The following is a 144,179-nucleotide window of genomic DNA, read 5'->3' on the forward strand; positions in this document are numbered from 1 at the left end:
TGGAACATCTTTGCTTGCTGGATCTATGTCATCTGCTGAACTCTCATCCTGAAACCATTTCTATGGTATAACATCTCTGCTTGCTGGATATATGTCATCTGCTGACCTCTCATCTTGAAACCATTTCTATGGTATAATGTGTCTGCTTGCTGTATCTGTGCTCTGTTATTTGATGCATTGTATTCAATAGTCACTGTCTGTTCTTCCATCATTGTAGACTTTATCTGATGGTGAAAGGTGTTATACAGTGTCAGGCATAGGGTGTTAGTTCTGTGTCTTTGATCAGCTATCCACTCCCTGGTGAGCTGAGCAGCTGCCAATTTAGTCACAAGCAGCTCCCATGCAGGGCATGCAGAATAATGTACACCCTGTCCTAGGAGCTTACAATCTAATATACAATATAAAGACTGCTCCTGAGGGCATGCAGAATAATGCACACCCTGTCCTAGGAGCTTACACTCTAATATACAATATATAGGCTGCTCCTGAGGGCATGCAGAATAATGTACACCCTGTCCTAGGAGTTTACACTCTAATATACAATATACAGACTGCTCCTGAGGGCATGCAGAATAATGCACCCCCTGTCCTAGGAGCTTACACTCTAATATACAATATACAGACTGCTCCTGAGGGCATGCAGTATAATGCACACCCTGTACTAGGAGCTTACAATCTAATATACAATATACAGACTGCTCCTGAGGGCATGCAGAATAATGTACACCCTGTCCTAGGAGCTTACAATCTAATATACAATATACAGACTGCTCCTGAGGGAATGCAGAATAATGCACACCCTGTCCTAGGAGCTTACAATCTAATATACAATATACAGACTGCTCCTGAGGGCATGCAGAATAATGCACACCCTGTCCTAGGAGCTTACAATCTAATATACAATATACAGACTGCTCCTGAGGGCATGCAGAATAATGCACACCCTATCCTAGGAGCTTACAATCTAATATACAGTATACAGACTGCTCCTGAGGGCATGCAGAATAATGCACACCCTGTCCTAGGAGCTTACAATCTAATATACAAAATACAGACTGCGCCTGAGGGCATGCAGAATAATGCACACCCTGTCCTAGGAGCTTACAATCTAATATACAATATACAGACTGCTCATGTGGGCATGCAGAATAATGCACACCCTGTCCTAGGAGCTTACAATCTAATATACAATATACAGACTGCTCCTGAGGGCATGCAGAATAATGCACACCCTATCCTAGGAGCTTACAATCTAATATACAGTATACAGACTGCTCCTGAGGGCATGCAGAATAATGCACACCCTGTCCTAGGAGCTTACAATCTAATATACAAAATACAGACTGCTCCTGAGGGCATGCAGAATAATGCACACCCTGTACTAGGAGCTTACAATCTAATATACAGTATACAGACTGCTCCTGAGGGCATGCAGAATAATACACACCCTGTCCTAGGAGCTTACAATCTAATATACAATATACAGACTGCGCCTGAGGGCATGCAGAATAATACACACCCTGTCCTAGGAGCTTACAATCTAATATACAATATATAGGCTGCTCCTGAGGGCATGCAGAATAATGCACACCCTGTCCTAGGAGCTTACAATCTAATATACAATATACAGACTGCTCCTGAGGGCATGCAGAATAATGTACACCCTGTCCTAGGAGCTTACAATCTAATATACAATATACAGACTGCTCATGAGGGCATGGAGAATAATGTACACCCTGTCCTAGGAGCTTACAATCTAATATACAATATACAGACTGCTCCTGAGGGCATGCAGAATAATGTACACCCTGTACTAGGAGCTTACAATCTAATATACAGTATACAGGCTGCTTCTGGGGGCATGCAGAATAATGCACACCCTGTCCTAGGAGCTTACAATCTAACATACAGTATACAGACTGCTCCTGAGGGCATGCAGAATAATGCACACCCTGTCCTAGGAGCTTACAATCTAATATACAGTATACAGACTGCTCCTGAGGGCATGCAGAATAATGCACACCCTCTCCTAGGAGCTTACAATCTAATATACAATATACAGACTGCTCCTGAGGGCATGCAGAATAATGCACACCCTGTCCTAGGAGCTTACAATCTAATATACAATATAAAGGCTGCTCCTGAGGGCATGCAGAATAATGCACACCCTGTACTAGGAGCTTACAATCTAATATACAATATAAAGACTGCTCCTGAGGGCATGCAGAATAATGCACACCCTGTCCTAGGAGCTTACACTCTAATATACAATATATAGGCTGCTCCTGAGGGCATGCAGAATAATGTACACCTTGTCCTAGGAGTTTACACTCTAATATACAATATACAGACTGCTCCTGAGGGCATGCAGAATAATGCACCCCCTGTCCTAGGAGCTTACACTCTAATATACAATATACAGACTGCTCCTGAGGGCATGCAGTATAATGCACACCCTGTCCTAGGAGCTTACAATCTAATATACAGTATACAGACTGCTCCTGAGGGCATGCAGAATAAAGCACACCCTGTCCTAGGAGCTTACAATCTAATATACAATATACAGGCTGCTCCTGAGGGCATGCAGAATAATGCACCCCCTGTCCTAGGAGCTTACACTCTAATATACAATATACAGACTGCTCCTGAGGGCATGCAGTATAATGCACACCCTGTCCTAGGAGCTTACAATCTAATATACAGTATACAGACTGCTCCTGAGGGCATGCAGAATAAAGCACACCCTGTCCTAGGAGCTTACAATCTAATATACAATATACAGGCTGCTCCTGAGGGCATGCAGAATAATGCACCCCCTGTCCTAGGAGTTTACACTCTAATATACAATATACAGACTGCTCCTGAGGGCATGCAGAATAATGCACCCCCTGTCCTAGGAGCTTACACTCTAATATACAATATATAGACTGCTCCTGAGGGCATGCAGTATAATGCACACCCTGTACTAGGAGCTTACAATCTAATATACAATATACAGACTGCTCCTGAGGGCATGCAGAATAATGTACACCCTGTCCTAGGAGCTTACAATCTAATATACAATATACAGACTGCTCCTGAGGGAATGCAGAATAATGCACACCCTGTCCTAGGAGCTTACAATCTAATATACAATATACAGACTGCTCCTGAGGGCATGCAGAATAATGCACACCCTGTCCTAGGAGCTTACAATCTAATATACAATATACAGACTGCTCCTGAGGGCATGCAGAATAATGCACACCCTGTCCTAGGAGCTTACAATCTAATATACAATATACAGACTGCTCCTGAGGGCATGCAGAATAATGCACACCCTATCCTAGGAGCTTACAATCTAATATACAGTATACAGACTGCTCCTGAGGGCATGCAGAATAATGCACACCCTGTCCTAGGAGCTTACAATCTAATATACAATATAAAGACTGCTCCTGAGGGCATGCAGAATAATGCACACCCTGTCCTAGGAGCTTACACTCTAATATACAATATATAGGCTGCTCCTGAGGGCATGCAGAATAATGTACACCCTGTCCTAGGAGTTTACACTCTAATATACAATATACAGACTGTTCCTGAGGGCATGCAGAATAATGCACCCCCTGTCCTAGGAGCTTACACTCTAATATACAATATACAGACTGCTCCTGAGGGCATGCAGAATAATGCACACCCTGTCCTAGGAGCTTACACTCTAATATACAATATACAGACTGCTCCTGAGGGCATGCAGTATAATGCACACCCTGTACTAGGAGCTTACAATCTAATATACAATATACAGACTGCTCCTGAGGGCATGCAGAATAATGTACACCCTGTCCTAGGAGCTTACACTCTAATATACAATATACAGGCTGCTTCTGGGGGCATGCAGAATAATGTACACCCTGTACTAGGAGCTTACAATCTAATATACAATATACAGACTGCTCCTGAGGGCATGCAGAATAATGCACACCCTGTCCTAGGAGCTTACACTCTAATATACAATATACAGGCTGCTTCTGGGGGCATGCAGAATAATGTACACCCTGTACTAGGAGCTTACAATCTAATATACAATATAAAGACTGCTCCTGAGGGCATGCAGAATAAAGCACACCCTGTCCTAGGAGCTTACACTCTAATATACAATATATAGGCTGCTCCTGAGGGCATGCAGAATAATGTACACCCTGTCCTAGGAGTTTACACTCTAATATACAATATACAGACTGCTCCTGAGGGCATGCAGAATAATGTATACCCTGTCCTAGGAGCTTACACTCTAATATACAATATACAGACTGCTCCTGAGGGCATGCAGTATAATGCACACCCTGTACTAGGAGCTTACAATCTAATATACAATATACAGACTGCTCCTGAGGGCATGCAGAATAATGCACACCCTGTCCTAGGAGCTTACACTCTAATATACAATATACAGACTGCTCCTGAGGGCATGCAGTATAATGCACACCCTGTACTAGGAGCTTACAATCTAATATACAATATACAGACTGCTCCTGAGGGCATGCAGAATAATGTACACCCTGTCCTAGGAGCTTACAATCTAATATACAATATACAGACTGCTCCTGAGGGAATGCAGAATAATGCACACCCTGTCCTAGGAGCTTACAATCTAATATACAATATACAGACTGCTCCTGAGGGCATGCAGAATAATGCACACACTGTCCTAGGAGCTTACAATCTAATATACAATATACAGACTGCTCCTGAGGGCATGCAGAATAATGCACACCCTATCCTAGGAGCTTACAATCTAATATACAGTATACAGACTGCTCCTGAGGGCATGCAGAATAATGCACACCCTGTCCTAGGAGCTTACAATCTAATATACAATATAAAGACTGCTCCTGAGGGCATGCAGAATAATGCACACCCTGTCCTAGGAGCTTACACTCTAATATACAATATACAGACTGCTCCTGAGGGCATGAAGTATAATGCACACCCTGTACTAGAAGCTTACAATCTAATATACAATATACAGGCTGCTCCTGAGGGCATGCAGAATAATGTACACCCTGTCCTAGGAGTTTACACTCTAATATACAATATACAGACTGCTCCTGAGGGCATGCAGAATAATGCACCCCCTGTCCTAGGAGCTTACACTCTAATATACAATATACAGACTGCTCCTGAGGGCATGAAGTATAATGCACACCCTGTACTAGAAGCTTACAATCTAATATACAATATACAGACTGCTCCTGAGGACATGCAGAATAATGTACACCCTGTCCTAGGAGCTTACAATCTAATATACAATATACAGACTGCTCCTGAGGGAATGCAGAATAATGCACACCCTGTCCTAGGAGCTTACAATCTAATATACAATATACAGACTGCTCCTGAGGGCATGCAAAATAATGCACAACCTATCCTAGGAGCTTACAATCTAATATACAGTATACAGACTGCTCCTGAGGGCATGCAGAATAATGCACACCCTGTCCTAGCAGCTTACAATCTAATATACAATATACAGACTGCTCCTGAGGGCATGCAGAATAATGCACACCCTGTCCTAGGAGCTTACAATCTAATATACAGTATACAGACTGCTCCTGAGGGCATGCAGAATAATGCAGACCCTGTACTAGGAGCTTACAATCTAATATACAGTATACAGACTGCTCCTGAGGGCATGCAGAATAATACACACCCTGTCCTAGGAGCTTACAATCTAATATACAATATACACACTGCGCCTGAAGGCATGCAGAATAATACACACCCTGTCCTAGGAGCTTACAATCTAATATACAGTATACAGACTGCTCCTGAGGGCATGCAGAATAATGCACACCCTGTCCTAGGAGCTTACAATCTAATATACAATATACAGACTGCTCCTGAGGGCATGCAGAATAATGTAAACCCTGTCCTAGGAGCTTACAATCTAATATACAATATACAGACTGCTCCTGAGGGCATGCTGAATAATGTACACCCTATCCTAGGAGCTTACAATCTAATATACAATATACAGACTGTTTCTGGGGGCATGCAGAATAATGTACACCCTGTACTAGGAGCTTACAATCTAATATACAGTATACAGGCTGCTTCTGGGGGCATGCAGAATAATGCACACCCTGTCCTAGGAGCTTACAATCTAACATACAGTATACAGACTGCTCCTGAGGGCATGCAGAATAATGCACACCCTGTCCTAGGAGCTTACAATCTAATATACAGTATACAGACTGCTCCTGAGGGCATGCAGAATAATGCACACCCTGTCCTAGGAGCTTACAATCTAATATACAGTATACAGACTGCTCCTGAGGGCATGCAGAATAATGCACACGCTGTCCTAGGAGCTTACAATCTAATATACAGTATACAGACTGCTCCTGAGGGCATGCAGAATAATGCACACCCTGTCCTAGGAGCTTACAATCTAATATACAGTATACAGACTGCTCCTGAGGGCATGCAAAATAATGCACACCCTGTCCTAGGAGCTTACAATCTAATATACAGTATACAGACTGCTCCTGAGGGCATGCAGAATAAAGCACACCCTGTCCTAGGAGCTTACAATCTAATATACAATATACAGGCTGCTCCTGAGGGCATGCAGAATAATGCACACCCTGTACTAGGAGCTTACACTCTAATATACAATATACAGGCTGCTTCTGGGGGCATGCAGAATAATGTACACCCTGTACTAGGAGCTTACAATCTAATATACAATATAAAGACTGCTCCTGAGGGCATGCAGAATAATGCACACCCTGTCCTAGGAGCTTACACTCTAATATACAATATATAGGCTGCTCCTGAGGGCATGCAGAATAATGTACACCCTGTCCTAGGAGTTTACACTCTAATATACAATATACAGACTGCTCCTGAGGGCATGCAGAATAATGCACACCCTGTCCTAGGAGCTTACACTCTAATATACAATATACAGACTGCTCCTGAGGGCATGCAGTATAATGCACACCCTGTACTAGGAGCTTACAATCTAATATACAATATACAGACTGCTCCTGAGGGCATGCAGAATAATGTACACCCTGTCCTAGGAGCTTACAATCTAATATACAATATACAGACTGCTCCTGAGGGAATGCAGAATAATGCACACCCTGTCCTAGGAGCTTACAATCTAATATACAATATACAGACTGCTCCTGAGGGCATGCAGAATAATGCACACCCTGTCCTAGGAGCTTACAATCTAATATACAATATACAGACTGCTCCTGAGGGCATGCAGAATAATGCACACCCTATCCTAGGAGCTTACAATCTAATATACAGTATACAGACTGCTCCTGAGGGCATGCAGAATAATGCACACCCTGTCCTAGGAGCTTACAATCTAATATACAATATAAAGACTGCTCCTGAGGGCATGCAGAATAATGCACACCCTGTCCTAGGAGCTTACACTCTAATATACAATATACAGACTGCTCCTGAGGGCATGAAGTATAATGCACACCCTGTACTAGAAGCTTACAATCTAATATACAATATACACGCTGCTCCTGAGGGCATGCAGAATAATGTACACCCTGTCCTAGGAGTTTACACTCTAATATACAATATACAGACTGCTCCTGAGGGCATGCAGAATAATGCACCCCCTGTCCTAGGAGCTTACACTCTAATATACAATATACAGACTGCTCCTGAGGGCATGAAGTATAATGCACACCCTGTACTAGAAGCTTACAATCTAATATACAATATACAGACTGCTCCTGAGGGCATGCAGAATAATGTACACCCTGTCCTAGGAGCTTACAATCTAATATACAATATACAGACTGCTCCTGAGGGAATGCAGAATAATGCACACCCTGTCCTAGGAGCTTACAATCTAATATACAATATACAGACTGCTCCTGAGGGCATGCAAAATAATGCACAACCTATCCTAGGAGCTTACAATCTAATATACAGTATACAGACTGCTCCTGAGGGCATGCAGAATAATGCACACCCTGTCCTAGCAGCTTACAATCTAATATACAATATACAGACTGCTCCTGAGGGCATGCAGAATAATGCACACCCTGTCCTAGGAGCTTACAATCTAATATACAGTATACAGACTGCTCCTGAGGGCATGCAGAATAATGCACACCCTGTACTAGGAGCTTACAATCTAATATACAGTATACAGACTGCTCCTGAGGGCATGCAGAATAATACACACCCTGTCCTAGGAGCTTACAATCTAATATACAATATACACACTGCGCCTGAAGGCATGCAGAATAATACACACCCTGTCCTAGGAGCTTACAATCTAATATACAGTATACAGACTGCTCCTGAGGGCATGCAGAATAATGCACACCCTGTCCTAGGAGCTTACAATCTAATATACAATATACAGACTGCTCCTGAGGGCATGCAGAATAATGTACACCCTGTCCTAGGAGCTTACAATCTAATATACAATATACAGACTGCTCCTGAGGGCATGCTGAATAATGTACACCCTATCCTAGGAGCTTACAATCTAATATACAATATACAGACTGTTTCTGGGGGCATGCAGAATAATGTACACCCTGTACTAGGAGCTTACAATCTAATATACAGTATACAGGCTGCTTCTGGGGGCATGCAGAATAATGCACACCCTGTCCTAGGAGCTTACAATCTAACATACAGTATACAGACTGCTCCTGAGGGCATGCAGAATAATGCACACCCTGTCCTAGGAGCTTACAATCTAATATACAGTATACAGACTGCTCCTGAGGGCATGCAGAATAATGCACACCCTGTCCTAGGAGCTTACAATCTAATATACAGTATACAGACTGCTCCTGAGGGCATGCAGAATAATGCACACGCTGTCCTAGGAGCTTACAATCTAATATACAGTATACAGACTGCTCCTGAGGGCATGCAGAATAATGCACACCCTGTCCTAGGAGCTTACAATCTAATATACAGTATACAGACTGCTCCTGAGGGCATGCAAAATAATGCACACCCTGTCCTAGGAGCTTACAATCTAATATACAGTATACAGACTGCTCCTGAGGGCATGCAGAATAAAGCACACCCTGTCCTAGGAGCTTACAATCTAATATACAATATACAGGCTGCTCCTGAGGGCATGCAGAATAATGCACACCCTGTACTAGGAGCTTACACTCTAATATACAATATACAGGCTGCTTCTGGGGGCATGCAGAATAATGTACACCCTGTACTAGGAGCTTACAATCTAATATACAATATAAAGACTGCTCCTGAGGGCATGCAGAATAATGCACACCCTGTCCTAGGAGCTTACACTCTAATATACAATATATAGGCTGCTCCTGAGGGCATGCAGAATAATGTACACCCTGTCCTAGGAGTTTACACTCTAATATACAATATACAGACTGCTCCTGAGGGCATGCAGAATAATGCACACCCTGTCCTAGGAGCTTACACTCTAATATACAATATACAGACTGCTCCTGAGGGCATGCAGTATAATGCACACCCTGTACTAGGAGCTTACAATCTAATATACAATATACAGACTGCTCCTGAGGGCATGCAGAATAATGTACACCCTGTCCTAGGAGCTTACAATCTAATATACAATATACAGACTGCTCCTGAGGGAATGCAGAATAATGCACACCCTGTCCTAGGAGCTTACAATCTAATATACAATATACAGACTGCTCCTGAGGGCATGCAGAATAATGCACACCCTGTCCTAGGAGCTTACAATCTAATATACAATATACAGACTGCTCCTGAGGGCATGCAGAATAATGCACACCCTATCCTAGGAGCTTACAATCTAATATACAGTATACAGACTGCTCCTGAGGGCATGCAGAATAATGCACACCCTGTTCTAGGAGCTTACAATCTAATATACAATATAAAGACTGCTCCTGAGGGCATGCAGAATAATGCACACCCTGTCCTAGGAGCTTACACTCTAATATACAATATATAGGCTGCTCCTGAGGGCATGCAGAATAATGTACACCCTGTCCTAGGAGTTTACACTCTAATATACAATATACAGACTGCTCCTGAGGGCATGCAGAATAATGCACACCCTGTCCTAGGAGCTTACTGTCTAATATACAATATACAGACTGCTCCTGAGGGCATGCAGAATAATGTACACCCTGTCCTAGGAGCTTACAATCTAATATACAATATACAGACTGCTCCTGAGGGCATGCAGAATAATGCACACCCTGTCCTAGGAGCTTACAATCTAATATACAATATACAGACTGCTCCTGAGGGAATGCAGAATAATGCACACCCTGTCCTAGGAGCTTACAATCTAATATACAATATACAGACTGCTCCTGAGGGAATGCAGAATAATGCACACCCTGTCCTAGGAGCTTACAATCTAATATACAATATACAGACTGCTCCTGAGGGCATGCAGAATAATGCACACCCTGTCCTAGGAGCTTACAATCTAATATACAATATACAGACTGCTCCTGAGGGCATGCAGAATAATGCACACCCTGTCCTAGGAGCTTACAATCTAATATACAATATACAGACTGCGCCTGAGGGCATGCAGAATAATGCACACCCTGTCCTAGGAGCTTACAATCTAATATACAGTATACAGACTGCTCCTGAGGGCATGCAGAATAATGCACACCCTGTACTAGGAGCTTACAATCTAATATACAGTATACAGACTGCTCCTGAGGGCATGCAGAATAATACACACCCTGTCCTAGGAGTTTACACTCTAATATACAATATACAGACTGCTCCTGAGGGCATGCAGAATAATGCACCCCCTGTCCTAGGAGCTTACACTCTAATATACAATATACAGACTGCTCCTGAGGGCATGCAGAATAATGTACACCCTGTCCTAGGAGCTTACAATCTAATATACAATATACAGACTGCTCCTGAGGGCATGCAGAATAATGCACACCCTGTCCTAGGAGCTTACAATCTAATATACAATATACAGACTGCTCCTGAGGGCATGCAGAATAATGTACACCCTGTCCTAGGAGCTTACATTCTAATATACAATATACAGACTGCTCCTGAGGGAATGCAGAATAATGCACACCCTGTCCTAGGAGCTTACAATCTAATATACAATATACAGACTGCTCCTGAGGGCATGCAGAATAATGCACACCCTGTCCTAGGAGCTTACAATCTAATATACAATATACAGACTGCTCCTGAGGGCATGCAGAATAATGCACAACCTATCCTAGGAGCTTACAATCTAATATACAGTATACAGACTGCTCCTGAGGGCATGCAGAATAATGCACACCCTGTCCTAGGAGCTTACAATCTAATATACAATATACAGACTGCGCCTGAGGGCATGCAGAATAATGCACACCCTGTCCTAGGAGCTTACAATCTAATATACAATATACAGACTGCTCCTGAGGGCATGCAGAATAATGCACACCCTGTCCTAGGAGCTTACGATCTAATATACAGTATACAGACTGCTCCTGAGGGCATGCAGAATAATGCACACCCTGTACTAGGAGCTTACAATCTAATATACAGTATACAGACTGCTCCTGAGGGCATGCAGAATAATACACACCCTGTCCTAGGAGCTTACAATCTAATATACAATATACAGACTGCTCCTGAGGGCATGCAGAATAATGCACACCCTGTCCTAGGAGCTTACAATCTAATATACAATATACAGACTGCTCCTGAGGGCATGCAGAATAATGTACACCCTGTCCTAGGAGCTTACAATCTAATATACAATATACAGACTGCTCCTGAGGGCATGCTGAATAATGTACACCCTATCCTAGGAGCTTACAATCTAATATACAATATACAGACTGTTTCTGGGGGCATGCAGAATAATGTACACCCTGTACTAGGAGCTTACAATCTAATATACAGTATACAGGCTGCTTCTGGGGGCATGCAGAATAATGCACACCCTGTCCTAGGAGCTTACAATCTAACATACAGTATACAGACTGCTCCTGAGGGCATGCAGAATAATGCACACCCTGTCCTAGGAGCTTACAATCTAATATACAGTATACAGACTGCTCCTGAGGGCATGCAGAATAATGCACACCCTGTCCTAGGAGCTTACAATCTAATATACAGTATACAGACTGCTCCTGAGGGCATGCAGAATAATGCACACGCTGTCCTAGGAGCTTACAATCTAATATACAGTATACAGACTGCTTCTGAGGGCATGCAGAATAATGCACACCCTGTCCTAGGAGCTTACAATCTAATATACAGTATACAGACTGCTCCTGAGGGCATGCAAAATAATGCACACCCTGTCCTAGGAGTTTACAATCTAATATACAGTATACAGACTGCTCCTGAGGGCATGCAGAATAAAGCACACCCTGTCCTAGGAGCTTACAATCTAATATACAATATACAGGCTGCTCCTGAGGGCATGCAGAATAATGCACACCCTGTACTAGGAGCTTACACTCTAATATACAATATACAGGCTGCTTCTGGGGGCATGCAGAATAATGTACACCCTGTACTAGGAGCTTACAATCTAATATACAGTATACAGACTGCTCCTGAGGGCATGCAGAATAATGCACACCCTGTCCTAGGAGCTTACACTCTAATATACAATATACAGACTGCTCCTGAGGGCATGCAGAATAATGCACCCCCTGTCCTAGGAGCTTACACTCTAATATACAATATACAGGCTGCTTCTGGAGGCATGCAGAATAATGTACACCCTGTACTAGGAGCTTACAATCTAATATACATTATACAGACTGCTCCTGAGGGCATGCAGAATAATGCACACCCTGTCCTAGGAGCTTACAATCTAATATACAGTATACAGGCTGCTCCTGAGGGCATGCAGAAAAATGTACACCCTGTCCTAGGAGCTTACAATGTAATATACAGTATACAGACTGCTCCTGAGGGCATGCAGAATAATGCACACCCTGTCCTAGGAGCTTACAATCTAATATACAGTATACAGACTGCTCCTGAGGGCATGCAGAATAATGCACACCCTGTCCTAGGAGCTTACAATCTAATATACAGTATACAGACTGCTCCTGAGGGCATGCAGAATAATGCACACCCTGTCCTAGGAGCTTACAATGTAATATACAGTATACAGACTGCTCCTGAGGGCATGCAGAATAATGTACACCCTGTCCTAGGAGCTTACAATCTAATATACAATATAAAGACTGCTCCTGAGGGCATGCAGAATAATGCACACCCTGTCCTAGGAGCTTACACTCTAATATACAATATACAGGCTGCTCCTGAGGGCGTGCAGAATAATGCACACCCTGTCCTAGGAGCTTACACTCTAATATACAATATACAGACTGCTCCTGAGGGCATGCAGTATAATGCACACCCTGTACTAGGAGCTTACAATCTAATATACAGTATACTGTCTGCTCCTGAGGGCATGCAGAATAATGTACACCCTGTCCTAGGAGCTTACAATCTAATAAACAATATACAGACTGCTCCTGAGGGCATGCAGAAAAATGCACACCCTGTCCTAGGAGCTTACAATCTAATATACAGTATACAGACTGCTCCTGAGGGCATGCAGAATAATGCACACCCTGTCCTAGGAGCTTACAATCTAATATACAATATACAGACTGCTCCTGAGGGCATGCAGAATAATGTACACCCTGTCCTAGGAGCTTACAATCTAATATACAGTATACAGACTGCTCCTGAGGGCATGCAGAATAATGCACACCCTGTCCTAGGAGCTTACAATCTAATATACAATATACAGACTGCTGCTGAGGGCATGCAGAATAATGCACACCCTGTCCTAGGAGCTTACAATCTAATATACAGTATACAGGCTGCTCCTGAGGGCATGCAGAATAATGTACACCCTGTCCTAGGGGCTTACAATCTAATATACAGTATACAGACTGCTCCTGAGGGCATGCAGAATAATGTACACCCTGTCCTAGGAGCTTACAATCTAATAGACAATATACGGACTGCTCCTGAGGGCATGCAGAATAATGTACACCCTGTCCTAGGAGCTTACAATCTAATATACAATATACAGACTGCTCCTGAGGGCATGCAGAATAATGTACACCCTGTCCTAGGAGCTTACAATCTCATATACAATATACAGACTGCTCCTGAGGGCATGCAGAATAATGCACACCCTGTCCTAGGAGCTTACAATCTAATATACAATATACAGACTGCTCCTGAGGGCATGCAGAATAATGTACACCCTGTCCTAGAAGCTTACAATCTAATATACAATATACAGGCTGCTCCTGATCGCATGCAGAATAATGCACACCCTGTCCTAGGAGCTTACAATCTAATATACAGTATACAGACTGCTCCTGAGGGCATGCAGAATAATGTACACCCTGTCCTAGGAGCTTACAATCTAATATACAATATACAGACTGCTCCTGAGGGCATGCAGAATAATGTACACCCTGTCCTAGGAGCTTACAATCTAATATACAATATACAGGCTGCTCCTGAGGGCATGCAGAATAATGCACACCCTGTCCTAGGAGCTTACAATCTAATATACAATATACAGACTGCTCCTGAGGGCATGCAGAATAATGCACTCCCTGTCCCAGGAGCTTACAATCTAATATACAGTATACAGACTGCTCCTGAGGGCATGCAGAATAATGCACACCCTGTCCTAGGAGCTTACTATCTAATATACAATACACAGACTGCTGCTGAGGGCATGCAGAATAATGCACACCCTGTCCTAGGAGCTTACAATCTAATATACAGTATACAGACTGTTCCTGAGGGCATGCAGAATAATGTACACCCTGTCTTAGGAGCTTACAATCTAATATACAGTATACAGACTGTTCCTGAGGGCATGCAGAATAATGCACACCCTGTCCTAGGAGCTTACAATCTAATATACAATATACAGACTGTTCCTGAGGGCATGCAGAATAATGTATACCCTGTCCTAGGAGCTTACAATCTAATATACAATATACAGACTGTTCCTGAGGGCATGCAGAATAATGTACAACCTGTCCTAGGAGCTTACAATCTAATATACAATATACAGTCTGCTCCTGAGGGCTTGCAGAATAATGCACACCCTGTCCTAGGAGCTTACAATCTAGTATACAGTATACAGGCTGTTCCTGAGGGCATGCAGAATAATGCACACCCTGTCCTAGGAGCTTACACTCTAATATACAATATACAGACTGATCCTGAGGGCATGCAGTATAATGTACACCCTGTCCTAGGAGCTTACAATCTAATATACAATATACAGACTGCTCCTGAGGGCATGCAGAATAATACACACCCTGTCCTAGGAGCTTACAATCTAATATACAGTATACAGACTGCTCCTGAGGGCATGCAGAATAATGTACACCCTGTCCTAGGAGCTTACAATCTAATATACAATATACAGGCTGCTCCTGAGGGCATGCAGAATAATACACACCCTGTCCTAGGAGCTTACACTCTAATATACAATATACAGACTGCTCCTGAGGGCATGCAGAATAATGCACACCCTGTCCTAGGAGCTTACAATCTAATATACAGTATACAGTCTGCTCCTGAGGGCATGCAGAATAATGCACACCCTGTCCTAGGAGCTTACAATCTAATATACAATATACAGACTGCTCCTGAGGGCATGCAGAATAATGCACACCCTGTCCTAGGAGCTTACAATCTAATATACAACATACAGTCTGCTCCTGAGGGCATGCAGAATAATGCACACCCTGTCCTAGGAGCTTACAATCTAATATACAGTATACAGACTGCTCCTGAGGGCATGCAGAATAATGCACACCCTGTCCTAGGAGCTTACACTCTAATATACAGTATACAGGCTGCTCCTGAGGGCATGCAGAATAATGTACACCCTGTCCTAGGAGCTTACAATCTAATATACAATATACAGACTGCTCCTGAGGGCATGCAGAATAATGTACACCCTGTCCTGGGAGCTTACAATCTAATATACAGTATACAGACTGCTCCTGAGGGCATGCAGAATAATGTACACCCTGTCCTAGGAGTTACAATCTAATATACAATATACAGACTGCTCCTGAGGGCATGCAGAATAATGTACACCCTGTCCTAGGAGCTTACAGTCTAATATACAGTATACAGTCTGCTCCTGAGGGCATGCAGAATAATGCACACCCTGTCCTAGGAGCTTACAATCTAATATACAGTATACAGACTGCTCCTGAGGGCATGCAGAATAATGTACACACTGTCCTAGGAGCTTACAATCTAATATACAATATACAGGCTGCTCCTGAGGGCATGCAGAATAATGTACACCCTGTCCTAGGAGCTTACAGTCTAATATACAGTATACAGGCTGCTTCTGGGGGCATGCAGAATAATGCACACCCTGTCCTAGTAGCTTACAATCTAATATACAATATACAGACTGCTCCTGAGGGCATGCAGTATAATGTACACCCTGTCCTTGGAGCTTACAATCTAATATACAATATACAGACTGCTCCTGAGGGCATGCAGAATAATGTACACCCTGTCTTAGGAGCTTACAATCTAATATACAGTATACAGACTGTTCCTGAGGGCATGCAGAATAATGCACACCCTGTCCTAGGAGCTTACAATCTAATATACAATATACAGACTGTTCCTGAGGGCATGCAGAATAATGTATACCCTGTCCTAGGAGCTTACAATCTAATATACAATATACAGACTGTTCCTGAGGGCATGCAGAATAATGTACAACCTGTCCTAGGAGCTTACAATCTAATATACAATATACAGTCTGCTCCTGAGGGCTTGCAGAATAATGCACACCCTGTCCTAGGAGCTTACAATCTAGTATACAGTATACAGGCTGTTCCTGAGGGCATGCAGAATAATGCACACCCTGTCCTAGGAGCTTACACTCTAATATACAATATACAGACTGATCCTGAGGGCATGCAGTATAATGTACACCCTGTCCTAGGAGCTTACAATCTAATATACAATATACAGACTGCTCCTGAGGGCATGCAGAATAATACACACCCTGTCCTAGGAGCTTACAATCTAATATACAGTATACAGACTGCTCCTGAGGGCATGCAGAATAATGTACACCCTGTCCTAGGAGCTTACAATCTAATATACAATATACAGGCTGCTCCTGAGGGCATGCAGAATAATACACACCCTGTCCTAGGAGCTTACACTCTAATATACAATATACAGACTGCTCCTGAGGGCATGCAGAATAATGCACACCCTGTCCTAGGAGCTTACAATCTAATATACAGTATACAGTCTGCTCCTGAGGGCATGCAGAATAATGCACACCCTGTCCTAGGAGCTTACAATCTAATATACAATATACAGACTGCTCCTGAGGGCATGCAGAATAATGCACACCCTGTCCTAGGAGCTTACAATCTAATATACAACATACAGTCTGCTCCTGAGGGCATGCAGAATAATGCACACCCTGTCCTAGGAGCTTACAATCTAATATACAGTATACAGACTGCTCCTGAGGGCATGCAGAATAATGCACACCCTGTCCTAGGAGCTTACACTCTAATATACAGTATACAGGCTGCTCCTGAGGGCATGCAGAATAATGTACACCCTGTCCTAGGAGCTTACAATCTAATATACAATATACAGACTGCTCCTGAGGGCATGCAGAATAATGTACACCCTGTCCTGGGAGCTTACAATCTAATATACAGTATACAGACTGCTCCTGAGGGCATGCAGAATAATGTACACCCTGTCCTAGGAGTTACAATCTAATATACAATATACAGACTGCTCCTGAGGGCATGCAGAATAATGTACACCCTGTCCTAGGAGCTTACAGTCTAATATACAGTATACAGTCTGCTCCTGAGGGCATGCAGAATAATGCACACCCTGTCCTAGGAGCTTACAATCTAATATACAGTATACAGACTGCTCCTGAGGGCATGCAGAATAATGTACACACTGTCCTAGGAGCTTACAATCTAATATACAATATACAGGCTGCTCCTGAGGGCATGCAGAATAATGTACACCCTGTCCTAGGAGCTTACAGTCTAATATACAGTATACAGGCTGCTTCTGGGGGCATGCAGAATAATGCACACCCTGTCCTAGTAGCTTACAATCTAATATACAATATACAGACTGCTCCTGAGGGCATGCAGTATAATGTACACCCTGTCCTTGGAGCTTACAATCTAATATACAATATACAGACTGCTCCTGAGGGCATGCAGAATAATGTACACCCTGTCCTAGGAGCTTACAATCTAATATACAATATACAGACTGCTCCTGAGGGCATGCAGAATAATGCACACCCTGTCCTAGGAGCTTACAATCTAATATACAATATACAGACTGCTCCTGAGGGCATGCAGAATAATGTACACCCTGTCCTTGGAGCTTACAATCTAATATACAGTATACAGACTGCTCCTGAGGGCATGCAGAATAATGTACACCCTGTCCTTGGAGCTTACAATCTAATATACAATATACAGGCTGCTCCTGAGGGCATGCAGAATAATGTACACCCTGTCCTTGGAGCTTACAATCTAATATACAATATACAGACTGCTCCTGAGGGCATGCAGAATAATGTACACCCTGTCCTAGGAGCTTACAATCTAATATACAATATCTGAATGTAGCTTAGCGAGGGGTGGTTGCGGTGGAGTGCGGTCACAGGAGGCCGGTGTCGGCGGGCTCTGGGATCTCATAAGATGTCGGCGTCGGTGAGCAGAGTAGCTTTTCCCATTTTTTGCCCTGCAGTGGGCTTTGGGAAAATGGACGCTTGAGGCGGCGCATGCATCTCCCGAGATCTCAATCTGCACATGCGTCACCTCCAGCAGCCATTTTCCCAAAGCCTACTGCAGGGCAATCTATAGGAAAGGGGACTCTGCTCACCGGCGCCAACATCTTATGAGAGCCCAGGGCCCGCAGCATCGCCCCACTCCTGTCGCCGCCGACTGCCTAAAGCAGTGGCCCTGCCTCCTGTTACCCCGCTCCACCACCGCCGCCCCCCGGTAACCTACTGTTAAACGGACTATAAGAGGCACCACCATTTTATTTAAAAAAATGATTTTCCACCCCAAAATTTGGGGTGCGTCTTATAGTCTGCAAAATATGGCAATAGCAATGCAAGTCTATGCGCTTGTGGAAAAATTGGACCGCGCTTTGACATCGGAGTGTGGTCCGATTTTCACCGACTTGCAGAAGGGAGAAGGTGAGAAACCTTTTCTTTCTCCTCTCCATGTCTGAGAAAAACTGATACCACTCTGATCAAAGTCTGGTCAGAGTCTGTCCCTCTATTATACCAGGTGCCGCTGCTTCAATTCTGCTCTTGATTTCCTGTGGTTCCAGTTCTGCTCTTCCTGCTGCCATCAAGCCACGGCGTTCTCCGTTGTTTCTGCTCGGCCATCCTGCTGCGCCACCGTCATCTGTCCGTGCTTCATTACTGCTGCTCATCTGAACTAGATGAGACATAACACCTATCAGTACAAAAAAGAGGATTCAATGATAGGTCCTATTTAAGGAATCATCCTGATGCAGATGAGAGAACACGTCGCTCAGAGATGTTTGCTGAGATTTTTTTAGGGGTAAATGATGAAGTTCTAAACTTCACCACAAACTCCCCACAGCTACACAATGTGTGAACAGGGCCTTAGTGTTAAGTGAAGAGCTACCTACATAGACTTGTCTTCCTCAAGATGCCGCCTCTGGGACCCAAGATGGTTCAGGATTAGAACTTTACACATTCTGTACCAACTGTGATGTCATGTGAAATCTATGATGTCATGTGCCCTGTGATGTCATAATAACTGTCACTGCTGTGTTATGTATCGAGTTTCCAACATCAAGGAAGAGTTGAATTAATAAAACGAAATCACCGGCTGCAAATAACCACCAGCCTCATTTATAATGGAGTCATGACGCAGATAATAACCTAAACATTTCCACTCTTTTATTCTAATCCGCATCACCTACTGCTCTATGACCTAAAGGGAAACACCGGCGCCATACTGCAACTCCTGACCACCATAAACCGTCAGCTCCCGGTCACTCCGGATCCAGCAGGACCATGAGAGCGGATAATGGAGAACTGGACCAGTCTGCTATTAAATGGATGTTCTGGAAACGCTATGTTCTGACAACATTAATGGCAAAGCTCCCCAAAAATGGAGCCAAATGGGGTGGTGTCAGCTGGCGCTCCCCTTTCTATATCCTTTTATTAGAGCACATGGGTGTCATAGAGGGCAAAGCCAGCCGATTGCTGAGGGTCTTCCAGACCAGTGACACATGATCAGTTGATCTCCAGCAAGTCCTCATTTAGGGAAGGGTTTGTCCAGATTGGTCGCCCCTGTTAGGCCGGGCTCACACTGCTTTACTAAAGCCCCCAAATGATTTTCCATGGAATCTGCTCAATAACATTTTTTTGTAAATCATAGACTCATTCTAACAATCCCAGCACGGGACACATGATCCAGCGCCATCTGCTGAGATTTTCAGGTTAATGATGCAGTTCTGAATCCCACTACTAGCCCCCCATCTATACAATGTATGAGTGAGGTCATAGGTGAAGAGTTCCCTACCTGGACTTGTCACCTTCCAGCAGTCAGCCTGGAATGACACAAGATGGCTCAGGAGTTACACTCTGTACATTCTATACCAATTGTGATGTCATAGGATGTCTATGTGCTTTGTGATGTCATCAGAACTGCCTGTTTAACCCCTTCCAACCCAATGACATACTTTGGTTTTGTGAACAGGTTATTTGGATGCAACGGCGCAGACAATGAAGGGACAATAGTAATCATCCAAAACTATAACTATAGGGACACATACACACACAGCTGAAACCAGAAGTTTCCATACACTATATAAAAAGACGCAGGTTTTTCTCAATATCTGACATGAAATCAGAATAAACCTTTCCCGTTTTAGGACAATTAGGATTTACCATCATTTTTAATATTTGCCAAATGCCAGAATAATGAGGGAGAGAGAATGTTTTAAGGCATTTTTATTACTTCCTGATTCCAGTGATTCAGTTCCAGGTGCGATATCACAGTGTTCAGGATCCAGCAGGATGGATCAGTGTTCTGGTCAGTATGAGAAGTGATCCGCTGTCTGCAGCTGGAGAGATTCAGTGACCCGTGCACTGCTCTCCCGGGATGTCTAATGCTGGGAGGAGCAGTCAGCAGCACTCAGCGCACTAGCACATGACATGCTGCAAGCACGGCAGCTCACACGTGTCACTGATTACTATTCACCGCTCCTCCCAGCATTAGACATCCCGGCAGAGTACGGGAGTCACTGGATCTGTTCTGCTGCAGTGCAGACAGCAGCTCACTTCAGGGACTGACTGATCGCTGATCAATAATGCTGAATCTTTGCCTCTGCGATACCGCACCTGGAACAACCAGGGAGAGCGGTGCTGCTGTTGGTAAGTCTAATAGTGATTGGCAGCATCGCAGCCAATCAGTGTTAGTTTTGTTTGTGGCCTCTTCCCCGTGCTGACAGCAGAGCTGAGGTAATGAGCCATGATGTGCTGAGTAACAGCGCTCCTCCCTAACTGTGTCACAGGCTGACAGTGAGAAGCACAGGGAGATGGATGGCTGCCTGCTACATCACTCACCAAAGGTCAGATATATGTAGCTGAGCAGGATTATCACATAACTAAGTGACCCCCATCAACACCAACAGTGAGGGGCTTTACTCATTGGTGATAGAGGGTGAGAGGGCTCAGTCACTAAGGGAGGATTTCCCTCAATGTTTTGTTTCACCCCTGACTGACTGAGCCTCCCCTGTATTACCCCTGACTGCCCCTGTATCAACCCTGCCTGATGCCCACCCTGTACCACCCCATCCTGATATAATGTCCGCCATCCTGATATAGTGTCCGCCATCCTGATGAAATGGCCGCCATCCTGGTATAAGGTTCGCCATCCTGATATAATGTCCGCCATCCTGATGAAATGGCCGTCATCCTGGTATAATGTCCGCCATCCTGGTATAAGGTCCGCCATCCTGGTATAAGGTCCGCCATCCTGGTATAATGTTCCCCCAGCCGGTAGCTGACTTCTGCGGGCCGCCAACACCTGCTGCCAGCCTCTGATTGGCTGGCAGCATGTCTTGAAGTGCAGGGATCCGGCGGGTCTCTGCGTCACAATACATTTCAGCAGAATGTGTGTCAGAGAATGCACATCCAGGTGAAATTGGTGTCGTCGGGCCACGCACAAGCATGGGTCTGGTCCCGGTTGTACCCTCTATGACCGCAATCATTACGCCCCTGCTTGTTTTGTATGTTTTAATATAACAGTAACAGTATTGCAGTATATAGTGGAAATAATGATCCCATATAAATCCAGCCTAATGCTATCAAGATGGGTGCGCACAGCTGAATGGTCACCATACAGGCACATGCCCGCTGTATGTTGCGTGTGCACAGCTGAATGGTCACCATACAGGCACATGCCTGCTGTTTGTTGCGTGTGCACAGCTGAATGGTCACCATACAGGCACATGCCCGCTGTATGTTGCGTGTGCACAGCTGAATGGTCACCATACAGGCACATGCCCGCTGTATGTTGCGTGTGCACAGCTGAATGGTCACCATACAGGCACATGCCCGCTGTATGTTGCGTGTGCCCAGCTGAATGGTCACCATACAGGCACATGCCCGCTGTATGTGCACAGCTGAATGGTCACCATACAGGCACATGCCCGCTGTATGTTGTGGGTGCCCAGCTGAATGGTCACCATACAGGCACATGTCCGCTGTATGTTGCGTGTGCACAGCTGAATGATCACCATACAGGCACATGCCCGCTGTATGTTGCGTGTGCACAGCTGAATGGTCACCATACAGGCACATGCCTGCTGTTTGTTGCGTGTGCACAGCTGAATAGTCACCATACAGGCACATGCCCGCTGTATGTTGCGTGTGCACAGCTGAATGGTCACCATACAGGCACATGCCCGCTGTATGTTGTGTGTGCACAGCTGAATGGTCACCATACAGGCACATGCCCGCTGTATGTTGTGTGCGCACAGCTGAATGGTCACCATACAGGCACATGCCCGCTGTATGTTGCGTGTGCACAGCTGAATGGTCACCATACAGGCACATGCCCGCTGTATGTTGCGTGTGCACAGCTGAATGGTCACCATACAGGCACATGCCCGCTGTATGTTGCGTGTGCACAGCTGAATGGTCACCATACAGGCACATGCCCGCTGTATGTTGCGTGTGCACAGCTGAATGGTCACCATACAGGCACATGCCCGCTGTATGTTGCGTGTGCACAGCTGAATGGTCACCATACAGGCACATGCCCGCTGTATGTTGCGTGTGCACAGCTGAATGGTCACCATACAGGCACATGCCCGCTCTATGTTGCGTGTGCACAGCTGAATGGTCACCATACAGGCACATGCCCGCTCTATGTTGTGTGTGCACAGCTGAATGGTTACCATACAGGCACATGCCCGCTGTATGTTGTGTGTGCACAGCTGAATGGTTACCATACAGGCACATGCCCGCTGTATGTTGCGTGTGAAGTGGTCTCCACTCCTGAGCCAACTGCACACACGTGGACCCTGCTGTGGACGTACTGGTACTGTATGTTCATCTGTGCCAAGGGATTAATATATTTCGAATTGATTTGATGTATGTGCCTGGGGACAGGAGCACCCTGGCACTGTCTGTCTTAATAAGGCACGGAACAAATGCATTCATATTAAAACCATTTTTACATGCAGAAAAAGTTGCAATTTGTACAAAATTATATTACTATGCAACATTTGACCCACTGGATGTCAGCTCTTTTTTAACATTGAGAAGTGTGCTACCATGCCTAAAATGTTGTGCTTAAATAATTTGCACCAAATGTATCATTAGTGACGAAATGTGATAAATATGGAATAATGGAGTTGAAGTGAGTACAAAAGATTTTGCTCAAATTCTGCCATTTTTGATAAATGTGAACCATTGTGTTTTTATGTTACACCACAATACTAGCATATTTTATCTCACAATTGGGGGGCTTGTATTATTTCTATGTAGTTACATATTGGGCCCCAGGAATAATTTCCTCTGGTGGGCCCGAGGCTCAGCAGTACGACGCTGCCCCTGAGTATGGAGCCAGCATTGGAGCGCCCCCCTCTGCTCTGCGATCTCGCCCCTCTGTCTGATACACTGTGACTGGCAGCCGCCTACAGGCCTGTGTATAGTGTCTCTGAGGGGGCAGCAGCTGCCTACAGGCCTGTGTCTAGTGTCTCTGAGGGGGCAGCAGCCGCCTACAGGCCTGTGTCTAGTGTCTCTGAGGAGGCAGCAGCCGTCTACAGGCCTGTGTCTAGTGTCTCTGAGGGGGCAGCAGCCGCCTACAGGCCTGTGTCTAGTATCTCTGAGGGGGCAGCAGCCGCCTACAGGCCTGTGTCTAGTGTCTCTGAGGAGGCAGCAGCCGCCTACAGGCCTGTGTCTAGTGTCTCTGAGGGGGCAGCAGCTGCCTACAGGCCTGTGTCTAGTGTCTCTGAGGGGGCAGCAGCAGCCTACAGGCCTGTGTCTAGTGTCTCTGAGGAGGCAGCAGCCGCCTACAGGCCTGTGTCTAGTGTCTCTGAGGGGGCAGCAGCCGCCTACAGGCCTGTGTCTAGTGTCTCTGAGGAGGCAGCAGCAGCCTACAGGCCTGTGTCTAGTGTCTCTGAGGGGGCAGCAGCCGCCTACAGGCCTGTGTCTAGTGTCTCTGAGGGGGCAGCAGCCGCCTACAGGCCTGTGTCTAGTGTCTCTGAGGAGGCAGCAGCCGCCTACAGGCCTGTGTCTAGTGTCTCTGAGGGGGCAGCAGCCGCCTACAGGCCTGTGTCTAGTGTCTCTGAGGGGGCAGCAGCCGCCTACAGGCCTGTGTCTAGTGTCTCTGAGGAGGCAGCAGCAGCCTACAGGCCTGTGTCTAGTGTCTCTGAGGGGGCAGCAGCAGCCTACAGGCCTGTGTCTAGTGTCTCTGAGGGGGCAGCAGCCGCCTACAGGCCTGTGTCTAGTGTCTCTGAGGAGGCAGCAGCCGCCTACAGGCCTGTGTCTAGTGTCTCTGAGGGGGCAGCAGCCGCCTACAGGCCTGTGTCTAGTGTCTCTGAGGGGGCAGCAGCCGCCTACAGGCCTGTGTCTAGTGTCTCTGAGGGGGCAGCAGCCACCTACAGGCCTGTGTCTAGTGTCTCTGAGGAGGCAGCAGCCGTCTACAGGCCTGTGTCTAGTGTCTCTGAAGGGGCAGCAGCCGTCTACAGGCCTGTGTCTAGTGTCTCTGAGGGGGCAGCAGCCGCCTACAGGCCTGTGTCTAGTGTCTCTGAGGGGGCAGCAGCCGTCTACAGGCCTGTGTCTAGTGTCTCTGAGGGGGCAGCAGCCGTCTACAGGCCTGTGTCTAGTGTCTCTGAGGGGGCAGCAGCCGCCTACAGGCCTGTGTCTAGTGTCTCTGAGGGGGCAGCAGCCGCCTACAGGCCTGTGTCTAGTGTCTCTGAGGAGGCAGCAGCCGCCTACAGGCCTGTGTCTAGTGTCTCTGAGGGGGCAGCAGCTGCCTACAGGCCTGTGTCTAGTGTCTCTGAGGGGGCAGCAGCCGTCTACAGGCCTGTGTCTAGTGTCTCTGAGGGGGCAGCAGCAGCCTACAGGCCTGTGTCTAGTGTCTCTGAGGGGGCAGCAGCCGCCTACAGGCCTGTGTCTAGTGTCTCTGAGGGGGCAGCAGCAGCCTACAGGCCTGTGTCTAGTGTCTCTGAGGGGGCAGCAGCAGCCTACAGGCCTGTGTCTAGTGTCTCTGAGGGGGCAGCAGCCGCCTACAGGCCTGTGTCTAGTGTCTCTGAGGGGGCAGCAGCCGCCTACAGGCCTGTGTCTAGTGTCTCTGAGGGGGCAGCAGCCGTCTACAGGCCTGTGTCTAGTGTCTCTGAGGGGGCAGCAGCAGCCTACAGGCCTGTGTCTAGTGTCTCTGAGGGGGCAGCAGCCGCCTACAGGCCTGTGTCTAGTGTCTCTGAGGGGGCAGCAGCAGCCTACAGGCCTGTGTCTAGTGTCTCTGAGGGGGCAGCAGCAGCCTACAGGCCTGTGTCTAGTGTCTCTGAGGGGGCAGCAGCCGCCTACAGGCCTGTGTCTAGTGTCTCTGAGGGGGCAGCAGCCGCCTACAGGCCTGTGTCTAGTGTCTCTGAGGGGGCAGCAGCCGCATTCTGCCACCCCTCTCACACAGCTCCAACCAGCGCCTGGGGCAAGATGCTCATCTCACCTCATGATAGAAGCAGCCCTGGTTGACATATAGAGAATGAGTAGAAGGAATAATGGTGCAGAAAACCAGTACAGTACAGACCAAAAGTTTGGACACACCTTCTCATTTAAAGATTTTTCTATATTTTCATGACTTTGAAAATTGTACATTCACACTGAAGGCATCAAAACTATGAATTAAGGTGTGTCCAAACTTTTGGTCTCTACTGTATATACCGTATTTTTCGGACTATAAGACGCACCGGACCATAAGACGCACCTAGGTTTTAGGCTGCGTGCCCACGTTGCGTATTACAAGCGTATATGCTGCGGAATTTCCGCAGCGTAAACGCTTGTAAAACGCATGTATATCCGCACCCCATGGTCCCCAATGGCATTCCGCAATGTCAATGATTATGCTGCGGATTTTTCCGCAGCGTATATGCTGCGGTCAAAAATCCGCAGCATGTTCATTAATTTTACGGAAGCGCAGCGGAATCAATGTGCGGATGGTACCCAAGTCTGGAGGAGAGGAGACTCTCATCCAGACCTGGGTACCAAAGAACCTGTAAAAAAAAAGAATAAAATAAAGTTTATACTTATCTTCTGATGTTTTCCCTCCGTCGCGCTGTTGTGTGAAGGACCTGCCACGTCATTGAGTCATGTGACCCATCACATGACTCAATGACTTCACCGCAGGTCCTGCACACAACAGCGTGAGCCGCTCAAGACTCCTGACGGGGCAGAGAATGCATCGGAAGGTGAGTATAAACTTTATTTTTTTATTTTTTACCATTCTGATTCTTTTTTTTTAACTATTACTTGGTCACACTATATAAATCCATGCCGGTTGCATGGATTTATATAGTGTGAACAAGTTGTCAAGCACTTTTCCAAGTGATGCTTAAATCACTTGGAGAAGTGCTTGATAACCCGCATGCGGAAATGCAAGCAAAGACGCTGCAAAGACGTCTCACAAACGCTTCTACCTGGCGGGAAAACCGCATGTAAAATCCACATGCGATTTTCCCGCCAGGGAGAAGCGTAAAAAAAATGCTTCAGTTCCGCAACGTGGGCACTTAGCCTTAGAGGAGGAAAATAAAAAAATAAAAATTTAAGCAAAAAATGTGGTCATGATACACTTTTAAGGGGGAGGGGGTCTTCTGCTGACACTGGTATAGGGGTAATGTCACACAATTCTGACAATATCCCCCATCCTGGTATATGTGCCCCCCCCTTCCTTTTATATGTGGTCCCCATCCCCATCCTGGTATGCCTGGCATCCCTCCATCCTGGTATGCATGGCACCCCTCATCCTTATCCTGGTATGCATGGCACCCCTCATCCCTATCCTGGTATGCATGGCACCCCTCATTCCTGTCCTGGTATGCATGGCACCCCTCATCCCTATCCTGGTATGCATGGCACCCCTCATCCCCATCCTGGTATGCATGGCACAGCAATCCCCATCCTAGTATGCATGGCACCCCCTCATCCCCATCCTGGTATGCATGGCACCCCTCATCCCTGTCCTGGTATGCATGGCACCCCTAATCCCTATCCTGGTATGCATGGCACCCCTGATCCCTATCCTGGTATGCATAGCACCCCTCATCCTTATCCTGGTATGTATGGCCCCTCATCCTTTTCCTGGTATGTATGGCCCCCTCATCTTTATCCTGTTATGTATGCCCCCATCAGGGTTATCCTGGTATGCATGGCACCCCTCATCCTTACCCTTGTATGTATGGCCCCCTCATCCTTATCCTAGTATGCATGGTCCCCCTAATCCCCACCAGGCTGCACATAAAAAAATAAACACTCCTACTCACCTTTATTCTCTTCTCCAGCGCTGCATCCTGTCTGCCCGCACTGATCTCTCCATGTGGGCCGCGCATGACGTCACTACCATGCGCGGCTCACATGGAGAGATCAGCTGCCGGAAGTCACTGCTCCCCACGCCAGGACTGTGGGTGCAGGGAGCAGTGACTTCATGCTCCTTAATAGCCGGCACGCAGCGTAGCCGCAGCGCGGCTCCTGCTGCTGCCGGGCTATTGCGTGTATCCGCTTATTAAAGGGCATGAATATTCACCCCTCTCCACTCCCATGGGCGTGGAGAGAGGTTGAATATTCATGCCCTTTAACAGCGGACACAGGTGATTCCGGCAACAGCAGGAGCCGCGCTGCGGCTACACTGTGTTCCGCTATTAAGGAGCATGAATATTCACTGCTCCCCACGCCCCATGGGCGTGGAGAGCAGTGAATATTAATTTTCTTTAGCAGCGGGGACAGTGTAGGCTGCAGCAGGCGGCAGCTGCCTCCTGTGCCCCGCTCCTCCGCCGTTACCGCTCCCCCCACACCCCACACAGTGTATATATATATATATATATATATACCCCCCACAACATTCGGACTATAAGATGCACCCCCCATTTTCCTCCAAAAATACTGATAGTGTGTCCGTGGCTTACCTCATGCTGTCTTCAGATTATATAGCAAAAACTTGCTGACAGATTCCCTTTAATGACCAGGCCAAATTTTTGAACTCTGTCCGGTGTCACTATATGTGGTAATAACTCTCTAACGCTTCAACGTATCCCAGCTGAGGAGGTTTTGTAGTCTATTTTAGTAGTAAATTTAGGTCGATATTTTTTGCATTTATTTGGGAAAATATCGGAATTTTAGAGAAAATTTTGAAAAACTTTCAATTTTCAAACTTTCAATCATTATATCCCTAAACCAGTTAGTCATTAATAGACGACATTTCCCTTATGTCTACTTTACATCAGCATCATTTTTCAAATGTCATTTTATTTTTTTAGTATGTTAGAGTGATTAAAAGTTTAATAGCAATTTCTCATTTTTTTCAAGAAATTTACAAAACCTGTTTCACATTTCAATAGACTTTGAAGGGCTTATATATTGGAAACTCCCCAAAAGTGATACTATTTAAAAAAACGCACCCCTTAAATATTTCAAAACTGCTGTCAGGAATTTTTGTTAACTCTTCTGGACCTATACAGGAATTAATACAAAGTCAAATAGAAAAATTTCATTTTTACTCTAAAATGTTGCTTTAGCCCCATTTTTTTCACTTTTGCAAGGAATAGCACAATAAAATTGACCCCACTTGTTACCAAGTTTCTTCTGAGCGTGCTTATTCCCCATATATGGTCAGATACCTCTGTTTTGACAAACGACAGGGCTCGGAAGGGAAGGAGCATCATTTGAATTTTGAAACACAAATTTGGCTGAAATAATTTGCAGGCACCGTGTCGCATTTGCACGGCCTCTAAGGCACCCAAACAGCAGAAACCCCTCACAGGCGACCCCATTTTGGAAACTGCACCCCTCAAGGTTTTTATCCATGGGTATAGTGAGCATTTTGAACTTACAGGTACTACATATTTGATAACATTATATTGAAAAATTTCAATTTTTGACAAAAATGTTGCCCCAAATTTTTCACTTTTGCAAGAGGTACCATGAAAAAGTGGACCCACAGTTTGTTACCTACTTTCTTCTGATTGCGGTGATACCAAACACAGTCAAAAAAATCTGTTTGGACACACGGCAGGGCTTGGAAGGGAAGAAGCGATATTTGGTATTTGGAATGTAAATTTGACTGGAATAGAATGCAGACACCATGTCACATTTGCAAAGCCCCCGAGGTACCAAACACAGCAGAAACCCTCCAAAAGTGACCCCATTTTGGAAACTAGATTCATTAAGGAATTCATCTAGTGGTGTGTTGAGCTTGTTGACCCCCTAAGTGCTTCACAGAACTTTTTAAAATGTGGATGTGGAAACGAAAATGTTGTTTTAGCCCCATATTTGTAATTTTCACAATGGATAATAGCAAAAATTGGACCCCATAATTTGTTACGCAATTTCTTCCGAACACGAAGACACACCATATGTGGTCAAAAACTTTTGGACACATGGCAGGGCTCAGAAAGGAAAGAGCGCTATTTGATTTTTGGAGCGTAAATTTGTCTGGAATAGATTGTGAATGCCATGTCACATTTGCAGGGGCCCTAACTGTCACGCACAGAGTGGGGAAGACTAAGTACAACAAGAAGGGATGAGCGGAAGGGAGCCCAGACACTAGGGAAAGGGGGAATGGGGACCCCGAGGCTGATCTAATAACACCCTGCTTACCCTACCATCCCTATATTGGTTCCACACCAATCGCCGAGCAAGAAACCTAAGCCCTGTATATCCCTGGATAGGGGGGTAGGTGAGCACTGGTCAGTCCCCAGTATAAACTAAAGACAACAAGGGAGAGAAACAAAGGGGGGATAACTTAGCTTGAGCAGACACCAGAGAGATAACACCAAACGTCCTCCAAGGGCACCACAGAGGAAGCAAGCCGACTGCTATAGCTCCAAGCCTTCACAAGGGAAAATGAGAATATCGCTGGCGACTCCCTGTAGCAGACAGAGTTTATAAACACCCAGACCAGGGTATGTCAATCAGAGCAGGAGGGAGGACCGCTGGGTCCAAAAGTCAGAAAGATTAAGAAGGCATCTGCAATGCCAAACACAGTGACCTTCTGCAGCTAGATGCAGAGCGACTGTCTGTTACATCTGACACACCCGTGACACTAACATGCCAAAACAGTGTAAACCCCCCCCTATAAGTGACTCCATTTTGGAAAGTAGACCCCTGAAAGAATTCATCTAGGGGTGTATTTATTATTTTTAACTTACAGGTAAATAATGAAACTTTATAACATTTAGATGTGGAAAGAGAAAAAAATATTTTTCCCCACTAAAATACTGTTTTGACACCAAATTTATTATTTCCACTAGTGGTAATAGGAGAAAATGGACCCCATAATTTGCTATGCAATTTTTACTGACCGTGGCTGTACCCCATATGTGGTTATACACTACTGTTTGAGCACACAGCAGGGATTGGATGGGAAGGAGCGCTACTCGGCTTTTAGAACGCAGATTCCATTTGAATACAGTGGGTACGTAAAGTATTCAGACTACTTTAAATGTTTCACTCTTTGTTTCATTGCAGCCATTTGGTAAATTCTAAAATGTTCATTTTTTTCCCATTAAAGTCCACTCTGCACCCCATCTTGACTGAAAAAAAACAGAAATGTAGAAATTTTTGCAAATTTATTAAAAAAGAAAAACTGAAATATCACATGGTCATAATTATTCAGACCCTTTGCTCAGACACTCATATTTAAGTCACATGCTGTCCATTTCCTTGTGATCCTCCTTGAGATGGTTCTACTCCTTCATTGGAGTCCAGCTGTGTTTAATTAAACTGATAGGACTTGATTTGGAAAGGCACACACCTGTCTATATAAGACCTCACAGCTCACAGTGCATGTCAGACCAAATGAGAATCATGAGCTCAAAGGAACTGCTCAAGGAGCTCAGAGTCAGAATTGTGGCAAGGCATAGATCTGGCCAAGGTTACAAAAGAATTTCTGCATTACTCAAGGCTCCTAAGAGCACAGTGGCCTCCATAATTCTTAAATGGAAGAAGTTTGGGACCGCCAGAAGTCTTCCTAGACCTGGCCGTCAAGCCAAACTGAGCAATCGTGGGAGAAGAGTCTTGGTGAGAGAGGTAAAGAAGAACCCCAAGATCACTGTAGCTGAGCTCCAGAGATGCAGTAGGGAGATGGGAGAAAGTTCCACAAAGTCAACTATCACTGCAGCGCTCCACCAGTTGGGTTTTTATGGCAGAGTGGCCCGATGGAAGCCTCTCCTCAGTGCAAGACAAATGAAAGCCCGCATAGAGTTTGCTCAAAAACACATGAAGGACTCCCAGACTATGAGAAATAAGATTCTCTGGTCTGGTAAGACAAAGATAGAACTTTTTGGTGACAATTCTAAGCGGTATGTGTGGAGAAAACCAGGCACTGCTCATCACCTGCCCAATACAATCCCAACAGTGAAACATGGTGGTGGCAGCATCTTGCAAATTTGTCACTTAGACAAGGGTTAGTAGGTGAAGCTGGACCCCACAATTTATTGCACAATTTCTTTCGAATGCGGTGATGCCCCATATGACAGAGACTCTGTTTGGCCACATATCAGGGCTGAGAAGGAAGGAGCGCTATTTGGATTTTGGAGCCTTAGAATAGTTTGTGGGCGATGTTTGCAGAGCCCTTAAGGTGCCAGTGTGACACCCCAGGGGTCTGGTTGCCACAGAGATATTACGTCTGAGAGCAGGTGGGAGGTCTCTTGGTCAGGAATCCTATGCATGCCACACCTCCTGCACAGTCCTGGGAGGGGAAGAACTTCCCCTATATAAAACTGGGGCTGAGGCAGGGTTAGCGAGTAGAGAAGAAGTAGAGACAGAGAAAAGAAGCAAATATAGGAACAGAACATCAGGAGCTCTGTGGGAGCAGTGTTACAAGGAGTCAGGGGCTGGCAGCTGCAGAGCTCGCCCTGACTGAGAAGATTTCTTACCGGACCCGGAGTCCGAGGCTGTGGGGACTAACTCCTACCCAGCAGCAGAATCCGTCAGGCAGGGGATTCCAGGTCCTCTGGCCAAGAAACCCGAAGGCACGGTCACACGCATGGGACCAGCACCGCCGTCGTGGAGCGGAAGCTACTAGAAGGCCCCGAGTCACCGGCCATACGGGTGAGCACCACACGGTACACTGAGGGACGTGGGCTACTTATACCCGCCTCTAGCAAGGTAGCCAGAAGAGTACAGTAATTTTGGGAGGCCTACAACTCCGCCTGGCCAGGGGAGAACCCATCTGCTCAAGGACTGACCAGGCCCCAATCGCTAGCCAGTACTCCGGGAGGGTCTATCTTTGTCACCAGTAAAGACCCTGAACTACACCGTACCGTCTCCGAGTGGTTCCTGCTACCCCCATCATCCACGTCGGCTGCCCTGAGGCCATACCCCTCCCGTTGGGGGTTATACTATCACGCTGCACAATCCTACCACCGGCCTCAGCGGTCTGCCCTGCAGCAGCAGCTCCTTAGCTGTACTCAACGGGTGGCGTAGTCGTCCAACATCTACCGCTGATACATCGCCGCTCAGTTTGACTCCCTGGGCACGGACCGGGTCACCGCCACGAGACTACAACCCTCAACAGATCCGGCTCCGGGTAAGCTCCCGCGTGCGCAACGCAGCGCGACACAGGCCCAGGGGCGTGTCAACTTTTGGCGTAGTCGGCAGGATTTCGTGCCCGCAACCACCGGGTACTGCGTGCCTGAAAAAGACTGTTCAAACTTACCTGTGGTGAAGATTCCCGCCATCCGGCGCCATCTTCAGCCTTCTTCCCGCCATCGGTGAAGATTCCCGCCATCCGGCGCCATTTTCAGCCTTCTTCCCGCCTTCCGTGGAGTTTTTCCGCCGTTGGACGCCATCTTGAAGACGTCGCGCAGGAAGAAGAGGGGCGTGGACTCCGAAAGCGCGCGAGAACTGAAGCCCCGCCTCACGTCCGGACGTCGCGTAAGGTCCTGGAAGGAGCCCAGCAGACGCCGACGTCACAGGAGCGCGACGGAAGGTCCTCAACCCTGACGATCTACTGCGGAGCCGCGGCCTACGGAAGAGGATCATCGCAAGGTAGGCCACGGTCCACTAGGGGGGAGGAGGATGTCGGATACGGAGGAGAGCTTCACTGCCTCAACCCCCGCCAGCGCCACCGCTGCTGCAGTCATGCCTTTCACCATGCCCTATATCCCGGGAGCGGCCTGGCTACCCCAGTACTCAGGGGAGTCACATACCCTGCATGACTTTAGAGAAAAGCTGGATAGCCTCTTCCAGGTGTACCCCCTCACAGAAGAGCAAAAAGTGAGCATCCTGGTGGCCCAATTAACTGGGGCAGCCCGAAGGGAGGTAAAGTCCTGGCCACCTGGGGGGAGGACTGTCGCAGGGATACTAACCCGGCTGAGGGACACCTTTGATACCCGCACCTCAGCCGAGATCAAGCTTAGATTCTACGGGTGCAAGCAGCGAGCATACGAGAGTATAAGGGACTATGCCCTGAACCTACAAGAGGCCCTGAGAGCCATTAAGCAGACCGACCCTGACGGCGTGGGAGACGAGGACAGGCTGTTGACTGAACAATTTATAGAGGGTTTATATTCCAATGCCCACCGAACCCAGTTGCGGGCAATGGCCTTACAGGACCCTCATCTGGGATTTGCACAGTTCAAGGACAGAGCCATCCGGGTGCTCCGAGAACCGGCACCAGGTGGCGTTGTGACCCACAGACGCCCCACTACCACTTACCACCAGGAGGCGGCACCCTTGTCGGCAGGGCCTGTGGGAGCTGATGCGCAGGCTTTGAACAATGACCCGGCTCCAGACCTGCACCATCAGGTCCAAGAGCTAGCTAAAAGCGTTGCTGCGCTAACCCGAACTGTGCAGTCTTTACAGGTTTCCACTCCAGGGAAGATCCAGCTGGCATCCGGACCGGAGGACATCCCGTGGCGTCGACCAAGGAGGACCCCACCGGCCAGAGGGAGACCCAGCGACCGATACAACGACCCATCTGCCGCCGCTGCAATCAACCCGGACATATGGCAAGGTACTGTCCTTTAAACTGGCACAACCTGGGGTAGAGGGCCAACCCCCAGGAAAAAGATCACCAGGCCCATCGAACTGGCGCGACAAATATGTGGGAGGACGTCCAGTCTTACCCGTGGTACTGGATGGCATTCCTATGAGTGCCCTACTGGACACCGGGTCACAGGTCACCACCATCCCGTACGTGCTCTTCAAGCAGTACTGGAATGATTCGGATATCACCCGCTACCCTGACGACGACTTGAGTATCATCGCCAGCAATGGTCAGCCCGTGCCACAGATTGGATTTAAAGAGGTGACCATTAAAATCGGTAGAGTCGAACTGGCAGCACAGGGACTGATCATTGTAGACATTGACAAACACGAGAGTCACCCAAAGATAACTCTAGGAACTAATGTAATTGAAAATTGTCTTGCAGAGGTGATTTTCCTTTTACAGCAGGTTGCCAAGAACGCCAGCTCCGGCGAGCAGCGAGTGCTCCAAAAAGAGATCCGGGCACTGATGCGACGGCAACAGGTGGAACTCTCCGGCGGTGAGATTGGTAGCGTGAGAATGTGTGACCCTTTCCCTATTGCCATGCCCCCAAAAAGTGAAATGATGATTTGGTGCCGGGCAGCTATTGGTCTGAGAGGTAGAGATTACCAGGCAATGGTAGAACCAGTTTACTCAGACAGTAGGCCCACCATCTTGACAGCACGGGGGGTGGTTAATGTACGCCATGGGAGGGTGCCCGTTCGCATAATCAATATCGGGAAGAGGGAAGTGTACCTGCCCCGGTATGCCACGCTAGCCAAATTATATACCATTAACCAAAATGCTATACAATCTGTGGAACCCTTGCCTCCATCTCACCCGGAGGAAGGTAACGGCTCTAAGAAAACAATGGAGGACTGGTGTCAGCAACTACATTTGGGTACTGACTCCACTCCCTCACACCAGAAACAGGGAGTCTATCGGGTGGTTCAAGAGTACGAGAGAGTGTTTAGTAAACACCCGTTAGACTTCGGGCGAGTCAAGGGGGTAGAACACCACATCCCCACGGGAGACCATCCTCCCATAAAAGAGAGGTATCGACCCGTACCCCCTGCACACTACCAACACGCCAAGGGGATGCTTAGAGACATGAAGGAGGCTGGGGTGATCAGGGATAGCTGTAGCCCCTGGGCAGCTCCACTAGTCTTAGTCAAAAAGAAAGACAACACCATGAGGATGTGTGTAGATTACCGGAAAATCAACCGTATCACACACAAGGATGCGTACCCCTTACCAAGGATAGAGGAGTCTTTGGCTGCTTTAAGATCTGCTAACTTCTTCTCTACCTTGGATCTCACTAGTGGGTACTGGCAGGTTCCTGTAGCAGAGGCGGACCGGGAGAAGACCGCATTCACCACCCCGATGGGACTTAGCGAGTTTACCTGTATGCCGTTCGGACTCTGCAGCGCACCAGGAACCTTCCAACGATTAATGGAGTGCTGTCTGGGCCACAGAAACTTCGAGACGGTCCTGTTGTACCTGGACGATGTCATCGTATATTCTAAGACTTATGAAGACCACCTGAAACACCTGGCGGAAGTGTTCGAAGCTCTGGCAAGCTACGGCCTAAAGGTGAAACCCTCCAAGTGTCACCTCCTGAAACCAAAGGTGCAGTACCTGGGACACGTGGTGAGCGCTGACGGAGTGGCTCCCGACCCTGATAAGATCACCGCAATTAAGGAATGGCCAAGTCCCTCCAGTGTAAAGGAAGTGCGGCAGTTCCTCGGGTTGGTAGGCTACTACCGCAGGTTCATCCCCGGTTTCACCAAAAAGGCAGCTCCTATGCAGGACCTCCTGATAGGCCAGTCCCGGAAGGCCAAGAACCAGAAGCCGCCCTTCAGATGGGAGAAGTTGGAAGAAGAGTCCTTCCGCCAGCTGAAGATGGCCCTCACGGGGGATGAAATCCTGGCGTACCCGGATTACAGCCAGCCCTTTATCCTCTACACCGACGCAAGTAACATCGGGCTAGGAGCCGTGTTGTCCCAGATCCAGCAGGGGAAGGAGCGAGTAATCGCTTACGCCAGCCGAAAACTGCGACCCACCGAAAGAAACCCTGAGAATTACAGCTCATTTAAGCTAGAGTTCCTGGCAGTGGTGTGGGCAGTCACCGAACGCTTTAAGCACTACCTCGCTTCTTCCCGGTTCGTCGTGTACACGGATAACAACCCGTTGACACACCTGGACACGGCAAGACTCGGTGCCCTAGAGCAGAGATGGATGGCCCGCCTGTCCAACTACGAGTTCACCATCAAATACCGAGCAGGACGCTCCAATACCAACGCGGACGCCCTGTCCAGGATGCCAAACCTACCGGACGTAGGAGAAGATCCAGAGGGACTGGAAGAAGTCGAACTCCCCGCGTTTCACCGTCATGGGACTATCCAGTATTCCCATCGGGTAAGGAGTAAGCAAGGCGCTACGCTTAACCCCTTACCTCACTACAACTGGGCGGAAACGCAAGACAGTGACCCTGCCGTCCGGCTGGTGAAGGAGATGCTGACTCGGCCAGAGGCTCGCCTTGACCCAGACACTCCGGAGGAAGCCAAGCAACTGTGGGCAGAAAAGAGTAGACTGTTCCTTTACAAGGGGAAGTTGTGCCGCAGAATGGTTAACTCCCGGACGCATGAACTAATCTGGCAAGTAGTGGTGCCACGACGAGACGCAGCCATGGTGATGGAGGCATACCACGATGGAGCTGGGCATTTCGGATGGAAGAAGCTGGAGTTCCTGCTGCGCGGGCGGTTCCACTGGGTAGGCATGAGGGGAACCATCGAGAGGTGGTGCAGAGACTGTGGCCCGTGCAACCTGAGGAGGATGGACCGTGCCAGCCAGAAGACTCCCCTGCAGTCCATCGTCACCCGGCAGCCGTTGGAACTGGTAGCCTTGGATCATGTAAAACTGACCCCAAGCAGAAGTGGCTACGTCTACGCGTTAACCATCGTGGATCATTACTCCCGGTTCTTGGTTGTCGTCCCCGTCAAGGACTTAACGGCTCAAACAGCAGCTAGAGCCTTCCAGCAGCACTTCTGCCGTCCACACGGGTACCCGGACCAAGTGCTGATGGACCAGGGACCTGCCTTTGAAGCGGAGGTCTTCAAGGAATTCTGCAATCTGTATGGCTGCCGGAAGATAAGGACGACACCCTATCATCCGCAAACTAATGGACTTTGTGAGAAAATGAACCAGGTGGTAATGGATCTTCTGAAAACGTTGCCCCTGGAAGAACGCAGTCTGTGGCCTGAGAAGCTGCCCGATCTGGTGGACCTATACAACCACATCCCGGTAGGTTCCACCAACTGTACCCCGGCTTACCTAATGAGGGCGAGACCTGGTAAGTTACCTGTTGACCTGGAAATGGGAGTCCTGACACCCGAGGACACTTCACCAGTAGCAGACTGGGACACAGAGAGGCAGCAGCAGTACCGGAAATTACAGGAGAGTGTGGAGCGAAGTCTCTGTCAGGCTAGGGAGAGACAAGAGAAAACTTACAACCAGTATGCTCCCGCTGTTCCCCTGGTGCCCGGAGAGCAGGTCTTGAAGAGGAAAAGACGGCTCCACAAGTTGGACGACCAGTGGGAGAAGGACCTGTACACCGTACTGCCCTCAAGCCACGAGAACCCGAAGGTCTGTACCATCAGTAAAGACGGAGGGGAGACCACAGCCATTGTATCCCGGGATCACCTGAAGAAGTGTCCTGAACAGCTACGGAACCCTGAAGAGGAACAAGAAGACCATCGACCCGTAGAGGAAAGGGGAGATATGGTTAGTACTGTGCTCGGAGACTTCCCTCGGTCTTGGACTCAAGTCAATGGTGCAGTTGTGGTACCCGTACTCACCTTCCTCCAACCAGCATCCCAAGCACCTACGGAGCAACAGGTAGAGCTGGAAGAACAGCCGGTCCAGGAGGCAGAAGACCCCACACCAGCAGATCAGGAGGATCAACCCTCTGCTTGCAGTGAGCCTGCCATATCCCTAGTGAGCCAAAGGGCCCATAGACAGCTGCCCAATTTACCCTTGACAGCTCCTACACCCTGTAGTTCAGGGCCAGACAGTCAGCTCCGTAGGTCCACTAGGGCCACTAGAGGCCAGTTACCCGCACGTTGGAGGATTTGAAGTGTATAAATTGTTTTATTTGTGGTTACCTGTTTTTCTTGTTGCTTGTGTATAATTATGTGTTTCTAGTTGTTTATAGGAGTCTTTGGTGGATTTACCGGGAATCCTGTGTATATAGTTGGAGCGTAACCCAGGACGGACTAAAGACTGTTAAGGACTCGGGGCAGGACAGACCCCTACCTGGTTACGTCTCCCTGTTTTGGTGAAATGGACACCTTGCTTTCTTCAAAGACTGCACCCGGTTACGGACATGCCGTGACCACCTTTATGTGTTTCTTTATTGTATTGTTATTGTTATATCTTGTTATGTTTTTCTAAAATATGTTTAATCCCGGAGTACTAAATTTCACTAGGGGGGAATGTGACACCCCAGGGGTCTGGTTGCCACAGTGATAGAGATATTACGTCTGAGAGCAGGTGGGAGGTCTCTTGGTCAGGAATCCTATGCATGCCACACCTCCTGCACAGTCCTGGGAGGGGAAGAACTTCCCCTATATAAAACTGGGGCTGAGGCAGGGTTAGCGAGTAGAGAAGAAGTAGAGACAGAGAAAAGAAGCAAATATAGGAACAGAACATCAGGAGCTCTGTGGGAGCAGTGTTACAAGGAGTCAGGGGCTGGCAGCTGCAGAGCTCGCCCTGACTGAGAAGATTTCTTACCGGACCCGGAGTCCGAGGCTGTGGGGACTAACTCCTACCCAGCAGCAGAATCCGTCAGGCAGGGGATTCCAGGTCCTCTGGCCAAGAAACCCGAAGGCACGGTCACACGCATGGGACCAGCACCGCCGTCGTGGAGCGGAAGCTACTAGAAGGCCCCGAGTCACCGGCCATACGGGTGAGCACCACACGGTACACTGAGGGACGTGGGCTACTTATACCCGCCTCTAGCAAGGTAGCCAGAAGAGTACAGTTAGTTTGGGAGGCCTACAACTCCGCCTGGCCAGGGGAGATCCCATCTGCTCAAGGACTGACCAGGCCCCAATCGCTAGCCAGTACTCCGGGAGGGTCTATCTTTGTCACCAGTAAAGACCCTGAACTACACCGTACCGTCTCCGAGTGGTTCCTGCTACCCCCATCATCCACGTCGGCTGCCCTGAGGCCATACCCCTCCCGTTGGAGGTTATACTATCACGCTGCACAATCCTACCACCGGCCTCAGCGGTCTGCCCTGCAGCAGCAGCTCCTTAGCTGTACTCAACGGGTGGCGTAGTCGTCCAACATCTACCGCTGATACATCGCCGCTCAGTTTGACTCCCTGGGCACGGACCGGGTCACCGCCACGAGACTACAACCCTCAACAGATCCGGCTCCGGGTAAGCTCCCGCGTGCGCAACGCAGCGCGACACAGGCCCAGGGGTGCGTCACCAGAATAGAAGAAAAACCCCAAAAGTAACCCTATTATAGAAATTGCACCTCTCAATGAAATTTCACCTCTCAATGAATTAATCTATGGCTGCAGCGACTATTTGTAGCATCCACGCTGGGCCTTTTCTCTGGACAATTGCAAATCTGCCAGTTTAGTGCCCATACATTGTGTCCCCTTGCAGTGTAGTGCCCCCATATATTGAAGCGCCTCCATACATTGCGCCCGGTTTGTGTTTCTGGAGTCATGCACCATGTAAATGAAGTGCTCTCTCCACACTACAATAATGCCAACATGTGGCCACTTACTGCGGTTTAGGCACATTGGGGTTCAGAAGGAGGGTGGCATGCGGATTTGGGAGAGCAGACTTCACTGGATTTTATTTGGGGTTGGGAGCTGTGTCGCTTTTCCAGAGTATTCTACCAGTAACATGGGAATCCCCTATATTTCCAATGGCAGATGACGGACCTGAGTGGGGGCTGGTTTTGTGCGGAATAAGTTAGGGATTTTATTGGTAACATTTTGGGGTACTTACCATTTTTTGATCGCTTTCAGTATAAGGCTGTGTTCTACGCTGAACACTTACGTCAGGGTTTCCGTGTAAATCCCACAAAAATGTGATTCGGATGAATCTCCCAATGGAATCACTCTCTATAATGAGGCCGATGGAGACAATTTGGACTCTGTTTGCTCTCCAGTTCCAGTGGTAACCATCTTTTTAGGCACTCACAGAACTGTGGTCAATCACACGTGCACTAAAAAGACACCTAAAATGATGTGACACCGCCGGAACCGAGACCAGACGGAGACCAAAGGGGCTCCATCTGCCTCATTACAGTGAGTGGTTCCATTGGAGGTTTTGTCAGAATCGCGTTTTTTTGGGGATTTACACAGAAAACCGGACGTCAGTGCTCAGCGGAGAGCGCATTATAAATGTTAACCAAGCCTTATTCTGATTTTTGGGAGGTTGAATGAATAAATAGACAGCAGTACAAGAATATTTATTATTTTTAATTTTGCGTCATTTTCTGTGCGGTATTAGTGATAAGACGTGTGACAGAGTCACTGGTGTAATATACGAGGGGAGGTATGTGTCACTCAGGTTGCTCTCCTGTGTGAACTGAGACCTACTGAATTTCTGCCAGCATGTTATATGCTGGGGGTTAACTCTTTTGAAAGGTGTGGTTTTATGTGAATGACATAGAGATGGGAGGGACGTCATTCACCATACCTTCCCTCAGGGTGTGGCTGAGCAGGGTTTAAATGTTCAGGCCTGTTTTTTTCTCTGTGTTGTGGTCTGGAGAGGCAAGGTCTCCAGACTGGGAAAGCTTCAGCTCAGGACAGAGCTGAAGGCTGGGATTACACCCTGTGTGGGCATATCCCCCATACATATGGACTGTGCTATTGTTTATCTTTTATTTTGTCGTTTTGCAAGTAAGGCCGTGTTTATTTTTGCTGGAGTTGCAGGGCTTTATGCCATATAATAAAGCCTGCAGAGAAAACTCGGTTCCTGTGTCTACTTCCGGGAGCGGCCGAGCGAGTCGTCTTACCACAGACGGCTTTAACCTTCGGGTCAGTGATACCAGATTTACATCTTCTTTTTTTTTGTTATGTTTTGCTATTATCACGCAGTACAAATGCTTTTTTTTTTATAAAAAAAATAAAAATTTTGTCGTCATGTTCTGAGAGCTGTACCTTTTTTATTTTTTGGCAGAGCTGTATTAGGGTTTATTTTTTGCGCAATGAGCTGGATATTTTTTTGTTACAATTTTGGGGTACATAACTTTTTTGATCACTTTTTATTCAGATTTTTTTAGACACTAAATGAATAAAAACCAGCAATTCAATTATTGTTTTTTTATATATTTTTTGCACAGTTCACCGTGCAGTAAAAGTGATAAGACCGATTTGTCCATCGGGTCAGTACGATTACAGCGATAACTTTTTTTCCAAATATATGCCATATTAGGGGATGTTTTTTGCGGGACGGTTTGGCATTTTGAATTGTACCATTTTTTTTACATATATGTGGAGACAAGGGAGGGGGTGGGGCAGTGGGTACTCTCGTCCGCTGGCCCGAGACCGCATGGACCAGGGCTCATCCCACTGAACGCCCGTGGGCATAATTCTACTCAGGCAACACAGGGTGAGGGTAAAACAGTGTGGCAATACTTTATTAAACCACCAAACGATCAATAAAATATGGACCAGTCCCAGCAAAATACCCAAGATGGTGCAAATGACAGTCTCACCCTTCCTCTGATTCGCCGGGATTTGAGCCGCTGCAACTTCGGGATTTCCAAGGCCAACTACCCTCACCAGTGGCACCCTCCTTTTGGCGGGCACCCACAGAGAGGAGGTAATGACAAGCTTAGAAAGCTAACCGAGATCAGTGATGTATGTGGCCAGGTGACCTGATTGTCCCAACCTAGATTCTTCAAGACGTCTTTAAGGGTTCAACTATGGTCAATGGAGCAGATCTGTATTCTTCCAGCTAGGGCTGTGGTCCTTAAGGCTGGCATCCTGTAGAATGTCAAATCGGTGTCCCTCTTGATGGAGCCATGGTGTCCTGGCAGCTGTCCTATACAGTGTTCCTCTATGGAGTCATGATGTCCTGGCTGTGTTCTGTCAAGTCACTCTCTTGTAACAGAAGGATAGAAAATAGGCTTTTTCTACCCACATTTGTGGTTCAGGTCATCATCCACAGTTCAAGGGGAAGGTGGGATGAGATTAACTCGCAAATCGCAATGTTTGAGTATTTAATCAATCTGCTTAGTTTGTTCTCCTCTGATTTGCAGGTCAACAAGTTACATAGACTTATATAATGGATAATGGATAATGGATAATCAACATATTAGCAAACATCGATTGTTCCATGATCCTGTGTTCCTGTCCTCCAAAGATATCAGATAAGTTACAACATTCAGACTCACTTGACAATAGGCCAAGTTTCTTGAGCAACCGAAGAAAGAAACACATAAATTCAATAGTCAATATTCAGGCAATAGCCTTTATCTCTGGGCCTACTGAATTTAAGTTTGGCATAATTAAGATTAAATGCTGTGTCATCACAATATATTTTTTTGCTTTTTATTCAGTTTTTTTGTGTGTCAGTATGGTGAAAATGCAACATTTTTGGAGTGTTTTAAATTTTTATTTTTTTATGGTGTTCGCCTTTCCAAATAAATAACATGCCAGTTTTATAGATCGGGTCATTGCGGGCGCGGCGTTACCAATTATGTGTCCATTTTTTTTGTTTATTTCTGATTTAACACAAACGCTGCATTTTTAGTGGCGAAACAACTTTTTGTGATATGTGTGCGCTTTTTTGTGTTTTTTTTTTTACTTTTTACACATTTTATGTCATTTTTTTTTTTACTTTTTCACTTAGTACCATTGTAGGACATGAATATTTTTTACTTTGATCACTAGCTTCATGCACTGCAGTACTCGTGTACTGCTCTGCTGGAGAATTGTCAATGAGTCACTGACTGTGCCTGTTAGACCCAGCTTATGGCAGGATCTCACAGGCCACCGTACCCTGGTGTCATCAGATGACCTCAGGGCACCATGCAATGATTGGCACCTGTGATTATGATCGAGGGTGGACTATCAAGTCATAGGGGGTCTTTTAACCTACTTTTAACCACTTAGATACTGCTGTGGTGATTGACAGCAGTATTGAAGGAGTTAATCTGCCCCAATCGGTTCCAAAACCTCCCGGGGGCCAATACCGCAGGGTGTCAGGTGTCATACAGCTGGTATTCAGGGGCTCTTGCTTATAATTTCTAGAGGGTCATCATCCGACTCTCGCTTTTAATTTTTCCAGGGTGTGTATGAGGCCTACCTCTACAATTCTCTTACATATACACTGCCCAAAAAATAAAGGGAACACTTATACAACAGAATAAAACTCCAAGTAAATGAAACTTCTGTGAAATCAAACTGTCCACTTAGGAAGCAACACTGATTGACAATCAATGTCACCTGCTGTTGTGCAAATGAGCGTATAAACAAGCGAGGGGGGGTGTTTATATGTAAAATCATCCTTATAACCTGTCTTGCGGGAGGATATATGTGAATCTAATGAAAATGTAGAGTCCCTGTGGGTGGAGATAAGGGGAGGGGGAAAAATAATAAATTACTGATAGGAGTTTGTTATAAGTCTCCAAAAATAATGGAAGTAGCGGAGAATATCCTCGTAAAGCGAATAGATGAAGCAGCGACTCAAGGAGAAGTCATTATTATGGGGGACTTCAACTACCCTGAAATACATTGGGGGGACAGAAACATGTAGTTCAAGCAAAGGAAATAGGTTTTTGACTACTATGAGAGACAATTACCTTTCACAACTGGTTCAGGACCCAACAAGAAGGGGGGCACTGCTAGACCTAATATTAACCAACAGGCCAGACCGCATATCAAATATACGAGTTGGGGGTCACTTGGGTAATAGTGATCACAAAATAATACGTTTTCATGTATCCTTTAATAAGATGTGTAGTAGAGGGTTTACAAGGATACTAAATTTCAGGAAGGCAAATTTCCAACGGTTAAGAGATGATCTTAGTGCAATAAACTGGGACGATATCCTGAGACATAAAACTACACAAAGCAAATGGGAGACATTTATTAACATCCTGAATAGGACCTGTGTACAATATATACCCTATGGGAATAAACATGATAGAAATAGGAGGAAACCACTATGGCTAAATAGAGCTGTAAGGGGCGCAATAAGTGACAAAAAGAAAGCATTTAGAGAACTAAAGCAAGTAGGTAGTGATGAGGCATTAAATAAATATAGAAAATTAAATAAATTATGTAAAAACCAAATCAAGGCAGCAAAGATTGAGGCAGAGAGAATCATTGCCAGAGAAAGTAAAAATAACCCCAAAATATTCTTTAACTACATAAATAGTAAGAAACTAAAAAATGATAGTGTTGGCCCCCTTAAAAATAGTCTGGGTGAAATGGTGGATGAGGATGAGGAAAAAGCCAATATGCTAAATGAGTTTTTTTCAACCGTATTTACACAAGAAAATCGCATGACAGAAAACATGATTAGTGAGAACTAAAATTCTCCAGTAAATGTCACTTGCTTAACCCAGCAGGAAGTGTGGCGGCGTCTAAAAATCACTAAAGTTGACAAATCCCCAGGCCCGGATGGGATACACCAGCGAGTACTGCAGGAATTAAGTAACATCATAGATAGACCATTATTTGTAAGCTTTAAAGATTCCATAATAACAGGGTCTGTACCACAGGACTGGCGTATAGCAAATGTGGAGCCAATATTCAAAAAGGGGACAAAAACTGAACTTGGAAATTATAGGCCGGTAAGCTTAACCTCTACTGTGGGTAAAATCCTGGAGGGTTTCCTAAGAGATGCTATACTAGAGTATCTGAAGAAGAATAACCTCATGACCCAATATCAACATGGGTTTACCAGGGACCGTTCCTGTCAAATTAATCTGATTAGTTTTTATGAGGAGGCAAGTTCCGGACTGGACCAAGGAAATGCAGTGGATGTTGTGTATATGGACTTTTCAAAAGCTTTTGATACGGTTCCACACAAAAGGTTGATACATAAAATGAGAACAATGGGGATAGGGGAAAATATATGTATGTGGGTTAAGAATTGGCTCAGTGATAGGAAACAAAGGGTGGTTATTAATGGAAAACACTCAGACTGGGTCTCAGGTAACAGTGGGGTACCACAGGGGTCAGTATTGGGCCCCCTTCTTTTTAACATATTTATTAATGACCTTGTAGGGGGCATACAGAGTAATATTTCAATATTTGCAGATGACACTAAACTCTGCAGGGTAATCAATACAGAGGAGGACAATTTTATATTACAGGAGGATCTATGTAAACTAGAAGCTTGGGCTGGTAAATGGCAAATGAGCTTTAATGGGGATAAATGTAAGGTAATGCACTTGGGCAGAGGAAATAAAATGTATAATTATATGCTTAATTGTAAAACACTAGGCAAAACTGTCACTGAAAAAGACCTGGGTGTATTGGCGGACGACAAGCTCACTTTTAGTGGCCAGTGTCAGGCAGCTGCTGCAAAGGCAAATGAAATAATGGGATGCATTAAAAGAGGCATAGATGCTGATGAGGAGAAGATAATTTTACCTCTATACAAGACACTAGTGCGACCACACTTAGAATACTGTGTACAGTTCTGGTCTCCGGTGTATAAGAAAGACATAGCTGAACTAGAGAGGGTGCAGAGAAGAGCGACCAAGGTTATTAGAGGACTGGGGGGTCTGCAATACCAAGACAGGTTATTAGAGGACTGGGGGTCTGCAATACCAAGACAGGTTATTAGAGGACTGGGGGGTCTGCAATACCAAGACAGGTTATTAGAGGACTGGGGGGTCTGCAATACCAAGTCAGGTTATTAGAGGACTGGGGGTCTGCAATACCAAGACAGGTTATTACACTTGGGGTTATTTAGTTTAGGGGTGATCTTATTACTATGTACAAGTATATGTGGGGACAGTACAAAGACCTTTCTACTGATCTTTTTACTCTGAGGCCTGAGACTGGGACAAGGGGGCATCTTCTACGTCTGGAGGAAAGAAGGTTTAATCATAATCACAGACGGGGATTCTTTACTGTAAGAGCAGTGAGACTATGGAGCTCTCTGCCGCATGATGTGGTAATGAGGGATTCACTACTAACATTTAAGAAGGGCCTGGATGCCTTTATGGAAAAGTATAATATTACAGGTTATATATACTAGATTCCTTGATAGGGCGTTGATCCAGGGAACTAGTCTGATTGTCATATGGAGTCGGGAAGGAATTTTTTTCCCCAAAGTGGAGCTTAGTGTTTGCCACATGGATTTTTTTGCCTTCCTCTGGATCAATGAGTTAGGGTATGGGTTGGACTAGATGGACTTAGTCTTCCTTCAACCTTAAAAACTATGTTACTATGTAAGAGATGGAAATTATTGGCAATTATCAAGACACCCTCAATAAAGGAGTGGTTCTGCAGGTGGGGACCACAGACCACATCTCAGTACCAATGCTTTCTGGCTGATGTTTTGGTCACTTTTGAATGTTGGTTGTGCTTTCACACTCGTGGTAGCATGAGACGGACTGTACAACCCACAGAAGTTGCTCAGGTAGTGCAACTCATCCAGGATGGCACATCAATGCGAGCTGTGGCAAGAAGGTTTGCTGTGTCTGTCAGCGTAGTGTCCAGAGGCCGGAGGCACTACCAGGAGACAGGCCAGTACACCAGGAGACATGGAGGGGGCCATAGGAGCAGGACCGCTACCTCCCCCTTTGTGCAAGGAGGAACAGGAGGAGAACTGCCAGACCCCTGCAAAATAACCTCCAGCAGGCCACAAATGTGCATGTGTCTGCACAAACGGTTAGAAACCGACTCCATGAGGGTGGTATGAGGGCCCGATGTCCACAGATGGGGGTTGTGCTCACAGCCCAACACCGTGCAGGACGCTTGGCATTTCCCACAGAACACCAGGATTGGCAGAATCGCCACTGGCGCCCTGTGCTCTTCACAGATGAAAGCAGGTTCACACTGAGCACATGTGACAGACGTGACAGAGTCTGGAGACGCCATGGAGAGTGATCTGCAACCTGCAGAATCCTTCAGCATGACCGGTTTGGCAGTGGGTCAGTAATGGTGTGGGGTGGCATTTCTTTGGAGGGCAGCACAGTCCTCCATGTGTTCGCCAGAGGTAGCCTGACTGCCATTAGGTACCGAGATGAGATCCTCAGACCCCTTGTGAGACCATATGCTGGTGCGGTTGGCCCTGGGTTCCTCCTAATGCAGGACAATGCCTGACCTCATGTGGCTGGAGTCTGTCAGCAGTTCCTGCAAGATGAAGGCATTGAAGCTATGGACTGGGCCGCCCCTTCCCCAGACCTGAATCCGATTGAACACATCTGGGACATCATGTCTCGCTCCATCCACCAACGTCACATTGCACCACAGACTGTCCAGGAGTTGGCGGATGCTTTAGTCCAGGTCTGGGAGGAGATCCCACAGGAGAACCATCCGCAACCTCATCAGGAGCATGCCCAGGCATTGTAGGGAGGTCATACAGGCACGTGGAGGCCACACACAATGCTCAGCCTCATCAGGAGAATGCCCAGGCATTGTAGGGAGGTCATACAGGCACGTGGAGGCCACACATAATACTCAGCCTCATCAGGAGCATGCCCAGGCGTTGTAGGGAAGTCATACAGGCACATGGAGGCCACACACAATACTCAGCCTCATCAGGAGCATGCCCAGGCGTTGTAGGGAGGTCATACAGGCACGTGGAGGCCACACACAATACTCAGCCTCATCAGGAGCATGCCCAGGCATTGTAGGGAGGTCATACAGGCACGTGGAGGCCACACACAATACTCAGCCTCATCAGGAGCATGCCCAGGCATTGTAGGGAGGTCATACAGGCACGTGGAGGCCACACACAATACTCAGCCTCATCAGGAGCATGCCCAGGCATTGTAGGGAGGTCATACAGGCACGTGGAGGCCACACACAATACTCAGCCTCATCAGGAGCATGCCCAGGCGTTGTAGGGAGGTCATACAGGCGCGTGGAGGCCACACACAATACTGAGCCTCATCAGGAGCATGCCCAGGCATTGTAGGCAGGTCATACAGGTACATGGAGGCCACACACAATACTCAGCCTCATCAGGAGCATGCCCAGGCGTTGTAGGGAGGTCATACAGGCACGTGGAGGCCACACACAATACTCAGCCTCATCAGGAGCATGCCCAGGCATTGTAGGGAGGTCATACAGGCGCGTGGAGGCCACACACAATACTGAGCCTCATCAGGAGCATGCCCAGGCATTGTAGGCAGGTCATACAGGTACATGGAGGCCACACACAATACTCAGCCTCATCAGGAGCATGCCCAGGCATTGTAGGGAGGTCATACAGACACGTGGAGGCCACACACAATACTCAGCCTCATCAGGAGCATGCCCAGGCGTTGTAGGGAGGTCATACAGGCACGTGGAGGCCACACACAATACTCTGCCTCATCAGGAGCATGCCCAGGCGTTGTAGGGAGGTCATACAGGCACGTGGAGGCCACACACAATACTCAGCCTCAGCAGGAGCATGCCCAGGCGTTGTAGGGAGGTCACACAGGCACGTGGAGGCCACACACAATACTCAGCCTCATCAGGAGCATGCCCAGGCATTGTAGGGAGGTCATACAGGCACGTGGAGGCCACACACAATACTGAGCCTCATCAGGAGCATGCCCAGGCATTGTAGGGAGGTCATACAGGCACGTTGAGGCCAGACACAATACTCAGCCTCATCAGGAGCATGCCCAGGCGTTGTAGGGAGGTCATACAGGCACGTGGAGGCCACACACAATACTCAGCCTCATCAGGAGCATGCCCAGGCGTTGTAGAGAGGTCATACAGGCACGTGGAGGCCACACACAATACTCAGCCTCATCAGGAGCATGCCCAGGCGTTGTAGGGAGGTCATACAGGCACGTGGAGGCCACAGACAATACTCAGCCTCATCAGGAGCATGCCCAGGCGTTGTAGGGAGGTCATACAGGCACGTGGAGGCCACACACAATACTCAGCCTCATCAGGAGCATGCCCAGGCGTTGTAGGGAGGTCATACAGGCACGTGGAGGCCACACACAATACTCAGCCTTATCAGGAGCATGCCCAGGCATTGTAGGGAGGTCATACAGGCACGTGGAGGCCACACACAATACTCAGCCTCATCAGGAGCATGCCCAGGCGTTGTAGGGAGGTCATACAGGCACGTGGAGGCCACACACAATACTCAGCCTCATCAGGAGCATGCCCAGGCGTTGTAGGGAGGTCATACAGGTACGTGGAGGCCACACACAATACTCAGCCTCATCAGGAGCATGCCTAGGCGTTTTAGGAACGTCATACAGGCACGTGGAGGCCACAGACAATACTCAGCCTCATCAGGAGCATGCCAAGGCGTTGTAGGGAGGTCATACAGGCACGTGGAGGCCACACACAATACTCAGCCTCATCAGGAGCATGCCCAGGCGTTGTAGGGAGGTCATACAGGCACTTGGAGGCCACACACAATACTCAGCCTCATCAGGAGCATGCCCAGGCGTTGTAGGGAGGTCATACAGGCACGTGGAGGCCACACACAATACTCAGCCTCATTGTGACTTGTTTTAAGGACATTACATCACAGTTGGATCAGCCTGTAGTGTGTTTTTCCACTTTAATTTTGGGGGTGTCTCTAAATCCAGGCCTCCATTGGTTAATAAATGTGATTTCCATTGATGATTTTTGTGTGATTTTGTTGTCAGCACATTCAGCTTTCTACAGAACAAAGTATTCAATGAGAAGATTTCATTCATTCAGATCTAGGATGGGTTATTTCAGTGTTCCCTTTATTTTTTTGAGCAGTGTATATATGTATACCCCCCAGGGGTAAATGTTTTTCTCACCTTTCTCTTAGTCTTTATCCGTTCTTGAAGTTACACTCCTTTAAAATGGGAAACAAATGTTTTCTGCGGCCCTACTCTCCATGTCTTCCAGGGTGCACTGCAGAACTTCCTTCTAATTTTTGGCAGCCCTTGCACTTAGTACATCGGCTTTACCAGTCTGGGAATCTTACTTCTTAAAAATTAGAAAAAATGTTTTCTGCGGCCCTCCACTACGTGTCTTCCAGGGTGTATTGCAATCCCTCCTTCTATTTTTTTGGCAGCCCTTGCACTTAGTGCATTGGCTTTATGAGTCTTGGAGTTCCACTAGCTAACAATTGTAACAGAATGTGTATGAGGCCCTCCTTTATGTCTAATACAGGGTGTATCGGAGGCCCTCTTCTTTCTCATTTTTGGCAGTCCTTGCATTGTCCTTTTGGACTTTTGGGGGTTTCAGAGACCCTTCTTCATAAATTAAACAGGATGTGTCTGGCCGTGTCACACACACCACATGCCGACATAAGGTGGTAAAATGTTAAAATGACATTAAAAGGTGACTACTGGTGGGTGTAGTTTTATTTCCCCCTCTACTATGTCATCTACTGTAGTCATAGGTGACGGGGAAATACAGTGAGAGATGGCCCGGCTATTAAGAGGTGGAGGAGGCATTTTTCTTTTTTCTCTTTGTAATTTTGCCTTATACAGTCATTATACAGAAAAGCGGATTTACTAACCTTTTTTCCTGTAAAATACATTTTATCTTCGTTTTTTTATGTTTTATTGCCAGTCTGTAAAAGTGGAGTAATACTCTGAAAACATTGTTCCCAGCAGCGACGTGGGAGTCAGAGATGCTTCCTGGGTTCCCCCCATGCTGTTCCCAGTCCATTTCAGCACTGCTTCTATCCATTCATGAAATGTGTCTGTCACCCCCAGCCCTCCTGTTAGGGCCTTCCGGAAAAATGCTTAAGTTTCCTTGTGACTTCCATTATACTTGTTACTCGTGTCAAGCCCGTCCGAGTATCTGACCTGCCCGATTCCAGTACTGAGCACTCCAGCATTTTACTGCTTGTGACGCGCCCCTGGGCCTGTGTCGCGCTGCGTTGCGCACGCGGGAGCTTACCCGGAGCCGGATCTCTTGAGGGTTGTAGTCTCGTGGCGGTGACCCGGTCCGTGCCCAGGGAGTCAAACTGAGCGGCGATGTAACAGCGGTAGATGTAGGACGACTACGCCACCCGTTGAATGCAGCTATGGAGCTGCCGCTGCAAGACAGTCCGCTGAGGCCGGTGGATGGATGGTGCAGCGTAGATGGTATAACCCCCAACGGGAGGGGTATGGCCTCAGGGCAGCAGATGTGGATGATGGGGGTAGCAGGAACCACTCAGAGACGGTGCGGTGTAATTCAGGGTCTTTACTGGTAACAACGATAGACCCTCCCGGAGTACTTGCTAGTGAACGGGGCCTGGTCAGTCCTTGAGCAGATGGGATCTCCCCTGGCCAGGCGGAGTTGTAGGCCTCCCAAACTGACTGTACTCTTCTGGCTACCTTGCTAGCAGCGGATATAAGTAGCCCACGTCCCTGAGTGTACCGTGTGGTGCTCACCCGTATGGCCGGTGACTCGGGGCCTTCTAATGGCTTCCGCTCCACGATGGCGGTGCTGGTCCCACGCGTGTGACCGTGCCTTCGGGTTTCTGGGCCTGAGGACCTGAAATCCCCTGCCGGTCGGCTTCTGCTGCTGGGTAAGAGTTAGTCCCCACAGCCTCGGACGCCGGGTCCGGTAAGAAAGCTTCTCAGTCAGGGCGAGCTCTGCAGCTGCCAGCCCCTGACTCGTAGTAGTATTGCTTCTGCTGTTTCTTGTCTCTACTCTCCTTGACTGACTAACCCTGCCTCAGCCCAGGGTTTATACAGGGGAAGTTCTTCCCCTCCCAAGACTGGGCAGGAGGTGTGGCATGCACAGGATCCCTGACCAAAGGACCTCCCACCTGCTCTCAGACATAATATCTCTATCACTGTGGCAACCAGACCCCTGGGGTGTCACACTTGCTCATCGGCTGCCATTTTAATGCATATTGGCGGTAGTTAAGGGGTTAAATCCATGAGTACTTGAGGCTATTTTTCATAGTTTATGTAATATGATGGGTATAGAGCTTTGGGCTTAAATTAGGACAATAGGGAAAAGATAGGGTTAATGGGCATTTATTTAAAAAAAAAAATTATACTTAAGATTAGAGCAGGAGTTCACACAAGTCCCATTTACAAAGGCGACACGCTTGCATCTTATACTATTTGTAAGACTAAGGACGCGATGCCATTGATAAGATGTGCCTCCATGGGCTTCACCAGAAATGATACTCTAGTCTGGGACTGGAGTAACATTTCCTGGATAAGAAACGCCGCCACTTTTGAAGAACCCTCCTTATTATATTGTTTGATACATGAAATTATCCACAAGTAAAACAAAATCTGAAAAAAATGCAAACTACCATTAAATTTGAGACGTCATGTACTCTAAGAATATAAACATGAAATGTCCAGATTCACGCTTGTAAGGTTCTTTACAGCTCGCCGTCCGGTGTTTCTCACTCTCAGTTCCTTTTTCTTTGCACAAATAAGTTTACAAATATTATTTTGCAGCAAGTCTGACATCTAACCTCATACATAAAAATTGTTTCTGAGGACTTGTTATTTTGTTACCTATAGCAACAAATCTATATTCACATTTGAGTTTTTCAGGTGCTACCTGGAAAATTAAAGCAAAGTGTGAATGGACAACGATGACTCTGTTTCTTTGAAATGGTGATGGTACATATGAAAAGAAAGTCTAGTACAGCTATTCATATATTATAGGGAATCTGTCAGCAGGTTTTTGCTACATCATCTGAGAGCAGTATAATGTAGGCAAAGAGACCCTGAATCCAACGATGTATCCATAGGTGGATTATAATGAGGGCAATCTGGGCTACCGCCCGGGGCTCCGGGGAAGCCCAACACCAGATTGTCCTCATTATAATCTTATGTGCGCCGCCGCCATCTGCAGCTCACTCACATATTTCCGCAGGGTAGCCACTACAGTGCAATTGATGTTTTGAGGCAATGATGTCACCAAAATGGGGCTCCTCCAGTCCAGTGAAGAGGTAAGCAGCATTGTGCTGAGGTTACTGGAGTGGAGAGGACTGAGGAGCTGCACAATGGAGCCGTGTACAGAGGGGAATGATAGCACAGGACTCAGTGTCAGTGCTCTGAGGATGTATTTTGGGGGCAAAGAAGTATGGATGATGGTACTATATGGTGGTTGCATAGGGAAATGTCTGCTGCTACTTGTATGTGGCTGCTTATTGGGGGGGGGGCTTTCACAGGAAAAGAGTTTATGTTACTTGAGTGGAGCCGCATGGGGAAGGTGATAATTAGTGTTGAGCGAGCACTAAAATGCTCGGGTGCTGGAAGCTCTGGCCGAGCTCACCGTGATACTCGGGTGCTCGACCCGAGCAACGAGCCCAATGTTAGTCTATGGAAGACCCGAGTATTTTTGCGGCGGCACCCCCGGCAGTCTATAGAAAGCCTAAAAAGTGCCCAAAACAATAGTGACAGTGCTCAAATGACATGGGGACAGCATGGGGATCGCCCCAGGAAGCATTTCTGACCCCCAGGTCACTGCTGTCAACAACATGGTCAGAGGTATTAAGCCACTTTTACGAGCTCACAATAAAACGTTCAGAAACGAAACTGAAAGTGCTTTCCTGTGAAATATGTTAAGGAACTTCCTTTCCAGGGTAAAGACTTGTGTATAAGGTAAAATAAATAACCAAAACCAAAAATGCTCCTCCACACCTTGGGCTATGTTCACAAGTAGGATTTTTTATGCGTTTTTGCACTTATGTATTGCTTTCAACCCTGACAAATGCATTCACTGGGAAATGTCATTTTAACATTTTACAACCTTATCTGGCCATGTGCTGTGTGACACATGCATACAGTGCTGAAAAGACATGGGAACAGCATGGGGAAGACCCTTGGAAGCATCTCTGACACCCAGGTCACTGCCTAAAAGTGTGCCCATCAGAAGTGATCCTTGCCGCATCAGAAGATGCAGACTTGCAACTATCCCCGTGCAAGTCCTTGTCCCAGGGCAGTGTTCAATTGTACCTCCCCCATTCCTTGCAATGCAAGCGCAAGTATGCAGCCTGCCACCCACCCACCCCCAGGCTGCAATACCATACTGCTTGCACTTGAAATTGGGCCTTTTAGACATGTGGAGGCGGAATCTGGCCACCACGTCCTGGCTGCGTCGGCGGCCTGGCATCCATACTCAGTCCCCAGCCCCCAGGCAGCCGGGTGTCCACGCTTGGTCCCCTGCCGCCAGGGGGCGGCCGGGTGTCCATAAATGGTCCCCAGCCGCCCTTATTTGTCCCGGTAATCTTCCCCACTCTTTTCTTAGCCTGGCCTGCTTTAGGGCAGCATTGGGCGAGCCCACCAGAAAACCAGTCTCCTCCGGTGGACCCTGGCTTCTCCATCAGGGGAGTTGAGAGAGCCAAGGTGAGGAGCATGATGATGATGATAGAAGTTAGCATCTGCTTTGTTTTCTTGGAATGCAAGAGTAAGTGTGCAGCCTGCCACCCACCCACCCCCAGGCAGCAATACCGTGCGCTTGAAATTGGGCCTTTTAGGCATGTGGAGGCAGAATCTGGCCACCACATCATGGCTGCGTCGACGGCCTGGTATCCATACTCAGTCCCCAGCCGTCCGGCGGCCGGGTGTTCACGCTTGGTCCCCAGCCGCCAGGGGGCGGCCTGGTGTCCATACTCGGTCCCCAACCGTCCCGCGGCTGGGTGTCCACACTCGGTCCCCAGCCGCCAGGGGACCGGGTGTCCACGCTTGGTCCCCAGCCGCCAGGGGGCGGCCGGGTGTCCATAAACGGTCCCGAGCCGCCCCTATTTGAAAGACAGCCTAACCACAAACACATGGACAAGTGAATATGGCCAGGGATGGTCCATCTCACTGACGCCTTCACACTGGGTTAATATTGTGGAAGCCAGGACACAGTTGGACACTGGGATGCAACACATCCTCCAGACATAGAGGATTGCGGTTCCTGGGTCAATCAGGCTTCAACACAAAGTTCAGAAGGTAGACAGCAGCAGTGGTCGGCCTCCTACACAAGGAGTAAATTATTCATGATCATCAGACCATCCATCTCCTTAGCTTTCTGTTCCTTGGAATGCAAGCGCATGTATGTAGTAGCGGCTAGGCCTGAGGTGGTCAGCGTTTTGGCACATATCCTACCTCCTCCGAGGATTGCTGGATGTTTTCCTGCTATTATCCCAGTTCTATGACTCCCTTTAAAACAAAGCTTCAGGTGATGAATGATGGATGAGGTGGTGGCAAAGGAGAAAGAGAGCAGGAGGAACAGGGACCATTCACATCAATATCAGGCCAGTCAACCACATATGTCTTGTAGGATATGTTTCTGTACCAAAAGGAGCGGTTCAGCTACACAGTTATAGGGCATACAGTGAGTGCAATGCCTACCAAAAATTTCGAGGCACTCCAATGCCCATTGGAAGTGACATGGAGGTCAGAGGGCCTTAACTAAACCGTTTTTTCCATTTATAGCAACTGGGTCTCCTGTACACTGTTGGCCTAAGCAGTGAATGGAAGGCTTTCCAAAAATTATGAGGAACTGCAATGCCCCTTGAAACAGACGGGGATTACAGCGTACTAAAAACCTTCTACCCATTATTGGAGAGTGGGTCTCCCTTAGTGTTCGCCTATGCATTGAAAAGCAAAAGCTGACTAAAATTAGGAGGAAATGCAATGCCTGTTGGAAGAGTCGTGGAGGTTAGAGGTAATTAAAAACAACATTTCAATGCCCCTTGGAAGAGCTGTGGAGTTCAAAGTGGTTTAACAAGACGGTTTTAATGGCCCTTGGAAGAGACGTGGAGGTCACAGTAGCTTAACAAGACGGTTTTAATGCCCCTTGGAAGACATGTGGAGTTCAGAGTGGTTTAACAAGACGGTTTTAATGCCCCTTGGAAGAGTGGTGGAGGTCGCAGTAGCTTAACAAGACGATTTTAATGCCCCTTGGAAGAGTGGTCGAGGTCGCAGTAGCTTAACAAGACGGTTTTAATACCCCTTGGAAGAGCGGTGTAGGTCGCAGTAGCTTAACAAGACGGTTTTAATGCCCCTTGGAAAAGTGGAGGAGGTCGCAGTAGCTTAACAAGATGGTTTTAATGCCCCTTGGAAAAGTGGTGGAGATCGCAGTAGCTTAACAAGACGGTTTTAATGCCCCTTGGAAGAGTGGTGGAGGTCGCAGTGGAATAAAAAGACAATATCAATGCCCCTTGGAAGGGTGGTGGAGGTCGCAGTAGCTTAACAAGACGGTTTTAATGCCCCTTGGAAGAGGGGTGGAGGACGCAGTAGCTTAACAAGACGGTTTTAATGCGCCTAGGAAAAGTGGTGGAGGTCGCAGTAGCATAACAAGACGATTTTAATGCCCCTTGGAAGAGCGGTCGAGGTCGCACTAGCTTAACAAGACGGTTTTAATGCCCCTTGTAAGAGCGGTGGAGGTCGCAGTAGCTTAACAAGACGGTTTTAATGGCCCTTGGAAAAGTGGTGGAGGTAGCAGTAGCTAAACAAGACGATTTTAATACCCCTTGGAAGAGTGGTGGAGGTCGCAGTAGATTAACAAGACGGTTTTAATGCCCCTTGGAAAAGTGGTGGAGGTCGCAGTAGCTTAACAAGATGGTTTTAATGCCCCTTGGGAGAGTGGTGGAGGTCGCAGTAGCTTAACAAGACGGTTTTAATGCCCCTTTGAAAAGTGGTGGAGGTCGCAGTAGCTTAACAAGACGGTTTTAATGCCCCTTGGAAAAGTGGTGGAGGTCGCAGTAGCTTAACAAGACGGTTTTACTGCACCTTGGAAAAGTGGTGGAGGTCGCAGTGGCTTAACAAGACGATTTTAATGCCCTTGGAAAAGTGGTGTAGGTCGCAGTAGCTTAGCAAGATGATTTTAATGCCCCTTGGAAGAGCGGTCGAGGTCGCAGTAGATTAATAAGACGGTTTTAATGCCCCTTGGAAGAGCGGTGGAGGTCTCAGTAGCTTAACAAGACGGTTTTAATGCCCCTTGGAAAAGCGGTGGAGGTCACAGTACCTTAACAAGATGATTTTAATACCCCTTGGAAGAGTGGTGGAGGTCGCAGTAGCTTAACAAGACGGTTTTAATGCCCCTTGGAAAAGTGGTGGAGGTCGCAGTAGCTTAACAAGACGATTTTAATGCCCCTTGGAAGATCGGTGGAGGTCGCAGTGGCATAACAAGACGGTTTTAATGCCCCTTGGAAGAGTGGTGGAGGTCGCAGTAGCTTAACAAGGCGATTTTAATGTCCCTTACAAGAGCCATGCAGTACAGCATATTAAAAACATTATTCCCATTATTGGGGAGTAGGTCTCCCATAGTCTTTGCCTATGCCTTCGATGCAAAAGCTGCTAAAAATTAGGACGGAGGAACTTGCAATGCTGGAAACACGGACCACGGTCACCCTGGTGGTATAGTGGTGGTGGAGACTGAGGATAAGGAGAAGAGCAAAAAACAGCCGAAATCAGGAAGCGTATACCCATGTGTGGATGTGAAGCGGTGCATGGGAATACACCTCCCGAAATAACACAGTGGATTTGACTTTATGTTACTCTGCTGTCATTTGGTGGTGATGAGAAGTCTGGCCCAATCCAGCCCTTGGTCATTTTGATAAGGGTCAGCTTGTCAGCATTGTGTTGACAGGCGAGTGCGCTTATCAATTATAATTCCCCCAGCGGCACTAAAAACACGCTCCGATAACACGCTAGCGGCATGGCAGGCCAGGACCTCCAAGGCGTATGTAGCGTCGGCGTCCCTGCCCCCTGCTAGGCAGGGACGCCATTCCCCTCACCTCTCCGCTCCGTGCCCGGCGGCTTCCTCCCGCTCTGTTGGCAGCGTGCGCTGCTTCCCGGCCTCTGTGCTTAGGGCGCGCGCTCGCTCCCCCTCTCTTAAAGGGGCCGCGCGCGCCGTCCTAAGGAGTCCCCGGCCAATGGCCGGAGGACCTCTCCATATATAAGGCACCTCCTCCAAAATGGAGGTGCCCGAGCAATGTTGTTGCAAAGCCTTCACTCTGCTTCAGCCCTCAGGTCCCGTTGCCAGTGACCTGCCAGTCACCTGCCTGATTCCTGCCTGTTACCTGCCAGTCATCTGCCAGATTCCTGCTTGATACCTGCCTGATATCTTCTTACCTGCTTGCAAGCCTGCGGTCCGACGGTCTGCTCTCCGACACCTGTCAGTCTGTCTATGGACCAGCCTGCCCGCTCACCTGGGAGCGCTCACCTGCTACCTGCCCGCTAGCCTACCTGGAGGCTCTGCCGTCACTTGCCGTGACCACCTGCCTGTCCAGAGACTCTTGCCCGCTCACCTGGGAGCGCTCACCTGCTACCTGCCTGCTAGCCTACCTGGAGGCTCTGCCGTCACTTGATGTGACCACCTGCCTGTCCAGAGACTCTTGCCCGCTCACCTGGGAGCGCTCACCTGCTACCTGCCTGCTAGCCTACCTGGAGGCTCTGCTGTCACTTGCCGTGACCACCTGCCTTTCCAGAGACTCTTGCCCGCTCACCTGGGAGCGTCCACCCGCTACCTGTCTGCTAGTCTACCTGGAGGTTCTGCCGTCACTTGCCGTGACCACCTGCCTGTCCAGAGACTCTCGCCCGCTCACCTGGGAGCGCTCACCAGCCACCAGCCCGCTGCCCTTCTACCCAGAGACTGTCCCTGTCACTTGCCGTGACTACCTGCCCTTCTACCCAGAGACTGTCCCTGTCACTTGCCGTGACTACCTCCCCTCTACCCAGAGACTGTCCCTGTCACTTGCCGTGACTACCTGCCCGTCTTCCCTGGGAGCCACCCGCTTCCTTACAAGGACTGCCCCCTTGTATAGTTGCACAGAGGTTCCACCTCCCAGACCCGTTACAGTTTGCTCGGGCCATGGAACCCGGTGGCAACCAAACTCCCTCGCTCTCGGACCTATGCCATGAACTGTCCCATCTGAGGTCCCAACAGGAGTCTATCCTGAGCCACCTGCGGAATGTCAACTCTCGCCTGGACACTCTGACTGCTCCACCAGCAACCACCGCTAGTGTCATGACCCGCAACCCGGCAGCGCCGCTGCCCAAATATACCATGGCATCCTGCCCCGGTCCCCGGCTTTCTGCACCTCCTCGCTTCGGAGGCGACCCCGCTCAAGCTCGGGGCTTCATAAACCAGTGCACCCTGCACTTTGAACTCCTGGCCCACCAGTTTATCTCCGACCGAGCCAAAGTGGCATTCATCATGTCCCATCTCACTGGGGAGGCACTGGCATGGCTTAACCCTCTGTGGGAGAGAGGGGATCCCCTGGTGTCCGACCTGTCGTCTTTCCTCCCTGCTTTCCGAAGGGTCTTCGATGAACCGGGACGAAAGACCTCATCTGCCTCCTCTTTGCTACGTCTCCGCCAAGGGAGTCTCACCGTGGGTCAATATGCCATACGGTTCCGCACCATCGCTTCTGAGCTTGCCTGGGATAATGAGGCCCTGGTGTCCGTCTTCTGGGAGGGCCTTTCCGGTCGGATTAAAGATGAGCTTGCCGGTCGGGACATTCCTACCACCCTGAATGACCTGGTGTCTCTGGCTACCCGGATTGACATCCGGTTTCAAGTACGTACCAAAGAGACCACCCGTGAGAGAAGGTTTCCCCGCCTAGCTCCTACTTTCCAGAAACCTGTCTCCTCTTCTGTCACTCCCCGGGCGCACTCACCCGAGTCCATGCAGATCGACCAGACCAAGTTGGTCAAATCTCGCCAAGAGTCACGCCGAGCCGAGGGGAGCTGCTTCTATTGTGGCAGTAAGGAGCACCTGATTCGTTCCTGCCTGGAGAGGCCGGGAAACTCCAGTGTCTAGGACCGCTCGGAGAGGTCGCCCTAGACAAAAATAAGTCCTCTCCAACCCTGACTTTGTCTGTATCTATCTCCTGGGGAGAGAACCGTCACTTTGAACTCACCCACCTGGACTCTGGATCCGCTGGAAACCTCATCTCTCAGTCCCTGGTTGAGAAATACCGTATTCCCACCAAGTCTCTGGCTGAACCTTTGTCAGTCGCCTCCGTGGATGGAAGACTCCTTCCGGTGACCATCCTGCTCGTCACGGAACCCATAACCCTGCAGGTGGGAATGCTGCACTCCGAGGTAATCTCCTTCCATGTGTTGTCCGGACTCTCCCACTCCCTATTGCTAGGTCTATGTTGGCTCCAGACACATGAACCCGTGTTGAACTGGCATTCCGGTGAAGTACTCCGGTGGGGGCCGGCCTGCCATAAGACCTGCCTGGTTCCGGTTCGTCCGGTTCGTCCTCCACCTATCCCAGCTAATTTACCCGGTCTTCCGGCTCCTTACTGGCCCTATGCTGACGTCTTCGGTAAGAAGGAAGCAGAGACATTGCCTCCTCATAGGCCATATGATTGCCCGATCGACCTGGTACCTGGTGCCACTCCACCCCGTGGGCGTATTTATCCGTGGTCTGCGGCAGAAACCCGGGCCATGTCTGAGTACATAGAGGAGAATCTGGCCAGGGGATTCATCCGGAAGTCTACTTCCCCGGCTGGAGCCGGATTCTTCTTTGTCAAAAAGAAAGACGTCTCGCTACGCCCCTGTATTGACTATAGAGGACTCAATCAGAATACGGTTAAAAATAAATACCCCCTTCCGCTCATCTCTGAGTTATTTGATCGTCTTAAAGGCGCCAGGATCTTCTCCAAGCTGGATCTACGTGGAGCGTATAACCTGGTCCGTATCCGTCAGGGAGACGAGTGGAAAACAGCATTTAATACCCGGGACGGACACTATGAGTACCGTGTGATGCCCTTCGGTCTCTGCAATGCTCCCGCCGTCTTCCAAGAACTGGTCAACGACATCTTCCGTGACCTTCTTTACTCCTGCGTGGTGGTATTGACGCACCCCTGGGCCTGTGTCGCGCAGCGTTGCGCACGCGGGAGCTTACCCGGAGCCGGATCTGTTGAGGGTTGTAGTCTCGTGGCGGTGACCCGGTCCGTGCCCAGGGAGTCAGACTAAGTGGCGCTGTATTAGCGGTAGATGTTGTACGACTACGCCACCCGTTGAATGCAGCGAAGGAGCTGCCGCTGCAGGGCAGGCCGCTGAGGCCGGTGGTAGGATTGTGCAGCGTGATAGTATCACCCCCAACGGGAGGGGTATGGCCTCAGGGCAGCCGACGTGGATGATGGGGGTAGCAGGAACCACTCGGAGACGGTACGGTGTAGTTCAGGGTCTTTACTGGTGACAAAGATAGACCCTCCCGGAGTACTGCTAGCGATTGGGGCCTGGTCAGTCCTTGAGCAGATGGGATCTCCCCTGGCCAGGCGGAGTTGTAGGCCTCCCAAACTAACTGTACTCTTCTGGCTACCTTGCTAGAGGCGGGTATAAGTAGCCCACGTCCCTGAGTGTACCGTGTGGTGCTCACCCGTATGGCCGGTGACTCGGGGCCTTCTAGTTGCGTCCGCTCCACGACGGCGGTGCTGGTCCCACGCGTGTGACCGTGCCTTCGGGTTTCTTGGCCAGAGGACCTGAAATCCCCTGCCGGTCGGTTTCTGCTGCTGGATAGGAGTTAGTCCCCACAGCCTCGGACTCCGGGTCCGGTGATAGCTTCTCAGTCAGGGCGAGCTCTGCAGCTGCCAGCCCCTGACTCCTTGTAGCACTGCGCCCACAGAGCTCCTGATGTTCTTTTGCTATATCTGCTTCTCTTCTCTGTCTCTACTTCTTCTCTACTCACTAACCCTGCCTTAGCCCTAGGTTTATATAGGGGAAGTCCTTCCCCTCCCAGGACTGGGCAGGAGGTGTGGCATACATAGGATTCCTGACCAAGAGACCTCCCACCTGCTCTCAGACATAACATTGCTGTTACTGTGGAAACCAGACCCCTGGGGTGCCACATTCCCCCCTAGTGAAATTTAGTACTCCGGGACTAAACATATTTTTAAACATAACAAGGTATAAACAATAATAGTACAATAAGAAAAACATATAAAGATGGTCACGGCGTGTCCGCAACCGGGTGCAGTTTTTGAAGAAAAGCAAGGTGTCCATTTCACCAAAACAGGGAGACGTAACCAGGTAGGGGTCTGTCCTGCCCCGAGTCCTTAACAGTCTTTAGTCCATTCCTAGGTTACGCTCCAACCATGTACAAGGATTCCCGGTAAATCCACCAAGGACTCCTATAAATAACTAGAAACACATAATTATACACAAGCAACAAGAAAAACAGGTAACCACAAATAAAACAATTTATACACTTCAAATCCTCCAACGTGCGGGTAACTGGCCTCTAGTGGCCCTAGTGGACCTACGGAGCTGACTGTCTAGCCCTGAACTACAGGGTGTAGGAGCTGTCAAGGGTAAACTGGGCAGCTGTCTACCGGCTCTTTGGCTCACTAGGGGTACGGCAGGCTCACTATAAGCAGAGGGTTGATCCTCCTGTTCTGCTTGTGTGGAGTCTTCTGCCTCCTGGACCGGCTGCTCTTCCAGCTCTACCTGTTGCTCCGTAGGCACTTGGGATGCTGGTTGGAGGAACGTGAGGACGGGTACCACAACTGCACCATTGACTTGAGTCCAGGACCGAGGGAAGTCTCCGAGCACAGTACTAACCATATCTTCCCTTTCCTCTACGGGTCGATGGTCTTCTTGTTCCTCTTCAGGGTTCCGTAGCTGTTCAGGACACTTCTTCAGGTGATCCCGGGCTACAATGGCTATGGTCTCCCCTCCGTCTTTACTGATGGTACAGACTTTCGGGTTCTCGTGGCTTGAGGGCAGTACGGTGTACGGGTCCTTCTCCCACTGGTCGTCCAACTTGTGGAGCCGTCTTTTCCTCTTCAAGACCTGCTCTCCGGGTACCAGGGGAACAGCGGGAGCATACTGGTTGTAAGTTTTCTCTTGTCTTTCCCTAGCCTGACAGAGACTTCGCTCCACGCTCTCCTGTACTTTCCGGTACTGCTGCTGCCTCTCTGTGTCCCAGTCTGCTTCTGGTGAAGTGTCCTCGGGTGTCAGGACTCCCATTTCCAGGTCAACAGGTAACTTACCAGGTCTCGCCCTCATTAGGTAAGCCGGGGTACAGTTGGTGGAACCTACCGGGATGTGGTTGTATAGGTCCACTAGATCGGGCAGCTTCTCAGGCCACAGACTGCGTTCTTCCAGGGGCAACGTTTTCAGGAGATCCATTACCACCTGGTTCATTTTCTCACAAAGTCCATTAGTTTGCGGATGATAGGGTGTCGTCCTTATCTTCCGGCAGCCATACAGATTGCAGAATTCCTGGAAGACCTCCGCTTCAAAGGCAGGTCCCTGGTCCGTCAGCACTTGGTCCGGGTACCCGTGTGGACGGCAGAAGTGCTGCTGGAAGGCTCTAGCTGCTGTTTGAGCCGTTAAGTCCTTAACAGGGACGACAACCAAGAACCGGGAGTAGTGATCCACAATGGTTAACGCGTAGACGTAGCCACTTCTGCTTGGGGTCAGTTTTACATGATCCAAGGCTACCAGTTCCAACGGCTGCCGGGTGACGATGGACTGCAGGGGAGTCTTCTGGCTGGCACGGTCCTTCCTTCTTAGGTTGCACGGGCCACAGTCTCTGCACCACCTCTCGATGGTTCCCCTCATGCCTACCCAGTGGAACCGCCCACGCAGCAGGAACTCCAGCTTCTTCCATCCGAAGTGTCCAGCCCCGTCGTGGTATGCCTCCATCACCATGGCTGCGTCTCTCTGTGGCACCACTACTTGCCAGATTAGTTCATGCGTCCGGGAGTTAACCATTCTGCGGCACAACTTCCCCTTGTAAAGGAACAGTCGACTCTTCTCAGCCCACAGTTGCTTGGCTTCCTCCGGAGCGTCTGGGTCAAGGCGAGCCTCTGGCCGAGTCAGCATCTCCTTTACCAGCCGGACGGCAGGGTCACTGTCTTGCGTTTCCTCCCAGTTGTAGTGAGGCAAGGGGTTAAACGTAGCGGCTTGCTTACTCCTTACCCGATGGGAATACTGGATAGTCCCATGACGGTGGAACGCGGGGAGTTCGACTTCTTCCAGTCCCTCTGGATCTTCTCCTACGTCCGGTAGGTTTGGCATCCTGGACAGGGCGTCCGCGTTGGTATTGGAGCGTCCTGCCCGGTATTTGATTGTGAACTCGTAGTTGGACAGACGGGCCATCCATCTCTGCTCTAGGGCACCGAGTCTTGCCGTGTCCAGGTGTGTCAACGGGTTGTTATCCGTGTACACGATGAACCGGGAAGAAGCGAGGTAGTGCTTAAAGCGTTCGGTGACTGCCCACACCACTGCCAGGAACTCTAGCTTAAATGAGCTGTAATTCTCAGGGTTTCTTTCGGTGGGTCGCAGTTTTCGGCTAGCGTAAGCGATTACTCGTTCTTTCCCCTGCTGGATCTGGGACAGTACGGCTTCTAGCCCGATGTTACTTGCGTTGGTGTAGAGGATAAAGGGCTGGCTGTAATCAGGGTACGCCAGGATTTCATCCCCCGTGAGGGCCATCTTCAGCTGGCGGAAGGACTCTTCTTCTAGCTTCTCCCATTTGAAGGGCGGCTTCTGGTTCTTGGCCTTCCGGGACTGGCCTATCAGGAGGTCCTGCATAGGAGCTGCCTTTTTGGTGAAACCGGGGATGAATCTGCGGTAATAGCCTACCAACCCGAGGAACTGCCGCACTTCCTTTACACTGGAGGGACTTGGCCATTCCTTAATTGCGGTGATCTTATCAGGGTCGGGAGCCACTCCGTCAGCGCTCACCACGTGTCCCAGGTACTGCACCTTTGGTTTTAGGAGGTGACACTTGGAGGGTTTTACCTTTAGGCCGTAGTTTGCCAGAGCTTCGAACACTTCCGCCAGGTGTTTCAGGTGGTCCTCATAAGTCTTGGAATATACGATGACATCGTCCAGGTACAACAGGACCGTCTCGAAGTTTCTGTGGCCCAGACAGCACTCCATTAATCGTTGAAAGGTTCCCGGTGCGTTGCAGAGTCCGAACGGCATGCAGGTAAACTCGCTAAGTCCCATCGGGGTGGTGAATGCGGTCTTCTCCCGGTCCGCCTCTGCTACAGGAACCTGCCAGTACCCGCTAGTGAGATCCAAGGTAGAGAAGAAGTTAGCAGATCTTAAAGCAGCCAAAGACTCCTCTATCCTTGGTAAGGGGTACGCATCCTTGTGTGTGATACGGTTAATTTTCCGGTAATCTACACACATCCTCATGGTGTTGTCTTTCTTTTTGACTAAGACTAGTGGAGCTGCCCAGGGGCTACAGCTATCCCTGATCACCCCAGCCTCCTTCATGTCCCTAAGCATCCCCTTGGCGTGTTGGTAGTGTGCAGGGGGTACGGGTCGATACCTCTCTTTTATGGGAAGATGGTCTCCCGTGGGGATGTGGTGTTCTACCCCATTGACTCGCCCGAAGTCTAACGGGTGTTTAATAAACACTCTCTCGTACTCTTGAACCACCCGATAGACTCCCTGTTTCTGGTGTGAGGGAGTGGAGTCAGTACCCAAATGTAGTTGCTGACACCAGTCCTCCATTGTTTCCTTAGAGCTGTTACCTTCCTCCGGGGAAGATGGAGGCAAGGGTTCTACGGACTGTATGGAATTTTGATTGATGGTATACAATTTGGCTAGCGTGGCATACCGGGGCAGGTACACTTCCCTCTTCCCGATATTTATTATGCGAACGGGCACCCTCCCATGGCGTACATTGACCACCCCCCGTGCTGTCAAAATGGTGGGCCTACTGTCTGAGTAAACTGGTTCTACCATTGCCTGGTAATCTCTACCTCTCAGACCAATAGCTGCCCGGCACCAAATCATCATTTCACTTTTTGGGGGCATGGCAATAGGGAAAGGGTCACACATTCTTACGCTACCAATCTCACCACCGGAGAGTTCTATCTGTTGCCGTCGCATCAGTGCCCGGATCTCTTTCTGGAGCACTCGCTGCTGGCCGGAGCTGGCGTTCTTGGCAACCTGTTGTAAAAGGAAAATCACCTCTGCAAGACAATTTTCAATTACATTAGTTCCTAGAGTTATCTTTGGGTGACTCTCGTGTTTGTCAATGTCTACAATGATCAGTCCCTGTGCTGCCATTTCGACTCTTCCGATTTTAATGGTCACCTCTTTAAATCCAATCTGTGGCACGGGCTGACCATTGCTGGCGATGATACTCAAGTCGTCGTCAGGGTAGCGGGTGATATCCGAGTCATTCCAGTACTGCTTGAAGAGCACGTACGGGATAGTGGTGACCTGTGACCCGGTGTCCAATAGGGCACTCATAGGGATGCCATCCAGTACCACAGGCAAGACTGGACGTCCTCCCACATATCTGTCGCGCCAGTTCAATGGGCCTGATGATCTTTTTCCTGGGGGTTGGCCCTCTACCCCAGGTTGTGCCAGTTTAAAGGACAGTACCTTGCCATATGTCCGGGTTGATTGCAGCGGCGGCAGATGGGTTGTCCGTCCTCGTTGTATCGGTCGCCGGGTCTTCCTCTGGCCGGTGGGGTCCTCCTTGGTCGACGCCACGGGATGTCCTCCGGTCCGGATGCCAGCTGGATCTTCCCTGGAGTGGAAACCTGTAAAGACTGCACAGTTCGGGTTAGCGCAGCAACGCTTTTAGCTAGCTCTTGGACCTGATGGTGCAGGTCTGGAGCCGGGTCATTGTTCAAAGCCTGCGCATCAGCTCCCACAGGCCCTGCCGACAAGGGCGCCGCCTCCTGGTGGTAAGTGGTAGTGGGGCGTCTGTGGGTCACAACGCCACCTGGTGTTGGTTCTCGGAGCACCCGGGTGGCTCTGTCCTTGAACTGTGCAAATCCCAGATGAGGGTCCTGTAAGGCCATTGCCCGCAACTGGGTTCGGTGGGCATTGCAATATAAACCCTCTATAAATTGTTCAGTCAACAGCCTGTCCTCGTCTCCCACGCCGTCAGGGTCGGTCTGCTTAATGGCTCTCAGGGCCTCTTGTAGGTTCAGGGCATAGTCCCTTATACTCTCATGTGCCCGCTGTTTGCACCCGTAGAATCTAAGCTTGATCTCGGCTGAGGTGCGGGTATCAAAGGTGTCCCTCAGCCGGGTTAGTATCTCTGCGACAGTCCTCCTCCCAGGTGGCCAGGACTTTACCTCCCTTTGGGCTGCCCCGGTTAATTGGGCCACCAGGATGCTCACTTTTTGCTCCTCTGTGAGGGGATACACCTGGAAGAGGCTATCCAGCTTTTCTCTAAAGTCATGCAGGGTATGTGACTCCCCTGAGTACTGGGGTAGCCAGGCTGCCCCCGGGATATAGGGCATGGTGAAAGGCATGACCGCAACAGCGGTGGCGCTGGCGGGGGTTGAAGCGGTGAAGCTCTCCTCCGTATCCGACATCCTTCTCCCCCCTAGTGGACCGTGGCCTACCTTGCGATGATCCTCTTCCGTAGGCCGCGGCTCCGCAGTGGATCGTCAGGGTTGAGGACCTTCCGTCGCGCTCCTGTGACGTCGGCGTCTGCTGGGCTCCTTCCAGGACCTTACGCAACGTCCGGACGTGAGGCAGGGCTTCAGTTCTCGCGCGTTTTCGGAGTCCACGCCCCTCTTCTTCCCGCGCGGCGTCCTCAAGATGGCGTCCAATGGCGGGAAAACTCCACGGCTGGCGGGAAGAAGGACGAAGATGGCGCCGAATGGCGGGAAAACTCCACCGATGGCGGGAAGGAAGCGGAAGATGGCGCCGGATGGCGGGAATCTTCACCACAGGTAAGTTTGAACAGTCTTTTTCAGGCACGCAGTACCCGGTGGTTGCGGGCACGAGATCCTGCCGACTACGCCAAAAGTTGACGCACCCCTGGGCCTGTGTCGCGCAGCGTTGCGCACGCGGGAGCTTACCCGGAGCCGGATCTGTTGAGGGTTGTAGTCTCGTGGCGGTGACCCGGTCCGTGCCCAGGGAGTCAGACTAAGTGGCGCTGTATTAGCGGTAGATGTTGTACGACTACGCCACCCGTTGAATGCAGCGAAGGAGCTGCCGCTGCAGGGCAGGCCGCTGAGGCCGGTGGTAGGATTGTGCAGCGTGATAGTATCACCCCCAACGGGAGGGGTATGGCCTCAGGGCAGCCGACGTGGATGATGGGGGTAGCAGGAACCACTCGGAGACGGTACGGTGTAGTTCAGGGTCTTTACTGGTGACAAAGATAGACCCTCCCGGAGTACTGCTAGCGATTGGGGCCTGGTCAGTCCTTGAGCAGATGGGATCTCCCCTGGCCAGGCGGAGTTGTAGGCCTCCCAAACTAACTGTACTCTTCTGGCTACCTTGCTAGAGGCGGGTATAAGTAGCCCACGTCCCTGAGTGTACCGTGTGGTGCTCACCCGTATGGCCGGTGACTCGGGGCCTTCTAGTTGCGTCCGCTCCACGACGGCGGTGCTGGTCCCACGCGTGTGACCGTGCCTTCGGGTTTCTTGGCCAGAGGACCTGAAATCCCCTGCCGGTCGGTTTCTGCTGCTGGATAGGAGTTAGTCCCCACAGCCTCGGACTCCGGGTCCGGTGATAGCTTCTCAGTCAGGGCGAGCTCTGCAGCTGCCAGCCCCTGACTCTTTGTAGCACTGCGCCCACAGAGCTCCTGATGTTCTTTTCCTATATCTGCTTCTCTTCTCTGTCTCTACTTCTTCTCTACTCACTAACCCTGCCTCAGCCCTAGGTTTATATAGGGGAAGTCCTTCCCCTCCCAGGACTGGGCAGGAGGTGTGGCATGCATAGGATTCCTGACCAAGAGACCTCCCACCTGCTCTCAGGCATAACATTGCTGTTACTGTGGAAACCAGACCCCTGGGGTGCCACAGTATACCTGGACGACATCTTGGTCTTCTCTCCGGATCTTCCCACACACCGGAGGGATGTTCGTCAGGTCCTGCTTAGGCTCAGGCAGAACCACCTCTATGCTAAATACGAGAAGTGCCTTTTTGAGCAGACCTCTCTTCCTTTCCTGGGCTATGTTATCTCCCAGACAGGCTTGCGAATGGATCCCGAGAAGCTCTCTGCTGTCCTAAAGTGGCCCCGTCCGGAGGGCTTGAAGGCGATACAGCGATTCCTGAGCTTCGCTAATTACTATCGTCTCTTCATTCCTCACTTCTCGTCAAGGACTGCGCCCATATCTGCGCTCACCCGTAAGGGAGCAAATCCCAAGGTATGGTCATCCGAAGCTGAGGAGGCCTTCCTTTCCCTGAAACAAGCCTTCTCCTCTGCCCCTGTGCTGCACCGTCCGGACTGCAACAAACAGTTCTACCTGGAGGTTGATGCCTCCTCCTCTGGAGCTGGAGCGGTGCTCACCCAGAAGTCTTCCTCCGGGAGAATGGTAACCTGCGGCTTTTTCTCTAAAATCTTCTCCTCCTCTGAGCGCAATTACTCCATAGGAGACCGAGAACTGCTTGCCGTTAAATTGGCGCTGGAGGAATGGCGTTACCTGCTTGAAGGGGCTCTATACCCGGTGATCATCTATACGGATCACAAGAACCTGGCATATCTCCAAAATGCCCAGAGACTTAATCCACATCAGGCCCGGTGGTCTTTGTTCTTTGCCCGCTTCGATTTCATCCTTCATTTCCGCCCGGCGGACAAAAATGTCAAAGCTGTTGCCTTGTCCCGATCCTTCCTGTCCTCCGACCAAGAGGAGGAGCCTATGCACATTATCGATCCCTCCAAGGTGATGAATGTGGCCCCCTTGGATTTGACTCGTCTTCCACCCGGCAAGACGTTCGTGGCGCCTCCAGACCGTGAGAGGGTTCTTCGCTGGGGTCATTCTTCTAAACTAGCTGGCCATGCCGGCCAAAAGAAGACCTTCCTACTCATTTCCCGGCATTACTGGTGGTCTACCCTGCGTAAGGATGTGGTAGACTTCGTCTCTGCCTGTTCATCTTGTGGCCGCAACAAAGTTCCCAGACACTTACCAGCTGGTCATCTCCTGCCGCTTCCCATACCTGTTGCCCTGTGGCAACACATCGCTATGGACTTCATTACCGATCTTCCTGTCTCTGCCGGGTGTACTGTCATTTGGGTGGTCGCGGACCGCTTCTCTAAAATTGCCCACTTCATTCCCCTGTCTGGTCTTCTGTCTGCACCTGAGCTGGCTAAGGACTTTATTCGCCATATCTTCCGTCTCCATGGCCAACCCCTCCACATCGTGTCGGATCGAGGGGTTCAGTTTACCTCACGCTTCTGGAGAGCCACATGTAAACTGCTGGACGTCACCCTGGACTTCTCCTCCGCTTACCACCTTCAGTCCAATGGTCAAGTGGAGCAGATCAATCAGATCCTTACCAGCTATCTCCGGCACTTTGTTAATGCCCACCATTCTGATTGGGTGGACCTCCTTCCTTGGGCCGAGTTCTCTTATAATAACCACGAGAGCGAATCCTCTTCCAAGTCCCCATTCTTTATTGTCTATGGCCAGCACCCCCGGATTCCGTTTCCCGTCTCCGCCTCTGTGGACAACCCTGCCGCGCAGTCTCTTGTCAGCGAGTTTTCTACCATTTGGGAGAGTACCAGGTCTGCACTTCTTCAGTCCTCCGAGCGGATGAAGCGTTATGCTGACAAGAGACGTCTGGATCCGCCTCAATTCCGTCCGGAAGACAAGGTTTGGCTGTCTTCCAAACATGTACGGCTCAAGATACCCTCCTACAAGTTAGGTCCTCGCTTCATCGGTCCTTTCGAAATCCTCAGGCAAATTAATCCAGTGGCCTACAAATTAAAACTCTCGGCCACCTTACGGATTCCCAACTGCTTCCACGTATCTCTCCTCAAACCCGTTGTCTTTAACTCTTTTTCCAACTATCCAGGTACTCCTCCTGCTCCGGTTTCCGCTGAAGACGTCTTTGAGGTAGAGAGTATTCTGGCCACTAAGAGGGTAAGAGGAAAGACCTTTTTTTTGGTAGATTGGAAGGGGTTTGGTCCTGAGGAGAGAACATGGGAGCCCCGGGAGAACATCCATGCCCCTCTCATCCTTGCTAAATTTCTCTCTGGCCTAAAAAAGGGGGGGCCTAAAGGGGGGGGTACTGGGCAGGGACGCCGTTCCCCTCACCTCTCCGCTCCGTGCCCGGCGGCTTCCTCCCGCTCTGTTGGCAGCGCGCGCTGCTTCCCGGCCTCTGTGCTTAGGGCGCGCGCGTTCCCCCTCTCTTAAAGGGGCCGCGCGTGCCGTCCTAAGGAGTCCCCGGCCAATGGCCGGAGGACCTCTCCATATATAAGGAACCTCCTCCAAAATGGAGGTGCCCGAGCAATGTTGTTGCAAAGCTTTCACTCTGCTTCAGCCCTCAGGTCCCGTTGCCAGTGACCTGCCAGTCACCTGCCTGATTCCTGCCTGTTACCTGCCAGTCATCTGCCAGATTCCTGCTTGATACCTGCCTGATATCCAATTACCTGCTTGCAAGCCTGCGGTCCGACGGTCAGCTCTCCGACACCTGTCAGTCTGTCTAAAGACCAGCCTGCCCGCTCACCTGGGAGCGCTCACCTGCTACCTGCCCGCTAGCCTACCTGGAGGCTCTGCCATCACTTGCCGTGACCACCTGCCTGTCCAGAGACTCTTGCCCGCTCACCTGGGAGCGCTCACCTGCTACCTGCCTGCTAGCCTACCTGGAGGCTCTGCCGTCACTTGCCGTGACCGCCTGCCTGTCCAGAGACTCTTGCCCGCTCACCTGGGAGCGTCCACCCGCTACCTGTCTGCTAGTCTACCTGGAGGTTCTGCCGTCACTTGCCGTGACCACCTGCCTGTCCAGAGACTCTCGCCCGCTCACCTGGGAGCGCTCACCAGCCACCAGCCCGCTGCCCTTCTACCCAGAGACTGTCCCTGTCACTTGCCGTGACTACCTGCCCTTCTACCCAGAGACTGTCCCTGTCACTTGCCGTGACTACCTGCCCCTCTACCCAGAGACTGTCCCTGTCACTTGCCGTGACTACCTGCCCGTCTTCCCTGGGAGCCACCCGCTTCCGTACAAGAACTGCCCCCTTGTATAGTTGCACAGAGGTTCCACCTCCCAGACCCGTTACAGCGTACAGAGCGAGTTCATTCCAAGTGTCCAGCTTGGATACCCAATAATTAAAAGGCACAGAGGAATCACGGAGGATGCTGGTACGGTTGGCAAGGTACTCCCTCACCATCTTTTGAAACTTTCCACTCCTTGTGAGAGTACCTCGCGCCTCAGGGCCTGTAAGCTGGGCGGGTCTCAGAAAACTGTCCCAGAATGTTGACAGTGTTCCCCTGCCTCTGCTGGATTGGAGTTTCATCTCTCTCGCCTGTGCGCCTTGGTTGGTCAACGAACTGTGACCTCTGCCACTAGATTGTTCAGATGGGAATTTTTTTAACAGTTCTGCAGCAAGGGCCTTCTGGTACTGCCACATTTTTGTAGACCTCTCCACCTCAGGAATAAGAGAGTGAAAGTTCTCCTTGTAGCGGGGGTCTAAAAGTGTCACCAACTAGTAATGACTGTCACCCAACATTTTGACAACGCGAGGGTCACGGTTAAGGCAGCATAACATAAAGTCAGCCATGTGTGCCAGACTGGTAATGGGCAAGACTTCCGTGTCCTCACCAAGATGACGACTGACCATGCTCTCCTCCTCCTCCTCCTCCCCCCTGTCCTCAGGCCACCCACGCTGAACCGACGGTATGGCAGTTGTACAGGTACTACCGTCTACAGCGCATGATATCAGCTCCTGTTCTTCCTCCTCCTCCTCCTCCTCCCCCTCATTGTCCCCCAATGCACATTGGGATGAGATGAGGCTGGGCTGTGTGTAATCGCCCATTTCAGCTTCTTGATCCATCTCATCATACTCTGGCTGCAATGCCTCCTCTTTAATTCTTTGCAGAGAGAATTGCAAAAGACAGACAAGTGGGATGCTGACGCTAATGATGGCGTCATCGCCACTTACCATCTTGGTGAACTCCTCAAAGTTTGTCAGGATGGTACATATGTCAGACATCCAGGTCCACTCCTGGGGTCTTATGTGCGGAGTCTGACCTGAATATCGATGGCCTTGTTGCAGCTGGTACTCCACAACTGCTCTCTTCTGCTCACAAATCCTTTGCAACATGTGGAGGGTAGAGTTCCAACGTGTGGGGACATCACACACCAGTCGGTGTGACGGAAGCTGCAAACGCTGCTGCAACACAGCAAGGGCGGCGGAAGCTGTAGCCGACTTCCGAAAATGAGCTGACAGGCGGCGTACTTTGACGAGCAGATCTTGCAACTCGGGGTACGATTTAAGAAACCGCTGAACCACGAGGTTAAGCACATGAGCCAGGCATGGTACGTGTGTGATCTCGCCTCGCCTCAGAGCCGCCACCGGTTTACGGCCATTGTCACACATGACCATGCCGGGATGTAGGTTCAGCGGTCTCAGCCACAGATCTGCCTGCTCTTTCACAGCTGTCCACAACTCACAAGCAGTGTGAGGTTTCTCACCTAAGCTTATGAGTTTCAGCACAGCCTGTTGCCGCTTGGTGGAGGCAGTACTGCAGTGCTTCCAGCTTGTAACTGATGTGGTGATATCTGAGATGGAGGCTGAACATGAGGAGGAGGATGAGGATGATGTGCAGGAGCTGTACACTGTGGGGGCAACTCTGACTGACATAGGGCCCGCAATCCACGGTGTGGGGAGGATGTGTTCCGTCCCAAGGTCCGACTGGGTCCCGGCTTCCACTATGTTTACCCAGTGTGCCGTCAGGGAGATGTACCGTCCCTGGCCACAAGCACTTGTCCACGTGTCCGTTGTCAGGTGGACTCTCCCAGTAACTGCGTTGTTGAGGGCACGGCAGATGTTTTGGGACACGTGCTTGTGTAGTGCGGGGATGGCACACCGGGCAAAATAGTGTCGGCTGGGGACCGAGTACCGAGGGACGGCCACCGCCATAAGGTTGCCGAAGGATTCCTTCTCCACCAGCCTAAAAGGCAGCATTTCCAAGGCTAGCAGTCGTGAAATGTGCGAATTTAGGACTGTGGCCTGTGGGGCGTTGGCTGCGAATTTGCGCTTTCATTCAAAGGTCTGGGATAAGGACAATTGAACGCTGCGGTGGGACGTGGACGTGGACGTGCCAGGCCAGCTTTGTATTATCAGCTGGTACTAAGCCCGAAATTCATGGTGTCACGCCAAATTAGACATAGCCACCATGAATTTCTAGTAAACAGAAAAAAAAAAAGAGAATTTTTTTTTTATTAAAAATAAAACACATTTAGGGACTCCATCTTTAATAAAGAAAATTCCTCACTCCAACGTAATCCATAGGTCTTCTGTCTTCAGCTCTGCTACATCTTTGCCATCAGACAATATGTCTGCTGACAGATTAGCAGGCACAGAATGACGCTGGAGCACTGTTACTGTGTAGTGCCGCACTATGTTGCTTTTTTGTCATTTCATGTAGTGTAGAAGTCTTGGGAAAAGTGTGGATTGTGCTCTGGAAGTGATCAGTTATAGCTAACTATGTTATTTTCTGCAGAGATAAGTCCTGCATAGAAGATGTGATATATCGGTCTGCGACAGATAAAGGACTTGTGAGTATGTGTATTACCTATACACCCACACTGACACTATATACAGAGCTCCTGTGTATAATATCAATGGTGATCATTGCATTACCTGTACACTGACACTACATACAGAGCTCCTGCGTATAATATCACTGGTGATCACTGTATAACCTGTACACTGACACTATATACAGAGCTCCTGTGTATAATATCAATGGTGATCATTGCATTACTTGTACACTGACACTATATATGGAGCTTCTGTGTATAATGTCACTGGTGATCACTGTATAACCTGTACACTATATACAGAGCTTCGGTGTATAATATCAATGGTGATCATTGCATTGCCTGTACACTGACACTATATACAGAGCTCCTGTGTATAATGTCACTGGTGATCATTGCATTACCTGTACACTGACACTATATATAGAGCTTCTGTGTATAATGTCACTGGTGATCACTGTATATCCTGTACACTGACCCAATGTACAGAGCTTTTTTACATTTTTATTATTTTAGTATTATTTGTCACTATGTCGTGGCATTATGTGCTTTGGTCATGACATGACGATATTTGTACCTTGTATGTGGTATTATTCGGTCACTATGTGGTGGTAATATGTGGTCTCATGGTGTGTCAGTATTTATACCTTGTATCTGGTAGCATTTGATCACTATGTGGTGGTATTATGTGCTTTGGTCATGGTGTGGCGGTATTTGTGCCTTGTATGTGGCATTATTTGGGCACTATGTGGTGGTAATATGTGATCTGGTCACGGTGTGGTAGTATTTCTACCTTCTATCTGGTAATATTGGTCTTGGTAGAGTGGATTGTGGTTGGTCATTTGTTTTATCTGATATCAATAAGGGGAAACCTCTTTATTTCCAATAGATATTAAATACTTGGATGTTTAACCCCTCCCTGCCCTGTGACTATTACACAGCAGCAGAGATGCAGTTACAGAGGTTCTCCAGAGAAAGCAAGTTGGCATTTGGTGAGATTTTCACCTCTGTATTTATAGGACAAAAACCAGGAGTGGGTGAGAAATGCATAAAACATGACCTCGGATCGCTCCACTCCTGGATTTGTCTTATAAATACAGAGGTAAAAATCTCACCAAATACTCAAAGTGCCGCAATCTCCTGACAGTGCGGATTCCAGCAATAAATAAGTGACCCCCTTCCCAACCTGTGCATCGCTGAGAACTTCACCAATAAAAACCCTTTAATGCAAACTCCAGTAATTGTACATGGCATTTCTGGTGAGCGCACAGTGATGGGCAGGAGCCGCCAATATAATGGGGATAACGGCTAACAGGTATCTGCAAATAGCTGAAGGGTGGGCTCGGGTGGGTGGCCCCTGTAGTCAATGTCCCTGGTGGGCCCCAGACACCCCAGTCCGGCGCTGGACGGAAGGCAGCTGAAGTTTCATGGTGGATGAGGTGTGGATTTATTAGAGAACTGGATCCCTGTTTTGTACCTACACTTGAGTGAAGGTGTGAATGAAGTCATACAAATCTCAGAAGTAGAGGACTGTGAAGATCAGACCAGTCTTCATTGCATTGTTTTAAGTGTTTACCAACCTTCAGGCTATGTTCACACATCATGTTTTTTTTCAGCGTTTTTTTTAATGCGTTTTTTTATGCAAATTTTCAGCTGCGTTTTGCAGTACCCGCAAAGTCTATGAGATTCCAGAAATCTCATGCACACATCATGGGTTTTTTTGCCAAATAGAGCATGTCACTTCTTTCAGCGTTTTTTCAGTGTTTTTTTTACCCATTGAAAGTAATGGGTGGTGGAAAAAACGCTGAAAAAACGCACCAAAAATGCAGGTGTCAGGTTTTTCAATGTTTTTTTCAGCGTTTTTTTTGCGCCAAAACCAGAAATTTTTATCTTTTTTTCACTGAAAAAAACGCAGCAAAAATGCACCAAAAAAATAAGCAAAACAGCAAGAAAAATCCTGAACAAACATCTGGCAAGAGATCAGGTTTTGCTGCAGAAAAAAAACATGATGTGTGAACATATCCTTACACACAAGACCCCCTGAGAATGGAACGATCAACTTTCAATCCTTGAGACCATTGATGTCACCTTGTATGTCAGTCAGCAGTCGGCTTTCTATAATACCCGGCTATTACTGTGCTGAAACAGCGGAGAACAGTTTATCATATATTATATAAAATACAAGTGTTCTGCCTGCGGCCCTCCTGGAAATCCCTTACTCCCCCCTGGTTGTATCTGAGTTATAGGCTCAGAACCTGCAAACCACTAATATAATGGCCGTCCTAGTCCAACCATTAGTGTGATTCCAGACATTGCCTAATTTGTATCACATGAATGGCAATAAATCATCTCCAGCTGTAATTTACTGATAGATAAATGCAGATAAGAATGTAAAGAGTCATAAAGAGAAAAAGAATAGAAAGTGAAATGATACAACGGCTTCTGCTTCTGAAGTCTAATTGTGGAAAAGTATTTCAATTAGTAAATATAAGAGGATTTAATTATATATATATATGTGTATATACTGTATAAATATATATATATATATTATAGAATGTTATCACTTCATGTAATCCACTTTTATACATTCTAATCCATATATATATATATATATATATATATATATATATATATACAGTACAGACCAAAAGTTTGGACACACCTTCTCATTTAAAGATTTTTCTGTATTTTCATGACTATGAAAATTGTACATTCACACTGATGGCATCAAAACTATGAATTACCACATGTGGAATTATATACTTAACAAAAAAGTGTGAAACAACTGAAAATATGTCTTATATTCTAGGGTCTTCAAAGTAGCCACCTTTTGCTTTGATGACTGCTTTGTACACTCTTGGCATTCTCTTGATGAGCTTCAAGAGGTAGTCACCGGAAATGGTCTTCACTTCACAGGTGTGCCCTGTCAGGTTTAATAAGTGGGATTTCTTGCCTTATAAATGGGGTTGGGACCATCAGTTGTGTTGTGCAGAAGTCTGGTGGATACACAGCTGATAGTCCTACTGAATAGACTGTTAGAATTTGTATTATGGCAAGAAAAAAGCAGCTAAGTAAAGAAAAACGAGCGGCCATCATTACTTTAAGAAATAAAGGTCAGTCAGTCCGAAAAATTGGGAAAACTTTGAAAGTGTCCCCAAGTGCAGTTGCAAAAACCATCAAGCGCTACAAAGAAAATGGCTCACATGAGGACCGCCCCAGGAAAGGAAGACCAAGAGTCACCTCTGCTTCTGAGGATAAGTTTATCCGAGTCACCAGCCTCAGAAATCGCAGGTTAACAGCAGCTCAGATTAGAGACCAGGTCAATGCCACACAGAGTTCTAGCAGCAGACACATCTCTACAACAACTGTTAAGAGGAGACTTTGTGCAGCAGGCCTTCATGGTAAAATAGCTGCTAGGAAACCACTGCTAAGGACAGGCAACAAGCAGAAGTGACTTGTTTGGGCTAAAGAACCCAAGGAATGGACATTAGACCAGTGGAAATCTGTGCTTTGGTCTGATGAGTCCAAATTTGAGATCTTTGGTTCCGACCACCGCGTCTTTGTGCGACGCAGAAAAGGTGAACGGATGGACTCTACATGCCTGGTTCCCACCGTGAAGCATGGAGGAGGAGGTGTGATGGTGTGGGGGGGCTTTGCTGGTGACACTGTTGGGGATTTATTCAAAATTGAAGGCATACTGAACCAGCATGGCTACCACAGCATCTTGCAGCGGCATGCTATTCCATCCGGTTTGCGTTTAGTTGGACCATCATTTATTTTTCAACAGGACAATGACCCCAAACACACCTCAGGGCTGTGTAAGGGCTATTTGACCAAGAAGGAGAGTGATGGGGGGCTACGCCAGATGACCTGGCCTCCACAGTCACCAGACCTGAACCCAATCGAGATGGTTTGGGGTGAACTGGACCGCAGAGTGAAGGCAAAAGGGCCAACAAGTGCTAAGCATCTCTGGGAACTCCTTCAAGATTGTTGGAAGACCATTTCCGGTGACTACCTCTTGAAGCTCATCAAGAGAATGCCAAGAGTGTACAAAGCAGTCATCAAAGCAAAAGGTGGCTACTTTGAAGACCCTAGAATATAAGACATATTTTCAGTTGTTTCACACTTTTTTGTTAAGTATATAATTCCACATGTGGTAATTCATAGTTTTGATGCCATCAGTGTGAATGTACAATTTTCATAGTCATGAAAATACAGAAAAATCTTTAAATGAGAAGGTGTGTCCAAACCTTTGGTCTGTACTGTATAGAATGTTATCACTTCATGTAATCCACTTATACACATTCTAATCCATATATATATATACATACAGCCTTGACTCTTACAGAACTAAAGTGTTTTTCTCAAAATTCTAAGTTGTCCCATATCAATAATAAAACTTACTAATCGTTTGGGGTCCAACCACTGGCCCCCTCAGCAATCCAGACAATGGGTCCCTAGATCCCAGGAACCAGGCTCTGCATAGCCCTGTAGTGAATGGAGTGGAGGTGTACATACTAGACCACAACTTTATTCATTGTCTATAAGACTGTCAGATTACAGCCCCGACTATTCCCTACAGTCCCATAGGGAATAAATTATGATTTTTGGAATAAGCTTTTTAATCTAAGCAGCTTTAAATGTTTATTGGAATCTCGCACGTCCTGTCTGCGGTGTAAGTGACGCAGCTCTAATGATTCTGCTTCTTGTGTTATATCGCCGGGTCTAAGTCTAGGAAGATTCTCAGATTGGGTAAGCGTCACTAGTGGGGTACCACAGGGGTCTGTACTAGACCCAATGTTATTTAATATCTTTATTAACGACATAGTCAACGGGATAAATAGTAAAATATCAATATTTGCAGATGACACAAAGTTATGTAAAACAATTAATACAAAAGAGGATAGTGAAGACCTACAGAGGGATTTGGATAAGCTGGGCAGGTGGAGCATTAAATGGCAAATGAGGTTTAACGAGGAGAAATGTACGGTCATACATATGGGAAGGAAAAATGGAAGTCACCAGTACTCACTGAATGGGAAATCATTGGGGAATTCAGAGATGGAGAAGGACTTGGGCATCTTGATTGATAGCAAACTAAATTGGAGTGCCCAAAGTCAGGCGGCTGCTGTAAGGGCAAACAGGGTAATGGGATGTATCAGAAGAGGTATAGCTGCAAAGGAGGAGAACATTGTTCTTCCACTGTACAAAGCTCTGGTCAGACCACACTTGGAATACTGTGCTCAGTTATGGGCCCCAATATATAGAAAGGATATAAATGAGCTTGAAAAGGTACAAAGGAGGGCAACAAAATTAATAAAGGGAATGGAGGGACTGCAATACCCAGAGAGGTTGGCAAAACTAGGACTATTCAGCCTGGAAAAGAGAAGGTTGAGGGGGGACATAATAAATGTGTACAAATATGTTAGGGGACAGTATAGAGATCTTGCCCGGGATTTGTTCAAAAGGAGGGATATTACGGTAACAAGAGGGCACTCACTAAGACTGGAAGAGAAAAGGTTTCAGCACCAGCATAGGAAGGGGTTCTTTACGGTAAGAGCAGTGAGAATATGGAATTCACTGAGTGAGGAGACGGTAATGTCGGATTCACTACACCAGTTCAAGCGGGGACTGGATGCATTTCTAGATACCAGGCAGATTTCTGCATATACTTAAAAATAAAATAAAATAGTAGGTTGATACAGGGATTTATTCTGACTGCTGGTTTCAGAGTCGGGAGGGAATTTTTCCTCAGGTGAAGATTGGCCAAATCATTTGGGGTTTTTGCCTCCTCTGGATCAACTTTAGCAATTACAGAACTAACAGGTCGAACTTGATGGACGCAAGTCTTTATTCGGCTTCACAAGATATGTTACTATGTTAAGAGAGGAGTGAATCCACCCGATTCTGAAACTCTCCTCTCCACATCCTGTTTATACAATTCTCATTATTGTTTGACGACATTAAATTATTTTAATACAACGTTGGACTGTGATGATCCTGATGTAGTAATAGGAGACGGTGAATGTGGTTGAACCAACAGGTCCACGAGCCGATATTAGAAAGCCGACAGATTTGTAGTTGTAGAAAAGAGAAAAGTCGTCAAATCAAATCAAAATAAAAACCAAAAGACGAGATAAGCAGGAATTACAACTAGAATGTAAAGCTGCCATAAGGTTGCTACATGGATTTCTATATACATTTTTGGCATGCTACTTTTATTTTTCTTAAAAGAAAAAGCTGCCTTCCTAAAGGTGCTAGTGAGTAACCCGCCTGCTGTCTGCTGAGCGGGGGCCGTGTGCAGGAACCTCTTCATTTACAGGACTCTACAAATTATAAGTTACAATTAGTCAGAAGTGTTCACTGTCCCTTTATAAAGAATTGTTACTAAGTAACAGGACGGTTTATTAAAGAGGTCGTCCTCTGCAATCAATAATGCCCCCATCGATTTCAATTTGGAAAAAAAGTTTTTTTGTGATTCCCTTTGGTAGTTATAAGGGTCTGTGAGGGGCGCTATCGCTGACGGCTCATTGGGCGTCTCTGACCCCGGCTACAGCCGGCTCTGACCCCGCTGAGGTCATGTCACATTCCAGATTCATGCCGGCGTGACCCAGTGGCGCCACCTCCTGTCACAGCCCAGCATCCACCGCGCGCTCTCCCTCTCCTCTGCATTCATCTAGCAATTAACAGACTATATACGGTACATAAATATATATCAGCAGGCCGCTGTGAATAAACCACATACGTCATTACAGTAAATATTACAGGAATCATCCATCATCTCCCCTCCAGATTATAAGCAGTGTAATGATTGCAGTAATCATCCATACCATCCACCCCAGTTTATTACCATAGTAACATCATTGTCAGCTATCATCCATTCGATGCCATTCCCCATGCTCGCTGCTCCCTATGGTTTATGGTCACAGACAGTAACCATGACGACCTGCACTAATCATTCATCACATACTCTTATGTTTCCCAATAACTGTGCAGTGTAAACTGCTGCCAATCACCCAATGAACAAGTGTAAAGAGGTGGTCCGCTACATTGTAAAATGCCCCCATCCATTTACACCTTTTAACTAACTATTTTTGGAAATACCTTATGTAGCCAGATGTGCCTGTGGGTGGCGCTATCCCTTCTTGCTCAGTCCACATCACGTGACCTCGGCTGATGTCACCTCAACTTCCGGATTTCTTGGATTCACCTAGGCATGACCCAGTCGCACGCACTAAACCCCCCCGCCACGACTGACTGGGTTGTGAACGACGTTTCACCGCACGTCACATCCCAAAAGGCCTTCACACAGGAAGTGCAGGAGCGCCCTTAATGCCATTCCCCATAAGGACTCCACTGAATATGCATCCCCACTGGGATTTCTCTCATATGGTTTGGACCATCACAGCCTTACTCAGAGCGACTATGTGAGCGAGGCCCAGGAGCGGACCGAAACGTAAAAGTCGCCTCTAAACAAAAGAGCTGTTTTTTGTCGCCACTTGCACCTTTTTCTAAATATCATTAACACTTTTGCATTGGATCTCCTGAGTGTGCGGTGAAAGTTTCTATCCTCTAGTGATTGTGGGGTCTGCAGCTCCCTTCCACCGGCCCCTCGCTCTATAGCTGGGGGCAGGACAATTTCTGTAATCGTGAACATCCCAAAATCCAGAGATCGCTTGCGGCCGATGAAAGCAGAGGAGAGAGGGAAAGCGCGCGCTTGACTTTGGAGCGATACTGGATGGAAGGGGGCATTATAGAATGTAGCGGACCACATCTTTAAGCTTAAAAAGAGTCATTCTCAGAATTATATCGCCCTGTAAACAAGAAATGCGCTGTCAAGAAAGATGACCGTCTATGTGCAGACAATGATGTGTTACTGATAGGGATGTGTGGATCCATGGATGGTCAGGTTCGGCAGATTCTACCAAGCTACAGTTAAAAGTTTGGTTTTGGACCGAACTTGACCCCGAACCCAATAGAAGTCAATAGGGACCCTAACTTCAGTGCTTAAAAAAGGGCTGTAAAATGTTCATAGTAAGGGCTAAGGGGCTGCAAAAGGAAGCCAAATGGGGGTAAGTGCAGGACAATTGCCCTGAAAACAAAGGTTGATAGGAAAATGACTTAAAATAACATAATAAAAAAAAAAGAAACAATTATAATCTTGAACCAGGAGGCAGAGGTCCAAGTGAAGCAGGAGGTTGAGGAGGAGGAGGAGGTGGAGGTGGCGGCGGAGGTGGGAAAAGTGGAGGAGGTGAAGTTGACGCGCCCCTGGGCCTGTGTCGCGCTGCGGTGCGCACGCGGGAGCTTACCCGGAGCCGGATCCGTGGAGGGTTGTAATCTCGTGGCGGTGACCCGGTCCGTGCCCAGGGAGTCAAACTGGACGGCAGTCTGTTAGCGGTAGAAAATGGTTGATGACTACGCCACCCGTTGAATGCAGCCAGGGGGCTGCTGCTGCAGGGCAGACCGCTGAGGCCGGTGGAAGGATGGTGCAGCGTGATAGTATAACCCCCAACGGGAGGGGTATGGCCTCAGGGCAGCCGACGTGGATGATGGGGGTAGCAGGAACCACTCAGAGACGGTATGGTAGCGTTCAGGGTCTTTACTGGTAACAACGATAGACCCTCCCGGAGTACTTGCTAGCGAACGGGGCCTGGTCAGTCCTTGAGCAGATGGGATCTCCCCTGGCCAGGCGTAGTTGTAGGCCTCCCAAGCTGACTGTACTCTTCTGGCTACCTTGCTAGAAGCTGATGTAAGTAGCCCACGTCCCTGAGTGTACCGTGTGGTGCTCACCCGTATGGCCGGTGACTCGGGGCCTTCTAATGGCTTCCGCTCCACGATGGCGGTGCTGGTCCCACGCGTGTGACCGGGCCTTCGGGCTTCTGGGCCAGGGGACCTGAAATCCCCTGCCTGACGGATTCTGCTGCTGGGTAGAAGTTAGTCCCCACAGCCTCGGACTCCGGGTCCGGTAAAGAATCTTCTTAGTCAGGGCGAGCTCTGTAGCTGCCAGCCCCTGACTCCTTGTGACTCTGCTGCTTCCTATGCTGCTCTTGTCTCTACTCTTCCTGGACTCCCTAACCCTGCCTCAGCCCCGGGTTTATACAGGGGAAGTTCTTCCCCTCCCAAGGCTGGGCAGGAGGTGTGGCATGCACAGGATCCCTGACCAAAGGACCTCCCACCTGCTCTCAGACGTAATATCTCTATCACTGTGACAACCAGACCCCTGGGGTGTCACACTCCCCCCTAGTGAAATTTAGTACTCCGGGACTAAACACTTTTTAGAAAAATATAACAAGGTATATCAAAGAACAATAAAATACAATAAGGAAACACAATAAGATGGTCACGGATGTCCGCAACCGGGTGCAGTCTTTGAAGAAAAGCAAAGGTGTCCATTTCACCAACACAGGGAGACGTAACCAGGTAGGGGTCTGTCCTACCCCAAGTCCTTAACAGTCTCTAGTCCATCCTGGGTTACGCTCCAACTATATACAAAGGATTCCCGGTAAATCCACCGAAGACTCCTAAAAACAACTAGAAACACAAAATTACACACAAGCAACAATAAACAGGTAAACATTGTAAAACAACTTAAACATTTAGATCCTCCAACGTGCGGGTAACTGGCCTCTAGTGGCCCTAGTGGACCTACGGAGCTGACTGTCTGGCCCTGAACTACAGGGCGTAGGAGCTGTCAAGGGTAAACTGGGCAGCTGTCTACCGGCTCTTTGTCTCACTAGGGGTACGGCAGGCTCACTATAAGCAGAGGGTGGATTCTCCTGTTCCGCTTGGGTGGAGTCTTCTGCCTCCTGGACCGGCTGCTCTTCCAGCTCTACCCGTTGCTCCGTAGGTTCTTGGGATGATGGTTGGAGGAAGCTGAGTACGGGTACCACAACTGCACCATTGACTTGAGTCCAAGACCGAGGGAAGTCCCCGAGCACGGTACTAACCATATCTTCCCTTTCTTCCACGGGTCGATGGTCTTCCTGTTCCTCCTCAGGGTTCCTCAGTTGTTCGGGGCACTTCTTCAGGTGGTCCCGGGATACAATGGCTGTGGTTTCCCCTCCGTCTTTACTGATGGTACAGACCTTCGGGTTCTCGTGGCTTGAGGGCAGTACGGTGTACGGGTCCTTCTCCCACTGGTCGTCCAACTTGTGGAGCCGTCTCTTCCTCTTCAAGACCTGCTCTCCGGGTACCAGGGGAACAGCGGGAGCATACTGGTTGTAAGTCTTCTCTTGTCTTTCCCTAGCCTGACAGAGACTTCGCTCCACGCTCTCCTGTACTTTCCGGTACTGCTGCTGCCTCTCTGTGTCCCAGTCTGTTTCTGGTGAAGTGTCCTCGGGCGTCAGGACTCCCATTTCCAGGTCAACAGGTAACTTACCAGGTCTTGCCCTCATTAGGTAAGCCGGGGTACAGTTGGTGGAACCTACCGGGATGTGGTTGTATAGGTCCACCAGATCGGGCAACTTCTCAGGCCACAGACTGCGTTCTTCCAGGGGCAACGTTTTTAGAAGATCCATTACCACCTGGTTCATTTTCTCACAAAGTCCATTAGTTTGCGGATGGTAGGGTGTCGTCCTTATCTTCCGGCAGCCATACAGATTGCAGAATTCCTGGAAGACCTCCGCTTCAAAGGCAGGTCCCTGGTCCGTCAGCACTTGGTCCGGGTACCCGTGTGGACGGCAAAAGTGCTGCTGGAAGGCTCTAGCTGCTGTTCGAGCCGTTAAGTCCTTGACGGGGACGACAACCAGAAACCGGGAGTAATGATCCACGATGGTTAACGCGTAGACGTAGCCACTTCTGCTGGGGGTCAGTTTTACATGATCCAAGGCTACCAGTTCCAACGGTTGCCGGGTGACGATGGACTGCAGGGGAGTCTTCTGGCTGGCCCGGTCCTTCCTTCTCAGATTGCACGGGCCACAGTCTCTGCACCACTTCTCGATGGTTCCCCTCATGCCTACCCAGTGGAACCGCTCGCGCAGCAGGAACTCCAGCTTTTTCCACCCGAAGTGTCCAGCTCCGTCGTGGTATGCCTCCATCACCATGGCTGCGTCTCTTCGTGGCACCACTACTTGCCAGAGTAGTTCATGCGTCCTGGAGTTAACCATTCTGCGGCACAACTTCCCCTTGTAAAGGAACAGTCGACTCTTCTCTGCCCATAGTTGTTTGGCTTCCTCTGGAGCGTCTGATTCCAGGCTAGCCTCCGGGCGAGTCAGCATCTCCTTCACCAGTCGGACGGCAGGGTCGCTGTCTTGCGTTTCCGCCCAGTTGTAGTGAGGTAAGGGGTTCAACGTAGCAGCCTGCTTACTCCTTACCCGGTGGGAATACTGGATAGTCCCATGACGGTGGAACGCAGGGAGTTCAACTTCTTCCAGTCCCTCCGGATCTTCTCCTCCGTCCGGCAGGTTGGGCATCCTGGACAGGGCGTCCGCGTTGGTATTGGAGCGCCCTGCCCGGTATTTAATTGTGAACTCGTAGTTGGACAGACGGGCCATCCACCTCTGCTCCAGGGCACCGAGTCTTGCCGTGTCCAGGTGTGTCAACGGGTTGTTATCCGTGTATACGGTGAACCGGGAAGAAGCGAGGTAATGCCTAAAGCGCTCGGTGACTGCCCATACCACGGCCAGGAACTCTAGCTTAAATGAGCTGTAATTTTCGGGGTTCCTTTCGGTGGGTCGCAGTTTTCGGCTGGCATAGGAGATTACTCGTTCTCTCCCCTGCTGAATCTGGGACAGTACGGCTCCTAGCCCGATGTTACTGGCGTCGGTGTAGAGGATGAAGGGCTGGCTATAGTCCGGGTACGCCAAGATTTCATCCCCCGTGAGGGCCATCTTCAGCTGGCGGAAGGACTCTTCTTCTAGCTTTTCCCATTTGAAGGGCGGCTTCTGGTTCTTGGCCTTCCGGGACTGGCCTATCAGGAGGTCCTGCATAGGTGCTGCCTTTTTGGTGAAACCGGGAATAAACCTTCGGTAGTAGCCTACCAACCCTAGGAACTGCCGCACTTCTTTTACGCTGGAGGGGCTTGGCCATCCCTTAATTGCGGTGATCTTATCGGGGTCGGGAGCCACTCCGTCAGCGCTCACCACGTGTCCCAGGTATTGCACCTTTGGTTTCAGGAGGTGACACTTGGAGGGTTTCACCTTTAGGCCGTAACTCGCCAGAGCTTCGAACACCTCCGCCAGGTGTTTCAGGTGGTCCTCATAAGTTTTGGAGTATACGATGACATCGTCCAGGTACAACAGGACCGTCTCGAAGTTTCTGTGGCCCAGACAGCACTCCATTAATCGTTGGAAGGTTCCTGGGGCGTTGCAGAGTCCGAACGGCATGCAGGTGAACTCGCTAAGTCCCATCGGGGTGGTGAATGCGGTCTTCTCCCGGTCCGCCTCTGCTACAGGAACCTGCCAGTACCCGCTAGTGAGATCCAAGGTAGAGAAGAAGTTAGCAGATCTTAAAGCAGCCAATGACTCCTCTATCCTTGGTAAGGGGTACGCATCCTTGTGTGTGATACGGTTGATTTTCCGGTAATCTACACACATCCTCATGGTGTTGTCTTTCTTTTTGACTAAAACTAGTGGGGCTGCCCAGGGGCTACAGCTATCCCGGATTACCCCAGCCTCCTTCATGTCTCTAAGCATCCCCTTGGCGTGTTGGTAATGTGCAGGGGGTACGGGTCGATACCTCTCTTTTATGGGAGGATGATCTCCCGTGGGGATGCGGTGTTCTACCCCCTTGACTCGCCCGAAGTCTAACGGGTGTTTACTAAACACTCTCTCATACTCTTGAACCACCCGATAGACTCCTTGTTTCTGGTGTGAGGGAGTGGAGTCAGTACCCAGATGTAGTTGCTGACACCAGTCCTCCATGTCTTTCTTAGAGCCGTTACCTTCCTCCGGGTGAGATGGAGGCAAGGGTTCCACAGATTGTATAGAATTTTGATTAGTGGTATATAATTTGGCTAGCGTGGCATACCGGGGCAGGTACACTTCCCTCTCCCCGATATTTATTATGCGAACGGGCACCCTCCCATGGCGTACATTGACCACCCCCCGTGCTGTCAAAATGGTGGGCCTACTGTCTGAGTAAACTGGTTCTACCATTGCCTGGTAATCTCTACCTCTCAGACCAATAGCTGCCCGGCACCAAATCATCATTTCACTTTTTGGGGGCATGGCAATAGGAAAAGGGTCACACATTCTTACGCTACCAATCTCACCGCCGGAGAGTTCCACTTGTTGCCGTTGCATCAGTGCCCGGATCTCTTTCTGGAGCACCCGCTGCTCGCCGGAGCTGGCATTCTTGGCAACCTGCTGTAAAAGGAAAATCACCTCTGCAAGACAATTTTCAATTACATTAGTTCCTAGAGTTATTTTTGGGTGACTCTCATGTTTGTCAATATCTACAATGATCAGTCCCTGTGCGGCCAGTTCGACTCTACCAATTTTGATGGTCACCTCTTTAAATCCGATCTGTGGCACGGGCTGACCATTGCTGGCGATGATACTCAAGTCGTCGTCAGGGTAGCGGGTAATATCCGAGTCATTCCAGTACTGCTTGAAGAGCACGTACGGGATGGTGGTGACCTGTGACCCGGTGTCCAGTAGGGCACTCATGGGAATGCCATCCAGTACCACAGGCAAGACTGGACGTCCTCCCACATATCTGTCGCGCCAGTTCGATGGGCCTGGTGATCTTTTTCCTGGGGGTTGGCCCTCTACCCCAGGTTGTGCCCGTTTAAAGAACAGTACCTTTCCATATGTCCGGGTTGATTGCAGCGGCGGCAGATGGGTCGTCCGTCCTCGCTGTATCGGTCACTGGGTCTTCCTCTGGCCGGTGGGGTCCTCCTTGGTCGACGCCACGGGATGTCCTCCGGTCCGGATGCCAGCTGGATCTTCCCTGGAGTGGAAACCTGTAAAGACTGCACAGTTCGGGTTAGCGCAGCAACGCTTTTAGCTAGCTCTTGGACCTGATGGTGTAGGTCTGGAGCCGGGTCATTGTCCAAAGCCTGCGCATCAGCTCCCACAGGCCCTGCTGACAAGGGCCCCGCCTCCTGGTAGTAAGTGGTAGTGGGGCATCTGTGGGTCACAACGCCACCTGGTGCCGGTTCTCGGAGCACCCGGATGGCTCTGTCCTTGAACTGTGCAAATTCTAGATGAGGGTCCTGTAAGGCCATTGCCCGCAACTGGGTGCGGTGGGCATTGCAATATAAACCCTCTATAAATTGTTCGGTCAACAGCCTGTCCTCGTTTCCCACTCCATTAGGGTCGGTCTGCTTAATGGCCCTCAGGGCCTCTTGTAGGTTGAGTGCATAGTCCCTTATACTCTCATGCGCTCGCTGCTTGCACCCGTAGAATCTAAGTTTAATCTCGGCTGAGGTGCGGGTATCAAAGGTGTCCTTCAGCCGGGTTAGTATCCCTGCGACAGTCTTCCTCCCAGGTGGCCAGGATTTTACTTCCCTTTTGGCTGCCCCAGTTAGTTGGGCCACCAGGATGCTCACTTTTTGCTCTTCTGTGAGGGGGTACACCTGGAAGAGGCTATCCAGCTTTTCTCTAAAGTCATGCAGGGTATGTGACTCCCCTGAGTACTGGGGTAGCCAAGCTGCTCCCGGGATATAGGGCATGGTGAAGGGCATAACTGCAACAGCGGTAGCGCTGGCGGGGGTTGAGGCAGTGGAGCTCTCCTCCGTATCCGACATCTTCCTCCCCCCTAGTGGACCGTGGCCTACCTTGCGATGATCCTGTTCCGTAGGCCGCGGCTCCGCAGTGGATCGTCAGGGTTGAGGACCTTCCGTCGCGCTCCTGTGACGTCGGCGTCTGCTGGGCTCCTTCCAGGACCTTACGCAACGTCCAGACGTGAGGCGGGGCTTCAGTTCTCGCGCGCTTTCGGAGTCCACGCCCCTCTTCTTCCCGCGCGGCGTCCTCAAGATGGCGTCCAATGGCGGGAAAACTCCACGGATGGCGGGAAGAAGGCTGAAGATGGCGCCGGATGGCGGGAAACTTCACCGATGGCGGGAATCTTCACCACTGGTAAGTTTGAACAGTCTTTGCTTTTCAGGCACGCAGTACCCGGTGGTTGCGGGCACGTGATCCTGCCGACTACGCCAAAGTTGACGCGCCCCTGGGCCTGTGTCGCGCTGCGGTGCGCACGCGGGAGCTTACCCGGAGCCGGATCCGTGGAGGGTTGTAATCTCGTGGCGGTGACCCGGTCCGTGCCCAGGGAGTCAAACTGGACGGCAGTCTGTTAGCGGTAGAAAATGGTTGATGACTACGCCACCCGTTGAATGCAGCCAGGGGGCTGCTGCTGCAGGGCAGACCGCTGAGGCCGGTGGAAGGATGGTGCAGCGTGATAGTATAACCCCCAACGGGAGGGGTATGGCCTCAGGGCAGCCGACGTGGATGATGGGGGTAGCAGGAACCACTCAGAGACGGTATGGTAGCGTTCAGGGTCTTTACTGGTAACAACGATAGACCCTCCCGGAGTACTTGCTAGCGAACGGGGCCTGGTCAGTCCTTGAGCAGATGGGATCTCCCCTGGCCAGGCGTAGTTGTAGGCCTCCCAAGCTGACTGTACTCTTCTGGCTACCTTGCTAGAAGCTGATGTAAGTAGCCCACGTCCCTGAGTGTACCGTGTGGTGCTCACCCGTATGGCCGGTGACTCGGGGCCTTCTAATGGCTTCCGCTCCACGATGGCGGTGCTGGTCCCACGCGTGTGACCGGGCCTTCGGGCTTCTGGGCCAGGGGACCTGAAATCCCCTGCCTGACGGATTCTGCTGCTGGGTAGAAGTTAGTCCCCACAGCCTCGGACTCCGGGTCCGGTAAAGAATCTTCTTAGTCAGGGCGAGCTCTGTAGCTGCCAGCCCCTGACTCCTTGTGACTCTGCTGCTTCCTATGCTGCTCTTGTCTCTACTCTTCCTGGACTCCCTAACCCTGCCTCAGCCCCGGGTTTATACAGGGGAAGTTCTTCCCCTCCCAAGGCTGGGCAGGAGGTGTGGCATGCACAGGATCCCTGACCAAAGGACCTCCCACCTGCTCTCAGACGTAATATCTCTATCACTGTGACAACCAGACCCCTGGGGTGTCACACTGGTAGCCAAAACTGTATTTTTTTGTTGTTTATTTTAGGGGGTACTCTGAAAACAGGCAGTGTAATAATCTGCGAGCCACTCTCTCTCTGAATACAGCACGTGTAATACTCTGCGAGCCACTCTCTCTCTGAATACAGACCGTGTAATACTCTGCGAGCCACTCTCTCTCTGAATACAGGCCGTGTAATACTCTGCAATTTTTTGGGTTGAAAACAAAGCGGAGAGCATCGAATAGATGTGTCAGTTTTGCTGGTGGTGGTGAATGTAGCTGCTGCGGGGAGAGAAAGGCCGTGGTCGATCTGTGTCGGCTACGTGCCCAAATGAAACGCCTTCCTTTGCTGCAAGTAGGCGACAGGATGCTCTGTGTAATTTCGTAGGCCCGAGTATCGCTGGATGAATGGTGAGTCCAGAACAAGTAGAAGTGGTTTTAGGTTGGTTGGCTGAGAGTGCCTTCAGTCCCATTGCTTTGTCTTCCTCCTAATCCCCTGCTGAAAGCGCAGATTTGGCACCTGCGGCTCATGGGCATCTGTCTTCCACCTCACCCCCTGGCCAGCAGTCTGAGCCCCAAGTCATGCAGCGGGATCTCCTGCTTTTTGATGACTGCTGGCTGTGGTTCCGTGGGCCATCCATCTGGCCCTGGCCAACAATTGGAAGAGATTGAGTGCACTGATGCCCAACCACTTGTTTTGTTGGAGGATGAGTACGTGGGATAGGTAGTGTAAACGGTCAGCAGACCACTGCAGCCCATCTCTGATGATGCTGACGATGAAACACTGTACCAACTACTGCTGCAGCTTCCTGCAGTGTGCACACCGGCATGGAGGGCAGGGGTGAAGACTGGGGGGAACATCATGTGGGGGATTATTGTTATTATTTATTTTTAGAGCACCATTGATTCTATGGTGCTGTACATGAGGAGGAGTTACATACAAACACAAATAGAAATTGCAATGAACAAACTAATAGTGACGGACAAGTACAAAGGGGAGAGGACCCTACCATTGCGGCCTTACATTCTACAGGATAATGGGGAAGGATAGTAGTTTTGGGGGGTGCAACAGCTCTGCTGTTGGTAAGGTGGCAGTGGGGTTATTGCAGGCTGTAAGCTGTTCTGAAGACATGGGTTTTCAAGTTCTGCTTGAAAGTTCCAAATGAGGGGATAATCGGATATGTTGGGCCACAGAATTCTACAGGATGGGGAATACTCGGGAGAAGTCTTGCAGGCGATTGGATGAGGAACGTACGATTGTGGAGGAGAGAAGGAGGTCTTTGGAGGACCAGAGATTACGTGGTGGTAGATATCAGTTGATTAGTTCAGAGACAGGGGCGGACCTACCGCTGGTGCAGCTGCACTGGAGCCTGACTGTGCAGGGGTGCAGGGGGGCTCTTATCGGGCAGTTAATATTGAGGGCAATCTGGCCTGCTTCTCGGAGCCCCAGGCTCTGGGGGGCCCATGGCCAGATTGCCCTCTCATGTGCAGCGGGCAGCGAGCGATCCCTCCAGCTCCGCTGCTGACAGAAGGAAAATTGCAGTGGAGCTGAGGGATCCGTCCTCTGCTTCTTGCCCGGCGCTTCCTCCCTGACACAGGCTCGTACAGCTTGATAACGTCATCAAGCAGCGCGGGCCTGTGTAAGGGAGGAAGTTAACGGCAACAAGGAGGATGCTGCGGGAGCGTGCTGAGAGGTAAGTTGTGTTTTTTTTTTTTTTGTACTGATACACTGGGGAGAAGAACAGGAGAATGAAGGGAGGTGGGGGGAAAGCAATGATGGGCAGAGCAATGATGGGCAGAGTAGTGATGGGCAGAGCAATGATGGGCAGGGCAATGATGGGCAGAGCAATGATGGGCAGAGCAATGATGGGCAGAGCAATGATGGGGAGAGCAATGATGGGAGAGCAATGATGGGCAGAGCAGTGATCGGCAAAGCAATGATGGGGAGAGAACTGATGGGCAGAGCAATGATGGGGACAGTGGGGATGGGCAGAGCAATGATGGGGACGGGGAAAGCAATGATGGGGATGGTGGGGATGGGGAGAGCAATGATGAGGATGGTGGGGATGGGGAGAGCAATGATCAGGATGGTGGGGATGGGGAGAGCAATGATGAGGATGGTGGAGAAGGGGAGAGCAATAATGGGGATGGTGGGGATGGGGAGAGCAATAATGGAGATGGTGAGAATGGTGGGGATGGGGAGAGCAATGATGGTGCTGGGAGAGAGCAATGATGGGGGTGCAGTGCTGGGAGAGAGCAATGATGGGGTACTGGGAGAGAGCAATCATGGGGGTGTTGAGAGAGAGCAATGATGGGGGTGCTAAGAGAGAACAATGATGGGGTGCTGGGAGAGAACAATGATGGGGGTGTTGGGAAAAAGCAATGATGGGGTGCTCGGAAAGAGCAATGATGGGGCTGCTCGGAAAGAGTAATGACTGGGGTACTTGGGGAGAGTAGTGATGGGGGTGCTGGGAGAGAGCAATGATGGGGGTGCTGGGAGAAAGCAATGATGGAGGTGCTCGGAAAGAGCAATGACGAGGGTACTGGGAGATAGCAGTGATGGGTGTGCTGGGGGAGAACAATGATGGGGGTGCTTGGAGAGAGCAATGATGGGCAGAGAAGTGATGGGCAGAGCAGTGATGGGCAGAGCAGTGATGGGCAGAGCAGTGATGGGCAGAGCATTGATGGGAGAGCAATGATGGGCAGAGCAGTGATCGGCAAAGCAATGATGGGGAGAGAAATGATGGGCAGAGCAATGATGGGGACAGTGGGGATGGGCAGAGCAATGATGGGGACGGGGAAAGCAATGATTGGGATGGTGGGGATGGGGAGAGCAATGATGAGGATGGTGGGGATGGGGAGAGCAATGATGAGTATGGTGGGGATGGGGAGAGCAATGATGAGGATGGTGGAGAAGGGGAGAGCAATGATGGGGATGGTGGGATGAGGAGAGCAATAATGGAGATGGTGAGAATGGTGGGGATGGGGAGAGCAATGATGGGGGTTGCTGGGAGAGAGCAATGATGGGGTGCAGTGCTGGGAGAGAGCAATGATGAGGTACTGGGAGAGAGCAATGATGGGGGTGCTGAGAGAGAGCAATGATGGGGGTGCTGAGAGAGAGCAATGATGGGGGTGCTGGGAGAGAACAATGATGAGGGTGCTGGGAGAGAACAATGATGGGGGTGCTGGGAAAGAGCAATGATGGAGTACTGGGAGAGAGCAATGACGGGGTGCTGAGAGAGAGCAATGATGGGGTGCTATGAGAGAGCAATGATGGGGGTGCTGGGAGAGAGCAATGATGGGGTGCTATGAGAGAGCAATGATGGTGCTGGAGAGAGCAATGATGGGGTGCTGGGAGAGAGCAATGATGGGGTGCTCGGAAAGAGCAATGATGGAGGTGCTCGGAAAGAGTAATGACTGGGGTACTTGGGGAGAGTAGTGATGGGGGTGCTGGGAGAGAGCAATGATGGGTGTGCTGGGAGAGAGCAATGATGGAGGTGCTCGGAAAGAGTAATGACTGGGGTACTTGGGGAGAGTAGTGATGGGGGTGCTGGGAGAGAGCAATGATGGGGGTGCTGGGAGAGAGCAATGATGGAGGTACTCGGAAAGAGCAATGACGGGGGTACTGGGAGAGAGCAGTGATGGGTGTGCTGGGGGAGAGCAATGATGGGGGTGCTGGGAGAGAGCAGCGATGGGGGTTTCACTTTGCTTGTACTGTAAAACCTGGTATATTTTTCGTGTGCACATAGCCTTACAGTTAATTGGGGAGAGTCACAGAGACTGAATCATTTATTCTACTGGCCTGTGGAGATTATAGTTAATGGAGGACACAGTGCTGCTTATCACTTTATATTTTGATTACTAAGTGGCCAATATACAAGAAGAGAACATCCGAATAAAAGGTCAAACGGAAACTAGATTGAATCAGCATAAAAAACCTTTATTATGAAGTAGAAGGGTTAGGTGGCACTACATGCACCAGCATGACCGTACCAAGATGCCAAGTAAACAATCATTAGTAATGCACAGAAATATAAAAATTCATTTGTTCCTCAAATGGGACCAGCAGCAGCAAGGGGAAACATATAATGGAATAAAACGAACATAGTTCCATAAAGATTACCTATGTAGCAAGAGCCTCATCAAATGCTTAAATGATGACAGATTATAGCCTATATACAATTCTCATATAGGACATGAAGAGACAGGAGTAAATACTCACTCAACGGGTGTACACCTCAAATTATGTACGCATATGTGTAATATTAAATAATTACCATAGAAGTGTACAACTCCTATGAGGATCTAAATGATAGTCCCTAAGCCCCCTGACGAAGGACGAGTGTCCGAAACGCGCGTTGGGGCTGTACCACATGGTGCCTCCTGCTTACTTGGACCGGTAATGCTGGTAAATAATATTTGCCTCTCTCTTCTTTGATCTATGACAGATTGTGATTATGTGTTAGCTATTAACGCTTAGGGACTATCATTTAGATCCTCATAGGAGTTGTACACTTCTATGGTAATTATTTAATATTACACATATGCGTACATAATTTGAGGTGTACACCCGTTGAGTGAGTATTTACTCCTGTCTCTTCATGTCCTATATGAGAATTGTATATAGGCTATAATCTGTCATCATTTAAGCATTTGATGAGGCTCTTGCTACATAGGTAATCTTTATGGAACTATGTTCGTTTTATTCCATTATATGTTTCCCTTTGCTGCTGCTGGTCCCATTTGAGGAACAAATGAATTTTTATATTTCTGTGCATTACTAATGATTGTTTACTTGGCATCTTGGTACGGTCATGCTGGTGCATGTAGTGCCACCTAACCCTTCTACTTCATAATAAAGGTTTTTTATGCTGATTCAATCTAGTTTCCGTTTGACCTTTTATTCGGATGTTCTCTTGTTGTATAATATAATTTTCTGAATGGTCTGCCATTCTACATGGGTCCGTATAACCAGCACAACACTATTTATGGACCTGACAAATTGTGGGTCTAAATATTAGGATTAATATGTGCCGGTACATTCAGTGTATTTTCTATAAGTGGCTAATAGTATATTAATTGGGGGGGGGTCTACATATCTGTATTCAGGGGCGCAGTGTGGGGGAAACACGTGTATATATACAATATATGTGACCTTGTTATTTTCTAGGCTGGAGGATCATGGTGACCAGACGAGTCGTGGCTGGGAGATGTCGACATGAAGGTCTGACCAGACGGAGAAGAAGCAGCAGAAACCGGCTCTGATCAGATGAGACGTCAGCGGTAAGTGCCTGGATGTAGATATTATTCTGTATCTGCACTGTGTGACTTGGAGTGATAATGTTATCTGTAAAATCTCTTAGGCTGCATTCTCACATTTGTGTGAAATGTCCGTGTGCTGCCAGATTTTTTTATCGGATGGTCCACGGACTCGTACAGTTTTATAGGTCCATTCACACATCCATGAAAATCACGGATCTGAGAATAAGATCTGTGAGGGTCAGAAAACGTCCAGTTGTGATCTGATTTTGAGGATCAGAATAGGACATGCTCAATGCAGGAATGTAGCCTTATTATGTATAGCACAGTCAGGCTCGGACTGGCCCACAGGAGAACAGGAGAATCCTCCAGTAGGCCCTTGTGCAAGAGTACAGGGTCGGCGTCAGCACCTGGCGCACCCCGGCAAGTGCCGGGCCCATGAGCGGGCGGGGGGGCCACTCGCTGTCGGGCACCCCGCTGCGCTATGGGACCCGTGAGCGGAGGAGAGCTGTGTCAGCGCCCGCTCCCCCTCGCTTGCTCAGGGCCGCGGCAGCCGGCGGCACAATACTTACGTCTTCCCGGGCCTCTGCAGCAGCTCCCGTCTCTTCTGCGTCCTCTGACTGTGATGTCTCAGGTCAGAGGACGTGGTGACGCTTTCCACCGTGCTCTCTCCTGAGCCGTCACAGCGCAGAGCAGAAAGACGCTGGCGACGCGGGTGAGGGGTCTGGAGCAGCGGCAGCAGGTGAGAAGTGAGGTGAGTATTTGATTTTTTTAAAATGTATGGAGGCATGGGGCATTATAAGGGAGGGGGGTGTGACATCCTGCATGGGGCATTAAAAGGAGGGGAGTGACATACTGCATGGGGCATTATAAGGGAGGGGGGTGTGACATCCTGCATGGGGCATTAAAAGGAGGGGAGTGACATACTGCATGGGGCATTATAAGGGAGAGGGGTGTGATATTCTGCATGGGACATTAAAAGGGGGGAGTGACATACTGCATGGGGCATTATAAGGGGGGGGGTGACATCCTGCTTGGGGCATTATAAGAGAGGGTGTGTTTGACATCCTGCATGGGGCATTATATGGGGGGGGAGTGACATCCTGCATGGGGCATTATATGGGGGGAGAGGTGACATCCTGCATGGGGCATTATAAGGGGGGGTGACATCCTGCATGGGGCATTATAAGGGGGGGGAGTGACATCCTGCATGGGGCATTATATGGGGGGAGAGGTGACATCCTGCATGGGGCATTATAAGGGGGTGTGACATCCTGCATGGGGCATTATAAGGGGGGTGACATCCTGCATGGGGCATTATAAGGGGGGGGTGACATCCTGCATGGGGCATTATAAAGGGGGGAGTGACATCCTGCATGGGGCATTATATGGGGGGGAGAGGTGACATCCTGCATGGGGCATTATAAGGGGGTGTGACATCCTGCATGGGGCATTATAAGGGGGTGTGACATACTGCATGGGGCATTATAAGGGAGGGGGGAGTGACATCCTGCATGGGGCATTATAAGGGGTGGGGGTGTGACATCATGCATGGGGCATTATAAGGGGGGGTGACATAACGCATGGGGCATTATAAGGGGGGTGACATCCTGCATGGGGCATTATAAGGGGGGGGTGACATCCTGCATGGGGCATTATAAAGGGGGGAGTGACATCCTGCATGGGGCATTATATGGGGGGGAGAGGTGACATCCTGCATGGGGCATTATAAGGGGGTGTGACATCCTGCATGGGGCATTATAAAGGGGGGAGTGACATCCTGCATGGGGCATTATATGGGGGGGAGAGGTGACATCCTGCATGGGGCATTATAAGGGGGTGTGACATCCTGCATGGGGCATTGTAAGGGGGTGTGACATACTGCATGGGGCATTATAAGGGAGGGGGGAGTGACATCCTGCATGGGGCATTATAAGGGGTGGGGGTGTGACATCATGCATGGGGCATTATAAGGGGGGGGTGACATAATGCATGGGGCATTATAAGGGGGGTGACATCCTGCATGGGGCATTAAAAGGGGGGGAGTGACATACTGCATGGGGCATTATAAGGGAGGGGGGGTGACATCCTGCATGGGGCATTAAAGGGGGGGAGTGACATACTGCATGGGGCATTATAAGGGGGGGGGGGAGTGACATCCTGCATGGGGCATTATAAGGGGGGGAGTGACATATTACATGGGGCATTATAAGGGAGGGTGTGTGTTACATCCTGCATGGGGCATTGTAAGGGGCGGGGGTGTGACATCATGCATGGGGCATTATAAGGGGGGGTAAAATAATGCATGGGGCATTATAAGGGGGGCGACATCCTTCATGGGGCATTATAAGATGGGTAACATCCTGCATGGGGCATTGTAAGGGTGGGTGACATCCTGCATGGGGCATTATAAGGGTGGGTGACATCCTGCATGGGGCATTATAAGGGGGGAACAGCCTGCATGGGGCATTATAAGGGGGGAACAGCCTGCGTCGGGCATTATGTAGGGGGAACAGCCTGCATGAGGCATTATGTGGTGGGAACAGCCTGCATGGAGCGTTATATGGGGGTCAGTATTCTGTGTGGAGCGTTATATGGGGCCAGTATCCTGTATGGAGCATTTTATGGGGCCCAGTATTCTGTATGGACCGATTCGCCAGTTTCTGAGCTATTGTGGAATTTACAATAGATATCGCTCATGTAACGCAAGAAGTGAAATCTTTGGCATTGTACTATATATATATATATATATGTATATATATATATTTCTCTGCGGTATCTGTGCATCATGAATCGTGGTATGTGTTAAAGGGGCCACTGAGACTCTTTCGCCCGGGGCCCAGAAAAACCTGGAGCCGGCCCTGCAAGAGTGTCCACCACCCTCTTATATGAGCAGCACTTGGCACAATATACTTGACTCACTATGTACAGATAAAGGCAGAATCTTATTCATTTACCAATCTACCCCGTTCATTGTTACATATATTTGTAATTGAGAATAACGTCATATTTGCATGAAGCTGAAACGTGGGGCCCTGGAGTTGGATAGTGGGGGGCCACTTGGCACCACAGTCAGACTCTGCTTGTGTCTCTTGTATTCGGCGGCTCTGTGTCCGCTCTTCAGTCTTCGATCAGGTAGTTTGTTGTGTAGGACATATACTATTTTAGTGCCCTGCCCCCATCACAGAGATCGACCCCCATAACACTTGTAATGTAACTTGGGACAGGAGCTGACATTATGATACCACAATGGGTGGAGATAGACGTGGTCTGCCGTCTGTAAATGGCGCCCTCATAATTCCTGGTTCTACTTCAGGAATATTGAGGGTAGTAATGGTCACTTCCATCATTGTAACGGTGTAAACACAAAAAGTCAAGACAAAAAAACTCACATGACACTTTTATTTTCTTTCTTTTTATTTATTATTGGAATAGCAATAAGCAACATTGTAATAAAAATATTACTGGCCCTTTAAGAAATTAAACCCTGATTATAATGACTCTCAGGTCAGGCTCCATAGAGACCACAGAACTGGATGTGGTCATTGAGGACCCACTGAGAGCCACTGGAACCAGAGATCCAGAGGAAGGCGAAGAAACCCCCCGGAGAGCTCTGCCTCAGGGGGGAAAAAAATTCCTTCCTGACCCCAGTGGTGGCGATCGGATATTTCCCTGGATCACGTCTGTCCTGCTGCATATTGCTGTATATCTACATGTATTATAAGCTCAGGCAAAGGAAAAGACAAATACACCCTGCTCAAGAGGAGCTTACAATCTAATATACAGGCTGCTCCTGAGGGCATGCAGAATAATGTACACCCTGTCCTAGGAGCTTACAATCTAATATACAATATACAGACTGCTCCTGAGGGCATGCAGAATAATGCACACCCTGTCCTAGGAGCTTACAATCTAATATACAATATACAGGCTGCTCCTGAGGGCATGCAGAATAATGTACACCCTGTCCTAGGAGCTTACAATCTAATATACAATATACAGACTGCTCCTGAGGGCATGCAGAATAATGCACACCCTGTACTAGGAGCCTACAGCCTAATATACAATATACAGACTGCTCCTGAGGGCATGCAGAATAATGCACACCCTGTCCTAGGAGCTTACAATCTAATATATCATACACAGGCTGCTCCTAAGGGCGTGCAGAATAATGCACACCCTGTCCTAGGAGCTTACAATCTAATATACAGTATACAGACTGCTCCTGAGGGCATGCAGAATAATGTACACCCTGTCCTAGGAGCTTACAATCTAATATAGTGTGGGGTGCACGCACGTGTCCTCTTCGGCAAAATGTCCTGTTCGACTAGTGTCTGACAGTCATTTCAATGGCAACCGACTAACGTCCATCCATCTCTTCTATCTTCACACAGGTATAACATCTCTGCTTGCTGGATCTATGTCATCTGCTGAACTCTCATCTTGAAACCATTTCTATGGTATAACATCTCTGCTTGCTGGATCTATGTCATCTGCTGAACTCTCATCTTGAAACCATTACTATGGTATAACATCTCTGCTTGCTGGATCTATGTCATCTGCTGAACTCTCATCTTGAAACCATTTCTATGGTATAACATCTCTGCTTGCTGGATCTATGTCATCTGCTGATCTCTGATCTTGAAACCATTTCTATGGTATAACATCTCTGCTTGCTGGATCTATGTCATCTGCTGAACTCTCATCTTGAAACCATTTCTATGGTATAGCATCTCTGCTTGCTGGATCTATGTCATCTGCTGAACTCTCCTCTTGAAACCATTTCTATGGTATAACATCTCTGCTTGCTGGATCTATGTCATCTGCTGAACTCTCATCTTGAAACCATTTCTATGGTATAACATCTCTGCTTGCTGGATCTATGTCATCTGCTGAACTCTCATCTTGAAACCATTTCTATGGTATAACATCTCTGCTTGCTGAATCCATGTCATCTGCTGAACTCTCAACTTGAAACTATTTCTATGGTATAACATCTCTGCTTGCTGGATCTATGTCATCTGTTGAACTCTCATCTTGAAACCATTTCTATGGTATAACATCTCTGCTTTCTGGATCTATGTCATCTGCTGAACTCTCCTCTTGAAATCATTTCTATGATATTTCATCTCTGCTTGCTGAATCCATGTCATCTGCTGAACTCTCATCTTGAAACCGTTTCTATGGTATAACATCTCTGCTTGCTGGATCTATGTCATTTGCTGAACTGTCATCTTGAAACCATTTCTATGGTATAACATCTCTGCTTGCTGGATCCATGTCATCTGCTGAACTCTCATCTTGAAACCATTTCTATGGTATAACATCTCTGCTTGCTGGATCCATGTCATCTGCTGAACTCTCATCTTGAAACCATTTCTATGGTACAACATCTCTGCTTGCTGGATCTATGTCATCTGCTGAGCTCTCATCTTGAAACCATTTCTATGGTATAACATCTCTGCTTGCTGGATCTATGTCTTCTGCTGAACTCTCATCTTGAAACCATTTCTATGGTATAACATCTCGGCTTGCTGGATCTATGTCATCTGCTGAACTCTCATCTTGAAACCATTTCTATGGTGTAACATCTCTGCTTACTGGACCATGTCATCTGCTGAACTCTCATCTTGACACCATTTCTATGGTATAACATCTCTGCTTGCAGGATCTATGTCATATGCTGAACTCTCATCTTGATACCATTTCTATGGTATAGCATCTCTGCTTGCTGGATCTATGTCGTCTGCTGAACTCTCATCTTGAAATCATTTCTATGGTATAACATCTCTGCTTGCTGGATCTATGTCGTCTGCTGAACTCTCATATTGAAATCATTTCTATGGTATAACATCTCTGCTTGCTGGATCTATGTCGTCTGCTGAACTCTCATCTTGAAGCCATTTCTATGGTATAACATCCCTGCTTGCTGGATCTATATCATCTGCTGAAGTCTCATCTTGAAACCATTTCTATGGTATAACATCTCTGCTTGCTGGATCTTGCTCATCTGATAAACTCTCATCTTGAAACCATTTCTATTGTATAACTTCTCTGCTTCCTGAATATATGTGATTTGGTGAACTCTCATGTTGAAACCATTTCTATGGTATAACATCTCTGCTTGCTGGATCTATGTCATCTGCTGTACTCTCATCTTGACACCATTTCTATGGTATAACATCTCTGCTTGCTGGATCTATGTCATCTGCTGAACTCTCATCTTGAAACCATTTCTATGGTATAACATCTCTATGGTATAACATCTCTGCTTGCTGGATCCATGTCATCTGCTGAACACTCATCTTGAAACCATTTCTATGGTATAACATCTCTGCTTGCTGGATCCATGTCATCTGCTGAACTCTCATCTTGAAACCATTTCTATGGTATAACATCCCTGCATGCTGGATCTATATCATCTGCTGAAGTCTCATCTTGAAACCATTTCTATGGTATAACATCTCTGCTTGCTGGATCTATGTCATCTGCTGGACTCTCATCTTGAAACCATTTCTATGGTATAACATCTCTGCTTGCTGGATCTATGTCATCTGCTGAACTCTCATCTTGAAACCATTTCTATGGTATAACATCTCTGCTTGCTGGATCTATGTCATCTGCTGAACTCTCATCTTGAAATCATTTCTATGTTATAATATCTCTGCTTGCTGCATCTATGTCATCTACTGAACTCTCATCTTCAAACCATTTCTATGGTATAACATCTCTGCTTTCTGGATCTATGTCATCTGCTGAACTCTCATCTTGAAACAATTTCTATGGTATAACATCTCTGCTTGCTGAATCTATGTCATCTGCTGAACTCTCATCTTGAAACCATTTCTATGGTGTAAAACCTCTGCTTGCTGGATCTATGTCATCTGCTGAACTCTCATCTTGAAACCATTTCTATGGTATAACTTCTCTGCTTGCTGAATATATGTGATTTGGTGAACTCTCATGTTGAAACCATTTCTATGGTATAACATCTCTGCTTGCTGGATCTATGTCATCTGCTGTACTCTCATCTTGACACCATTTCTATGGTATAACATCTCTGCTTGCTGGATCTGTGTCATCTGCTGAACTCTCATCTTGAAACCATTTCTATGGTATAACATCTCTATGGTATAACATCTCTGCTTGCTGGATCCATGTCATCTGCTGAACACTCATCTTGAAACCATTTCTATGGTATAACATCTCTGCTTGCTGGATCCATGTCATCTGCTGAACTCTCATCTTGAAACCATTTCTATGGTATAACATCTCTTGCTTGCTGGATCTATATCATCAGCTGAACACTCATCTTAAAACTATTTTTGTGGTATAACATATCTGCTTGCTGGATCCATGTCATCTGCTGAACTCTCATCTTGAAACCATTTCTATGGTATATCATCTCTGCTGGCTGAATCCATGTCATCTGCTGAACTCTCATCTTGAAACCATTTCTATGGTATAACATCTCTGCTTGCTGGATCTATGTCATCTGCTGAACTCTCATCTTGAAACCATTTCTATGGTATAACATCTCTTGCTTGCTGGATCTATATCATCAGCTGAACACTCATCTTGAAACCATTTTTGTGGTATAACATATCTGCTTGCTGGATCCATGTCATCTGCTGAACTCTCATCTTGAAACCATTTCTATGGTATATAATCTCTGCTTGCTGAATCCATGTCATCTGCTGAACTCTCATCTTGAAACCATTTCTATGGTATAACATCTCTGCTTGCTGGATCTATGTCATCTGCTGAACTCTCATCTTGAAACCATTTCTATGGTACAACATCTCTGCTTGCTGGATCTATGTCATCTGCTGAGCTCTCATCTTGAAACCATTTCTATGGTATAACATCTCTGCTTGCTGGATCTATGTCATCTGCTGAACTCTCATCTTGAAACCATTTCTATGGTATAACATCTCTGCTTGCTGGATCTATGTCATCTGCTGAACTCTCATCTTGAAACCATTTCTATGGTGTAACATCTCTGCTTACTGGATCCATGTCATCTGCTGAACTCTCATCTTGACACCATTTCTATGGTATAACATCTCTGCTTGCAGGATCTATGTCGTCTGCTGAACTCTCATCTTGATACCATTTCTATGGTATAACATCTCTACTTGCTGGATCTATGTCGTCTGCTGAACTTTCATCTTGAAACCATTTCTATGGTATAACATCTCTGCTTGCTGGATCTATGTCATCTGCTGAACTCTCCTCTTGAAACCATTTCTATGGTATAACATCTCTGCTTGCTGAATTATGTCATCTGCTGAACTCTCATCTTGAAACTATTTCTATGGTATAGCATCTCTGCTTGCTGGATCTATGTCATCTGCTGAACTCTTATCTTGATACCATTTCTATGGTATAACATCTCTGCTTGCTGGATCTATGTCATCTGCTGAAGTCTCCTCTTGAAACCATTTCTATGGTATAACATCTCTGCTTGCTGAATCCATGTCATCTGCTAAACTCTCATCTTGAAACCATTTCTATGGTATAGCATCTCTGCTTGCTGGATCTATGTCATCTGCTGAACTTTTATCTTGATACCATTTCTATGGTATAACATCTCTGCTTGCTGGATCTATGTCATCTGCTGAACTCTCCTCTTGAAATCATTTCTATGGTATAACATCTCTGCTTGCTGAATCCATGTCATCTGCTGAACTCTCATCATGAAACCATTTCTATGGTATAACATCTTTGCATGCTGGATCTATGTCATCTGCTGAACTCTCATCTTGAAACCATTTCTATGGTATAACATCTCTGCTTGCTGGGTCTATGTCATCTGCTGAACTCTCATCTTGAAACCATTTCTATGGTGTATCATCTGTGCTTGCTTGATCCATGTCAACTTCTGAACTCTCATCTTGATACCATTTATATGGTATAACATCTCTGCTTGCAGGATCTATGTAGTCTGCTGAACTCTCATCTTGATACCATTTCTATGGTATAACATCTCTGCTTGCTAGATCTATGTCGTCTGCTGAACTCTCATCTTGAAACCATTTCTATGGTATAACATCTCTGCTTGCTGGATCTAAGTCGTCTGCTGAACTCTCATCTTGAAACCATTTCTATGGTGTAACATCTCTGCTTGCTGGATCTATGACATCTGCTGAACTCTCATCTTGATACCATTTCTATGGTATAACATGTCTGCTTGCAGGATCTATGTCATCTGCTGAACTCTCATCTTGATACCATTTCTATGGTATAGCATCTCTGCTTGCTGGATCTATGTCGTCTGCTGAACTCTCATCTTGAAATCATTTCTATGGTATAACATCTCTGCTTGCTGGATCTATGTCATCTGCAGAACTCTCATCTTGAAATCATTTCTATGGTATAACATCTCTGCTTGCTGGATCTATGTCATCTGCTGAACTCTTATCTTGAAGCCATTTCTATGGTATAACATCCCTGCTTGCTGGATCTATATCATCTGCTGAAGTCTCATCTTGAAACCATTTCTATGGTATAACATCTCTGCTTGCTGGATCTTGCTCATCTGATAAACTCTCATCTTGAAACCATTTCTATTGTATAACATCTCTGCTTGCTGGATCTATGTCGTCTGCTGAACTCTCATCTTGAAACCATTTCTATGGTATAACATCCCTGCATGCTGGATCTATATCATCTGCTGAAGTCTCATCTTGAAACCATTTCTATGGTATAACATCTCTGCTTGCTGGATCTATGTCATCTGCTGGACTCTCATCTTGAAACCATTTCAATGGTATAACATCTCTGCTTGCTGGATCTATGTCATCTGCTGAACTCTCATCTTGAAACCATTTCTATGGTATAACATCTCTGCTTGCTGGATCTATGTCATCTGCTGAACTCTCATCTTGAAACCATTTCTATGGTATAACTTCTCTGCTTCCTGAATATATGTGATTTGGTGAACTCTCATGTTGAAACCATTTCTATGGTATAACATCTCTGCTTGCTGGATCTATGTCATCTGCTGTACTCTCATCTTGACACCATTTCTATGGTATAACATCTCTGCTTGCTGGATCTATGTCATCTGCTGAACTCTCATCTTGAAACCATTTCTATGGTATAACATCTCTTTGGTATAACATCTCTGCTTGCTGGATCCATGTCATCTGCTGAACACTCATCTTGAAACCATTTCTATGGTATAACATCTCTGCTTGCTGGATCCATGTCATCTGCTGAACTCTCATCTTGAAACCATTTCTATGGTATAACATCTCTTGCTTGCTGGATCTATATCATCAGCTGAACACTCATCTTGAAACCATTTTTGTGGTATTACATATCTGCTTGCTGGATCTATGTCATCTGCTGGACTCTCATCTTGAAACCATTTCTATGGTATAACATCTCTGCTTGCTGGATCTATGTCATCTGCTGAACTCTCATCTTGAAATCATTTCTATGTTATAATATCTCTGCTTGCTGCATCTATGTCATGTACTGAACTCTCATCTTGAAACCATTTCTATGGTATAACATCTCTGCTTTCTGGATCTATGTCATCTGCTGAACTCTCATCTTGAAACCATTTCTATGGTATAACATCTCTGCTTGCTGGATCTATGTCATCTGCTGAACTCTCATCTTGAAACCATTTCTATGGTGTAAAACCTCTGCTTGCTGGATCTATGTCATCTGCTGAACTCTCATCTTGAAACCATTTCTATGGTATAACTTCTCTGCTTCCTGAATATATGTGATTTGGTGAACTCTCATGTTGAAACCATTTCTATGGTATAACATCTCTGCTTGCTGGATCTATGTCATCTGCTGTACTCTCATCTTGACACCATTTCTATGGTATAACATATCTGCTTGCTGGATCTATGTCATCTGCTGAACTCTCATCTTGAAACCATTTCTATGGTATAACATCTCTATGGTATAACATCTCTGCTTGCTGGATCCATGTCATCTGCTGAACACTCATCTTCAAACCATTTCTATGGTATAACATCTCTGCTTGCTGGATCCATGTCATCTGCTGAACTCTCATCTTGAAACCATTTCTATGGTATAACATCTCTGCTTGCTGCATCCATGTCATCTGCTGAACACTCATCTTGAAACCATTTTTGTGGTATAACATATCTGCTTGCTGGATCCATGTCATCTGCTGAACTCTCATCTTGAAACCATTTCTATTGTATAACATCTCTGCTTGCTGGATCTATGTCGTCTGCTGAACTCTCATCTTGAAACCATTTCTATGGTATAACATCCCTGCATGCTGGATCTATATCATCTGCTGAAGTCTCATCTTGAAACCATTTCTATGGTATAACATCTCTGCTTGCTGGATCTATGTCATCTGCTGAACTCTCATCTTGAAACCATTTCTATGGTATAACTTCTCTGCTTCCTGAATATATGTGATTTGGTGAACTCTCATGTTGAAACCATTTCTATGGTATAACATCTCTGCTTGCTGGATCTATGTCATCTGCTGTACTCTCATCTTGACACCATTTCTATGGTATAACATCTCTGCTTGCTGGATCTATGTCATCTGCTGAACTCTCATCTTGAAACCATTTCTATGGTATAACATCTCTTTGGTATAACATCTCTGCTTGCTGGATCCATGTCATCTGCTGAACACTCATCTTGAAACCATTTCTATGGTATAACATCTCTGCTTGCTGGATCCATGTCATCTGCTGAACTCTCATCTTGAAACCATTTCTATGGTATAACATCTCTTGCTTGCTGGATCTATATCATCAGCTGAACACTCATCTTGAAACCATTTTTGTGGTATTACATATCTGCTTGCTGGATCTATGTCATCTGCTGGACTCTCATCTTGAAACCATTTCTATGGTATAACATCTCTGCTTGCTGGATCTATGTCATCTGCTGAACTCTCATCTTGAAATCATTTCTATGTTATAATATCTCTGCTTGCTGCATCTATGTCATGTACTGAACTCTCATCTTGAAACCATTTCTATGGTATAACATCTCTGCTTTCTGGATCTATGTCATCTGCTGAACTCTCATCTTGAAACCATTTCTATGGTATAACATCTCTGCTTGCTGGATCTATGTCATCTGCTGAACTCTCATCTTGAAACCATTTCTATGGTGTAAAACCTCTGCTTGCTGGATCTATGTCATCTGCTGAACTCTCATCTTGAAACCATTTCTATGGTATAACTTCTCTGCTTCCTGAATATATGTGATTTGGTGAACTCTCATGTTGAAACCATTTCTATGGTATAACATCTCTGCTTGCTGGATCTATGTCATCTGCTGTACTCTCATCTTGACACCATTTCTATGGTATAACATATCTGCTTGCTGGATCTATGTCATCTGCTGAACTCTCATCTTGAAACCATTTCTATGGTATAACATCTCTATGGTATAACATCTCTGCTTGCTGGATCCATGTCATCTGCTGAACACTCATCTTCAAACCATTTCTATGGTATAACATCTCTGCTTGCTGGATCCATGTCATCTGCTGAACTCTCATCTTGAAACCATTTCTATGGTATAACATCTCTGCTTGCTGCATCCATGTCATCTGCTGAACACTCATCTTGAAACCATTTTTGTGGTATAACATATCTGCTTGCTGGATCCATGTCATCTGCTGAACTCTCATCTTGAAACCATTTCTATGGTATAACATCTCTGCTTGCTGGATCTATGTCATCTGCTGAACTCTCCTCTTGAAACCATTTCTATGGTATAACATCTCTGCTTGCTGGATCTATGTCATCTGCTGAACTCTCATCTTGAAACCATTTCTATGGTATAACATCTCTGCTTGCTGGATCTATGTCATCTGCTGAACTCTCCTCTTGAAACCATTTCTATGGTATAACATCTCTACTTGCTGAATCCTTGTCATCTGCTGAACTCTCATCTTGAAACCATTTCTATGGTATAACATCTCTGCTTGCTGGATCCATGTCATCTGCTGAACTCTCATCTTGAAACCATTTCTATGGTATAACATCTCTGCTTGCTGGATCCATGTCATCTGCTGAACTCTCATCTTGAAACCATTTCTATGGTATAACATCTCTGCTTGCTGGATCCATGTCATCTGCTGAACACTCATTTTGAAACCATTTCTATGGTATAACATCCCTGCTTGCTGGATCTATGTCATCTGCTGAACTCTCATCTTGAAGCCATTTCTATGGTATAACATCTCTGCTGGCTGAATCCATGTCATCTGCTGAACTCTCATCTTGAAACCATTTCTATGGTATAACATCTCTGCTTGCTGGTCCATGTCATCTGCTGAACTCTCATCTTGAAACCATTTCTATGGTATAACATCTCTGCTTGCTGGATCTATGTCATCTGCTGAACTCTGATCTTGAAACCATTTCTATGTTATAACATCTCTGATGGCTGAATCCATGTCATCTGCTGAACTCTCATCTTGAAACCATTTCTATGGTATAACATCTCTGCTTGCTGGATCCATGTCATCTGCTGAACTCTCGTCTTGAAACCATTTCTATGCTATAACATCTCTGCTTGCTGGATTCATGTCATCTGCTGAACTCTCATCTTGAAACCATTTCTATGGTATAACATCTCTGCTTGCTGGATCTATGTCATCTGCTGAACTCTTATCTTGAAACCATTTCAATGGTATATCATCTCTGCTGGCTTTATCCATGTCATCTGCTGAACTCTCATCATGAAACCATTTCTATGGTATAACATCTCTGCTTGCTGGATCCATGTCATCTGCTGAACTCTCATCTTGAAATCATTTCTATGGTATAACATCTCTGCTGGCTGAATCCATGTCATATGCTGAACTCTCATCTTGAAACCATTTCTATGGTATAACATCTCTGCTTGCTGGATCTATGTCATCTGCTGAACTCTCATCTTGAAACCATTTCTATGGTATAGCATCTCTACTTGCTGGATCTATGTCATCTGCTGAACTCTCCTCTTGAAACCATTTCTATGGTATAACATCTCTGCTTGCTGAATCCATGTCATCTGCTGAACTCTCATCTTGAAACCATTTCTATGGTATAACATCTCTGCTTGCTGGATCTATGTCATCTGCTGAACTCTCCTCTTGAAACCATTTCTATGGTATAACATCTCTGCTTGCTGGATCTATGTCATCTGCTGAACTCTCCTCTTGAAACCATTTCTATGGTATAACATCTCTGCTTGCTGGATCTATGTCATCTGCTGAGCTCTCATCTTGAAACCATTTCTATGGTATGACATCTCTGCTTGCTGGATCTGTCATCTGCTGAACTCTCATCTTGAAACCATTTCTATGGTATAACATCTCAGCTTGCTGGATCTATGACATCTGCTGAACTCTCATCTTGAAACCATTTCTATGGTATAACATCTCTGCTTGCTGGATCCATGTCATATGTTGAACTCACATCTTGATACCATTTCTATGGTATAACATCTCTGCTTGCTGGATCTATGTCATCTGCTGAACTCTTATCTTGAAACCAATTCTATGGTATAACATCTCTGCTTGCGGGATCTATGTCATCTGCTGAACTCTCCTCTTGAAACCATTTCTATGGTATAATATCTCTGCTTGCTGGATCTATGTCATCTGCTGAACTCTCGTCTTGAAACCATTTCTATGGTATAACAACTCTGCTTTCTGGATCTATGTCATCTGCTGAACTCTCCTCTTGAAACCATTTCTATGGTATAACATCTCTGCTTGCTGGATCTATGTCATCTGCTGAACTCTCATCTTGAAACCATTTCTATGGTATAACATCTCTGCTTGCTGGATCTATGTCATCTGCTGAACTCTCCTCTTGAAACCATTTCTATGGTATAACATCTCTACTTGCTGAATCCTTGTCATCTGCTGAACTCTCATCTTGAAACCATTTCTATGGTATAACATCTCTGCTTGCTGGATCCATGTCATCTGCTGAACTCTCATCTTGAAACCATTTCTATGGTATAACATCTCTGCTTGCTGGATCCATGTCATCTGCTGAACTCTCATCTTGAAACCATTTCTATGGTATAACATCTCTGCTTGCTGGATCCATGTCATCTGCTGAACACTCATTTTGAAACCATTTCTATGGTATAACATCCCTGCTTGCTGGATCTATGTCATCTGCTGAACTCTCATCTTGAAGCCATTTCTATGGTATAACATCTCTGCTGGCTGAATCCATGTCATCTGCTGAACTCTCATCTTGAAACCATTTCTATGGTATAACATCTCTGCTTGCTGGTCCATGTCATCTGATGAACTCTCATCTTGAAACCATTTCTATGGTATAACATCTCTGCTTGCTGGATCTATGTCATCTGCTGAACTCTGATCTTGAAACTATTTCTATGTTATAACATCTCTGATGGCTGAATCCATGTCATCTGCTGAACTCTCATCTTGAAACCATTTCTATTGTAGAACATCTCTGCTTGTTGGATCCATGTCATCTGCTGAACTCTCATCTTGAAACCATTTCTATGGTATAACATCTCTGCTGGCTGAATCCTTGTCATCTGCTGAACTCTTATCTTGAAACCATTTCAATGGTATATCATCTCTGCTGGCTTTATCCATGTCATCTGCTGAACTCTCATCATGAAACCATTTCTATGGTATAACATCTCTGCTTGCTGGATCCATGTCATCTGCTGAACTCTCATCTTGAAATCATTTCTATGGTATAACATCTCTGCTGGCTGAATCCATGTCATATGCTGAACTCTCATCTTGAAACCATTTCTATGGTATAACATCTCTGCTTGCTGGATCTATGTCATTTGCTGAACTCTCATCTTGAAACCATTTCTATGGTATAGCATCTCTGCTTGCTGGATCTATGTCATCTGCTGAACTCTCCTCTTGAAACCATTTCTATGGTATAACATCTCTGCTTGCTGAATCCATGTCATCTGCTGAACTCTCATCTTGAAACCATTTCTATGGTATAACATCTCTGCTTGCTGGATCTATGTCATCTGCTGAACTCTCCTCTTGAAACCATTTCTATGGTATAACATCTCTGCTTGCTGGATCTATGTCATCTGCTGAACTCTCCTCTTGAAACCATTTCTATGGTATAACATCTCTGCTTGCTGGATCTATGTCATCTGCTGAGCTCTCATCTTGAAACCATTTCTATGGTATAACATCTCTGCTTGCTGGATCTGTCATCTGCTGAACTCTCATCTTGAAACCATTTCTATGGTATAACATCTCAGCTTGCTGGATCTATGACATCTGCTGAACTCTCATCTTGAAACCATTTCTATGGTATAACATCTCTGCTTGCTGGATCCATGTCATATGTTGAACTCACATCTTGATACCATTTCTATGGTATAACATCTCTGCTTGCTGGATCTATGTCATCTGCTGAACTCTTATCTTGAAACCAATTCTATGGTATAACATCTCTGCTTGCTGAATCCATGTCATCTGCTGAACTCTCAACTTGAAACTATTTCTATGGTATAACATCTCTGCTTGCTGGATCTATGTCATCTGTTGAACTCTCATCTTGAAACCATTTCTATGGTATAACATCTCTGCTTTCTGGATCTATGTCATCTGCTGAACTCTCCTCTTGAAATCATTTCTATGATATTTCATCTCTGCTTGCTGAATCCATGTCATCTGCTGAACTCTCATCTTGAAACCGTTTCTATGGTATAACATCTCTGCTTGCTGGATCTATGTCATTTGCTGAACTGTCATCTTGAAACCATTTCTATGGTATAACATCTCTGCTTGCTGGATCCATGTCATCTGCTGAACTCTCATCTTGAAACCATTTCTATGGTATAACATCTCTGCTTGCTGGATCCATGTCATCTGCTGAACTCTCATCTTGAAACCATTTCTATGGTACAACATCTCTGCTTGCTGGATCTATGTCATCTGCTGAGCTCTCATCTTGAAACCATTTCTATGGTATAACATCTCTGCTTGCTGGATCTATGTCTTCTGCTGAACTCTCATCTTGAAACCATTTCTATGGTATAACATCTCGGCTTGCTGGATCTATGTCATCTGCTGAACTCTCATCTTGAAACCATTTCTATGGTGTAACATCTCTGCTTACTGGATCCATGTCATCTGCTGAACTCTCATCTTGACACCATTTCTATGGTATAACATCTCTGCTTGCAGGATCTATGTCATATGCTGAACTCTCATCTTGATACCATTTCTATGGTATAGCATCTCTGCTTGCTGGATCTATGTCGTCTGCTGAACTCTCATCTTGAAATCATTTCTATGGTATAACATCTCTGCTTGCTGGATCTATGTCGTCTGCTGAACTCTCATATTGAAATCATTTCTATGGTATAACATCTCTGCTTGCTGGATCTATGTCGTCTGCTGAACTCTCATCTTGAAGCCATTTCTATGGTATAACATCCCTGCTTGCTGGATCTATATCATCTGCTGAAGTCTCATCTTGAAACCATTTCTATGGTATAACATCTCTGCTTGCTGGATCTTGCTCATCTGATAAACTCTCATCTTGAAACCATTTCTATTGTATAACTTCTCTGCTTCCTGAATATATGTGATTTGGTGAACTCTCATGTTGAAACCATTTCTATGGTATAACATCTCTGCTTGCTGGATCTATGTCATCTGCTGTACTCTCATCTTGACACCATTTCTATGGTATAACATCTCTGCTTGCTGGATCTATGTCATCTGCTGAACTCTCATCTTGAAACCATTTCTATGGTATAACATCTCTATGGTATAACATCTCTGCTTGCTGGATCCATGTCATCTGCTGAACACTCATCTTGAAACCATTTCTATGGTATAACATCTCTGCTTGCTGGATCCATGTCATCTGCTGAACTCTCATCTTGAAACCATTTCTATGGTATAACATCCCTGCATGCTGGATCTATATCATCTGCTGAAGTCTCATCTTGAAACCATTTCTATGGTATAACATCTCTGCTTGCTGGATCTATGTCATCTGCTGGACTCTCATCTTGAAACCATTTCTATGGTATAACATCTCTGCTTGCTGGATCTATGTCATCTGCTGAACTCTCATCTTGAAACCATTTCTATGGTATAACATCTCTGCTTGCTGGATCTATGTCATCTGCTGAACTCTCATCTTGAAATCATTTCTATGTTATAATATCTCTGCTTGCTGCATCTATGTCATCTACTGAACTCTCATCTTCAAACCATTTCTATGGTATAACATCTCTGCTTTCTGGATCTATGTCATCTGCTGAACTCTCATCTTGAAACAATTTCTATGGTATAACATCTCTGCTTGCTGAATCTATGTCATCTGCTGAACTCTCATCTTGAAACCATTTCTATGGTGTAAAACCTCTGCTTGCTGGATCTATGTCATCTGCTGAACTCTCATCTTGAAACCATTTCTATGGTATAACTTCTCTGCTTGCTGAATATATGTGATTTGGTGAACTCTCATGTTGAAACCATTTCTATGGTATAACATCTCTGCTTGCTGGATCTATGTCATCTGCTGTACTCTCATCTTGACACCATTTCTATGGTATAACATCTCTGCTTGCTGGATCTGTGTCATCTGCTGAACTCTCATCTTGAAACCATTTCTATGGTATAACATCTCTATGGTATAACATCTCTGCTTGCTGGATCCATGTCATCTGCTGAACACTCATCTTGAAACCATTTCTATGGTATAACATCTCTGCTTGCTGGATCCATGTCATCTGCTGAACTCTCATCTTGAAACCATTTCTATGGTATAACATCTCTTGCTTGCTGGATCTATATCATCAGCTGAACACTCATCTTAAAACTATTTTTGTGGTATAACATATCTGCTTGCTGGATCCATGTCATCTGCTGAACTCTCATCTTGAAACCATTTCTATGGTATATCATCTCTGCTGGCTGAATCCATGTCATCTGCTGAACTCTCATCTTGAAACCATTTCTATGGTATAACATCTCTGCTTGCTGGATCTATGTCATCTGCTGAACTCTCATCTTGAAACCATTTCTATGGTATAACATCTCTTGCTTGCTGGATCTATATCATCAGCTGAACACTCATCTTGAAACCATTTTTGTGGTATAACATATCTGCTTGCTGGATCCATGTCATCTGCTGAACTCTCATCTTGAAACCATTTCTATGGTATATAATCTCTGCTTGCTGAATCCATGTCATCTGCTGAACTCTCATCTTGAAACCATTTCTATGGTATAACATCTCTGCTTGCTGGATCTATGTCATCTGCTGAACTCTCATCTTGAAACCATTTCTATGGTACAACATCTCTGCTTGCTGGATCTATGTCATCTGCTGAGCTCTCATCTTGAAACCATTTCTATGGTATAACATCTCTGCTTGCTGGATCTATGTCATCTGCTGAACTCTCATCTTGAAACCATTTCTATGGTATAACATCTCTGCTTGCTGGATCTATGTCATCTGCTGAACTCTCATCTTGAAACCATTTCTATGGTGTAACATCTCTGCTTACTGGATCCATGTCATCTGCTGAACTCTCATCTTGACACCATTTCTATGGTATAACATCTCTGCTTGCAGGATCTATGTCGTCTGCTGAACTCTCATCTTGATACCATTTCTATGGTATAACATCTCTACTTGCTGGATCTATGTCGTCTGCTGAACTTTCATCTTGAAACCATTTCTATGGTATAACATCTCTGCTTGCTGGATCTATGTCATCTGCTGAACTCTCCTCTTGAAACCATTTCTATGGTATAACATCTCTGCTTGCTGAATTATGTCATCTGCTGAACTCTCATCTTGAAACTATTTCTATGGTATAGCATCTCTGCTTGCTGGATCTATGTCATCTGCTGAACTCTTATCTTGATACCATTTCTATGGTATAACATCTCTGCTTGCTGGATCTATGTCATCTGCTGAAGTCTCCTCTTGAAACCATTTCTATGGTATAACATCTCTGCTTGCTGAATCCATGTCATCTGCTAAACTCTCATCTTGAAACCATTTCTATGGTATAGCATCTCTGCTTGCTGGATCTATGTCATCTGCTGAACTTTTATCTTGATACCATTTCTATGGTATAACATCTCTGCTTGCTGGATCTATGTCATCTGCTGAACTCTCCTCTTGAAATCATTTCTATGGTATAACATCTCTGCTTGCTGAATCCATGTCATCTGCTGAACTCTCATCATGAAACCATTTCTATGGTATAACATCTTTGCATGCTGGATCTATGTCATCTGCTGAACTCTCATCTTGAAACCATTTCTATGGTATAACATCTCTGCTTGCTGGGTCTATGTCATCTGCTGAACTCTCATCTTGAAACCATTTCTATGGTGTATCATCTGTGCTTGCTTGATCCATGTCAACTTCTGAACTCTCATCTTGATACCATTTATATGGTATAACATCTCTGCTTGCAGGATCTATGTAGTCTGCTGAACTCTCATCTTGATACCATTTCTATGGTATAACATCTCTGCTTGCTAGATCTATGTCGTCTGCTGAACTCTCATCTTGAAACCATTTCTATGGTATAACATCTCTGCTTGCTGGATCTAAGTCGTCTGCTGAACTCTCATCTTGAAACCATTTCTATGGTGTAACATCTCTGCTTGCTGGATCTATGACATCTGCTGAACTCTCATCTTGATACCATTTCTATGGTATAACATGTCTGCTTGCAGGATCTATGTCATCTGCTGAACTCTCATCTTGATACCATTTCTATGGTATAGCATCTCTGCTTGCTGGATCTATGTCGTCTGCTGAACTCTCATCTTGAAATCATTTCTATGGTATAACATCTCTGCTTGCTGGATCTATGTCATCTGCAGAACTCTCATCTTGAAATCATTTCTATGGTATAACATCTCTGCTTGCTGGATCTATGTCATCTGCTGAACTCTTATCTTGAAGCCATTTCTATGGTATAACATCCCTGCTTGCTGGATCTATATCATCTGCTGAAGTCTCATCTTGAAACCATTTCTATGGTATAACATCTCTGCTTGCTGGATCTTGCTCATCTGATAAACTCTCATCTTGAAACCATTTCTATTGTATAACATCTCTGCTTGCTGGATCTATGTCGTCTGCTGAACTCTCATCTTGAAACCATTTCTATGGTATAACATCCCTGCATGCTGGATCTATATCATCTGCTGAAGTCTCATCTTGAAACCATTTCTATGGTATAACATCTCTGCTTGCTGGATCTATGTCATCTGCTGGACTCTCATCTTGAAACCATTTCAATGGTATAACATCTCTGCTTGCTGGATCTATGTCATCTGCTGAACTCTCATCTTGAAACCATTTCTATGGTATAACATCTCTGCTTGCTGGATCTATGTCATCTGCTGAACTCTCATCTTGAAACCATTTCTATGGTATAACTTCTCTGCTTCCTGAATATATGTGATTTGGTGAACTCTCATGTTGAAACCATTTCTATGGTATAACATCTCTGCTTGCTGGATCTATGTCATCTGCTGTACTCTCATCTTGACACCATTTCTATGGTATAACATCTCTGCTTGCTGGATCTATGTCATCTGCTGAACTCTCATCTTGAAACCATTTCTATGGTATAACATCTCTTTGGTATAACATCTCTGCTTGCTGGATCCATGTCATCTGCTGAACACTCATCTTGAAACCATTTCTATGGTATAACATCTCTGCTTGCTGGATCCATGTCATCTGCTGAACTCTCATCTTGAAACCATTTCTATGGTATAACATCTCTTGCTTGCTGGATCTATATCATCAGCTGAACACTCATCTTGAAACCATTTTTGTGGTATTACATATCTGCTTGCTGGATCTATGTCATCTGCTGGACTCTCATCTTGAAACCATTTCTATGGTATAACATCTCTGCTTGCTGGATCTATGTCATCTGCTGAACTCTCATCTTGAAATCATTTCTATGTTATAATATCTCTGCTTGCTGCATCTATGTCATGTACTGAACTCTCATCTTGAAACCATTTCTATGGTATAACATCTCTGCTTTCTGGATCTATGTCATCTGCTGAACTCTCATCTTGAAACCATTTCTATGGTATAACATCTCTGCTTGCTGGATCTATGTCATCTGCTGAACTCTCATCTTGAAACCATTTCTATGGTGTAAAACCTCTGCTTGCTGGATCTATGTCATCTGCTGAACTCTCATCTTGAAACCATTTCTATGGTATAACTTCTCTGCTTCCTGAATATATGTGATTTGGTGAACTCTCATGTTGAAACCATTTCTATGGTATAACATCTCTGCTTGCTGGATCTATGTCATCTGCTGTACTCTCATCTTGACACCATTTCTATGGTATAACATATCTGCTTGCTGGATCTATGTCATCTGCTGAACTCTCATCTTGAAACCATTTCTATGGTATAACATCTCTATGGTATAACATCTCTGCTTGCTGGATCCATGTCATCTGCTGAACACTCATCTTCAAACCATTTCTATGGTATAACATCTCTGCTTGCTGGATCCATGTCATCTGCTGAACTCTCATCTTGAAACCATTTCTATGGTATAACATCTCTGCTTGCTGCATCCATGTCATCTGCTGAACACTCATCTTGAAACCATTTTTGTGGTATAACATATCTGCTTGCTGGATCCATGTCATCTGCTGAACTCTCATCTTGAAACCATTTCTATTGTATAACATCTCTGCTTGCTGGATCTATGTCGTCTGCTGAACTCTCATCTTGAAACCATTTCTATGGTATAACATCCCTGCATGCTGGATCTATATCATCTGCTGAAGTCTCATCTTGAAACCATTTCTATGGTATAACATCTCTGCTTGCTGGATCTATGTCATCTGCTGAACTCTCATCTTGAAACCATTTCTATGGTATAACTTCTCTGCTTCCTGAATATATGTGATTTGGTGAACTCTCATGTTGAAACCATTTCTATGGTATAACATCTCTGCTTGCTGGATCTATGTCATCTGCTGTACTCTCATCTTGACACCATTTCTATGGTATAACATCTCTGCTTGCTGGATCTATGTCATCTGCTGAACTCTCATCTTGAAACCATTTCTATGGTATAACATCTCTTTGGTATAACATCTCTGCTTGCTGGATCCATGTCATCTGCTGAACACTCATCTTGAAACCATTTCTATGGTATAACATCTCTGCTTGCTGGATCCATGTCATCTGCTGAACTCTCATCTTGAAACCATTTCTATGGTATAACATCTCTTGCTTGCTGGATCTATATCATCAGCTGAACACTCATCTTGAAACCATTTTTGTGGTATTACATATCTGCTTGCTGGATCTATGTCATCTGCTGGACTCTCATCTTGAAACCATTTCTATGGTATAACATCTCTGCTTGCTGGATCTATGTCATCTGCTGAACTCTCATCTTGAAATCATTTCTATGTTATAATATCTCTGCTTGCTGCATCTATGTCATGTACTGAACTCTCATCTTGAAACCATTTCTATGGTATAACATCTCTGCTTTCTGGATCTATGTCATCTGCTGAACTCTCATCTTGAAACCATTTCTATGGTATAACATCTCTGCTTGCTGGATCTATGTCATCTGCTGAACTCTCATCTTGAAACCATTTCTATGGTGTAAAACCTCTGCTTGCTGGATCTATGTCATCTGCTGAACTCTCATCTTGAAACCATTTCTATGGTATAACTTCTCTGCTTCCTGAATATATGTGATTTGGTGAACTCTCATGTTGAAACCATTTCTATGGTATAACATCTCTGCTTGCTGGATCTATGTCATCTGCTGTACTCTCATCTTGACACCATTTCTATGGTATAACATATCTGCTTGCTGGATCTATGTCATCTGCTGAACTCTCATCTTGAAACCATTTCTATGGTATAACATCTCTATGGTATAACATCTCTGCTTGCTGGATCCATGTCATCTGCTGAACACTCATCTTCAAACCATTTCTATGGTATAACATCTCTGCTTGCTGGATCCATGTCATCTGCTGAACTCTCATCTTGAAACCATTTCTATGGTATAACATCTCTGCTTGCTGCATCCATGTCATCTGCTGAACACTCATCTTGAAACCATTTTTGTGGTATAACATATCTGCTTGCTGGATCCATGTCATCTGCTGAACTCTCATCTTGAAACCATTTCTATGGTATAACATCTCTGCTTGCTGGATCTATGTCATCTGCTGAACTCTCCTCTTGAAACCATTTCTATGGTATAACATCTCTGCTTGCTGGATCTATGTCATCTGCTGAACTCTCATCTTGAAACCATTTCTATGGTATAACATCTCTGCTTGCTGGATCCATGTCATCTGCTGAACTCTCCTCTTGAAACCATTTCTATGGTATAACATCTCTACTTGCTGAATCCTTGTCATCTGCTGAACTCTCATCTTGAAACCATTTCTATGGTATAACATCTCTGCTTGCTGGATCCATGTCATCTGCTGAACTCTCATCTTGAAACCATTTCTATGGTATAACATCTCTGCTTGCTGGATCCATGTCATCTGCTGAACTCTCATCTTGAAACCATTTCTATGGTATAACATCTCTGCTTGCTGGATCCATGTCATCTGCTGAACACTCATTTTGAAACCATTTCTATGGTATAACATCCCTGCTTGCTGGATCTATGTCATCTGCTGAACTCTCATCTTGAAGCCATTTCTATGGTATAACATCTCTGCTGGCTGAATCCATGTCATCTGCTGAACTCTCATCTTGAAACCATTTCTATGGTATAACATCTCTGCTTGCTGGTCCATGTCATCTGCTGAACTCTCATCTTGAAACCATTTCTATGGTATAACATCTCTGCTTGCTGGATCTATGTCATCTGCTGAACTCTGATCTTGAAACCATTTCTATGTTATAACATCTCTGATGGCTGAATCCATGTCATCTGCTGAACTCTCATCTTGAAACCATTTCTATGGTATAACATCTCTGCTTGCTGGATCCATGTCATCTGCTGAACTCTCATCTTGAAACCATTTCTATGCTATAACATCTCTGCTTGCTGGATTCATGTCATCTGCTGAACTCTCATCTTGAAACCATTTCTATGGTATAACATCTCTGCTTGCTGGATCTATGTCATCTGCTGAACTCTTATCTTGAAACCATTTCAATGGTATATCATCTCTGCTGGCTTTATCCATGTCATCTGCTGAACTCTCATCATGAAACCATTTCTATGGTATAACATCTCTGCTTGCTGGATCCATGTCATCTGCTGAACTCTCATCTTGAAATCATTTCTATGGTATAACATCTCTGCTGGCTGAATCCATGTCATATGCTGAACTCTCATCTTGAAACCATTTCTATGGTATAACATCTCTGCTTGCTGGATCTATGTCATCTGCTGAACTCTCATCTTGAAACCATTTCTATGGTATAGCATCTCTACTTGCTGGATCTATGTCATCTGCTGAACTCTCCTCTTGAAACCATTTCTATGGTATAACATCTCTGCTTGCTGAATCCATGTCATCTGCTGAACTCTCATCTTGAAACCATTTCTATGGTATAACATCTCTGCTTGCTGGATCTATGTCATCTGCTGAACTCTCCTCTTGAAACCATTTCTATGGTATAACATCTCTGCTTGCTGGATCTATGTCATCTGCTGAACTCTCCTCTTGAAACCATTTCTATGGTATAACATCTCTGCTTGCTGGATCTATGTCATCTGCTGAGCTCTCATCTTGAAACCATTTCTATGGTATGACATCTCTGCTTGCTGGATCTGTCATCTGCTGAACTCTCATCTTGAAACCATTTCTATGGTATAACATCTCAGCTTGCTGGATCTATGACATCTGCTGAACTCTCATCTTGAAACCATTTCTATGGTATAACATCTCTGCTTGCTGGATCCATGTCATATGTTGAACTCACATCTTGATACCATTTCTATGGTATAACATCTCTGCTTGCTGGATCTATGTCATCTGCTGAACTCTTATCTTGAAACCAATTCTATGGTATAACATCTCTGCTTGCGGGATCTATGTCATCTGCTGAACTCTCCTCTTGAAACCATTTCTATGGTATAATATCTCTGCTTGCTGGATCTATGTCATCTGCTGAACTCTCGTCTTGAAACCATTTCTATGGTATAACAACTCTGCTTTCTGGATCTATGTCATCTGCTGAACTCTCCTCTTGAAACCATTTCTATGGTATAACATCTCTGCTTGCTGGATCTATGTCATCTGCTGAGCTCTCATCTTGAAACCATTTCTATGGTATAACATCTCTGCTTGCTGGATCTATGTCATCTGCTGAGCTCTCATCTTGAAACCATTTCTATGGTATAACATCTCTGCTTGCTGGATCTATGTCATCTGCTGAACTCTCATCTTGAAACCATTTCTATGGTATAACATCTCAGCTTGCTGGATCTATGACATCTGCTGAACTCTCATCTTGAAACCATTTCTATGGTATAACATCTCTGCTTGCTGGATCCATGTCATATGTTGAACTCACATCTTGAAACCATTTCTATGGTATAACATCTCTGCTTACTGGATCTATGTCGTCTGCTGAACTCTCATCTTGATACCATTTTTATGGTATAACATCTCTGCTTGCTGGATCTATGTCGTCTGCTGAACTCTCATCTTGAAACCATTTCTATGGTATAACATCTCTGCTTGCTGGATCTATATCATCTGCTGAAGTCTCATCTTGAAACCATTTCTATGGTATAACATCTCTGCTTGCTGCATCTATGTCATCTGCTGAACTCTCATCTTGAAATCATTTCTATGTTATAATATCTCTGCTTGCTGCATCTATGTCATCTACTGAACTCTCATCTTGAAACCATTTCTATGGTATAACATCTCTGCTTTCTGGATCTATGTCATCTGCTGAACTCTCATCTTGAAACCATTTCTATGGTATAACATCTCTGCTTGCTGGATCTATGTCATCTGCTGAACTCTCATCTTGAAACCATTTCTATGGTGTAAAACCTCTGCTTGCTGGATCTATGTCATCTGCTGAACTCTCATCTTGAAACCATTTCTATGGTATAACTTCTCTGCTTCCTGAATATATGTGATTTGGTGAACTCTCATGTTGAAACCATTTCTATGGTATAACATCTCTGCTTGCTGGATCTATGTCATCTGCTGTACTCTCATCTTGACACCATTTCTATGGTATAACATCTCTGCTTGCTGGATCTATGTCATCTGCTGAACTCTCATCTTGAAACCATTTCTATGGTATAACATCTCTTTGGTATAACATCTCTGCTTGCTGGATCCATGTCATCTGCTGAACACTCATCTTGAAACCATTTCTATGGTATAACATCTCTGCTTGCTGGATCCATGTCATCTGCTGAACTCTCATCTTGAAACCATTTCTATGGTATAACATCTCTTGCTTGCTGGATCTATATCATCAGCTGAACACTCATCTTGAAACCATTTTTGTGGTATAACATATCTGCTTGCTGGATCTATGTCATCTGCTGGACTCTCATCTTGAAACCATTTCTATGGTATAACATCTCTGCTTGCTGGATCTATGTCATCTGCTGAACTCTCATCTTGAAACCATTTCTATGGTATAACATCTCTGCTTGCTGGATCTATGTCATCTGCTGAACTCTCCTCTTGAAACCATTTCTATGGTATAACATCTCTACTTGCTGAATCCTTGTCATCTGCTGAACTCTCATCTTGAAACCATTTCTATGGTATAACATCTCTGCTTGCTGGATCCATGTCATCTGCTGAACTCTCATCTTGAAACCATTTCTATGGTATAACATCTCTGCTTGCTGGATCCATGTCATCTGCTGAACTCTCATCTTGAAACCATTTCTATGGTATAACATCTCTGCTTGCTGGATCCATGTCATCTGCTGAACACTCATTTTGAAACCATTTCTATGGTATAACATCCCTGCTTGCTGGATCTATGTCATCTGCTGAACTCTCATCTTGAAGCCATTTCTATGGTATAACATCTCTGCTGGCTGAATCCATGTCATCTGCTGAACTCTCATCTTGAAACCATTTCTATGGTATAACATCTCTGCTTGCTGGTCCATGTCATCTGATGAACTCTCATCTTGAAACCATTTCTATGGTATAACATCTCTGCTTGCTGGATCTATGTCATCTGCTGAACTCTGATCTTGAAACTATTTCTATGTTATAACATCTCTGATGGCTGAATCCATGTCATCTGCTGAACTCTCATCTTGAAACCATTTCTATTGTAGAACATCTCTGCTTGTTGGATCCATGTCATCTGCTGAACTCTCATCTTGAAACCATTTCTATGGTATAACATCTCTGCTGGCTGAATCCTTGTCATCTGCTGAACTCTTATCTTGAAACCATTTCAATGGTATATCATCTCTGCTGGCTTTATCCATGTCATCTGCTGAACTCTCATCATGAAACCATTTCTATGGTATAACATCTCTGCTTGCTGGATCCATGTCATCTGCTGAACTCTCATCTTGAAATCATTTCTATGGTATAACATCTCTGCTGGCTGAATCCATGTCATATGCTGAACTCTCATCTTGAAACCATTTCTATGGTATAACATCTCTGCTTGCTGGATCTATGTCATTTGCTGAACTCTCATCTTGAAACCATTTCTATGGTATAGCATCTCTGCTTGCTGGATCTATGTCATCTGCTGAACTCTCCTCTTGAAACCATTTCTATGGTATAACATCTCTGCTTGCTGAATCCATGTCATCTGCTGAACTCTCATCTTGAAACCATTTCTATGGTATAACATCTCTGCTTGCTGGATCTATGTCATCTGCTGAACTCTCCTCTTGAAACCATTTCTATGGTATAACATCTCTGCTTGCTGGATCTATGTCATCTGCTGAACTCTCCTCTTGAAACCATTTCTATGGTATAACATCTCTGCTTGCTGGATCTATGTCATCTGCTGAGCTCTCATCTTGAAACCATTTCTATGGTATAACATCTCTGCTTGCTGGATCTGTCATCTGCTGAACTCTCATCTTGAAACCATTTCTATGGTATAACATCTCAGCTTGCTGGATCTATGACATCTGCTGAACTCTCATCTTGAAACCATTTCTATGGTATAACATCTCTGCTTGCTGGATCCATGTCATATGTTGAACTCACATCTTGATACCATTTCTATGGTATAACATCTCTGCTTGCTGGATCTATGTCATCTGCTGAACTCTTATCTTGAAACCAATTCTATGGTATAACATCTCTGCTTGCGGGATCTATGTCATCTGCTGAACTCTCATCTTGAAACCATTTCTATGGTATAACATCTCAGCTTGCTGGATCTATGACATCTGCTGAACTCTCATCTTGAAACCATTTCTATGGTATAACATCTCTGCTTGCTGGATCCATGTCATATGTTGAACTCACATCTTGAAACCATTTCTATGGTATAACATCTCTGCTTACTGGATCTATGTCGTCTTCTGAACTCTCATCTTGATACCATTTCTATGGTATAACATCTCTGCTTGCTGGATCTATGTCGTCTGCTGAACTCTCATCTTGAAACCATATCTATGGTATAACATCTCTGCTTGCTGGATCTATGTCATCTGCTGAACTCTCATCTTGAAACCATTTCTATGGTATAACATCTCTGCTTGCTGGATCTATATCATCTGCTGAAGTCTCATCTTGAAACCATTTCTATGGTATAACATCTCTGCTTGCTGGATCTATATCATCTTCTGAACTCTCATCTTGAAACCATTTATATGGTATAACATCTCTGCTTGCTGGATCTATGTCATCTGCTGAACGCTCATCTTTAAACCATTTCTATGGTGTAACATCTCTGCTTGCTGGATCTATGTCATCTGCTGAACGCTCATTTTGAAACCATTTCTATGGTATAACATCTCTGCTTGCTGGATCTATGTCATCTGCTGAACTCTCATCTTGAAACCATTTCTATGGTGTAACATCTCTGCTTGCTGGATCTATGTCATCTGCTGAACTCTCATCCTGAAACCATTTCTATGGTATAACATCTCTGCTTGCTGGATATATGTCATCTGCTGACCTCTCATCTTGAAACCATTTCTATGGTATAATGTGTCTGCTTGCTGTATCTGTGCTCTGTTATTTGATGCATTGTATTCAATAGTCACTGTCTGTTCTTCCATCATTGTAGACTTTATCTGATGGTGAAAGGTGTTATACAGTGTCAGGCATAGGGTGTTAGGTCTGTGTCTTTGATCAGCTATCCACTCCCTGGTGAGCTGAGCAGCTGCCAATTTAGTCACAAGCAGCTCCCATGCAGGGCATGCAGAATAATGTACACCCTGTCCTAGGAGCTTACAATCTAATATACAATATAAAGACTGCTCCTGAGGGCATGCAGAATAATGCACACCCTGTCCTAGGAGCTTACACTCTAATATACAATATATAGGCTGCTCCTGAGGGCATGCAGAATAATGTACACCCTGTCCTAGGAGTTTACACTCTAAAATACAATATACAGACTGCTCTTGAGGGCATGCAGAATAATGCACCCCCTGTCCTAGGAGCTTACACTCTAATATACAATATACAGACTGCTCCTGAGGGCATGCAGTATAATGCACACCCTGTACTAGGAGCTTACAATCTAATATACAATATACAGACTGCTCCTGAGGGCATGCAGAATAATGTACACCCTGTCCTAGGAGCTTACAATCTAATATACAATATACAGACTGCTCCTGAGGGAATGCAGAATAATGCACACCCTGTCCTAGGAGCTTACAATCTAATATACAATATACAGACTGCTCCTGAGGGCATGCAGAATAATGCACACCCTATCCTAGGAGCTTACAATCTAATATACAGTATACAGACTGCTCCTGAGGGCATTCAGAATAATGCACACCCTGTCCTAGGAGCTTACAATCTAATATACAATATACAGACTGCGCCTGAGGGCATGCAGAATAATGCACACCCTGTCCTAGGAGCTTACAATCTAATATACAATATACAGACTGCTCCTGAGGGCATGCAGAATAATGCACACCCTGTCCTAGGAGCTTACAATCTAATATACAATATACAGACTGCTCCTGAGGGCATGCAGAATAATGCACACCCTGTCCTAGGAGCTTACAATCTAATATACAATATACAGACTGCTCCTGAGGGCATGCAGAATAATGCACACCCTGTCCTAGGAGCTTACAATCTAATATACAGTATACAGACTGCTCCTGAGGGCATGCAGAATAATGCACACCCTGTACTAGGAGCTTACAATCTAATATACAGTATACAGACTGCTCCTGAGGGCATGCAGAATAATACACACCCTGTCCTAGGAGCTTACAATCTAATATACAATATACAGACTGCGCCTGAGGACATGCAGAATAATACACACCCTGTCCTAGGAGCTTACAATCTAATATACAATATATAGGCTGCTCCTGAGGGCATGCAGAATAATGCACACCCTGTCCTAGAAGCTTACAATCTAATATACAATATACAGACTGCTCCTGAGGGCATGCAGAATAATGTACAGCCTGTCCTAGGAGCTTACAATCTAATATACAATATACAGACTGCTCCTGAGGGCATGGAGAATAATGTACACCCTGTCCTAGGAGCTTACAATCTAATATACAATATACAGACTGCTCCTGAGGGCATGCAGAATAATGCACACCCTGTCCTAGGAGCTTACAATCTAATATACAATATATAGGCTGCTCCTGAGGGCATGCAGAATAATGCACACCCTGTCCTAGAAGCTTACAATCTAATATACAATATACAGACTGCTCCTGAGGGCATGCAGAATAATGTACAGCCTGTCCTAGGAGCTTACAATCTAATATACAATATACAGACTGCTCCTGAGGGCATGGAGAATAATGTACACCCTGTCCTAGGAGCTTACAATCTAATATACAATATACAGACTGCTCCTGAGGGCATGCAGAATAATGCCCACCCTGTCCTAGGAGCTTACAATCTAATATACAATATACAGACTGTTTCTGGGGGCATGCAGAATAATGTACACCCTGTCCTAGGAGCTTACAATCTAAAATACAATATATAGGCTGCTCCTGAGGGCATGCAGAATAATGTACACCCTATCCTAGGAGCTTACAATCTAATATACAATATACAGACTGCTCCTGAGGGCATGCAGAATAATGCACACCCTGTCCTAGGAGCTTACAATCTAATATACAGTATACAGGCTGCTTCTGGGGGCATGCAGAATAATGCACACCCTGTCCTAGGAGCTTACAATCTAATATACAGTATACAGACTGCTCCTGAGGGCATGCAGAATAATGCACACCCTGTCCTAGGAGCTTAGAATCTAATATACAGTATACAGACTGCTCCTGAGGGCATGCAGAATAATGCACACCCTGTCCTAGGAGCTTACAATCTAATATACAGTATACAGACTGCTCCTGAGGGCATGCAGAATAAAGCACACCCTGTCCGAGGAGCTTACAATCTAATATACAATATACAGGCTGCTCCTGAGGGCATGCAGAATAATGCACACCCTGTACTAGGAGCTTACACTCTAATATACAATATACAGACTGCTCCTGAGGGCATGCACAATAATGCACCCCCTGTCCTAGGAGCTTACACTCTAATATACAATATACAGGCTGCTTCTGGGGGCATGCAGAATAATGTACACCCTGTACTAGGAGCTTGCAATCTAATATACAGTATACAGACTGCTCCTGAGGGCATGCAGAATAATGCACACCCTGTCCTAGGAGCTTACACTCTAATATACAATATACAGACTGCTCCTGAGGGCATGCAGAATAATGCACCCCCTGTCCTAGGAGCTTACACTCTAATATACAATATACAGGCTGCTTCTGGGGGCATGCAGAATAATGTACACCCTGTCCTAGGAGCTTACAATCTAATATACAATATACAGGCTGCTCCTGAGGGCATGCAGAATAATGTACACCCTGTACTAGGAGCTTACAATCTAATATACAGTATACAGACTGCTCCTGAGGGCATGCAGAATAATGCACACCCTGTCCTAGGAGCTTACAATCTAATATACAGTATACAGACTGCTCCTGAGGGCATGCAGAATAATGCGCACCCTGTCCTAGGAGCTTACAATCTAATATACAGTATACAGACTGCTCCTGAGGGCATGCAGAATAATGCACACCCTGTCCTAGGAGCTTACAATCTAATATACAATATACAGACTGCTCCTGAGGGCATGCAGAATAATGCACACCCTGTCCTAGGAGCTTACAATCTAATATACAATATACAGACTGCTCCTGAGGGCATGCAGAATAATGCACACCCTGTCCTAGGAGCTTACAATCTAATATACAATATATAGGCTGCTCCTGAGGGCATGCAGAATAATGCACACCCTGTCCTAGGAGCTTACAATCTAATATACAGTGTACAGACTGCTCCTGAGGGCATGCAGAATAATGCACACCCTGTCCTAGGATCTTACAATGTAATATACAGTATACAGACTGCTCCTGAGGGCATGCAGAATAATGTACACCCTGTCCTAGGAGCTTACAATCTAATATACAATATAAAGACTGCTCCTGAGGGCATGCAGAATAATGCACACCCTGTCCTAGGAGCTTACACTCTAATATACAATATACAGGCTGCTCCTGAGGGCATGCAGAATAATGCACACCCTGTCCTAGGAGCTTACACTCTAATATACAATATACAGACTGCTCCTGAGGGCATGCAGTATAATGCACACCCTGTACTAGGAGCTTACACTCTAATATACAGTATACAGACTGCTCCTGAGGGCATGCAGTATAATGCACACCCTGTACTAGGAGCTTACAATCTAATATACAATATAAAGACTGCTCCTGAGGGCATGCAGAATAATGTACACCCTGTCCTAGGAGCTTACAATCTAATATACAATATACAGACTGCTCCTGAGGGCATGCAGTATAATGCACACCCTGTACTAGGAGCTTACAATCTAATATACAGTATACAGACTGCTCCTGAGGGCATGCAGAATAATGTACACGCTGTCCTAGGAGCTTACAATCTAATATACAATATACAGACTGCTCCTGAGGGCATGCAGAAAAATGCACACCCTGTCCTAGGAGCTTACAATCTAATATACAGTATACAGGCTGCTCCTGAGGGCATGCAGAATAATGTACACCCTGTCCTAGGGGCTTACAATCTAATATACAGTATACAGACTGCTCCTGAGGGCATGCAGAATAATGTACACCCTGTCCTAGGAGCTTACAATCTAATATACAATATACAGACTGCTCCTGAGGGCATGCAGAATAATGTACACCCTGTCCTAGGAGCTTACAATCTAACATACAATATACAGACTGCTCCTGAGGGCATGCAGAATAATGTACACCCTGTCCTAGGAGCTTACAATCTAATATACAATATACAGACTGCTCCTGAGGGCATGCAGAATAATGTACACCCTGTCCTAGGAGCTTACAATCTAATATACAATATACAGACTGCTCCTGAGGGCATGCAGAATAATGTACACCCTGTCCCAGGGGCTTACAATCTAATATACAGTATACAGACTGCTCCTGAGGGCATGCAGAATAATGTACACCCTGTCCTAGGAGCTTACAATCTAATATACAATATACAGACTGCTCCTGAGGGCATGCAGAATAATGTACACCCTGTCCTAGGAGCTTACAATCTAATATACAATATACAGACTGCTCCTGAGGGCATGCAGAATAATGCACACCCTGTCCTAGGAGCTTACAATCTAATATACAATATACAGACTGCTCCTGAGGGCATGCAGAATAATGTACACCCTGTCCTAGAAGCTTACAATCTAATATACAGTATACAGGCTGCTCCTGAGGGCATGCAGAATAATGCACACCCTGTCCTAGGAGATTACAATCTAATATACAATATACAGACTGCTCCTGAGGGCATGCAGAATAATGCACACCCTGTCCCAGGAGCTTACAATCTAATATACAGTATACAGACTGCTCCTGAGGGCATGCAGAATAATGAACACCCTGTCCTAGGAGCTTACAATCTAATATACAATATACAGACTGCTGCTGAGGGCATGCAGAATAATGCACACCCTGTCCTAGGAGCTTACAATCTAATATACAGTATACAGACTGTTCCTGAGGGCATGCAGAATAATGTACACCCTGTCTTAGGAGCTTACAATCTAATATACAGTATACAGACTGTTCCTGAGGGCATGCAGAATAATGTACACCCTGTCCTAGGAGCTTACAATCTAATATACAATATACAGACTGCTCCTGAGGGCATGCAGAATAATGCACACCCTGTCCTAGGAGCTTACAATCTAATATACAATATACAGTCTGCTCCTGAGGGCATGCAGAATAATGCACACCCTGTCCTAGGAGCTTACAATCTAATATACAGTATACAGGCTGCTCCTGAGGGCATGCAGAATAATGTACACCCTGTCCTAGGAGATTACAATCTAATATACAATATACAGTCTGCTCCTGAGGGCATGCAGAATAATGCACACCCTGTCCTAGGAGCTTACAATCTAATATACAGTATACAGGCTGCTCCTGAGGGTATGCAGAATAATGCACACCCTGTCCTAGGAGCTTACACTCTAATATACAATATACAGACTGCTCCTGAAGGCATGCAGTATAATGTACACCCTGTCCTAGGAGCTTACAATCTAATATACAATATACAGACTGCTCCTGAGGGCATGCAGAATAATACACACCCTGTCCTAGGAGCTTACAATCTAATATACAGTATACAGACTGCTCCTGAGGGCATGCAGAATAATGTACACCCTGTCCTAGGAGCTTACAATCTAATATACAATATACAGGCTGCTCCTGAGGGCATGCAGAATAATACACACCCTGTCCTAGGAGCTTACACTCTAATATACAATATACAGACTGCTCCTGAGGGCATGCAGAATAATACACACCCTGTCCTAGGAGCTTACACTCTAATATACAATATACAGACTGCTCCTGAGGGCATGCAGAATAATGCACACCCTGTCCTAGGAGCTTACAATCTAATATACAGTATACAGTCTGCTCCTGAGGGCATGCAGAATAATGCACACCCTGTCCTAGGAGCTTACAATCTAATATACAACATACAGTCTGCTCCTGAGGGCATGCAGAATAATGCACACCCTGTCCTAGGAGCTTACAATCTAATATACAGTATGCAGACTGCTCCTGAGGGCATGCAGAATAATGTACACCCTGTCCTTGGAGCTTACAATCTAATATACAATATACAGACTGCTCCTGAGGGCATGCAGAATAATGTACACCCTGTTCTAGGAGCTTACAATCTAATATACAATATCTGAATGTAGCTGAGCGAGGGATGGTTGCGGTGGAGTGCGGTCACAGGAGGCCGGTGTCGGCGGGCTCTTGGATCTCATAAGATGTCGGCGCCGGTGAGCAGAGTAGCTTTTCCCATTTATTGCCCTGCAGTGGGCTTTGGGAAAATGGACGCTTGAGGTGGCGCATACATCTCCCGAGATCTCAATCTGCACATGCGTCAACTCCAGCAGCCATTTTCCCAAAGCCTACTGCAGGGCAATCTATAGGAAAGGGGACTCTGCTCACCGGCGCCGACATCTTATGAGAGCCCAGGGCCCGCAGCATCGCCCCATTCCTGTCGCCGCCGACTTCCTAAAGCAGTGGCCCTGCCTCCTGTTACCCCGCTCCACCACCGCCGCCCCCTGGTAACCTACTGTTAAACGGACTATAAGAGGCACCACCATTTTATTTAAAAAAATGATTTTCCACCCCAAAATTTGGGGTGCGTCTTATAGTCTGCAAAATATGGCAATGGCAATGCAAGTCTATGCGCTTGTGGAAAAATTGGACGGCGCTTTGACATCGGAGTGTGGTCCGATTTTCACCGACTTGCAGAAGGGAGAAGGTGAGAAACCTTTTCTTTCTCCTCTCCATGTCCGAGAAAAACTGATACCACTCTGATGAAAGTCTGGTCAGAGTCTGTCCCTCTATTATACCAGGTGCCGCTGCTTCAATTCTGCTCTTCATTTCCTGTGGTTCCAGTTCTGGTCTTCCTGCTGCCATCAAGCCACGGCGTTCTCCGTTGTTTCTGCTCGGCCATCCTGCTGCGCCGCCGTCATCTGTCCGTGCTTCATTACTGCTGCTCATCTGAACTAGATGAGACATAACACCTATCAGTACAAAAAAGAGGATTCAATGATAGGTCCTATTTAAGGAATCATCCTGACGCACAAGAAAGAACACGTCGCCCAGAGATGTTTGCTGAGATTTTTTTAGGGGTAAATGATGAAGTTCTAAACTTCACCACAAACTCCCCACAGCTACACAATGTGTGAACAGGGCCTTAGTGCTAAGTGAAGAGCTACCTACATAGACTTGTCTTCCTCAAGATGCCGCCTCTGGGACCCAAGATGGTTCAGGATTAGAACTTTACACATTCTGTACCAACTGTGATGTCATGTGAAATCTATGATGTCATGTGCCCTGTGATGTCATAATAACTGCCACTGCTGTGTTATGTATCGAGTTTCCAACATCAAGGAAGAGTTGAATTAATAAAACGAAATCACCGGCTGCAAATAACCACCAGCCTCATTTATAATGGAGTCATGACGCAGATAATAACCTAAACATTTCCACTCTTTTATTCTAATCCGCATCACCTACTGCTCTATGACCTAAAGGGAAACACCGGCGCCATCCTGCAACTCCTGATCACCATAAACCGTCAGCTCCCGGTCACTCCGGATCCAGCAGGACCATGAGAGCGGACAATGGAGAACTGGACCAGTCTGCTATTAAATGGATGTTCTGGAAACGCTAGGTTCTGACAACATTAATGGCAAAGCTCCCCAAAAATGGAGCCAAATGGGGTGGTGTCAGCCGGCGCTTCCCTTTCTATATGCTTTTATTAGAGCACATGGGTGTCATAGAGGGCAAAGCCAGCCGATTGCTGAGGGTCTTCCAGACCAGTGACACATGATCAGTTGATCTCCAGCAAGTCCTCATTTAGGGAAGGGTTTGTCCAGATTGGTCGCCCCTGTTAGGCCGGGCTCACACTGCTTTACTAAAGCCCCCAAATGATTTTCCATGGAATCTGCTCAACAACATTTTTTTGTAAATCATAGACTCATTCTAACAATCCCAGCACGGGACACATGATCCAGCGCCATCTGCTGAGATTTTCAGGTTAATGATGCAGTTCTGAATCCCACTACTAGCCCCCCATCTATACAATGTATGAGTGAGGTCATAGGTGAAGAGTTCCCTACCTGGACTTGTCACCTTCCAGCAGTCAGCCTCGAATGACACAAGATGGCTCAGGAGTTACACTCTGTACATTCTATACCAATTGTGATGTCATAGGATGTCTATGTGCTTTGTGATGTCATCAGAACTCCCTGTTTAACCCCTTCCAACCCAATGACATACTTTGGTTTTGTGAACAGGTTATTTGGATGCAACGGCGCAGACAATGAAGGGACAATAGTAATCATCCAAAACTATAACTATAGGGACACATACACACACAGCTGAAACCAGAAGTTTCCATACACTATATAAAAAGACGCAGGTTTTTCTCAATATCTGACATGAAATCAGAATAAACCTTTCCCGTTTTAGGACAATTAGGATTTACCATCATTTTTAATATTTGCCAAATGCCAGAATAATGAGGGAGAGAGAATGTTTTAAGGCATTTTTATTACTTACTGATTCCAGTGATTCAGTTCCAGGTGCGATATCACAGTGTTCAGGATCCAGTAGGATGGATCAGTGTTCTGGTCAGTATGAGGAGTGATCCGCTGTCTGCAGCTGGAGAGATTCAGTGACCCGTGCACTGCTCTCCCGGGATGTCTAATGCTGGGAGGAGCAGTCAGCCCCACTCAGCGCACTAGCACATGACATGCTGCAAGCACGGCAGCTCACACGTGTCACTGATTACTATTCACCGCTCCTCCCAGCATTAGACATCCCGGCAGAGTACGGGAGTCATTGGATCTGTTCTGCTGCACTGCAGACAGCAGCTCACTTCAGGGACTGACTGATCGCTGATCAATAATGCTGAATCTTTGCCTCTGCGATACCGCACCTGGTACAACCAGGGAGAGCGGTGCTGCTGCTGGTAAGTCTAATAGTGATTGACAGCATCGCAGCCAATCAGTGTTAGTTTTGTTTGTGGCCTCTTCCCCGTGCTGACAGCAGAGCTGAGGTAATGAGCCATGATGTGCTGAGTAACAGCGCTCCTCCCTGTGTCACAGGCTGACAGTGAGAAGCACAGGAGATGAATGGCTGCCTGCCACATCACTCACCAAAGGTCAGATATATGTAGCTGAGCAGGATTATCACATAACTAAGTGACCCCCATCAACACCAACAGTGAGGGGCTTTACTCATTGGTGATAGAGGGTGAGAGGGCTCAGTCACTAAGGGAGGATTTCCCTCAATGTTTTGTTTCACCCCTGACTGACTGAGCCTCCCCTGTATTACCCCTGACTGCCCCTGTATCAACCCTGCCTGATGCCCACCCTGTACCACCCCATCCTGATATAATGTCCCCATTTTGGTATAATGTCCCCCATCCTGAGCTCCATGCTACAACCATGTCCCCCTTCTGGTATAATGTCCGCCATTCTGGTATAATGTCACTCATCCTGGTATATTGTCCCCATCTTAATATAATGTCCCCATCCTGATATAATGTCCTTCCTTCTGATATAATTTCCCCATCCTGATATAATGTCCGCCATCCTGATATAATGTCCGCCATCCTGATATAGTGTCCGACATCCTGATATAATGTCCGACATCCTGATATAATGTCCTCCATCCTGGTATAAGGTCCGCCATCCTGGTATAAGGTCCGCCATCCTGATATAGTGTCCGCCATCCTGATATAGTGTCCGCCATCCTGATGCAATATCCGCCATCCTTATATAATGTCCATCACCCCGATGTAATGTCCGCCATCCTAGTGTAATGTCCGCCATCCTGATGAAATGTCCGTCATCCTGGTATAAGGTCCGCCATCCTGGTATAAGGTCCGCCATCCTGGTATAAGGTCCGCCATCCTGGTATAATGTTCCCCCAGCCGGTAGCTGACTTCTGCGGGCCGCCAACACCTGCTGCCAGCCTCTGATTGGCTGGCAGCATGTCTTGAAGTGCAGGGATCCGGCGGGTCTCTGCATCACAATGCATTTCAGCAGAATGTGTGTCAGAGAATGCACATCCAGGTGAAATTGGTGTCGTCGGGCCACGCACAAGCATGGGTCTGGTCCCGGTTGTACCCTCTATGACCGCAATCATTACGCCCCTGCTTGTTTTGTATGTTTTAATATAACAGTAACAGTATTGCAGTATATAGTGGAAATAATGATCCCATATGAATCCAGCCTAATGCTATCAAGATGGGTGCGCACAGCTGAATGGTCACCATACAGGCACATGCCCGCTGTATGTTGCGTGTGCACAGCTGAATGGTCACCATACAGGCACATGCCCGCTGTATGTTGCGTGCGCACAGCTGAATGGTCACCATACAGGCACATGCCCGCTGTATGTTGCGTGTGCACAGGTGAATGGTCACCATACAGGCACATGCCCGCTGTATGTTGTGTGTGCACAGCTGAATGGTCAAAATACAGGCACATGCCCGCTGTATGTTGTGTGTGCACAGCTGAATGGTCAAAATACAGGCACATGCCCGCTGTATGTTGTGTGTGCACAGCTGAATGGTCACCATACAGGCACATGCCCGCTGTATGTTGTGTGTGCACAGCTGAATGGTCACCATACAGGCACATGCCCGCTGTATGTTGCGTGTGCACAGCTGAATGGTCACCATACAGGCACATGCCCGCTGTATGTTGCGTGTGCACAGCTGAATGGTCACCATACAGGCACATGCCCGCTGTATGTTGTGTGTGCACAGCTGAATGGTCACCATACAGGCACATGCCCGCTGTATGTTCCGTGTGCACAGCTGAATGGTCACCATACAGGCACATGCCCGCTGTATGTTGCGTGTGCACAGCTGAATGGTCACCATACAGGCACATGCCCGCTGTATGTTGCGTGTGCACAGCTGAATGGTCACCATACAGGCACATGCCCGCTGTATGTTGCGTGTGCACAGCTGAATGGTCACCATACAGGCACATGGTCGCTGTATGTTGCGTGTGCACAGCTGAATGGTCACCATACAGGCACATGCCCGCTGTATGTTGCGTGTGCACAGCTGAATGGTCACCATACAGGCACATGCCCGCTGTATGTTGGGTGTGCACAGCTGAATGGTCAGCATACAGGCACATGGTCGCTGTATGTTGCGTGTGCACAGCTGAATGGTCACCATACAGGCACATGCCCGCTGTATGTTGCGTGTGCACAGCTGAATGGTCACCATACAGGCACATGCCCGCTGTATGTTGCGTGTGCACAGCTGAATGGTCACCATACAGGCACATGCCCGCTGTATGTTGCGTGTGCACAGCTGAATGGTCACCATACAGGCACATGTCCGCTGCATGTTGCGTGTGCACAGCTGAATGGTCACCATACAGGCACATGCCCGCTGTATGTTGCGTGCGCACAGCTGAATGGTCACCATACAAGCACATGCCCGCTGTATGTTGCGTGTGCACAGCTGAATGGTCACCATACAGGCACATGCCCGCTGTATGTTGCGTGTGCACATCTGAATGGTCACCATACAGGCACATGCCCGCTGTATGTTGCGTGTGCACAGCTGAATGGTCACCATACAGGCACATGCCCGCTGCATGTTGCGTGTGCACAGCTGAATGGTCACCATACAGGCACATGCCCGCTGTATGTTGCGTGCGCACAGCTGAATGGTCACCATACAGGCACATGACCGCTGTATGTTGCGTGTGCACAGCTGAATGGTCACCATACAGGCACATGCCCGCTGTATGTTGTGTGTGCACAGCTGAATGGTCACCATACAGGCACATGACCGCTGTATGTTGCGTGTGCACAGCTGAATGGTCACCATACAGGCACATGCCCTCTGTATGTTGTGTGTGCACAGCTGAATGGTCACCATACAGGCACATGCCCGCTGTATGTTGCGTGTGCACAGCTGAATGGTCACCATACAGGCACATGCCCGCTGTATGTTGCGTGTGAAGTTGTGGCACCCCAGGGGTCTGGTTTCCACAGTAACGGCAGTGTTATGTCTGAGAGCAGGTGGGAGGTCTCTTGGTCAGGGATCCTGTGCATGCCACACCTCCTGCCCAGTCCTGGGAGGGGAAGAACTTCCCCTATATAAACCTAGGGCTGAGGCAGGGTTAGTGAGTAGAGAAGAAGTAGAGACAGAGAAAAGAAGCAAATATAGGAACAGAACATCAGGAGCTCTGTGGGAGCAGTGTTACAAGGAGTCAGGGGCTGGCAGCTGCAGAGCTCGCCCTGACTGAGAAGATTTCTTACCGGACCCGGAGTCCGAGGCTGTGGGGACTAACTCCTACCCAGCAGCAGAATCCGTCAGGCAGGGGATTCCAGGTCCTCTGGCCAAGAAACCCGAAGGCACGGTCACACGCATGGGACCAGCACCGCCGTCGTGGAGCGGAAGCTACTAGAAGGCCCCGAGTCACCGGCCATACGGGTGAGCACCACACGGCACACTCAGGGACGTGGGCTACTTTTACCCGCCTCTAGCAAGGTAGCCAGAAGAGTACAGTTAGTTTGGGAGGCCTACAACTCCGCCTGGCCAGGGGAGATCCCATCTGCTCAAGGACTGACCAGGCCCCAATCGCTAGCCAGTACTCCGGGAGGGTCTATCTTTGTCACCAGTAAAGACCCTGAACTACACCGCATCGTCTCTGAGTGGTTCCTGCTACCCCCATCATCCACGTCGGCTGCCCTGAGGCCATACCCCTCCCGTTGGGGGTTATATCATCCACGCTGCACCATCCTTCCACCGGCCTCAGCGGTCTGCCCTGCAGCGGCAGCTCCATAGCTGCATTCAACGGGTGGCGTAGTCGTCCGTCATCTACCGCTGATACAGCGCCACTTAGTCTGACTCCCTGGGCACGGACCGGATCACCGCCACGAGACTACAACCCTCAAGAGATCCGGCTCCGGGTAAGCTCCCGCGTGCGCAACGCAGCGCGACACAGGCCCAGGGGCGCGTCAACTTTTGGCGTAGTCGGCAGGATTTCGTGCCCGCAACCACCGGGTACTGCGTGCCTGAAAAAGACTGTTCAAACTTACCAGTGGTGAAGTTTTCCCGCCATCCGGCGCCATCTTCGGCCTTCTTCCCGCCATCCGTGGAGGTTTCCCGCCATTGGACGCCATCTTGAGGACGCCGCGCGGGAAGAAGAGGGGCGTGGACTCCGAAAGCGCGCGAGAACTGAAGCCCCGCCTCACGTCCGGACGTTGCGTAAGGTCCTGGAAGGAGCCCAGCAGACGCCGACGTCACAGGAGCGCGACGGAAGGTCCTCAACCCTGACGATCCACTGCGGAGCCGCGGCCTACGGAAGAGGATCATCGCAAGGTAGGCCACGGTCCACTAGGGGGGAGAAGGATGTCTGATACGGAGGAGAGCTTCACCGCTTCAACCCCCACCAGCACCACCGCTGTTGCGGTCATGCCTTTCACCATGCCCTATATCCCGGGGGCAGCCTGGCTACCCCAGTACTCAGGGGAATCGCATACCCTGCATGACTTTAGAGAAAAGCTGGATAGCCTCTTCCAGGTGTACCCCCTTACAGAAGAGCAAAAAGTGAGCATCCTGGTGGCCCAATTAACCGGGGCAGCCCAAAGGGAGGTAAAGTCCTGGCCACCTGGGGGGAGGACTGTCGCAGGGATACTGGCCCGGCTGAGGGACACCTTTGATACCCGCACCTCAGCCGAGATCAAGCTCAGATTCTACGGGTGCAAACAGCGGGCACATGAGAGTATAAGGGACTATGCATTAAACCTACAAGAAGCCCTGAGAGCCATTAAGCAGACCGACCCTGACGGCGTGGGAGACGAGGACAGGCTGTTGACTGAACAATTTATAGAGGGTTTATATTGCAATGCCCACCGAACCCAGTTGCGGGCAATGGCCTTACAGGACCCTCATCTGGGATTTGCACAGTTCAAGGACAGAGCCATCCGGGTGCTCCGAGAACCGGCACCAGGTGGCGTTGTGACCCACAGACGCCCCACTACTACTTACCACCAGGAGGCGGCGCCCTTGTCGGCAGGGCCTGTGGGAGCTGATGCGCAGGCTTTGAGCAATGACCCGGCTCCAGACCTGCACCATCAGGTCCAAGAGCTAGCTAAAAGCGTTGCTGCGCTAACCCGAACTGTGCAGTCTTTACAGGTTTCTACTCCAGGGAAGATCCAGCTGGCATCCGGACCGGAGGACATCCCGTGGCGTCGACCAAGGAGGACCCCACCGGCCAGAGGAAGACCCAGCGACCGATACAACGAGGACGGACGACCCATCTGCCGCCGCTGTAATCAACCCGGACATATGGCAAGGTACTGTCCTTTAAACTGGCACAACCTAGGGTAGAGGGCCAACCCCTAGGAAAAAGATCATCAGGCCCATCGAACTGGCGCGACAAATATGTGGGAGGACGTCCAGTCTTGCCTGTGGTACTGGATGGCATTCCTATGAGTGCCCTACTGGACACCGGGTCACAGGTCACCACCATCCCGTACGTGCTCTTCAAGCAGTACTGGAATGACTCGGATATTACCCGCTACCCTGACGACGACTTGAGTATCATCGCCAGCAATGGTCAGCCCGTGCCACAGATCGGATTTAAAGAGGTGACCATTAAAATTGGTAGAGTTGAACTGGCCGCACAGGGACTGATCATTGTAGACATTGACAAACACGAGAGTCACCCAAAGATAACTCTAGGAACTAATGTAATTGAAAATTGTCTTGCAGAGGTGATTTTCCTTTTACAGCAGGTTGCCAAGAACGCCAGCTCCGGCGAGCAGCGAGTGCTCCAAAAAGAGATCCGGGCACTGATGCGACGGCAACAGGTGGAACTCTCCGGCGGTGAGATTGGTAGCGTGAGAATGTGTGACCCTTTCCCTATTGCCATGCCCCCAAAAAGTGAAATGATGATTTGGTGCCGGGCAGCTATTGGTCTGAGAGGTAGAGATTACCAGGCAATGGTAGAACCAGTTTACTCAGACAGTAGGCCCACCATCTTGACAGCACGGGGGGTGGTTAATGTACGCCATGGGAGGGTGCCCGTTCGCATAATCAATATCGGGAAGAGGGAAGTGTACCTGCCCCGGTATGCCACGCTAGCCAAATTATATACCATTAACCAAAATGCTATACAATCTGTGGAACCCTTGCCTCCATCTCACCCGGAGGAAGGTAACGGCTCTAAGAAAACAATGGAGGACTGGTGTCAGCAACTACATTTGGGTACTGACTCCACTCCCTCACACCAGAAACAGGGAGTCTATCGGGTGGTTCAAGAGTACGAGAGAGTGTTTAGTAAACACCCGTTAGACTTCGGGCGAGTCAAGGGGGTAGAACACCACATCCCCACGGGAGACCATCCTCCCATAAAAGAGAGGTATCGACCCGTACCCCCTGCACACTACCAACACGCCAAGGGGATGCTTAGAGACATGAAGGAGGCTGGGGTGATCAGGGATAGCTGTAGCCCCTGGGCAGCTCCACTAGTCTTAGTCAAAAAGAAAGACAACACCATGAGGATGTGTGTAGATTACCGGAAAATCAACCGTATCACACACAAGGATGCGTACCCCTTACCAAGGATAGAGGAGTCTTTGGCTGCTTTAAGATCTGCTAACTTCTTCTCTACCTTGGATCTCACTAGTGGGTACTGGCAGGTTCCTGTAGCAGAGGCGGACCGGGAGAAGACCGCATTCACCACCCCGATGGGACTTAGCGAGTTTACCTGTATGCCGTTCGGACTCTGCAACGCACCAGGAACCTTCCAACGATTAATGGAGTGCTGTCTGGGCCACAGAAACTTCGAGACGGTCCTGTTGTACCTGGACGATGTCATCGTATATTCTAAGACTTATGAGGACCACCTGAAACACCTGGCGGAAGTGTTCGAAGCTCTGGCAAGCTACGGCCTAAAGGTGAAACCCTCCAAGTGTCACCTCCTGAAACCAAAGGTGCAGTACCTGGGACACGTGGTGAGCGCTGACGGAGTGGCTCCCGACCCTGATAAGATCACCGCAATTAAGGAATGGCCAAGTCCCTCCAGTGTAAAGGAAGTGCGGCAGTTCCTCGGGTTGGTAGGCTACTACCGCAGGTTCATCCCCGGTTTCACCAAAAAGGCAGCTCCTATGCAGGACCTCCTGATAGGTCAGTCCCGGAAGGCCAAGAACCAGAAGCCGCCCTTCAGATGGGAGAAGTTGGAAGAAGAGTCCTTCCGCCAGCTGAAGATGGCCCTCACGGGGGATGAAATCCTGGCGTACCCGGATTACAGCCAGCCTTTTATCCTCTACACCGACGCAAGTAACATCGGGCTAGGAGCCGTGCTGTCCCAGATCCAGCAGGGGAAAGAGCGAGTAATCGCTTACGCCAGCCGAAAACTGCGACCCACCGAAAGAAACCCTGAGAATTACAGCTCATTTAAGCTAGAGTTCCTGGCAGTGGTGTGGGCAGTCACCGAACGCTTTAAGCACTACCTCGCTTCTTCCCGGTTCGTTGTGTACACGGATAACAACCCGTTGACACACCTGGACACGGCAAGACTCGGTGCCCTAGAGCAGAGATGGATGGCCCGCCTGTCCAACTACGAGTTCACCATCAAATACCGGGCAGGACGCTCCAATACCAACGCGGACGCCCTGTCCAGGATGCCAAACCTACCGGACGTAGGAGAAGATCCAGAGGGACTGGAAGAAGTCGAACTCCCCGCGTTTCACCGTCATGGGACTATCCAGTATTCCCATCGGGTAAGGAGTAAGCAAGGCGCTACGCTTAACCCCTTACCTCACTACAACTGGGCGGAAATGCAAGACAGTGACCCTGCCGTCCGGCTGGTGAAGGAGATGCTGACTCGGCCAGAGGCTCGCCTTGACCCAGACGCTCCGGAGGAAGCCAAGCAACTGTGGGCAGAAAAGAGTAGACTGTTCCTTTACAAGGGGAAGTTGTGCCGCAGGATGGTTAACTCCCGGACGCATGAACTAATCTGGCAAGTAGTGGTGCCACGACGAGACGCAGCCATGGTGATGGAGGCATACCACGATGGAGCTGGGCATTTCGGATGGAAGAAGCTGGAGTTCCTGCTGCGCGGGCGGTTCCATTGGGTAGGCATGAGGGGAACCATCGAGAGGTGGTGCAGAGACTGTGGCCCGTGCAACCTGAGGAGGAAGGACCGTGCCAGCCAGAAGACTCCCCTGCAGTCCATCGTCACCCGGCAGCCGTTGGAACTGGTAGC

This window comes from Phyllobates terribilis, unplaced genomic scaffold (assembly GCF_046119375.1).
Source record: "Phyllobates terribilis strain yellow unplaced genomic scaffold, ASM4611937v1 Scaffold_143__1_contigs__length_4665640, whole genome shotgun sequence".
NCBI classification, from domain to species: domain Eukaryota; kingdom Metazoa; phylum Chordata; class Amphibia; order Anura; family Dendrobatidae; genus Phyllobates; species Phyllobates terribilis.